This window comes from Helianthus annuus, chromosome 1 (genome assembly GCF_002127325.2).
Source record: "Helianthus annuus cultivar XRQ/B chromosome 1, HanXRQr2.0-SUNRISE, whole genome shotgun sequence".
NCBI lineage: Eukaryota > Viridiplantae > Streptophyta > Magnoliopsida > Asterales > Asteraceae > Helianthus > Helianthus annuus.
The window spans coordinates 76961718-77105896 of record NC_035433.2 but is presented as its reverse complement, the minus strand read 5'-3'; the positions used below and the strand labels follow the sequence as shown (position 1 = coordinate 77105896).

The following is a 144179-nucleotide window of genomic DNA, read 5'->3' as shown; positions in this document are numbered from 1 at the left end:
TGATGTTATGTTTTGTTGAACAATGTTGTATTTCTTTGGAATCTTGTATGACATTTAGTCCATTTATGAAATTTGAATTTTAATTATATCGTCACATAGTGTTATGATGTCTCTTGCAATCTATTTCGTCTCATCCCGATGTTTCCGCCATCGGTTGGGGTGTGACAGGGGTCCACATATTTGATTCTTAATCGTACTATAACATGATAAATTTCACAGGATATTGATCAGGCATAATCTGTTTAAGCTTAAGTGGACAAATATACCGACAATGTTTTTTGAGCCGTGGTTATCCTGAAGAAAGTTGAAGTGTGCTAAGACTTTTCACGGGATATTGATCAGACACAAATCCCAAGTGTACCACTTGTAACTATCATCACCCTACCAATGTCAATTGTCGCCACTGTACCATTTGTAATCGTTATGGGCACAATACCATCATTGCATCAAATAGTTGAAGTAACCTATTCACAATCACAAACACAACTCCGAATTTTCATTAGACAAATTCAACATACAAACAAAACCGTATTCATATGTAGTGTGCAAATCGAATGAGTATCTCAAACGGTTTAAGATATAACTAAAATGATATGGAAGACTTAGAAAAATAACTTTAAACATATCAAAATATATTTGAATTTTAGTTTTTTTTTAATTCCATCTCTTGAGATATAGAACGGATCAGATAAGATATCATACCAACTTTAAAAGTCTTAGCACACTTCAACTTTCTTCAGGATAACCACGGCTCAAAAAACATTGTCGGTATATTTGTCCACTTAAGCTTAAACAGATTGTGTCTGATCAATATCCCGTGAAGTTGGTATGATCTCTTATCTGATCCGTTCTATATCTCAAGAGATGGAATTAAAAAAAAACTAAAATTCAAATATATTTTGATTTGTTTAAAGTTATTTTTCTAAGTCTTCCATATCATTTTATTTATATCTCAAGCCGTTTGAGATACTCATTCGATTTGCATACTACAGATGAATACGGTTTTGTTTATATGTTGAATTTGTCTAATGAAAATTCGGAGTTGTGTTTGTGATTGTAAACAGGTTACTTCAACTATTTGATGCAATGATGGTATTGTGCCCATAACGGTTACAAATGGTACAATGGCGACAATTGACATTGGTAGGGTGATGATAACCACAATCTGTTTAAGCTTAAGTGGACAAATATACCAATAAACGAGTGCTTTGGTCTGGTACAGGTGTACCACTTGTAACTATCATCACCCAGACCAAAGCACTCATTTCCTAAGAAATGCAGAAGATACCGAGTTAGAAATCCTCCTCCTACATCCTCTAAATCACTCAAGTTACAAAGAGTTGGAAAAGTATGTTGCCGCTTATCAGAGGATGATACATGCAAAAAAGGGGGAGCTTGTCATATTAAAATTGTCAAAGAGCAAAGTGTAAAGAACAAATCTTCAGCAAAGAGAGTTTGGAAAGCATCGGTCTAGGGGGAGATTGTTGGGTCTTGAAATTGAGACTGAAGCTTGCCAAATTGAAGATTACAACATACATGAAGTTGACGGTTCTGAAGATGATGCAAGAGTTTGATAACATTAGTCTAAGGGGGAGATTGTTGGTCAAAAAGAGTAGTATAATGTTATCAACAAGTTAAAGTCAATGCCAACGAGTCGAATTCGACATGCAAGACGATACGGAAGATTGGACGAAGGATCGGCATATGAAAGTTCAAAATACGAGGTCTACAGTGTTACGATTATTTAAATATATTTTGTATAACAAATTATAATTATTTTATAGACAAAATATGTATAAGTGATGGTATTAGTGAGTTGTTAGTTATAGGGACTTGGTTGTAATTAGCAATCTCTAGGCAACACACATTCTAAAGAGATTTGGGGGCTAATTGTTTTTATCTTTTGCAAATTAATTTAGTCGGTTTTCAAGCTTTATTTAGAATGTGTTCATCTTGATTTTCATCTTATCTTAAACAATATAAGATTTTAGCTTGATTTGATCATACAAAAGAAGTCAATTGTACTAGAGAAGAATACAGACGAGTAAATGTGGACACGGTTTGTATTAATGATGTCACAAAGATCAGTTGATCATCTATAGTTTGAAGGTCATACGAACCAACACAACATAATACGCTTCGTATGTTAGAGACAAAGATCCTAGTATGAGAATGATGGCTGCCTTTTGAAGATTCAACACATAACATATTATAGAACACGATTCATATGCAACCAGCAAGGAAACCCCTAAATATTGCCTATTAAAAAGAAATTATGTAGTTACTAATAAAAGTATAACCAACAAAAACAAAACAACATAGCACAAAAAAGTTAACATAAATAAATTAATTAATATAAAGTTTAAAAAAAAGAAATAAAAAGTACTTTGAAGTTGTATATTTAAAAAAAAAAGAAATAAAAAGTAATTTGAAGTTGTAAATAACGAGAACGTGAGAAAAAACATCTCTAATGTAGTAAAAGAGGGCGAATACATGGATCAGTGGCGTCCGGTTTCAAATGTCGCCGTTGGACAATACATCCAGTGGTGGGCATTTGAAATTGCATCCGGATTGGAGTTATACCTGCTATGTTATGTTGGACAAATTACCTGGCCATCAAGAAAACCCAAGCGCACAAGATGCAGGTAGCAGAGATAAAGATGTTAAAGTGGATGTGTGGACACACAATGTTACACCAGATAAGAAGATAAGAAATGAGGTTTTTATGGATAAGTTACGAGTGGATAGTCTATCGAACAAGATAAAGAATGAGATATTGAGATGGTCTGGGCATGTGAAGAGGAGACATATGACAACGCCAGTTGGGCATGTGGAAGGGAGGATGAGTAGAGGCATACCTAAATGACTTAGGATGAGCGGATTAGAGAAGATTTGCTAGAGTGGCATCTCTCTAAGGGCATGGTCCAGGATAGGGGTTTATGAAGAATCAAGGTTAAGGGCTTTTGAGAGATGGTACATTTAGGTCTTAGCTTTGTTGTAGAAGTTTAAATTCCCTTAAACTTTAGGTATACTATGCATGTGATTATCTTTTTGTATATTTGCATATATGTGATCTTATGATTTATATATCTATTTTTATTTTACTATGTTACACCTCCACCACTTCTTTTGTTATTCGGTGGTACTCTATTTCTAATTTTTTAGGTCTGGTAGTTTCTCTATGGTTTGTTATTGGTGTTGGGGGTTTCTTAGGAAGCAACCACAGATAAAGGAAAAGTTTGTATACATCCTACCATTCACATGTCTTACTTGTTGTTGGTGTCGGTGTTGGTGTTGGTGTTGTTGTTGTTCTCGTCTTTGTCATCTCCCATATTTCTCTCTCACACACACATGTGTGTGAGTGTGTGTGTGTGTGTGTGTGTGTATATATATAAGATATTACTGTGTTTGAAAGTCGGAATAACATTGGAGACAAAATGTTTTTGTTTGAAATATGGGTGAATATCTAATGTGACAGCTGATGTGACGCATTTAGATGCGTTAGAAAGTGAATGAATTTAATGGAGAAGTTTATGGGTGAGGTGGCATCCATATGAATAGAAGATGGAGGAGGGAGCGGTAAGAGATGAAGACTTCCATTAGAATTTTTTTAGATGAGCAAAAACGTAAGATTTGAGGAATGAAAGAAAGAAAGAGAAAGAAAAGTACGAGAAAAGAGGAGAAAGAAAATTGTGAGTTGCATGAGATTGGTTATTTTGATTATCTGCAAATAGAGATGGTCTTACAACTATAAGGATGTGCTTGCGAATTTTAAAAAGGTAAAAATATTTTAATTATAAAAGCTAGTCTTCTTTCTACCTTTATTTAAGGTTTGCACTTTGCATAATTACAAGGTCCATTTGTAAATTCACGTGCCTACTAAACTATTTTTTATTATAATGTATCATTGATGTGTGTTGGTGTGTATATATTTTAGATATATAATTAAGCCCTTTTACACCTTTAGCCAAGTTTTAAATTTATAAAACACGATATTCACTAACACTAAACACACATATGGGCAAGTGCACCCATCGTGACGTAGTATAGTGTTGGTAAGATACCGAGGTCGTCCAAGGACACAAGAGCTTTTAGTACCGGTTTATCCTCAACGTCTAATCAAATCAAAAAGTTAGAAAAAATGTTTTTTAAACTAAGAAAATAAAAACTAACTAAATGCTGAAAAATAAAAATAAAATAAAAACAGATAGACAAGATGAATCACTTGGATCCGACTCGTGTATTAGTATAACCTTTGATTATTTTCGCACTTTTGCACTTGTTTAAGAGATTATCTTAGTTATTGTAGTAGGCCCCTCTTTTGAAGGCGACGTTACCCTCAACCCAGTAGTTTGAGTCAGCAAGGATACAATCCTAAAGGGTTGGATTATTGGAAGATAATGAATTAAGTTATTAATGCAAATTGTGGTAGGCCCCGCTTTTGGCGGTGACGTTACCCTCGGCTAAGTAGTCTGAGTCAGCAGGGATACAGTCCTAAATAGTCGGGTTATAGTATAATAGTAGTTAACTTATGAGGGGGTCAAAGAGTTTGGATCCCCGCCATCCAATACCTATGGGCATTGAAGGAGATCCTACTAAATTTGACCCAGGTCCCTTGCAGGACCTCTAAACGCTGAACAAGGGCAAGACCCTTACCAACCCGTTCCCTAACCCCCGACCAGGTAGCCAACATACCTCCATATAGACCGTGGAGATATGAATGGTGAAAATCTTTTATTTTATATAGACAGTAAAATAATGCCAAGACACCACGGACAAACGATAAGGAAAGATCACCTTCAACATAAGGAACTAATTATTAAAGTCATTAATACAAAACCAAATAAAAAGTGGAAAAGATTAAAAATAAAAAGTATTATACTAAACACTTGTCTTCACCAAGTGATGTAAGAGACTTAGGCAAACACGGCCTTGATTGTCAAGAACTCTTACTATCAATCTTTGATCCCGAGACGACTCACACACTCTACGATGGACAATGGATGATGGTGGTGGATGATGGTGTTATGGTGGTGGGGGGTGGTGGATGAAGTGTGAGAGAGGTGGTGTGCCAAGGGATCAGTTGGAATGAAACCAAGCACTCCTATTTATAGGCTGAACAGAAGGCTGGGCACGGCCCCGTGTCCGCTGGACACGCCCCCGTGCCCGTCTGACACTCTCTCTCTCTTCATTAATTGTAATTCGCAATTACAATTAATGCGCCTGTTGTACTTTCGCCACACCCCCGTGCTCACTGGACACGGCCCCGTGGTGGGCAATAGAAGCTTCTACAGGTTTGTCTTTTCTGCTGCTTCTTGGGCACGGCCCCGTGCTGGCTGAGCACGGGGCGTGTTCAGGCTTCTGTTTTCTCTTCTTTGCTTGGGAGGATGCCGTTGAGGGTTCGGGCAGTCTACTTTTATTCCTTTTCTTGTATTTATGTTAGAATTAGCTGTCTTTTTGCTTCTTTTGTGAATTTGAGCTCATTTCATCCTGAAAATACAAAAGGAAGACAAAAACACTCTTTTTCCAACATTAGTACTTAAAAAGGGTTAGTTTTATGCCTTATTTGATGTAATTTATATGTTGCATTTTACACACATCAATCATCTAAATGTATCTTAACTTTTAAGTAATAAAAATATTATTCTTTAGGGGATAACACTTAGGGTATGTTTGGCAAAACTAGCTGATGGCTGGTAGCTGGAAGCTGGTGGCTGAAAGCTGGTAGCTGGTGGCTGGAAGTTGGTAGCTGGTAGCTGTAGCTTTTTAGATATTTAAGGTGTTTGGCAGAGTAGCTGGAGCTTTTAATAAAATGTATAAAATGACCAAAATAGGCATAAATAAAAAAACATAATACTAAACGTAATCACACACACAAACACATGTTTATTCATGTCAAACATATCAACCATAGCCCGGACACACTTTTTAACACTTGAGCTTTGACCATCATGATTATAAATTTCAACTTTATGGATCCTTTTAACCAAAAATATTGTCAGATTATTTGAAATTATAATACTATTATTCATAAACAAAACTAATTACTATATTAGTCTCTTCCATATCAATCCTAACGTTATTTGTATCAATATGGTTTTGTGTCAAATAATACTAAAACTTTGCTGGCCACATTGAAAATTCCTAAAAATTTCTGTAGCGAAAACGTTTTCCTTTTATTTATATAAATAATAATAATAATTTTAGTAAAAGATATAAATTAATGAATGTCAAAAACCATTTCAACCTTTTATTTAATTTGGTGATTGTTTTAAAAAACCACATATTAGAAGTGAAACACAGTTGCTTAAGTGACAATTGGGTTTTAAAACCAAAAAAAAAAGCATATGCAGCCATTATACCCATGATTGAACACTGATCCTGATGGTTCAAAATCAAAGCATAACCAGGTGAGCTAGCAGCCATTCAGGGGCGTAGTTAATATAAGTTTTCAAAATTACCATCATACATTAATATGGTAGTTTGCTGACCCAGATACGGCATGTATGCTTGTTTATCTAAACGGGTCAAGCAGATTAACAAGTCAGTGGGGGTAAAAACAGAGTTGTACCTGTATTATTTTTAAAGGTTTTTCTTTCTATGATTCTGCTTAGTTAACACTAAACCCTAAAAGCCAACACTAAAAGTCAACATACAAGTTATTGAAGCTAATGCTAACTTTCCAGAGTCTAATAACACATCTATGATGAACATTTAAAGGGTTATACACATGAATTGACAGTGATGATGAACATTTAAAGCAGCGAAAGTATAGAATGACAGTGATGATGAACATTTAAAGGGTTATACACATGAATTGATATGCAACGCATGTGAAAATCGAAGTGAAATTGCGAAATTTGATGTGTAATTGATGAAGTTGAACATACAGTCGAGTTTTTATGGAGGTTTTTTTGGATTTTAGGGCTCTGTTGGTGACCTGATTCATGTATGCGTTTGCAATTTGGGGAAGAAATGGTTGCAAAAGTGAGTAAAATAAGAACACGCATACCTGCTGGCTTTTACTTGCGATCGTTCTTCAAAATCTGGAATGATGAGGATTGTAGGTTAGTTAAGTAATTTAAACCCTAACGGTGTGTTCCCGAGTTAAAAATCCCTCCCCTTCCCTCCCCTCCCCTCCCCTCCCCTCCATGTCTTTCCAAATTGGAAAGACTATTTTCAGGCAAAAAAAACCCCATTTTCCCTCCCCTCCCCCTGTTAAGTGGATCTCTGGAACACCATTTTCCCTCCCCTCCCCTCCCCTCCCCCTGTTAAGTAGATCTCTGGAACACAGTGTAAAAGCTAGTAGGTTTTTGGAACGCAACTATAACCAGCATTGAAATATGAGCTTTTCAACAAATCTAAAAGCCCTAAGCCTATTTCAACCAAACAAGGCTTTTATTGGGTCTGGTGCTTTTTCTTAAAAGCTTGAAGCTCCTAAAAGCATCTAAAAGCTCGTTGCCAAACATATCCTTAATGCATGTGTTACTCTATTTCCGAAGTAAATCTATCTTATATCCCTACCTTCTAAACTTTTGTCCATTTAAATGATAATTACACTTTTGCACCCTTATTTTAAGCCAACTACCCCATAATTTTTAAACGGTTATAACCTTTTCATACGTTAACAATACTTTTAAAAATCTATACCCTAAAAATAAGTATTTTTATACTCTTTAATTTGAGTACAATATTAGTATACTTTTTAATTTAAAAGAAATGATATGTAACATGATTAACAATATCTAGAGGTGAGTGATAACTGAATCGTTAATCAAACTGAAAAGAGACAAAAACAACCGAAATCAAGCAAAAACTAAATTAACCGAAAACCGATTAACTGAAATTTGAATTGACCGAAAATCATTTATCAGTTGTTTTTGTACCCTCAGTTAACCAAACAATCTATTTTTTCATATATTTCTAGCTTTTACACCACCATTTCATGTATTTCATGTTTTATACCTCAATTTCATCTATTTATATCTCCATTTCATGTATTGATGCCTCCATTTCATCTGTTTACACATCCATTTCATATATTTAAACCTTCATTTCATATATTTCTAAGCAAACAATTTAGTCAAAGTTTGGTTTTGGTTCTTAACCGAAATTAACTAAACCGAACCAAGAACCAAAAACCAAAAACCAGCAATCTAACTGAATAAACCGTACCAGTTAACTTAAACCTGATTTGTTAATAAAATAGCTTAAGCGATGACTTTAGTTCCTCGTCACGTCGCACAGGCATCCTTCTATAATTCAAAGTGTAGCAAAGTTTTGATGACGTAAATTGCTTATACGACAAAGTTTTAATGACGCGGATTGCTTATGTGGCGGTCTACTTCAGCAAAGACTAACTGTGTTAGGCCTTAGTTAGAAAAGGCTCGTTAGAAGAAAATAGGTTAAAATTTAGGGCGATCACAAAACATTTCGTTAGTTAAGGTTGTTAATAGATAATAGTTTAGATTATTTAAATTCAATTTTGAAAGAAAATTTTACTTTTAACATGTTTACTGATTTGTTCACACTTTCACAAAACATTGGTGTATTATAGTAGATCCGCTAATGATTTGTTCACACTTTGACATGGTTATAGAAATCATTAAAAAGTCATTCTTTATGTTGAAACTTGTATTATACTCGAAACATGTCATAAATATTTGAATTGAACTATATTATTCACCTATAGCCTATAGGTGGGCTTACAAGTCTTTTATATTAGCCAACTTAGCAAATGAATAAGTAATAAGTAATGGCATAATAAACTAAGTAATTATAACGAACAATTTAGTTTTTATGCACACTTTAATGTAACAGGAATTATGCACACCAATTGCAAATTCTTATCCAATAAGGTCTAATTTAAACAAGTCAACCCAACTCAACTAGTGTAATTAATTAAACACAACTAATACGCCTAATGATCTTTTTTAGTTTTTGAAAAGAGAACTTCATTAAAACAGCCGAACCCGAAGACCGAGCCCGATAAACACAAACAACGAAACCACTACATAATTACAAATTTACACCAATCACTCCACAAAATGGACCGAAAAGACGATCTATGTTCGAACCAAAAATACCCCACTGATCTAATTTCGCTGAAAAGGTCTTCCACTTTGACCCGGATACCCGAGAACACCGCCTTATTCCTGGCCTTCCAGAGACACCAACACGAGATGATAATGATTCCTTGCACCACCTTCTTTTCCCCGTCCCCAAACTTCCAAATTTTTGAGCTTCCAACATGTCCTAGAATGAGAACGCGAATATGTTCGGAATACGGCACCATCTACTAACCTTTTGACATACATCGGAGGCCATACGACACGGAAGAAAGAGGTGCACCGCTGTTTCATCTTCGTAGCCGCATAAAGAACACACCCCTGCTCCGACCGAAATACCCCTTTTTGTGAGCGCATCAGCCGTAGGAATTCGGTTCATCTACGTCCTCCAAACGAAAATGTTGCACTTCAAAGGAACCCACTTACACCAGTCGAGCACAAACCGATTATTATCAATACTACTTCCATTCAGTAAATTTTTTACCGCCTTCATAGAGAAAGACCCCGAAGAATCCCCCAACCATCTCCATTTATCCCTGCCATTATTGAGAGACACCGAGACCAACTTACCCGAAGGCCCAACCAATTCCTCTTTTTCCTCTTCCGACTCGGGATCGTGTCTCCACAGCCAAAAACCACCATCTTCTAACCGATCCCTAACATAGCAATTCTTGACGATCTCCAACCGGAACAACTCGGGGTAGACCTCATTTAGAGGAAACTCCGCTAACCAAGGATCGAACCAGAATAAAATGTTGCTTCCCGAACCAACTACACCTTTGAAAAAACTCCAGAGAGACTTATTTTCGACAACCGGTTTATTAGAAATGTTGCAAATATTTAGCCAGACTCCCCCGACCGCTCTATTCCCCGGTAAAAATGACCACCCTGAACCGCTCGAACGGATTGCTTCGACAACTTTGACCCACAAGTTATCAATCTCACACTTGAACCTCCACCCCCATTTGCTTAGTAAACCCAAATTGGCATCCTTTAGCTTACACAGACCCAAACCCCTAGCTTTCTTAGGTAAGGTCACTCTATCCCACGCCACCCAATGAGTTTTTTTATACATCACTCGAACCACCCCACAAAATTTTTTTGATAATACTTTCAAGATCTTTGATTACCTTTACTGGCGCTTTATAAGATGACATATAGTAGTTGGGCAGACTCTCAAGCACAGAACGAATTAGAGTTACCCTCCCGCCTATAGACATAACTGAAGCCTTCCATAGAGATAACCATGTCTTTCGAAAACGTCATAAACCGGTCTTCAATTATTAATGCGATTAATATTAGCTTAATGATCAATCTCCTCATTCTTATGACCAACTAAATGGTCCATTTCAACTACGGGCATCCGTCTAATCATACCTATGGACCCGAGAATGAATTTAAACTTTATTGATGTAGTTTCAACCTAAAACGACACACTAACTATGAAATTCACTAAATTGATTTTGACTGCTTTCCGCATGCCTTCTAAAGTCAAAACACATTTAGGGAAGTATGTTCAACCATAGAAACTTATCATTTTTCAAGTAGGCTACATTTAATCAAAGCACCAATACCAAAACTTACCGATTTTGTGATTAAGCTTTGGTCTTTTGCTCAGTTCAATATATGTAGTGAAATTAACTCCGATTTTGTGATTAAGCTTTGGTCTTTTGCCCAGTTCAATATATGTAGTGAAATTAACTAGCCTCCATTAGTTAATAATGGTTATAAGTGTACTTCATACAAATTTTCACTCTGTCGAAAGATTTCAAAACCCGCTAAGAACTCTTACAACCATTTATTGGTTAAACTACACAACCAAATTCAGTCTATTCTAACAAGGTGTAATCATTATATATGATGATTCTATTTCTAACCCTGCTAATGCCTTAGAATTTCCATAAATCATCACTTGGGTATAAAAACCGCTTAGAATTTTCCCTTAGTCGAAAGGTGAAGGTGCAAGACGCTTATAACATAGAGTTGGTTTGGTTTCAATCACTTATTTCAGGGTTTTTCATAAGTTTCGCACGCACAACAACACACACTTTTTTTTTAAACTAAACTTCATTCACACCAAACTGACCCGAAAACCGAGTCGGCAACCAAAAACAAAAACAAAGTTACATAATTAAAAATTTACACCAATCACTCCAAAAAATCGATTGAAAATGAGACCTATGATTAAACAAGAAAAAACCCATGGACCTGATGTTACCAAACATCTCCTCCACTTTTGCCCGCTGGCCTTCGAACACCGCTTTGTTTCTCGCCGACCAAATGCACCAACAAGAGATGATGATGATGCCTTCTAAAATCTTTGAAACCGAACGGCCCACAGAGCTAAACTTATGAACTTAAAAGAGGTCCTTAATCGAGAATGCAAAAATAGTCGGAATTCAACACCATCTACTCACCTTATGCCACACCAAATCCGCAATGCGGCAGAAAATGAAGAGATGAGGAACAGACTCGTCAGCGTCGCCGCACAACGGGCAAACCCACGGCTGGCTAACAATGCCCCTAGACAGTAAGGCGTCGTACGTCAGAATACGGTTTAACGCCAATCTCCAAGCCAAAATATTATACTTGATAGGAATCCATTTACTCCAGTTAAACACAACATAATCTGGATCACATCTAGGTCGCACCAGAAGATGTTTAACCGATTTCACCGAAAAAATACCCGAAGCGTCACCCAACCATTTCCATTTATCCCTACCCGACCCGAGAACAATAGAAGAGACCATACCCGAAATCGTCGACAGCTCCTGACTTTCTTCGGCTCCGTCCGGATCGTTCTTCCAAAGCCACAAAATACCTCCGAATAATCGATCATAAACCGAGCAGCTTTTAACTACTTACAAGCGAAAAAGACGAGGGAATAAATCTTTGAGAGGGACCTCGGAGATCCAAGGATCCGACCAAAAAAGGATGTCCGATCCCGAACCGACCTCTCCTTTTAAGAGGCTACGAAGAGGCTTATTATCAATGAACATTTTACTAACAATGCTGCATATATTCGACCAAGTTCCTCTAATCGCTTTATCAAACGGTAAAAACTCCCATACCGATCTTCCCGAGTGAATAGCATTGATGACTTTAACCCATAAGCTATCCGGTTCATTCTTAAACCTCCAACTCCATTTGCAAAGCAAAGCCAAATTAATGTCTGATAATTTAGTCAAACCCAAACCACCCGCTTTTCTAGGCAATGCCACCCTATCCCATGCCACCCAATGCGTTTTCCTGACATTGTTCGACCCGCCCCATAAGAACTTCTTGATAATACCTTCCAAATCTCTTATGACCCTCTTAGGGGCTTTCTAAAGAGACATAAAATACATTGGCAAGCTTTCGAGAACGGAACGAATTAAAGTAACCCTACCGCCAATGGAGAGTAAAGCAGCCTTCCAAAGAGATAACCGCTTCTCGAAGATATCATAAACCGGCCTCCAATTATTGATACGGTTCATGTTAGCACCAACAGTTAACCCCAGATACTTGAAAGGGATAGAATCAACCCTGCACCCAATCCGACCCGCTGTCTCTTCGATAACCTCGGTCGAAACGCCAATACCAAAGATACTCGATTTGCTAAGATTAATCTACAACCCCGAACATACGTGGAAACACCTCAAAATCCTAATGACATTAGAAATATTCTCTCTATCCCATATCCCCATAATCATAGCGCCGTCGGCAAAAAATAAATGAGAAACATTGGTAATATTATCCGGAAGAGCGATACCTTTAAAAACGTTAACCTCACAAGCCTTGTTGAAGAGGCAAGAGAGAGCCTCCATCGCCGCGACAAAAAGGAACGGGGAAATTAGATCACCTTGCCTCATTCCTTTCTTGCAACCAAACTCGAAAGTGTGGGAACCATTAACCAACACTGACGCCCTAGCCGAGGATAAAATACCCGAAATCCAGCCACACCACTTCTCCCCAAACCCCATCTGCTGAAGAGTATTAATGAGGAAACCCTAATTCACATTATCATAAGCTTTCTCAAAATCAACTTTAAGGAAGAAGACTTGTTTCTTCTTACTTTTAGCCCGTGTGAAGATCTCATTGATGAGAAGGGGACCATCCAAAATGAATCTACCCCCGAGAAAAGCAGATTGCGTATTAGACACTACCTTGTTAAGAACCGGTTTCAACCTATTAGCGAGCACTTTGGATATCACTTTATTAACAACACCGACCAAAATAATAGGACGGTAATCATTCAACCCAAGCGGATCTCTTAACTTAGGAATAAGAGCAATAAAGGCCGAACCACATCCCGTACCTAACTTCCCCGACATGAATGTAGGATCATTGTTGGACCCGAATGAGTCAATCAGAAGAGTTGTGAATCCGATTCAAAGGCGGAATCAATGAAACGGACGCTCAAACTAATTATAATGCTTCTTTGATTGATTTAACAATGTTTACAAGCTGAAAGCAATTCGGCAGCACTTCGTTACAATTTCCAGATCTGTTACCAAATAAACAAACAATGCCCCTATATATAGTGGAGGTGGTTTCGCTTATATGGACATGTCCATATAAGCGAAACTACATGCTATGGTTTCGCTTTTATGGACATTGTCCATATAAGCGGAACCTCTTGCATAACCACTAAGCTTCGACTCTCGAACCTCGAGTACTGATTATTCTAATCTATCCTATTCTATTACATGATGCAAGACGAAGTCAATAGACGTAATGCACTAACAGACTCCCCCTCGGATATTGACGAAGTCTTCAGTGACCATTCTCTGTTATGACACCTCTTCAGTCTTGATCATTTTGCCTTCTCAATCAGATTGTAGCAATGTAAGTATTCATCACTCTTTTTCTTTGATCAGCTTCTCTCTTTTACTCTTACATCAGAATCTCATTACTGACTTTATCATCAACAGCTTCATCATCAGCAGGCTCCCCCTTTCGTTAAGCTTCCGTGCTTTTAGGGATCGACACCTCTCTTTCCAGCTACAAGCTCTTTCTAACTTCCAGCTTGTCTTCAGACTCCCCCTTAGACTCTGCTTCCGGGATCGTAGTCTGGTATCTTATCTGCAAACACTCATACATTTGATAAGTAATAACATTTAAAAGTTCCAGAAATCATAATCTGACAAATCAAACGATTTAATCACTTCCCCTATCATCAAACTACAAATTATTTTACAATTTTAACAAACAGGATTTTAAGCTGATTCTATAACAGTATAAGCATCCAAATCCCCCACAGTTAATCATCCAAGTCCAAATTAATGACCTTGGAGATATCACAAACTGTTTTTGAAATTTTTGATTTTTAATATCAAGTTTCAAATTAATGAACTTGTTTTATTTTCAGAAACACAATCAGCTTACTCAGATTTTAAAACTCAGCATGTCAGACATCGATTGTCGAAAATAACGCAGAAGTCAAAATCTTTTTGTATTTTCTGAAAATATAAAGCAATAAGAAATATGTACAAACATATTTACAGATAATATTTTTGTTTGAGAATGCAACAGAGGATCATATCAGTTTTTGACAAATCACAAGTACCGTTAAGCTTTAATTCATACTCAGAATTAAACAATTCACATAGACTGTTTCTAAATTCTCACACAATTTTCAATCTATTCAGGATACGAATTAGATGTTTTAATGACTTAACTCATTCATGTGTCCCACCTCTTGAATATACTCCCGTATCCAGAATCTCAATATTCAGTCTTACAGGTGAGTATACTACAATGATATCTGTACATAAATTAGGGGTTAAATGCGAGGACTGAGGGATCTCAGGTCGATACTTCCATATGCGCAGAGAGATATCAGTTTCGACTTTTCGGTATGTCCCTTTTAGAGGATCTTTTAGCTACAACAGCAATGATTATCAATTTTATTGTCTAATCAACTGAGGGCTTATGCTGTTTTCAAGCATTTGAGGAAAGTATTATCCAAGGACTAGGTCAGAACTTCCATTCAGCAGAAGTCCCGGAATAATACCCCAGACATCATTGAGTATAAAAACCTAGTATATCAGAATATGAGACCTTTCAAACGAGATTTCAGGGGTTACCTATATATCCAAGTAGTGTTCCCCACGAATTTCGCAAGTTTGAAATTTTAGGGTTATATCCCAAATAAATCTACTAAATGTGCGAAAACCTATCAACACATCACTCGTGAAACTGTTTAATACTTTATACTATACAAATCTTTAGCGTACAGTAACTGTCTACTGATGTTCTATCATTTCCTCTTTTTACGCAAAACTCAAATTTTTGAATTTTATCATGTTTAGGTTTATTCGAATTTTCTAATGTTTTTGTATTTTCTAACAATTTTTCTCCCCCTAAAATGCAAAATCATTAAAAGAAATTTGACCACACGATACTGATAGCTTTGTCTCGACATCCATGTTCTGCTAATCATGCACTGAATTATACTAAAAGCAGTAATTACCCCCATGATTTACAACACATTGATTTTTACAGTTTGAAAACCGTTTTTCAATCTGATGAATGTAATCATGTTTGTTCAGCCGTGAGGGTTTCGGCGTATACAATCAACATTTATTCTAACAAAATTAAAAACAAACATATTTTTGGTTTTTCAAATTTTAACAAACTAAAAACATATATTTGGTTTTTAATTTTTCAAATTTTTAGGTTTTTGAAAATATTGTTTATTTATGTACAAACAACACTCAAACTGAACTCCCTGTTCAACCAAACCAGGGTCCTGCAACCTCTTCCTCCTCTCCAAGTACTAGGCTGCTTCTGTTTTGATTCTCACAGTCTTTGGTTCCGATGAGCACCTGCACATTTCAACAATTTGATTATTTGAACAATTTAGCCCAGGTCTGTTGGACCTTAGGCATTTCAACACAATAATTTTCATTCAATTTTGGAAATTCTTTGTCATTTAAAACTTTTTCAGCTTTGATTTCAACTTTCACATCTTTTACCGACTTCACTTGTTTCTTAGCACTCCATACTTGACCTTTCGGAGTACCTCTTTTGTAAAAGTTTGTCTCTTTTTGAACCTTTTGATTTTGAACAACATTTTTAGTTTTCCAAAACTCTTGAGGTTTTGTCATATCAACAGATGTTCTCCAACTCTGTGTTGTTCTGAATCTAGGTGTGTGAGAATTCCAGGTCTGTCTTGAAGCAAACTTGTTCGGGCTTGATTTCCATTTTTGATTGGAAGCAAACTTGTTCGTATTGTATCGCCAAGTTTGTTTAAAATCAAATCTGGTTGACCTTTGTTTCACACTCTTAGATTTCTGTTTTTCAACATCAACAGGCTTTGGATTTTGACACTTTCGTGCAACATGTCCAATTTGATCACATTTAAAGCACACTTTCTTTGAAACATCCTTGGCCTGTTGTTGTTTCTTTTTCATAGCATCAAACTCCTCATTAGACTGTTGTCCAATTTTGAGTTTTTCCTCTTCTTCCAAGCTTTTCCCTTGAACAAAATTCATCTTTTGTTGCAAATTTTGTTTTTTACTTTGATTCCAATTCTGTTTCCTTTTATAACCCAAACCAGCCTTAATGTTTTTCTTCTTAGAACCAGGTTTGTTATAAAAAGATTTATGACTTTTACCAGCAAACTTTGGAATCTCAGACTTTTCAATCTCAATCATTTTGAAAACTTTATCAACCTTTTCTGAAATCACATTCTGAATCGGGAATACAATATCTAAGAATAATTTGTCCGATCCAATCATGGTATAAACCAATCCCTTTGAATCATCATTCAAATTTTTCTCGGATTTTGTGTTTTTCAGATATCCATCATAAAGATTTCCTTCATCTTCATCCTGTGATTCAGACTTACCTTTTGTAGACTCATCTTTCAAAACGCTATCAACAACCTTACTTACCACCTCTGAATCATCAGCATCATCAGATTTGGTATAAGTCACATCGATAGTATCAGGTAATTGGTCAGCTATGTTCAAACCCTTTGCCACCTTTTCCTCATCATAAAAAGTATAATTGTTTCTCAATGGTGGTGGTACCTGATGAAATTCTGAACCAATACCCTTTTTGCAATTATTAGTATCTTTGTCATCTGATGTGATGTTGAAAATGCGTTCGAGAATGTACGAAGAGTTATGATAACTTTGAAGTTTTGTAACAATCTTTTCTTTTTCAGCCAAGACTTGTTTAAGATTAGCAATTTCATCAACACACTTGTTCAATTCAATTTGCTTTTCTTTAAACTTTCTTTCATACATTTCTTTAGTGACTAAAGTTTCAGACAATCTTTGATCAAAACTTTTGACTTGGCTTTTCAAAGTATCATAAGCTTCTTGTACTCTCTGACTCGACCATTTTAAAGAATTATACTGTTTTTGTAAATCTTGAAATTTAGATTCTTTTTCAACACAATCGACACATTTTGTTGTACACAGTTGTCGATACACCTCATTATCCTTTTCAAGACCTTGACATTTTTGTGTCAGTTTTTCAACTTTTATTTTCAAAATTTCTTCTGTTTCAATCATTTCTTTATATTTTGTTGTGAAAACATTTTCAAGTTTAACTATGTCATTGTCTTTTGTTTTTATAATGTCATCTTTTTCAGTACAGGCTTTGCACATTTCTATGCAATTCCTGCACTTGTTTTCTTTTTCATCAACCAATTTTCCATTTGATGAGTCAGAAGATTTTCTTACCTCAGTCTCTTTCAGCACCGATTCTTCTGTCTCAGCTTTCTGAACTTCCTCTTTCTTCTCCTCTTTTCCTTCTTTAAGTGCTTCCTCAATCTTATGTTCTTCTTCAGCTTTCTGTCCCTCTTCAGCAGCAGTCTTTGCAACAGCTTTTACTTCTTCAATCATCTTCTTCAATTCTTCTTCTTTTCTCTTCTTCATCTCTACCACCTTCGGTAGACTTGCTTCACAAACCTCTCTTATCTTCTTCTCCAAATCAGGCAAATACTCTTTATCAGATAACCTTCGTGTGTTGAAAGTAGCTTGCCTTGGAAGCAGATTTGTTACAGCTTTGAAATCCACTTTTGATGGGTCAGCAACTGGATTACCCTGTGGATCCATGTAACATTCCAATTCTTCATTCCATCGTTTGGCTCTCTGGGCTTCTTTGAAAGGTTCGTTTAATTTTCTAATTTCCCATCTTGCATAGTCTGCTTTCCACCATCTATCAGGATCAGCATCAGCAACAAATGCATACCCAACAGCATCTTTTTCTGGGCAAACTTGACTCCAGTCGTAACCTTCATCATCATATATGACTGCAAGAGCCCTTGACTTTTCTTCAGGTTGTTTCAATCTTGGTGGCTCAGACTTGTTCTGATGGTAAATCGCTTTCTTGTAATAATCTTCGTTGAACGGGTTTTCAGAATCATCAGCAGCATACGCATTTCTGCACTCGCGCTTGAAGTGACCTTTTTGTTTGCATTTTAAGCATGTCACTTTGGATTTATCAAATCCCAGTTTGGTAGATGGTCCACCAATTGACTTTCTTCCCATGATCTCCATGAACCGTTGTGCTCGACGAACCGCACTGGCCATGCACCATCTTATATCCATTAGTTCCATCTCCTCGGGGTCTAATTGATCATAATCTTCTTTCATCAAATTGGTATTGCCAATCTTCCCTGCAACGAGGCTTTCATACGATTCAAGTACAGATGCTAAGAAAACCATATGTTGTTTCGCCGATTCTTCACTGAAATTCTGCCCATTCTTCAAATCAACTGCGATATTACACTAGAATAGATTCTTTGAAGCAGATTGGTCTGAAGTGTTTGAAGAAGATCCACTGTGAAGACTTTCATTGTTCACTGAATTTGAACTTTCTGCAGAAAACGTTGTTCTTGGAGATCCAGCCTGTGGTGCATTTCCTCTGTAGTAAAGTTCCACATTCTGCTGATAAGCTGGACGGTTGACTTTGGATCTTTTTATCTCCAACTCATGGCTTTCAAGCCTTTCAATCAGCAAATCTACTTTTAAATCATCAGGCTTGATTGTATTTTTCAGCATTAGAGCGAAGTATTGCCAATCTTGATCCTTGGGCAATGAATCAAACAATTTATCCACCATCTCTTCTTCAGAATATTTGATTTCATGTCTAGCCAGCTCCATTTTCAGATATCCGAATCTTTCGATCATTTTACAAACAGATTCATTTTTCATACAACAGAATAAATCAAACTCTTTACGCAACAATTTCTTTTTGTTTTTGACAATTTCATTACTTCCTACACACTTTTTCCCTAACGCTTCCCACAAACTCTTTGAAGTTTTCTCTTGTTCAAGTAACGAGATATATCCTCTCTCACTGACTGTTTGATTAACGTAATCATTTTATATTCAGCCACAACATTTTTTATGTCTATGTCTGTGAAATCTTTTGGATCTATTAACTCTCCTCCCTCTTTCACTGGTTCAATGTATCCATTTGTCAATTTTAACCAGCTTTCAGAAGCGAAAGCTTTTACCCAACCCTCAAATCTGTTTTTCCACCAGTTATAGTCTTCAACTTTCATTAACTTTGGTGGCTTCTGTTGGCTTCCGTACATGTTCTCAAACTTCAAATTCTCCGAAATCTCTCTTGAATATTCTTTCAACTCAGATCTTCTATCCGTCGATTCGGAAGTGAACGCGTTGTAAAATGTGTTGTAGAACTCTTCACCATTGTTTGACATCTTTAATCACCTGAAAGTCAATAACCTGAAAGCAAACAAACAACCTCAATCAGTTTAAACAATATCAAGTAATCTGAAATACACTGACACTCGATTGTCGTGAAATGATCTTGACACGATAAAGTTCACTATCGAGCGAAATATGACACTTGGACGAAATCAAGTTGAGCGTATGAGCGAAATCATATTGTGCTAATGAGCAAAACCCAAGTGTTGTGCACTAAAAGCGAAAACCCCTTTTATGACAAATAAGCAAAACTGATTATGTTCGAATAAGCGGAACTGGTTATGTCTAAATAAGCGGAACTGGTTATGTCCAAATAAGCGGAACTGCTCAATGTACGTATGAGCGGAACTACAATGTACGTATAAGCGGAACTACAATGTCCGTATAAGCGGAACTATAATGTCCGTTCGAGCGAAACCTTTGAGCGGAACTATGTATTTTGAGCGAATCTTCAATTAACTAAGTGTCACAAGAGCGAAACTATGTGGATCTATGAGCGAAACCACACACTGTCCAAATAAGCGAAACTACATCCGAAGGTAATTTGGTCCATTTTTAATCCGAATTTTGATATGAAACTTTCAAGGGTTTGTTATTATCCACCAATACACATTCTGTGAAAAATTTGGCCGATTTTAACCGTGGAAACTTGTTCAGATCGAAAAAGAAGGTGTAGAAGACAGAAAACAGATCCAATTGAGCTAAACTCTTCCTCCTGTGCTCTGATACCACTTGTAGGATCGTTGTTGAACCCGAATGAGTCAATCAGAAGAGTTGTGAATCCGATTCAAAGGCGGAATCAATGAAACGGACGCTCAAACTAATTATAATGCTTCTTTGATTGATTTAACAATGTTTACAACCTGAAAGCAATTCGGCAGCACTTCGTTACAATTTCTAGATCCGTTACCAAATAAACAAACAATGCCCCTATATATAGTGGAGGTGGTTTCGCTTATATGGACATGTCCATATAAGCGAAACTACATGCTATGGTTTCGCTTTTATGGACATTGTCCATATAAGCGGAACCTCTTGCATAACCACTAAGTTTCGACTCTCGAACCTCGAGCACTGATTATTCTAATCTATCCTATTCTATTACATGATGCAAGACGAAGTCAATAGACGTAATGCACTAACAATGAAGAAGGAGTCCAAAATATTATAGAAATCCGAAGCAAAGAGGTCCCAAAAATGCGTAAAGAATCTAAAATTAAACCCGTCAGGACCTGGCGCACGATCTTTATCACATCCGAAAACTGTCGCTTTGACCTCCTCCTTAGAGAAACGAACCTCTAAACTGGCAGCTAATGTGGACGGGATCTTCTTGAAATGGGAACACGTCAAGGGGGGTCTACTAACAGCCTCTTCCACAGATTTATATCTGAAAAACCGAAACACTTCCTTCTTCACAAGAGACGGTTTGGAAATCCAAGCCCCGTTCACTTCAAGACCATGGATGGTGTTGCTGGCTTTCCTGTTATTAATCATAGCGTGAAAAAATAGAATTTTCGTCTCCCTCTTTCGCCCATCTGATACGAGATTTCTGTCTAAGATCCAAAGCTTTGGTCCGCTCCGCAACCCTGATAATTTTCTTGTTCTCGAGATACATCCATTCCTCCTCCTCAGTGAAGTCTCTTTGATCAAGGAGCGTATCTAAAGACTCAAGCTCATTCATAGCAATCTCCAGCTCCTCACCTTCCCTTCGAAGCAATTCATCTTTCCATGATCTCAACTGGTCTCTAATAAAACTTAACTTTCTAACGAAAGTAATGTCGGGGTTGACGTCTCCCAGGTCAAACTCAGAAACAGCTTTGAAAACGACTTCCTCAAAAACCGGCTATCCAATCCAAGAGTTAAAAAACCGAAAGGGGCGCGGGCCAAAATTGCTCACCCGGCACACCAAGATAATGGGGTTATGGTCCGACCAAAGTCTCGAAAGAACCCGACAACTAGCCGCCGGCCACAAATTAAAAAATTCGGAGTTAACTAAAAACCGGTCCAGTTTGCTGCATTTGTTACCGTTATCGGCGAAAAACGTGTATTTCTTGTCGCTCATGCTGTACTCTAATAACCCCGAATCATAAATAAATTCATTAAACTGATTAGCACAGGTTTGCTTAAACGCACAATTTCTCCTTTCCTCTCTAAACCGGACAGCATTGAAATCCCCTGCAACTACCCATAATCCGTCGTTCAGATCAATAATGCTCTTCAGCTCGCCCCATAAAGACTGTTTAGCCGAAACCCCCTGGGGCGCGTAGACATTAAGGATATTCACAACTTCCCCACAACCCAATAGAGACCCTCTAACATGCAAATAATGCCTATCCTTGGAACCACCCGTTTGTCTAAAAAGCTTATCATCACAGATACAAATAAGGCCTCTAGACAGACCCACAGACTCAACGAAATCCATCCCAAAATCCTTCTTGACCCAGAGAAAAGCCAAGTCGGATCGAGAAATACTAGAGCATTTGGATTCTTGAAGCGAAAGGAACGAGATACCATGGGTAGAAACCATACTTTTCACCCAACCAGACTTATTAGAACCCCTGATCCCCCTAATATTCAATGAAAGAAAATTCATGGGTGAACCACATTAATACCTGAGTTAAATGATTTCTTGACCAAATCCGGAAAATCAGCAACGTTAATCCCGATTTTAGTACCAACGTTAATAGTTTCCAGAACCTCCTTCTCCACCTCTGACCTGACATTAGCTCCAACACCCTCCTTTCCTCCTCCTTCGCCTTCCCCAGAAACTTGAATATGACCGCCCCCAAAATTGTCACCCGAATCGACCTTCGTGTTAGCCTCGTTAGGATCCAAATAATTAAGATCAAAGAAGAATTGTTCAAAACCTCTGTTACTATCAACGCCCCCAGACCCCCCATTGTTCTCGAAAGCTCCAGATTGGCCATCCCCTTCGATTAAAGACCTGGATCTTTTCCTGGGTCTAATATCCTCACCGACATGGGCTACTTAACTAAACAAATGACTGGGCCTGCTTTTTACTAAAGATCTCCTTATTTTCTTATTGGGCGTCGAAGAATTGGGCTTACCAATATTAAAAGAACCCAAAACACCTTGGGCCCCATCCCCCGTCTGACCGTTATCTAAGAAAACATGATTATTAAAATTGACTGATCCTGTACCCCATGCGTCTGATCTCCCTCCATCTCGGAATCCGCACCGCCTCCTAAAGTCTCTTTCTGCATGGGAACGTGCACGTCCTCATAATTCTCCAACGTCTTATCGGCTACCTCGTTAAGAGACTCAGTAAACTCTTCGTCTTCCTTATCGGTTCCACCTCCGATCACCGGAGACTCCGGGACGTCACCAAGTTCCGATGAAGCAGCCGAAATTCCTCATCATCACCAAGAAAATCCGGGAACCATTGGTCATTATCTTCGATTACCCAAACTTTATATCTTTTATCTTGCCAACTTAGATTGAGGAGACCGTTAACCCTGTTACCCAAATCCAACGAAATCTCCAGCCGGTCAAAAGAAAGATCCCCATCCGATTCAAGAAACTGAGAAGATTGAACTACCTTGTCGTAACGGTTATCGATCTGATAAAAAACGTTCTAGAGACAAGATGGGGTGGAACACCAAGAATATTGACCCAAGTGAGTCTCTTATAAGGAAGCGCCTGCCCGAGCCAAGGTTGGAACAAAGAAAACCACCGACTCCAAGAATCCTTCTTGCTAAGTAAAGAAGACAACCTCTCCACACTATCCAAAGTGATTAAAACATACAGGCCTCCCAGATATTGTATAGAGACTCCCCCGAGTCCTGCTTCCAACAGCGAAGATTTGAGAGATCTGAGCTCTCGAAAACCTAACGCTCTACCAACCGCTCTCCTCCCGGGGGAATTTGCTAAAGAAAAAATGGCAGGGTCCAAAACCAGTACATTTTCTTCCTTCTCTGCATGGGTCTTATTGGTGAGAACGTCCAGAAATGAAACACCGTTTTTTACTGACCTGAGGCCAGTTGAACGAGAAACATCCGCCTGACCATTAAGATGACCGGCTCCCTTCATCTTCACTGAGCCTCCTTTGCCCCCTTTCCCTTCAGCAAACCAAGAATATCCGTTTTCTTTTGCAAAGCGAGCCACATTAATCACGAGCTTGTTCCCTCCCAACTTCACCTTAGATAACAAGTTCTTTAATTCCTCCAGATCCCTGACATCTTTAAAACTCACAAAGCCGAACGTTCTACCGTCCTTGTCTTTCTTCTTGGCAATGAATGCCCCCGCAATCTCCCCGAAAGCTCTAAAAGCAATGGCCAAGTCCCACGGCTGACAGCCTTGAGGGATATTAGACACAAAAAACTTGGAGACATCCTTCCTGAAGCCTGCTTTAACACCTTTTCCTCTACGTTTACTGTTTTGCACCTCCCAAGAGTCGTCGTCGCCTCCATAAGAAGCCGCACGATGGGGAATGATTTCTATCTCCAGACAGCGAAAGGAAGATCCGGGAAACTAGGATAGAGAGGGGGGATAACAAAGGTCCGAGGTGAACACAGAGGACTCGGAATCCACTCACTCTATGTCGGTCACCTTTTCTTCGTCGAGCCACCGGACGATAGAAACCACCAGCAGAGAAGATAAAAGAAGACCAAGTCCCGAACGGCGAATGGGAGAATTGAAACCGGATTAGAGAGGAAGGTCCAGCCCAAGAAGGCGACCTTAATCGCTAACCAGAGAGTCTCTTCTCCGTCGAGCCACCCAGCGACCAGAAGAAGAAAAGTCACGAGAGAATTTGTTTGAGGGAGACTAGCAACAACAACACACACTTTATTTTAAATTATTTTCAAGTTTTTGCTAGATCAACCTTAATGAGCAAATAACATCTAGGGGGTTTCAAGTTCGCCTAACTGACAACTTTAGCCGCTTAAATATATTTAATTAGATTTAAGACATAAAAGTTTTATACGGGTAGTATTTTATCCCGAGTTAAATGTCATTTTAGTTCCTGTGGTTTGGGTCATTTTGGCAGTTTAGTTCAAATGTTTCATTTTTCGCATATGGGTCCAAAAAGGTTTCAGCGTTGTCATTTTAGTCCACTGGGTTAACTTCATCCATTTTTTATGTTAACGAGAAGGACAATTTGATCATTTTATATGGTCGAATTACCCTTCTAGTTAATAGAGTTACATATAAAATGACTGAATTGCCCTTCTCATTAACAAAAAAATGGATGAAGTTATCTCAGTGGACTAAAATGGCAACGGTGAAACCTTTTTGGACCCACATGCGAAAAATAAAACCTTTGGACTAAACAAAGAAAATGGCCCAAACCACAGGGACTAAAATGGCATTTAACTCATTTTATCCATGGTTTCATATAAATTACAGTTTTCGTCCTTTATGTTTGTATCGGATTGCAATGGACGACCTTTAACTTCAATAATTACAGTCGTTGTCCTTTATTTGTAAAACTCATTACACCCTAGGTCCTTTAACACTAACCAAATTAATTTTTAACATTAAGTGAGGGCATGTGCACCCCATGTGAGGGCAAAAATGTCATTTAACTTCCTGTTTCATCTCCCTTGTAAACCCCACCCCTCTTTCTTTATCCCACCCACCACCACCACCATATTAACACCAGGGACAACACCTCCATATAAGCACCACCACCACCAAATGCACCACCATGGGCATCCCGATTTTTGGATCACTATGGTGATCTTTACATGGTTGTGGTAGGCTAAATAATAAATATCCAACAAAAAATTCAATCCGGATAAGGAGGTCCCATGTTACCGAGTGGATAACAAAATAAACACAAAATTCACCACCAAATCGGATGTTCTAGTAGAGGGAGATAAAAAAATGGCTACGAACGTTGTTCACGGCGTCAATAACTACCACTGCCACCAAATATCAATTTCAGTTTCCACCATGGATTCCATATTTCCATGATTCCTACACCTAACCCACCTCAAACCCGATTCCATGATTCACCACCACTAAATACAGTCGCCGCCACCACCGTATTTCAACCGTCACCACCACATCCAGCAACCACCACCGTATCCGTCCACCAATCCCCAGCACCATCACCGAATCCAACCTCACCACCGTATCCTGTCAATATTTGTTGTTTTCAGTCAATATCTGGTCGTTTTCCGTCAAGATCTGGTCATTTTCCTTCAAGATCTGGTCGTTTTTCATTGGAAGATGAAGATCTTGCTCGGAAAACCGCACCCCTTTTTTCACCGCCATGATCTGATTCTGTTTGGCGACGTAACTGTGGTGGTTCAGATGTGTAATGGCGAAGTAATGGTGGTGGTTTGGTGGCAGGTGGTGGATTTGGTTGGGGAAGAAAAGGTTTAGAGAAAGAGAATGTGTGTGTTGAGAGAGAGAGACCTGAGATCTAAGAATGATATGTGATATGTATTTTAGGTATTTTTTTTAGGGTAAATTACACTATTCGTCCTTTATGTTTGTAACGGGTTGCAATACATGATCTTTTTCTTTAATAATTACAGTCACAGTTCTTTATTTGCAAAACTCGTTACACCTTAGGTCCTTTGACCCTAACTTTGTTAAAACTTTCAGATGTGAGGGCAAAACAGTCATTTAATATATAAGAAAAGAATATCAAAATTTAAAAACTTATATAAAAATTATAAACTAAACATTTATCACCTCCCCTTTACTCTCTCTATCTCTCCCTGTACTCTTTCTCTTTCTAATACAACTTCTACAATCATCATCAAGCCATTATAAAACCCCCTACACCCTCATCCCTCTGTAACAACCATCCAACAAACCAACCAACAACCCATCATCCAAACATGAAGGAACTTATAAACAACGACTATCAATTCACCGGCTAGATCGGCCGAGGCCGCTTTGGAATCGTCTACCGCTGCTACTCCACCATCACCGGCGTGAGAGAGATATAAAGACACAGAGGTTAGAGAGGAAGAACCACTGCATACGGTGGCTCACGGCAGCGGCGCCTCCGGCTACCACCCTCACCACCATCAGTTTTTTCCGGCTCCCCTTTGTTCAGATCTGATTGCGGTGTTTCTGGCCCTTTGTTCAGCTCTGACTGTGGCTCACGACAGCGGCGCCTTCGGCTACCACCCTCACCACCATCAGTTTTTTCGGCTCCCCTTTGTTCAGATCTGTGACAAAATAAAGGTTTTGGTGGTGGCGGTTGTTGGATACGGATTTGGTGGTATTGGGGAATTGATGGATGAATTTGGTGGTGGTAGTGGCTGGGATACGGTGGTAGTGGTGGTGGTTGTGGCGGTGGAAGTTGGTTGGAGAGAGGGAGAAACGGAGAGAGATGGCTGATATAAGAAAGAGGGTTTTATCATTTATGTGCAATTTATGTGTAAAGAAATAAGTAAAATTACCAATCTACCGTTATGTGATCAGACTTAACTTGAAATTTTAACTTGGTTAGTGCTAAAGGACGTAGAGTGCAATGAGTTTTACAAATAAAGGATTGCGACTGTAATTATTGAAGTTAAAGGGCATCCATTGCAATCCGATACATACATAAAGGACGAAAAGTGTAATTTACCCTTTTTTATTATTAAACTACTTTAATTAAATCAGTAAAAGATGTGATATGATTAACTGAAAAATTTAACCAGGTTAGTGTAAAAGGACGTAGTGTGTAATGAGTTTTACAAATAAAGGACTATGACTGTAGTTATTGAAGTTAAAGATCATCCATTGCAATCCGATACCAACATAAAGGACGAAAAATGTAATTTACCCTAAATGATATTTTGGTCTCTGAGTTGTCTAATATTTATAACTAGTATTCGGCAACGGGTCCGGGGGCTTAGGGTAATGGGCATAAAATGGGGTGAACTGATTATTTTAAAATGGGTTTATCAGTACTAATGATCCAATGGACTAATATGCTTATAATGGGTTTATGTTTGTTAATTTATATGTAAGTTATTGGCTTATGTTTGTTAATATTTTGTTCAATAATTTTTTTAGTAAGTAGAAGTTTGTAAAATTTAGATTTTTTTTTGTGTCATTGGTCACCTTTTCTTCCATGGTTTGGTCTTGTGAAGTTTGGTTCCTATTTGGTGTGACAATTTGTACGTTGGTCTCTCAAAAGTTTGGATTAGGAAAAAATCACTTAAAGTGTGAAATATTTTATTATTTAAATCATTATTTAATACAAAAATGATTTATGTATTTTTTCCAAAAAGTACCAAAAAAATTAGCGATTCTGAAAGTCCAAACCAATAATAAAATGTGATATGTCAACAAATCCAGCGAATATGTAACAAGTCAATATGCTCTATCGTGAAAAATTTTCACGATTTAACCTTTTTCCAACGTAAGTGGCCTCAAGTAGTTAGGTAGCCATAGAAGTGGCAACGAGGTAGCAAGACAAAGGGTTGCATTCTTAGAAACAGGGGTGATGCTTTGAAGGGGCCGGGAGGGCGCCCGACCCCTCGAACTTTTCGGCCAGTAGTGTTATATATATAGTTTACGTATAGAAAATTTTGAGTATATATATTTTCGACCCCCCGGTTCTATAAAAATTTTTGAGTATATACGTTTTCGACCCTCCCGTAAAAAAATTCAAACTTCGCCACTGCTTAGAAAAAATGCTTCTCTACATGTAGCGAAATGAACTATCATACATGTTTTCTTTAATAGGCTAGGATGGTATATTTGATCATGAGAATATTAAGTTCACAAAAATAGTTGATTCATCATTTGCTGAAATTTAGTTGAACTTAATACTCTTAGAAATGTTTGAGGTATATATTAAACTATTAAAGTATTAAACTAAAGCCTTTTACCAAATGGGCTAGATGTTGTCTAAATGTTGTTGGGCTGAATGATTGGATATAAAATAACTATTGGGCTGATGGTGTAAAAGTGAGTGGGCCAAGGTGATCACTGTACTTAATGGGCTGATCCCCAACATGCGACAGAGACTCAAAAAGTAAACAAAGAGCTGGTCGTTTTCTTTCTTCCTTTAGAATTAGGCTATACGGTATGGTGATGGTCGATCCTCCCTTGGAGGATGATCCGTCATGTAGGATCCACGTAGTATGGGTGTAAGGATGGGACAAAGAGGATGGAGGTATGGAAATGGAAAGATGGACCTAAAATATATATGTATATATTGTATGTATAGGTGTGTGAGAGAGGGGGTAGTGTTGGGTTTTGTCCTTTTGTGGCCCGTCACCAACGTCCTGGAGAGGACGATGAGGACGCCGAAAGGGGGGGGGGGAATGGTGTTCCTGTGACGCCGGACCGAGGACGGAGGGGGACGACCCCATACCGTGTAGTCTTAGAACTGTAAACTATTCACAGATTTGCCATAGAGCTTTTAAATAATAATCTGTTGTCCAAGTTATATGATTTTAATGTTTAAAAAATGTGATACAAATTTCAGAAAAGGTTTTAGGTGCTTATAATTTAGTATTCATTATTTCATTTGATAACTATTAAAATGTTTGTTCTTATACCCATATCCTATTGTGTCATATCAACACTAAAAGAACGTTTTTTCCATCTTTTGGAACCCCTTGCAAGAATGTAGTTAACAAGGTCTTTTACATCAAAAAAGAAGAACGAATACCGCCTGCACCAATTTGCTACAAACTCCTAGGCTTCTTGAAGAAACAGTGGTTCGAATGACCGGAATCAATCGGACCAGGGGTTTAGTTCTGCATAAAAAGGGTTAGTCGTCTCGCTTGATTCGGGGTTTAACTAAGCTTCTTTTCCGGCGATCTCTGCAAAACAGAAAGTCGTAAGACTCGCCACGGGAAGAATGAGGGTTCTCTCCGTAACCACCCTCCGGCGTGAGAATAAGTACAGATCTCGATGAAGAAGAAGTAGTAAATGTGAAATGAGTGTAACTTGTGAGATCATACCTGGCATGATTTATTTATAGGTGGATTTGGGCGGGAAAATTTGTTGACGGAGATAGTAACGGGAATTATTTTCCGTAGTCGGTTATGCCCTTTTTTCGTCAATCACTAACGTCACATCCATGCACACGGATCGTGAGGGTGATCGATGGCTGGGGAGATGCCACGTGAAAAGTGGGTTTGTGTGGATTCTTCTCCAAGTTAGTGCCATCATCGTGACTTAGATGAGCGTCCAGGATGATGCCACGTCACTATTCAGTTGTAACCGAATGGTTGTGCACGATGAAGTCTTCTAGAAGGTTTTACAGCTGTAACCCTTCATGCCCTTGCCACGTGTATATCATGTTATAAATGAAAAATACTTTTGTTCAAGTCTTGGTTCCCGGTGCGCGGAGATGTTTAGGATCTTGTATTCAAGTCTAACTATGCTCTTGCGCGAGCCCGCGCAAGGGTGTTAGTTGAAGGTTAGCTTTACCCTTTCTCCGGCGCACGGTTATAAAAGGTTGTTTTCTTCTACATCTTTGTTTAGAACCGCTGCGCAACCGTGCAGGGCTCCGTTAACGATGTTTATGTGATGAGGTTGTGGTATGGTCCTATGCGCCTGCGCAAGATTTTTGGGACCATACCCCTTCACTTCTTTAGCGAATTTGCACGACAAAAGAAATGGTCCACGATCTCATCCTCTGCTCCACATATCGGACAACTCTTAGATGAGAGTAGAATTTTCATCGACAACGCCTTGGTCCAATAGCGCTAGCTATGAACCTGTTGCCAAACTTAGATGGAAAGATAAGAAGCCTTACGCCAATTTGTGTATATATTGGATAATCTAAGCCAACATAAGAAGCCCGTTCCATCATCTTTAAGGCTGATAGATTCCTCTTTTTTTAAAATTGAAAAGTATTGTAATTTTCTTGATGGAACTAAAATACATTATGAATGGATATTACAAATGCTTCTCATATTGATGTTCAAAAAACCTAGCCTTGTAGACAAAAGCCTGTAAGGTTTCTTTCTTTTTTTTAAGAGCACATAGAATTATCTTTTAAACTTTTCTGTAACCAGCAGAGAACATGAAAAACTCCACATGTCATCACTTTGCAAGCAATATAACATCAATATTCAAGACATCTTTTTTAACAACAAGACTCAAGACATATAATCTATATAATGTAGGAAATGGGTCACATTTTTATTAATAAAACTAATAAAAAATAAAGATACTCTCTTTAAACATTTGGGAAATTGTAGCACATGAACCGTGTATAAATTCAAACGTAAATAAATATGAACTATAACATATTTAATAAAACAATCGATTCAAACCAATATCTTCAAAAGATAAAGTCTTCAACTTGATCTTTAACCGCGTCTATTTGTATGGTTCGTTGTGTTTTCAGTCCGTTGTGTAGGATTCAACGAGGTCTTGAACCACGTCTTCATGTACAATAATTTCCTACAAAAAGAACAAACAAATGTTGATGATTATGGCTTAGGCACGTGTTCAACACGCTTCCCTTAAAACAGATTTCGCGCCTCTACTAAAGACGACGCGTCTGTCTCCCAGGGTACAACAGCCAAAGCAGTCTGTACTGCCGGAAATGGCCACGCGCCCAAGGTTACACTGAATAGAATTATAGTGTTTGAACTTGTGGAAAAATAATGATATGAAGATGATGGAATCGAGTAGAGAAAACTCATCTCTCTATAATTCCCAACATATGGATGTTCAAGTCTTCACCACTTCTCCAAGAATTCTTCATACATATTATCTTTCTCTTGAGTTTTCTCATGATTCCAATGAGTCACATAGCCTACCATTTACTTCAAGAATTGTCTATAGTGAAGAGTTTCTTGGTGATTTTTTATTAGAGACATAAAACTCTAATAAAAGTTTCACTTAATTAGTGATTTAATTAGAGACATAAAACTCTAATAAAAGCTAATCAAGTGACATAAAACTCTACTCAAGAGTTTCACATATGGAGTTTAATTAGTAATTATAATTTCATTCAATTATAAATTAACTAAATATCCATTCACTAATTTTCCCAACAATCCCCCACATGAATGGAGATTGTTCAAAACACTTAAAATTTCCAATGTAACCTCGACAGTTGAGTTTTGCATACGATAGGTAGGTGTTACCCTTTGAACCTTCGCTTATGAAATGCACTTAGCCCACTAGCTCTGAGATGTCTTTGAACTCGTCTGCCGTTTGTGTGGACAACAATACACTTCACACAAGACTCTCCCTAGCCGGGTCATCTCCTCATAGTCGTGTCCAATAATGGTCGTGGAACACTTTCCTGGTTCTGCGAGAGCTCTAGGAATTGTGCCCCCAATTCCATTCGAAACGACCCCACTTCTCTCTAACATAGGTGATTCTCCTTAGATCATTAAAAGCATTGTGGTTATCGTGATCTATCCAAATCATTTACCACATATTATGCTTAGCCTCACACTTGTCACTTTAAGGAATGGACTACGAAGTTTATTAATCTTTATAATAAACTACCTTATTAACTGCATAGGGTTATTCCCCCACAGTGACCTTGCTTATTCAGACAATTAGGTTTTCCTATTGAACTCAATTCTTGGGATCTCCAGTCTACTGAGTTAGGTTTCCATCATATGAACTTCATTTTTCAAGGGCTTCAGTCCCATTCCACAACTTGATCTCTAATAAACCCTCAGGTTGTTGGATCTATAACATTAGCAAATAACTTTGCATATTTGAGATCAGTTGTCATGATGTGTTCTTAACTCATAAGTTAATTTTGCCTATTGTCAACTTCTAAGACTATAACCTCAGTGGCCATCTGAATCTGGTTATAACATATGTCTTTGTAAGATACGTGTATCATTTAAGGCAAACACATCTCCATTATGCACTACGACCTTTGTGTCCTCCACTTAGTCGTCTATTTGCAATGTTAGTTTGGATTACAAAATCCTTATTGCTAAAAACAAATGCAAGACACCCCCCACATTTAAGTGTTATTGGATAACATTTAGATGTGTTAATGAGAACCATTTCTACATACCCTTATAGGGTTGTTTCTTAATGGTTCCTCCCCCACGTTTCTTGCCATTTGATCAACATTTCCGTAACACCACTTATGACGACATTTATACACATATGATTGAACAAGACCAACCTTATTGTATCAGTGAATTCAACTCATATTGCATTAGCTTACACAAGCTTCCGAGCTGACCAAAGCAACACATGCCATTGTCATAAGTTTGTCACCAACTTAGAATAATTCTAATTTAACATCTAGAATAAACATAGACAATGAGTTCTCCTTATTAGCTTTTCGAACAAACTTTTAAAAGTTACATGTCATTTCCTTATAATGAACGAAAATTCTCTCTCAACTTTGTCCATACACAAATTCTTTTTGTGTTCATACACATTTGAATGTTTAGAGTTAATTAGTCTCCGTCAAGACCCATAATTAACCAAGTACTAGTCTAGCATGCTTTAGACTACAATACTTTAGCATATGAACAGAAGATGCATCATTCTGATTCTTCACAGCCCTAAGGATATCATAATATCACTTTGCAACATTCATTCCTTGCTAAGACAAAATAATGAGACTTATTCATAATCCTAAAACATCAATATTTAGGAAGGTCTCACAAATTATTGTATATAGCACAAAGCTAAATTTCATCATTCATTTAAGGAACATAACTTGATTACCTTTGATCTCCAACAATCTACCATTGACTCATAAGTACTTAAACATAAGTCTTAATCCAAGTCACTTGGTGAACACATTCATCACCAACAAGATGAATGTTTCTTATCTACAATCACTATTATGTGTGAGATAGAGTCAACTAGATCGACACTCAACAACATGGCATTCATAATTTTGCCATAAGTGATTTGCACACATCTATTGTTATTCATTAGGAGATATGTATATTTAGGATGCTCTCCCAAATGAATGTAAAATCTCCATATAGATCTAACAATAATCAAGTGATAGACGCATCTACTTATAAATCTCGCAAGATTTATTGAAGGTATACAATAACATATAGTACTTTTACTTTCATATGTTAAAATTCACACTTGTGAATTTTTTTTCAATGACTTCTAATGAAGTATGTGACATAAATGTCGTTAGTGTATTTCATCTCAATACACTCACTACGTTCTTTCATTACTCATTCATGATCTGGTTGTACATTTGATGTTTCATCTTTGACTTTTAGTCAATGTAACAATGTCACACCCCGATTTCCACGTGTTTCACCGGTGGGCCCGGTGGGGGATTACCGTGACGTTGTTGGCAACAATATAGTCAAACCACACAATATAAATGCACAGCGGAAGCAATAAGATAAATATATTTCAACCTTTGAATGTAATATCAAAGTATCACAATTATCGAAATATAATCCACAGCGGATCAAAGTAAAACATAAGTATTGTTCAACAGACGTAAGCATCCTAAGCTTGCGAGACTCTTTACTGATGCTAAGGAGAAATATCCAGCCAATTACGCTTAGAACCTGCATTTAATCTTTTTGGGGAAAATACGTCAGTTTACACTGGTAAATACACTCAACCGACACTTTTGTAAAATGTTTAATAAAATTGATTTGAATGCACAAGGCACAAACTCTTTATAACTTGGGATAATTTATGATTAAATCTTGTAAAAGAATTACATGTTACTATGCGTTCGGTCGCCCAGGTCGTGCCGGGTTAAAGGTTAATAGACACGCCACTAAGCATAAAGCCGTGGCGGGAAAACCAACGGTTATACCTTTAATAATATAGATACATTACGGGTGTACGCCTACACTCGTGTGTCGGAGTCGTGGCCATTTCGTAAAATGATGCCAAGGATATCCGGGACATGGTCATTAAGATCCCAAAGGCGTAAAGCCAACAAAACAAGTTTTTAAACAGGTCACATTGATAATACCCAACTACTAATGAGTTGGGGTCAATTGCCCGACCAAGCGGTATTTTAAATACCGTAACCCAAGCCCGTATAACAGAAAATAAGTTAACAGTATTTACCTGAGCAAGTATTAATCCTTAATAAACAATGCAAGTTTCTTTTACTGGTCTCCTATTCTAGAACGAAGGTTTAAATCAACCTATTAGAATCCTAACGGGTCTTTAATTTAGCCTTAGCTTAGACCGGTCAGTTTCAAGGGATATTTACGATTTAATCGCGTGAAAGGCGAAAACCGGGAATGGAATGTTATTCAGACCCGACAAGTTTGAAGACTTGTTTTATTTGGGTAATATAATCACACTCTGGATTTTGAGGTCAAAACAATAAGGTTTGACCCGTTTCGGCTAATTTATGTAACTAGTTACAAAAGCCGAACCGTGCGCGCAAATGGCGTAACGGGTAACCGTAAGAGTCTTACACAAATTTCCTAAGTCAATATGCTTTAAAGAAGTTGTGGTATTAGTAGGATACCTTCCATAATGCCCGTAACGAGTTTTAATCCAATATGTGCCCCGTAGGGGTATTTCGGTCATTTTAAAGATCATAAAGGAGGTTTCTGAGTTCTACAGGAAATCTGAGTATTCCGATCAGTTTATAAAGTCCAAAAAACTCTATTTATTATTTAAAATCAGTAGCAACTGGAATCGGGTCAAAATACTTTGTAGAACTCAAGTTATGCTCGAAAAGGGTATATTCGGTATTTACCGAACCGATGCCATAACCGCAGGTTATGAGCAGGTTAAAAATCATTAAAAATCTTTAAAAAATCTCCATATATCATTTTACATCAGTGGGTAAAAGGTTTGGTGCCGAAATTTGGGTTTAGATAGGCGTTATGCTAATTGCGCCATCTAATTACTAAAGTTTCCGTAATTGCGCTATTTGGCATAACTCCTATTCTGGACCTCGGATTGACGTGAAATTTTAGGGACATGCTTAGAAATCAGTAACTAAGGTTATGGTCCTTTCACATGTCCGAAATTTTCGTTTTAAATTGAAAAGGGCGTTACGGTCAACTTTTAAGCATTTAACGGAAAGGTGTAAAAGACTCGGTCAAACAACGAACCGGTCACAGAGGGTTATACCATCATGTAACCTGGTCTTAAGAGAGTCCTAAGGCATATCTAAATCATACTTTAACGGGTCAGAACTAAAGTCAAAGCAAAAGTCAAAGTTTTGCGACTTTCGGCTCCGTACCGGGTCAAAACAGTAAATGGTCGGATCAAACAAGCTTAGATTAGTTAATATAATTATTATCATGTTATGTGAGTGTTAAAAGAGGTTACACGCCATCTACATTACCGATTATGCATAAATTCGCAAAATAGCATTCTGTTGACTTTTTCTAAGCACGTTTGACTCGACATTCAGACTAGTTAGAAGGGGAATCAGAGGGTGCCCTTTTAGGGGTTTAAAGCCCACATGATTACCAACATATAACTACCTTTGATTCGACAAACCACTGGACCATTTGTGATTTATCGTAAAGTCAATCATTAATTACGACGGATTGACTTTTAAGCTAAAACTATGCAAAAACTAAACCACAAAGGGTTAGGCAAACTTACAGAAGCTTGGTGCACGACCAGAGATGTTAGAAGAATGCTTTAGAGCTCCAGAAATGAGCAGATGAGTTGTTTGAAGGTGTAATGAACAATGGTGCACTATATTGCCTTTTATAGTGAAACTTTGGGCATAAGATCATTACAACTCAACCTATAATTGTTCATGGATGATCAGCAGCTGTCCCTGAGTGTTAGGGGACATGTAGGGGGCGCCCATGCTTCAATTAATGCATCCAAGGTCGGTTACAAGCTCAAACAGTGAATCTGTTCATGTTTACTGCATCTGGTGGTCTGACGCGGCCCGCTTTAAGGATCAGGCCACTTGTACGCGGGGCGCCTGAATCCTCATGTCAGTAAACGGATCTTCACATGGCTCGCGGCCCGCATTAGCTTGCTTGTTTCTCTAACGCGGCCCGCCTGAGGCCTGCAAATCAAGATTTTCAAATCTTTTACCATGATTAGCCTGACCTTTCGGTTCCGAAGGGGTAACTTTGCATTTTGGGCCTCGTTTATTTACGAATAAAGGCCTCGTGACTTTTACCCGCACCGTTAAGTCCCCAGTTAGTTTAATTACTATCCGAAAAAGCCTTATCTTTCATTGTTGACGCTTCTAACCCCTTGCATACGGAATTGATCATAACTTTCTCGTTTTAACACGGAACTTCGTGAAATTTATATCATATATTCTAGTGAGCATAATTTACTGTTACAAAGCCTCGGGTATGTTAAAGGGTCACTCAGAGGTATAACTTAAACATGTTGACACAATTAACCCCTGTAGTTTGTAATTTCTCACTTTCTTCCGTATTTCGTTCCGTACGATCCATGATTTATCCGTTTGAAGGTACGAGCATCATTTCGGGTTACTGTACAATGTATTTATCCCTTGTTGACATTTTTAACCCTCGAATTTACATACTTTCCATGTTTGTCAACTTTAGTCCTTTATTCAGTATTTAATACCACGTGTAAACTCAAGACACGTGTCAATACATTATTGGAGGCAAAATTTTGAGGTGTTACATCCTCACCCCCTTAAAAGAAATCTCGGCCTCGAGATTTATTGGAATTGATGAGGGTACTTCTCCTTCATCGTGGACTCAACCTCCCACGTGTACTCAGGACCTCTACGGGCATCCCATTTCACCTTCACAATCGGTATATACTTCTTGCAAAGTTTCTTAACCTGTCGATCCTCGATCGACACAGGTTTCTCAACGAATTTTAAGCTCTCGTCGATGTGTACATTTGTATGAGGTATAACCAGTGATTCGTCAGCGAAACACTTCTTCAGGTTACAGATGTGGAACACATTGTGGATACCACTGAGCTCTTCCGGTAAGTTTAACTTGTAGGCAACCGATCCGACACGTTCGATTACTTCGAAAGGTCCAATATATCTCGGGCTTAGTTTGCCTTTCTTACCGAATCGCATCACCCCCTTCCAAGGTGATACCTTTAGCAGTACTTTGTCGCCTACTTCGAAATTGAAAGGCTTACGCTTCAAATCTGCGTAGCTCTTCTGCCTATCTCGGGCATCTTTCAATCGATCGCGAATTTGGACAATCTTGTCCGTTGTCTCGAATATTATATCGGGTCCTGTCATTTGGACATCTCCAACTTCTGCCCAACAAACGGGCGTTCTACATTTTCTACCATATAGAGCTTCAAAAGGTGCAGCCTTAATGCTCGTATGGTAGCTGTTGTTATAGGAGAATTCGACTAATGGTAGGTGGTTATCCCAACTGCCACCTAGGTCGATTACACATGTACGGAGCATATCTTCCAGTGTTTGGATTGTACGCTCACTCTGTCCATCTGTCTGAGGGTGGTAAGCCGTACTGAAGTTTAGCTGCGTGCCCAAGGATTGCTGGAAGCTTTTTCAAAAGTGTGACGTGTACCTGGTATCTCTATCAGAGATAATAGACACAGGCATGCCATGCAGGGCTACAATCTTGTCTACAAACAACTGGGCTAATACATCGGAGCTATGAGTCTCCTTTATGGGTAGGAAATGTGCTGACTTGGTCAGTCTATCAATTATCACCCATATTGTATCGTTTCCCTTCTTTGTCTTTGGTAACTTGGTGATGAAATCCATCGTTACCATCTCCTACTTCCATTCGGGAAGTTTAGGCTGTTGTAGCAAGCCTGACGGCTTTTGATGTTCAGCTTTTATGTCACACCCCCAAATTACCACCTAGGGTATGTCCCTATTGGAGGTGCAACGATCCAACAAAGAGCCACCAATCATATCAAACACAAGTTATAATGTATTAAAATACCCAATTGAAAGAAATTTATCGTTTGAAAAGTTAAACCAAAACCAAAGTATTGAGCGGAAGCATAAACGTATAAACGTATAAATGTAAGAAAACCAATCAATATAATTGTTTATTATGACCACGACCACTCCAGCAGCATCAGACAGCAAGCTCCCAAGTTCCTTCAATAATTACCTACAAGCATGTAAACAAGTGTGTCAGACTACGCTGGTGAGTTCAAGGTTTGTGTTTGTTTACCAAGTTGTGTTACCGATCAAGTGAGTAAAACAGTTTGCAAAATGATGTGTTGTTTGTTGTTATGATGTTTGACGTTTTGATGTTGTTATTACTCGAGTACCGAATGGCCATATGATATGTGATTGCCAACCCCAATGCCTCTATCAAAGCATTGGTCATGTTTTAAGGTAATTAGTTCACGCCCGTTCCCCTTGAACGTAGTGAGGGTGCCAAACCTAATAGCGCTATCAACTAATAACCCCCGTTGCCCTACAAGCAACGTGCCGGTAGATGTAGTGGTCTTACAATGATAGAAAACTGAGTACAATAACCAACAACCCATTACCCATGCATTCCTCATCGGAACGTTACCCGTTATCCCTACACTGGGATCCATGCTTGAGAAAAGAGCAATGAACTCACCTTGGTTTGCTCGGTTAGATTAAACGTTCGTTAAACAGTTGATCAATCAAATCCTATCGTGTTTAATAGAGACAGTCAGTTACATATAGATCACTTATTCCACGTACACGTCACACAAGTAGCAGACAAGTAAAGCACATATATACAAGTCGTAGCTGTTAATCACACAATACATTGATCCGTAACATTTATCGTAAAGTCGCATAATAGGTGTATGAAGTTCATGTAAGTTGTATCAGGTATTGATCAGTGTACACGTCTCACGAAAACAATTATCAATTCATTTCCTCTAAACCGTTACACGCATTCAATCACGAGTATTACTCGACGCATGGTAACTACTCAGATACTAGTCCTATAACCATTTTCATATCATGTATAATCTAGTTCACCATACCCACTTGACTATCTGTTTATGAATATAAACTTGCAAGTCAACTCGGCCCTAACATTACCTATCATTCCCCATTCCATTTGTTTCTTTAGTGTGGTCAATAGTTCAATAGATAATGTACATATAATAACCTATCTAGCATACATGTGGTTTGTCACGGTACTCAGCCCATCTTTAACATTGAAGCCTAGTGATTCTCATGTTTAGTTATCACCAATAAATTGGTTCCCTTATCCTATATTCCATCGTGGGCTAGTAACATGTGAATGATTTTTAGAAGGTGCGGCCCAATACTGTTAGCCCACTGATCAGGTAGCAGCCCATCTGATGAACTATTTTATGTGTGCGGCCACATGGTTTAATCAAATCAGACTAAACACTTTCAATTAGTTAATTTATATAATGGTTATACACACTTTGTGTTTGGTGACCGTACAAAAGGAAGCATGTAGGGGCTGTACATGTGCACAGAGATCACATGGCCAACATCTTACTTTTTAACTTTCACATGCACATTAATATCCCTGACAAAAGTAGTACATATGTGGTGGTTTATGTTTTCATAAAAGCTACTGTAACATGGGCCGCCACTTTCAAATATCACAAATTCTATTGGGCCTTTACCTGAGTTATCATGATTGCACTTAATAATCCTAGCATTCATAAAAGTTACTAAATCGTTCAAATTCTATTCACAAACAAAAACCCCAGTTTACATGAAGATCACAGCCGTAACTATCATCATGGTTCTTATCTCATCAGAATCGTACATAATAACATATTCGAACATCAATGCTTTAATCATCAGAATCTCAACCAACCACAACAGAATATAACCACTTATAACAAAGAAACAAAACAATCAAAACCATGGCAACTAAACTGACCGAGGTGTGATGTGCGAGTCAAAAGAAGTGGAGCTTGCATGCCAAACTTGTCGTCGATCAACAGAGGAGGAAAGGGAAGGTAGGGTTTCGCTAATGTGCTGTCATCGGGTTGTTGATGAGGGAAAAGGAGAGAACTAGGGTTTCGATAATATGTGAACATCATGTGGGTGTATATACGTTGTATATGTGAACAGACGCTTCAGGGTTGGGCTTCATTTGGGTCATATCTTCATGCACAAGGGATGGGAGTCTTGGGCCGAGATGCAATACAAAAGGGATACGGGTGTGGGTCTAGGTGCGTACATGCGGCCTGTTACAAGGGTGGCCCAACTAACAACAATCTCGACACTAATGACGGCCCAATCAAATACTCGAACATACTCTAATACGCCTTACGCTCGACAATCAAATCATAGCAAAACGTTTAACGAAAGCTTAGTATATCAAAGACGTGAAATGAGCGAATCATTAAAGTTAGAATCACGAGTTAAAACGGCACCAACCTTGAAAGTTTGGATTGTCACATTTTACTTGCGCACAAGTCAAGCACTTTGCTACATAGGTGGCTATAGACTTCTTCAAGCCTATCCACCAAAAATTTTCCTTCAAGTCCTGGTACATTTTATCAGCACCAGGATGAACGGAATATCGGGAACTGTGGGCCTCCTGGAGAATAACGTCACGAAGACCTCCAAAAACAGGAACCCATATCCTTCCATTCAATCTCAGTATTCCGTCCTTGCCATAGGATAACTGCTCCTCAGTTACCCCTAGCTTCTCGTTTGGATAGTTAGCTTCTAACACAGCTTCTTTCTGTGCAGCTAACAATCGTTCATTCAGACTGTTCTTTATTTCAATGCTCTTGGCATTGATCCTTATCGGCTTTACTCTTTCCTTCCTGCTCAAGGCATCTGCGACTACGTTGGCCTTGCCTGGATGGTATCTTATTTCACAGTCATAGTCGTTCAGAGTTTCCATCCAACGTCGCTGCCTCATATTCAGATCTTTCTGATTGAACAGATGCTGAAGGCTTTTGTGATCAGAATAGATCACAAATTTAATGCCATACAGGTAATGCCTCCATAGTTTTAGTGCAAATACAATGGCACCCAATTCCAAGTCGTGGGTGGTGTAGTTCTTTTCATGCACTTTCAATTGTCGCGAGGCATAGGCAATCACCTAGCCCCTCTGCATAAGCACACAACCCATACCAGTGTGCGATGCATCACAATATACGACGAATTCTTCCATTCCGTCTGGCAATGTCAACACTGGAGCATTGCTCAGTTTTTGTTTGAGGATATCAAAAGCTTCTTGCGGCTTAGGGCCCCAATCGAACTTTATTTTCTTTTTAGTTAGAGAAGTTAGGGGTGCAGCAATTCTTGAAAAGTTTTCAATGAAGCGTCTGTAGTATCCTGCTAGACCTAGGAAACTGTGAATCTCCGTAGGTGTCTTCGGCTCCTGCCAGTTCATGACTGCTTCAACTTTAGCGGGATCCACTTGGATACCACGCTCGCTGACTACGTGTCCAAGGAACTGGACCTCTCGTAGCCAAAAGTCACATTTAGAGAACTTGGCATAAAGCTTTTCTTGATGAAGCAGTTTAACGATACATCGAAGATGCTTTTCATGGTCAGCTTGACTCTTCGAGTAGATAAGGATGTCATCGATGAAGACGATGACAAATTTATCCAAATAAGGCTTGCAAACGCGATTCATGAGATCCATGAATGCGGCAGGTGCATTGGTGAGCCCAAAAGGCATCACTAGGAACTCGAAGTGACCATATCGAGTCCTAAATGCAGTTTTATGCACGTCTTCGTCCTTGACCTTCAATTGATGGTACCCTGACCTTAGGTCAATCTTGGAGAAGTAGCTCGCTCCTTGCAATTGATTGAACAGGTCGTCGATCCTGGGCAAAGGATACCTATTCTTGATCGTCACTTTGTTCAGCTCATGGTAATCGATGCACAGACGCATCGAACCATCTTTCTTCTTGACGAACAGGATTGGCGCTCCCCAAGGAGATGAACTCGGTCTAACAAAACCCTTGGCCAGCAGATCATCTAGCTGCGTCCTTAATTCCTTCATTTCCGTGGGTGCCAATCTATAAGGCGCTCTCGCGATAGGTGCCGCTCCTGGAATGATGTCTATACTGAACTCCACTTGCCTATTTGGTGGCAGACCAGGCAGTTCTTCTGGGAACACTTTGGGATAATCAGAGATGACTTGGATGTCTTCAATTCTGGGTTTCTCCTCACCGACGATTACCTGTGCCATATAAATGACACATCCTTTGTTCAGACATCTGGATGCCTTTAGCATGGATATATGTGCAGGCAATCCATGTCGAGTATCTCCTTGGATAGTAAGTGGTTCTCCAGACGGAGTCTTGATTACCACTTGTTTCTGGTTGCACACGATTTGGGCTTGGTTATGCGATAACCAATCCATACCCAATACTACATCAAAACCAGCTAATTTGAAGGGTAACAGGGATAAAGGAAATGAGTGGTTCCTAATGGATATAACACATCCATCTAAGACAGTTGAGATTGTTCCCATAGTCCCATCAGCTAGTTCTACTTCGTATTTTACATTCAATGTTTTAACAGGCAATTTTAATAATTCGCAGAACTTATCATCCACAAAGGATTTATCTGCTCTGGAATCAAATAAGACTCTCGCAAAAACATCATTGATAAGGAACGTACCGGTTATGACATTGTCGTCTTGGATAGCCTCTTTAACATCCATCTTAAAGACCCTCGCATTGGTCTTCTTCCCATCTTCAGCCCTTTTCACATTCTTCGGGCAGTTCGTCTTGATATGCCCCTTCTCATTGCAACTGTAACAAGTTGCATCCTTGAGTTTCTTGCACTCAAGAGTCCTATGCTCCGAGGACTTGCATATCCCACACGGCTTCGTCGGGGATTTCTTCTCAAACCTGCACCTTCCAAAGTGGTGCTTCTGACAAACCTTGCACAAGGGCTTGTCGCCTGATTGACGGTCATTATTCTTGTTCTCTGACCCCCTCTTGTTGTCACGATTGCCCCGATGCTTCTTGCTGGATCTACGTGAATCATCATCCTCACGTTTCCTCTTCTCGCTATCAGCATTCCTCAACGATCTCTGCCTCACTGCATCAAGCGTGAGAGACAGAGATATATCTGCCACGGATCTGAAAGTAGCAGGCCTAGATGCCTTTACGCTAGCTTTTATTTCTGGGGCCAAGCCCCCAATGAAGCGCGCAATCCGTTTGGGTTCCGGTGTTACAAGATACGGAACCAACCTTGACAGAGTGTTGAAAGTCGTGAGATATGTCTGGCAATCCACGTTCTTCATGACTAGCGATAGGAAGTCAGATTCGATCTTTTCAACCTCGTGCTGAGGGCAGTAATTTTCCTTGATGAGAGCCATAAATTCCTCCCACGTCATGCTATATAAAACAGCCTTCCCAGAGGCTTGAACCAAAGATCTCCACCACGCTAGGGCTTCACCCTTGAACGACTGCGAAACAAACTTCACCAAGTCTCGCTCTGCACAACCACTGATGTCCACCACAGTGTCCATCTCGTCTAACCAGGTCATACAATCTACCGCGCCCTTTTCCCCAGTGAAATCTAGGGGTTTGCAAGATACGAAATATTTATACGTGCAACCCCTGACGCGAGGTGTATCATCGACCACTTTCTTCTTAGGGTGGACACTATTCTCATTGGAAGAGTGCCCATCGTCGTCCTTCTTAGGTTTAGACGGAGTTGAGGGTGGTTTGCTGTGAGATTTAGAGTGGGTTTTTGGCTTTGAGTGTGGTGTAGTTAGGGTTCTGCTTCGGGACTCGGTGTACTCTTCATACTGCCGATCCAGGGCTGCCTTAACAGCGTTGTCTACCAAAGCTTTTAGTTCAGCGCCCGTCAAATGAATCTGAGCGTTATCGTTGTCGTCCTCCCTCGAATGACTATTAACTCCACTTGGTTTAGCCATTGTATTTCGAATCTGCTACAGAAGGTAATGACAGAGTTTATTTAGGAGTTTATTATGGAATTGTCTTTTATGGCAATTCATTAACCATGGTAAACATAGACCATATTTGGTTAATTTGTTACTCACTTTTATTTAGGATTTGAATATAACTTATCCTATTTACAAATAATATTGCTAGTGGCACAAAAGCCTAGTCACAAGGACGTTTTTATAATATAAGTCGGGATTACAGAGAATCAAGGTATGGAGGTTTGAACCGTAGTCCTTTTACCTTTTCTGATAGGGAGTCATAGACTACAACTGTCTTTTGTCTTATATGACAATAAGTATGGCCCGTAGGCACTACATCGCTAATGGATGTTTAATAATGATCATCTTTATTGACGACTTAACCCATGATTTATAAATCATTAATTTGGGCTTTGGAATCCTTAGAAGGATTCTCATATAAGAATGACGCGTGCAATTTTAACGAATCACATCTGCCAAGGATGTTAACATGTTTTCAGAGGTTAACTGGAATCTGAATCTTTTAATTAAGTCTTACCATCTTGGCCGGGTCTTATAATGACACCAGGCTAGGTTTCACTATTAAGATTCTTTAGTTAGGCAGATTAATTTAAAAGGAATGATCTTTGTTTCATTGTATATAATAACAAAATGAAATTTATAACATATATTCCATTAATCATAGTAATGGTTACACATTGCCCTAAACGGGACTTTTAAATAAATAATTTCCTATGCAGGGGTTTACAGAAAACAAGTCCACGCAGGGACCAAATACATAGATAGATGTCCACACAGGGACTAAAAGATAAGTCCATGCAGGGACTGAAATGCAATTATCCACGCAGGGATTAAACACGATAAATGTCCTCGCAGGAACTAAAATACTTAAGGCAAATGTCCTCGCAGGGACTTGATTGAAATAGTAAATACTATAGTACATGAAGAGACTAATGATCTCGTTTCTTCCTCCCTTTTAGCAGGTTTGCTAGGCCTTTAAGGAATCCGCGATTACTTTTACGTTCTTGCTCAAAGTCTTGTTCCACTCGGTTTAGACGGTGGAGAATTTCTTCTTGCTCCGGTGGAGAAAAACGTGGCTGTTGCGACGGTTGTTGAACCGGAGGTCTAGGAGGTATTGGATACCCATGAGCTGAGTAATCTGTTCCCCAAAGGTTTCAATAAGCTCTGTCTGGATGGAGGGCATTGTAATTTGTCGCTACCACGTATGGGTCGACATCATAATTATAGTTGTAGTGCGTGTGAGTCGGCTGCTCAAACGGGTTGTACGTGGTGGAACCGCCGTATGCTGGTATTGGATTGTCATAGCCGAATGGTGGTGGAGGTGGTGCAACTGGTGCAGAATTCACCTCTGCAGGGTGACCAGAAGGTTCCCCTAATTGTGGTTCTTCAGGCACTGGCGGAAAGTGACTTGCACTCGAGTGGCGAGGGGTGCTAAAATGGAATTCCCCTCCTCGGGTGGACATCGGTGCGCCTGATCTCCTACGCCTTGGCGGATCTGGAGGTGCTTGCTGAACTGGTGGCGGAGGAGGCGGTGGCGTAACTACCACGAAACGCGAATCCTCAGAAGGATCCTGTTGCTGCTGTTGCTCATGAGGCGAGAAGTGATGAGAAGGTGTGAAGTAACAATCACACTGGTTAAACCTCGCCTGGTAACTGTCGGGACCTTGATAGGGTGTTCCATGGAAGGATGACCCATCAGAGATCTCGATAGGGTGGTTGGGAGTACCTCTTGCAGGTTCTATGGGATCCGTGTCTTCATCCATATCTACTGCATTATCTTCGGAGAAATGGTCTTCAGGTCCTAATGGGTTATAACCTATTGGTTCTTGGACATAATCAGCTGGGTTAAATCGGCCTTGAAAGAAAGGAGTAGGATCGCCATAGGAACGGTGCGAAGCAGATCGTTGGAGAGGTATAAACGAAGGTTGAGGGTTATTGGGATCGTTCTCCGAATTTGGTCCAAAAGAGTGACGGTATGAAGGTGTCGAACTGTGCGAGGTAGAATGTCTTGCAGGCTCAAAGAGGTTTCTTCTACGTCTCTGAGGTTCTTCACTCCTTGTACTGGAAGGAGCTCGCATGTTCGAAGGTCCGGCCTCGTGATCATTGTGAGTAGTGATCGGCCCTTTGCCTCTTCCTCCTCTTCCTCTTCTAATTGCTGGTGGCATATTTCCTGCTTTCAAAACTTTAAATCACAATAAACAATAAAAGACAAACTGGAATAACAATTCGAATTTGTCCTATGTTCTTGTCTAGACTCGAATATGTGCAATTGTGTCATTGAGATTAAACACATAAGGATAGTGTTTAATTCGCTCAACGTTGGCTCTGATACCAACCTGTCACACCCCGATTTCCACGTGTTTCACCGGTGGGCCCGGTGGGGGATTACCGTGACGTTGTTGGCAACAATATAGTCAAACCACACAATATAAATGCACAGCGGAAGCAATAAGATAAATATATTTCAACCTTTGAATGTAATATCAAAGTATCACAATTGTCGAAATATAATCCACAGCGGATCAAAGTAAAACATAAGTATTGTTCAACAGACGTAAGCATCCTAAGCTTGCGAGACTCTTTACTGATGCTATGGAGAAATATCCAGCCAATTACGCTTAGAACCTGCATTTAATCTTTTTGGGGAAAATACGCCAGTTTACACTGGTAAATACATTCAACCGACACTTTTGTAAAATGTTTAATAAAATTGATTTGAATGCACAAGGCACAAACTCTTTATAACTTGGGATAATTTATGATTAAATCTTGTAAAAGAATTACATGTTACTATGCGTTCGGTCGCCCGGGTCGTGCCGAGTTAAAGCTTAATAGACACGCCACTAAGCATAAAGCCGTGGCGGGAAAACCAACGGTTATACCTTTAATAATATAGACACATTACGGGTGTACGCCTACACCCGTGTGTCGGAGTCGTGGCCATTTCGTAAAATGATGCCAAGGATATCCGGGACATGGTCATTAAGATCCCAAAGGCGTAAAGCCAACAAAACAAGTTTTTAAACGGGTCACATTGATAATACCCAACTACTAATGAGTTGGGGTCAATTGCCCGACCAAGCGGTATTTTAAATACCGTAACCCAAGCAGGTATAACGAAAAATAAGTTAAAAGTATTTACCTGAGCAAGTATTAATCCTTAATAAACAATGCAAGTTTCTTTTACTGGTCTCCTATTCTGGAACGAAGGTTTAAATCAACCTATTAGAATCCTAACGGGTCTTTAATTTAGCCTTAGCTTAGACCGGTCAGTTTCAAGGGATATTTACGGTTTAATCACGTGAAAGGCGAAAACCGGGAATGGAATGTGATTCAGACCCGACAAGTTTGAAGACTTGTTTTATTTGGGTAATATAATCACACTCTGGATTTTGAGGTCAAAACAATAAGGTTTGACCCGTTTCGGCTAATTTATGTAACTAGTTACATAAGCCGAACCGTGCGCGCAAATGGCGTAACGGGTAATCGTAAGAGTCCTACACAAATTAGAGTGGGAATCAGAGGGTGCCCTTTTAGGGATTTAAAGCCCACATGATTACCAACATATAACTACCTTTGATTCGACAAACCACTGGACCATTTGTGATTTATCGTAAAGTCAATCGTTAATTACGACGGATTGACTTTTAAGCTAAAACTATGCAAAAACTAAACCACAAAGGGTTAGGCAAACTTACAGAAGCTTGGTGCACGACCAGAGATGTTAGAAGAATGCTTTAGAGCTCCAAAAATGAGCAGATGAGTTGTTTGAAGGTGTAATGAACAATGGTGCACTACATTGCCTTTTATAGTGAAACTTTGGGCATAAGATCATTACAACTCAACCTATAATTGTTCATGGATGATCAGCAGTTGTCCCTGAGTGTTAGGGGACATGTAGGGGGCGCCCATGCTTCAATTAATGCATCCAAGGTCGGTTACAAGCTCAAACAGTGAATCTGTTCATGTTTACTGCATCTGGTGGTCTGACGCGGCCCGCTTTAAGGATCAGGCCACTTGTACGCGGGCCGCCTGAATCCTCATGTCAGTAAACGGATCTTCACATGGCTCGCGGCCCGCATTAGCTTGCTTGTTTCTCTAACGCGGCCCGCCTGAGGCCTGCAAATCAAGATTTTCAAATCTTTTACCATGATTAGCCTGACCTTTCTGTTCCGAAGGGGTAACTTTGCGTTTTGGGCCTCGTTTATTTACGAATAAGGGCCTCGTGACTTTTACCCGCGCCGTTAAGTCCCCGGTTAGTTTAATTACTATCCGAAAAAGCCTTATCTTTCATTGTTGACGCTTCTAACCCCTTACATACGGAATTGATCATAACTTTCTCGTTTTAACACGGAACTTCTTGAAATTTATATCATATATTCTAGTGAGCGTAATTTACTGTTACAAAGCCTCGGGTATGTTAAAGGGTCACTCAGAGGTATAACTTAAACATGTTGACACAATTAACCCCTGTAGTTTGTAATTTCTCACTTTCTTCCGTATTTCATTCTGTACGATCCATGATTTATGCGTTTGAAGGTACGAGCATCATTTCGGGTTACTGTACAATGTATTTATCCCTCGTTGACATTTTTAACCCTCGAATTTACATACTTTCCATGTTTGTCAACTTTAGTCCTTTATTCAGTATTTAATACCACGTGTAAACTCAAGACACGTGTCAATACATTATTGGACGCAAAATTTCGAGGTGTTACAAACAACTCTCAAGTTGTTTATGTCCAAGTATTTTCATGTACTATCCGTTTAAAACCATATTCTTTTAAACAATGTATAACCGACGTTATAATTATTTTCCACAAAAATAATTTATACGTCACAACCATCAGTGATTTATTTCTTTGTAAAAAAATTGCATGTGTTATCCGAAGATATTGAACACAAAACAATAAAATACATTGGAAACTAAATCATAAGTGCCAATCACTTTTGAAATTTAAACGAAAGCATAGACAATATGTAGACATCAAATAGCAAAGTGCTTTTATCTTCAACACTTTATAATCTAACCGAAATCTTTTCAACATTATCGTCCCATAGCATGTCTTGAGGTACTCCCTCAATAAGACTCCATGCACTTGTAAGTACAGTTCCCCGTTTCGTGTTTAAACTTTAAACTTGGACAATTATGCTCAAAACAACACCAAGTTGTTACAAATACTACATTTAAGTAGTAAACTTGAACAATTAAATTTGTTCACAACAACACCAAGTTGTTTTTCACCAAATAACATTTTCTAACACGCATGTTAGAAAAAAAAACGTTATAACAAGCACATTATAGAATCGAACGTTTACATAAACGTTTTCCAAAGATATAGTCTATAAAATAAACCATTTCTCATCATCTTTAATGCTCACATAGGCAATTAAATGTTTACATAAAACATTTCTGTTCATTATGAACAATCTCGAACCTCGTATTCGTGATACACATTTTCTAACACACGTGTTAGAAAATTTAAGTCATTTTATATATACAAAACATGACCAAATTAGAGCATTAAATGTCATCATTGAAACTCATCAAATGTCATTATTAAAACTCTACTCTAGAGTTTCACCAAATGAAGAGTTAGAGTCTCAATAATTATATACTTAAACTCTAATAAAACTCATCAAATGTCATCATTAAAACTCTACTAAAGAGTTTCACCATATGAAGAGTTAAGAGTCTCAATAATTATAGACTTAAACTCTAATAAGACTCATCAATTGTCATCATTAAAACTCTATTCAAGAGTTTCACCATATTAGAGATTTTATTAGAGACATAAACTCTAATAAAAACTAATAAATTGACATAAAAACTCTACTAAAAGTCTCACTTTATTAGAGATTTTATTAGAGAAATAAACTCTAATAAAAACTAATAAATTGATATAAAACTCTCCTTAAGAGTTTATCTTACATATGAAGAGTCTAGTAAATGATTTTAATTTCATTAAATTCATATAAATACCACACCATCACTTTATGGTGATTTAATTCCTTGAAGTCAATCAAACATCAACTTCAATGTATGACATTTTATTTGTAAATCATACAAAGCATTAAAAACAATGCTACAACAAATTGCTTATATAAAATGTCAACATAAAACATTTCAAATCATTTGTATTTTAACCATTTTTAACAATCATGTTAAAATGAAAGAAATTCTAACGCGCATGTTAGAAATATTAACATTTCCACAAAATATTAATTCGACTTGCTAAAAACACATATATGGTTCAAATAAATAAGTCATTTCTAATACATACGTTAGAAACCGAACAATTAAAAAATTGCTTCCAAACTAACGCGTTTCATGAACGTTTCTAACACACATGTTAGAAGACAAATGATTACAAAAATCATTATAAGACTTATTTGTTCATATCAGTCCATGGGTGGATGAAGAGTCTACTTTAATAGAGACTTAATTAGAGACATAGAACTCTAATCAAGTAACATAAAACTCTTATTTAAAGACATAAAAGACTCTACTTAAGAGAATTTAACGTTTACAAAAAAAACATATTGTTTACACCAATAATTCCGGTCTAACACACATGTTACAAAATTTAACGTTTACAAAAAAACGTATGGTTTACACTAATAAACCCGATCTAACACAAAAGTTAGAAAAATCAACGATTCCCAAAATCGTTTCAAAAACCAAACGGTTGAACCAAAACTATTCGTTTTGTACCATGGTATAGGATTTAAGATTGTATCTCAATCTCAAGAAATCCAAACACAACAAGTTGTACCACATACATATTTCCCAAAACAAAATATTTATAAGATCATAGCCTCTAAAAATATTTTTTTTATTCTATTATAAATCCTTTTGTAAACCCAAAATCCTTATAAATAAGGTTTTTAAGATTGTACCAACAATCTCACGAAATCTGTTTTAAGTTTGTAGGAAATGGGTCACATTTTTATTAATAAAACTAATAAAAAATAAAGATACTCTCTTTAAACATTTGGGAAATTGTAGCACATGAACCGTGTACAAATTCAAACGTAAATAAATATGAACTACAACATATTTAATAAAACAATCGATTCAAACCAATATCTTCAAAAGATAAAGTTTTCAACTTGATCTTTAACCGCGTCTATTTGTATGGTTTGTTGTGTTTTCAGTCCGTTATGTAGGATTCAACGAGGTCTTGAATCACGTCTTCATGAACAATAATTTCCTACAAAAAGAACAAACAAATGTTGACGATTATGGCTTAGGCACGTGTTCAACACGCTTCCCTTAAAACAGATTTCGGACCTCTACTAAAGACGACGCGTCTGTCTCCCAGGGTACAACAGCCAAAGCAGTCTGTACTGCCAGAAATGGCCACGCTTCCGAGGTTACACCGAATAGAATTATAGTGTTTGAACTTGTGGAAAAATAATGATATGAAGATGATGGAATCGAGTAGAGAAAACTCATCTCTCTATAATTCCCAACATATGGATGTTCAAGTCTTCACCACTTCTCCAAGAATTCTTCATACATATTATCTTTCTCTTGTAGTTTTCTCATGATTCCAATGAGTCACATAGCCTACCATTTACTACAAGAATTGTCTATAGTGAAGAGTTTCTTGGTGATTTTTTATTAGAGACATAAAACTCTAATAAAAGTTTCACTTAGTGATTTAATTAAAGACATGAAACTCTAATAAAAGCTAATCAAGTGACATAAAACTCTACTCAAGAGTTTCACATATGGAGTTTAATTAGTAATTATAGTTTCATTCAATTATAAATTAACTAAATATCCATTCACTAATTTTCCCAACATATAATACATCATGATCTTGGAAACAAAATCGAAGTTCCCGTCAAAGAAATCTTACGGAACCATAAACCTTCTTCCTTACCTATGATTGAACCCGGAAATCAAACAATCTTGTTTACCATAAACGTTATTGATTATCTGCGATAAACCGAGTATTAAGCAAAAAAGTGACTGCCAAAACACAAAACCGTCGGCCTAATCACTAGGAAAGAAATGGATGATCAAAGCGAATTAATATTATTGACGAATACAATACACAAAAAGTAGATTAACGAAGAAGACAAAAAATAATCTAAAGAAGATTTGTTACATGTTTCTTGAATCGTCAAGACGTTGATGAATCTTTTTTTTAAAGGAGTGAATTATTCGCGAATGTCGTGAGATCTAGCATACGTTGTCTTAATCGAGTTCGCGCTAGAGAGCCCCTCGAACAATAGATCCCCAATTTAAACCCTCAATAAGAAACCCCTATCACTCAGACTCAAACTTGAGACGGAGGGGAAAACTTACCCGGACCCACCATAAGTAGAACTTAAATACATGTGACCACCACTAGAGCACTAGTGATAGTTAAGGTTTAGAAAAAAGAAAACGTGTTTTTAGGTTTAAATATATATTCGAATTTGATAATTGGATTAGGTTAGTTAAACGGGGCTTCACTAATATCGACCCATTATTTTCCCGCCAAAACAAAACCTAGGAAGCCCTAATATGTTGACACGTGCCCCACACTTATTTTCTTTATTATATATATAATATATAATAATAGGGTGGGGTTCGGCTACAAAGTCCATTTTTTCTACAAAGTGTACAAAGTCGTAAAATATCACAATTTCAGCCATAAAACACACTCAAAACTCACAAATAACATAGTAAAGATCACTAAAACAATATCCAAACTCTAACATTCAATAAAAACTTCAAACACGCCATCGTAGAACTATGAATATAAAACACAACATGATAATCAACATAAAACACACTAATGTTAGTCATTCGAAAATCAAAGCCTTATCATCAAAACACAACACAAAACCCACAAATATGGCGTTTTAGTAATTTTCACTTTATTATTTGTGGGTTTTGAATGTGTTTTATAGCTGAAATTGTGGTATTTTATGACTTTGTACACTTTGTAGGAAAAAATGAACTTTGTAACTAACTCCCACCCTATAATAATATTAATAGATATGAAGAGGTAGGATCAAATAAAAAGTTGATTTTACCTAAGTATGATAAGAAAGAATCTTGACCTTTCATTTTTCAAATAAATGGTTAAGATGAAAGTGTAGAAAAAAATAGTTGTAAAGGTATTTTTGTAATAGCTTATTTTTATTTGTTGATTTTATCTCTCCACATGCATATCCCCCTATTTTTTAAATGTTCGTAATTTTTTCATACGACATTATTTTATTTAAAAAAAATTGAACCATAAAATCGAACATCTTTTTATCATTAATTTGAGATTATATTGCTATATAAAATATGAGATCTAAAAAACCCAAAAAATTGTCTTAGATTTCCATGTTGTATAGCATTTTTGTGCTGGATTTTTTGTTTTGTGCTACATTTTTGTGCTGAATTTTTTGTGTTGAATTTTTTGTACTGGATTTGTTTTGTGCCATGTTTTTGTGCTATATTTTTTACAAGATTGTTTGTATTGTATTTTAAGAAAGCAAATAGGTGAGAGTTTGTGTTTTAAGACCACTTTTTAGTGGATCTTTCCTCTTAATATGAATATAGATAATGATAATATTTTAAGTAAAGAAATGATAAAATGTATAACTGACATTAGTAATTATTCATATGTCTAGATAAATAATTTTTAGAGTTAATTGCATAGTTAGTCTCTGTGATTTACACAAACTAACAATCTAAGTTACTAATAGTTTAAAATCACTTTCTGTGATACTAACTTTTCATTTTTTAACATGTGTGGGTATTAATTACATAGTTAACTACATAGTTAGTCCCTGTTGTTTACACAAACTAACAATCTAAGGTAGTAATAGTTAACCAAGGAATTAACGTTAATACTCCCACATGTTAAAAAATGGAAAGTTAGTACCCTAAGAAGTGATTTTAAACTATTAATACCTTAGATTGTTACTTTATGTAAATCACAGAGACTAACTATGTAATTAACTCTAATTTTTAAATCTGATTTGAAGATTTCAAAATATTATATATTTTCTATGACATTAAGATATTGTATTATTAATATCTGATGAAGAAAATAATAATAAAAATGATGAGGAGAGTAATTATCTTCGTGATGTATATATCAATTATCATATAACATTGAATATTTATATAACCTTAAAGTTGAATGTCGGTGGCTGTCTTTTCATAGCACAGCCACCACCTTTTTTCTATATATAAAAATGTTTGGTGTCATAATACTCAAATTGCTAAATTGGTCTGGTGGTTAGTTGACACAAATTTATCCCAAAAGTACGGTGTTCGATTCCTCCTCTACCTCTTTTCTGATTATTCTTCCTTCCTTCTTACTTTTGCTATTCTTTTTTTTTTTACTGTTATTACAACTTAACTTCCTCAAAAATATAACACATGTATGGATCATGACTTGCTCCACAACAATAACACAATTTATGCATGGATCATGACTCACATATGTGTCGTTCCATATTTGATTTACTAGAATTAATAAATAATAAATTACATTTTGCTTATTATTTAACTTGAATATATATTTAATATTTAGGTTTTCTATTTTTTAATTATTTATTTAACTAATATTTTTTAGATATGTTATTAATATTTTTTACACCAAAACTCTACCTAACTTTATACTTGTAACTATTTGAACATACATTACTTAATTTACTTTTGTGATGGGTCGAATACCATACCATTAGACCAATAAGCTATAGGATTTTTTAATTATGTAAGTAAATAACTTTGTAATTGATGAATATATTGTCCTTATTACAAAAAAAAAAACATCAAATTTTAAAAACTAATAGTCGAACACATGTTGATTCAGGTGGTGTAGCGATTGGTGGTACCCTACCAATACCTTACCAGTCCCGTAACAAACAGAGTCAATATCGATTAAGTTCACACCGTGTCCCCCGTCCCAACGCATGGGTTAAATAACTGGTATAAACTTATAAACCATGTCGGTGACCCATGGTCCTAAGTTTTCTTTTTTGACCATCAAGTTAATACACTTTACCATTCAACCCCAATCTTTTGATAAGTTACACATTGGCCCTTGATTTATTTCTACTAAATAACTTCACACCTCATATTCTCCAACACTTTAATTATTTTGTTTAAATTAATTTTACGACATTACACCACAATAAGCGAGACATTATTCTCTTTTTATCTATGTCTAACCACGTTAACGTCTCTAACGTAAGTGTAGCAATGTTTAAAAATGTGTTACGTCACGCGTGGGCAACACGTGTTAATATCATCATCGTATCACATGTAACGAAGTGACAAACGTGATGTTGCCGCCGCAACGCGCGGCACGGGTAAAAATCTAGTTGTAATTAAAAGAGATAATGATATTATAGAATTTTGAATGGTAGAGATGAACTATATATTAATTATAAACTTTTATTTGTGGGTGTAAAATTAATAATTAAATTATATTAAGTTAAGTTGTATTATTATCTTTTAGTTAAAATTAGTAATCTATATCTATACTATATAATAAAAGAAACCACTTTTGGGATACTTGTCATCATATTAGAGCATCTCTTATAGATAATTATTATTTTAATTTAATCTTTTCTAATTAATTATAGATAACTCTTTAATTAAATATTATTTAGTTTAATATCTTATGGATAATTTTATTTAGTTTAATCTTTTCATCTCATTTATAAATATTATTTAGAGAAAATTATGATTTTGGCCCCTGTAGTTATATGACTTTTACCCTTTTAGTAAAAAAAAAGAATTTTTTAACATCTGAGCCCCCAACGTCTTCTTTTCTAACCCTTTTGGCCCCTAACACTAACCCCATCCATTAAATGTTAGGGGCCAAAAGAGTTAAAAAGACGTTAGGGGCAAAAAAGGTTAGAAAAAAAGACGTTGGGGGTTAGATGTTAAAAAATTCTTTTTTGGGCTAAAATGGTAAAACTGATATAACCACGGGGCCAAAATCATAATTTTATTTTTTGATGTCTAAAATTAGATTTATTCAATTCGTACAATACACGAGATTTTTTAAGGATGTATATATATATTTTATTATTTAGGAAAGAAAATTACATTTATTCAAACCGTGTAATACGCATATTTTTAAAGATGTAATTTTTTTTTGTTATTTGGTATATAAAATTACATTTATTCAACCCGTGTAATAAATGGAGTTTTTTAAAGATGTATTATTTTATTGTTTGGTAAACAATATTATTTATTCAACTCGTGTAATACATGTGGTTTTAAAAATATAACTTTTTTATTTTGTATATAAAATTACATTTATTCAACCTGTACAATATTGTTCCTATAGATATAACTTTTTATTATTTAATATATAAAATTATATTTATTAAACTCGGGCAATAAACAAGGTTTTTAAATATATATTATTTTATTATTTAGTATATAAAATTTATTTATTCAACCCGTGTAATACACGGGTAACTAACCTAGTCTATACTATATAATAAAAGAAACCATTTTGTGGGCACTTGTTATCATATTAGGCCATGTTTTATAGATAAGTATTATTTTAGTTTAATATTTTCTAATTAATTACAGATAATTCTCATACTAAATATTATTTAATTTATTTTTTTTATGGATAATTATTTAGTTTAATCTTCTTCTCATTTATAATATTATTTATTTAACTAATAGAGTAAATTACGATTTTGGCCCATGTGGTTATAGCACTTTTACTCTTTTAGCCCAAAAAGAATTTTTAACATCTGAGCCCCCAACATCTTTTTTTCTAATCTTTTTGGCCCCTAACGTCTTTTTTCTAACCCTTTTAGCCCCTAACATTTAATGAATGGGGTTAGTGTTAGGGGCTAAAAGGGTTAGAAAAAAGACGTTGGGGGCGCAGATGTTAAAAAATTATGGATAAAGTTCCATAAATTATCTTATTATTTATTTATATTAATTACTAGGTTAGAAATTATATCTTAATAATTAAAACAAATATCGAGCATTTTCATAACAAGGATGGAGGGAACGATTTTCTTCTTTATATTAATTACAAGATTAGAAATTATATCTTAATAATTGAAACAATCAACAATATTTTTAGAACTAATAAATTAAGACCACTGTTATTTAAATAAAACTTGGGTTCACGTCGTGAGAAAGTCGATGATACAGTTTGTCTTCTAATCGATGGTTCAAATGTTTTTATATTTATAAACTTGACAAACATCACAAGTTTTGATCATACATAAAACAAAATTTTGTTCGGATATCAGAAAAGTGTCTTAAAATATCGTTTTATAATTGTTAAATCTTCTTTATTAACTATTTGGTATTTTATTTTCTCAACCCGTGTAATACACGGGGTTATAACCTAGTAATTAACTAAGAGGGAGGGAGGAAACAAAAAAAATGGCTCCAATAAATGACATGTGTTCTATGTTGTTTTCTTTTATTTTATAGTATAGAAAGATATATTTTGGCCGCGCTCGAATCGAGTTTTTGTTCGAGTTGGTTTATCAAACATAGCTATGATACTCATAATCAAACTATAACAACTCTCAAATCAAGTTGAAATTTTCCTAGAACCTAGATCAACAATGATGGTTGAACTAAAACCATTAGGTTCTCCATTATTGCTCAAGCACGTTTTAATTCATTAGCATTGTTAATTCTTGCACAAGCACATTTCAAAACATGTCTAACTATATAAAGTTTTAACTTATTATGATGATAAAAGCAAATATTGTTGTTATATTTTAAACTAGGGTTTAACTTAATAAAGAACAAATCCAAAAACATAACCAAACAAAGTTTTAATATTAATCCTATATGAATCGTTCACCAGGAGAGAGTTACAAGAGAATTAGTTGCTCATTGGCATGATTGAATATTCACTAGTTGTTGTTGTGGATCTTTAATGTGTTTGGGATAGGTTGGAACGCCTCAGTTTTGCCTTTGGGTAGCCTAAAAACTAATGGGGAGAGAATGAAATTTGTTGTAGGTCCCGAAATCTGAGGATCGATAACGAAAACCAAATCCTTGTTTATAACAAACACGGTAACGGGTGCGGAATCCCCGTGACGGTGTAAACCAAACACAGTGTAATAAGAACACGGAATAACCAATGAAACACAATCTATTATTTAAACGGGATGAGAACCGAGAACAACTGATACACACACAGTTTTACAGAATAACTCTCAGGGTATGCTCTCATCTGGTTGCAAAGTGAAACCAGAAAGGTGTTTATATAGGAGCCTGGGCCTTAACTACGACGAAACACATATGGGCTCTACGAAACAAACATTGGGCCAGACATTGGGCCTGAAGAAACCCAACAGTCGACGAAACAAGGGTGTTTCGTCATGCTTTTTTCATGTAGTGTGATGAAACACTTTGTTTCATCATGTTTCCTCATGTAGTGTGATGAAACACTTGTGATTTTGTCCTTTAGTGTGATGAAACACTTTGTGTTTCATCATGTTTCGTCATGATCAGGGAGTTTCACCAAGGTCATGTTTGGGCCAAAGTGAAGTCAAGGCCCAAAGTGAATTCCAAAGCCCAAGGACTATATAAACACATACCTAGACAACTAATAATCTAAATGCAACATGCATTGTTCGTTTAACGTTACAAAACAAATGAGATAAATTTGTCGGACCCAAGTGGGATAGGAGGATATCCGACTTGGTCTTCATGTTGTTTAAAGGCTCGAACCGAACGTGCCGCGTCCACACAAAAATGTATCAACAAACTCCCCCTTGGACGCTGCTGTGATGGTTCGACTTCCATGTCTTTCATGTCGGAGGATCTTCAAAGTCTTCACGCGTCATAAGAAGAAAGTGTATCAACAAACTCCCCTTTTCATTTAGAAAGTGTGTTAACAAACTCCCCCTTAGAATGAACTCTCCATTGAGTCATGCTCGTGAATCTTTTGATTTGTCAATTCTTCAGATCGTTGTGGTGTTGATGAAGGGTCAGCGACAACTCGATCATTTTTATCTTTTGAGTGCCTTCACGTCGTGTCTTCATTCCAAAGCTTTTCATCGAACATGTTCTCCTCGCCTTTAGCATCTGCACACGCAAGAAGGCTAAACGCATAATGAGAACAACCGCTTGGAATATAGTTAACATTTAAACAAATGACACCTATGTGACCATATCTCAATCAAACACCGACCGACAACAGTTTGAAAGTTTAGAAAATGATCAATTTTAATCCTATAACTTTCAAAACTTGTTAACTTCGATTATTTATGAAGGTGCAATTGTTTTCTGGCTTAAAATCAGGATTTTGGGTAGGATAGACTCGAGTTCCAACATCGGTCAATCAAAAATAAACTAGAAGCAAAATCTTTTTGGATTTTATAAAGTTTATATTAAAACACACCTAAAATCTTTTTGGTATTTTCATTTTTCAAATGTAAAGACGGAAAACAATAAATAAATATATACAAAGATGCAGAAATGAAAAGCAGTAAATAAATATTTACAGACATTCTTTTTGCGAGTTTCGAGGGTAAGAGAATCATATCAGTGTATGGTCATGCCAAAACGCTCTTGTTGTTCAATTAGTTAACATTTAGATAAGCATCCTATAACAATTATCGGTATTGTTGTCCACATAAGCTCAACTTATCAGATGTAATCATGGCGAAGGGATACGTTAGGGTATGATTTATACTTACCGACCAGTGTTCATCCACACACGACACATTCCCGCATCAAGGTATGCACGAGAGTTCATCTTACTGGTGAGTATACCATTTATCATATGTTTTGACGTATATGAAAAAGTGAGAAACTCACTTATTTTGTTTTGAAAACAAGCCCTATGTGATAGAATCACTTATTGATGAGGAACTTGATTTTCGATGCATGAGGGCACAGGAGCAAGTCCGTGACAGGTCAGTACTTTCGTACAGCAAAGAGACGAACTTGACTCCCGCATAAATGTGATATATTATCACTTATTTTGATGGACATGTGATTGTTTATCATTTATTGAGGTCGTATGCAGTATGTACACGTATGTATAGTATCATGGAAGATCTAGACTTCGTCTCCGTTATTTTTACGGTTTGATACAACCATGATACCCAGATGATAAGCAGCAAAAAGACTGAATATCTCAGAACCTCGGCAATCTCTCAAACGAAATTTCGGTACTAAGACCATATGCCAATGTGTGGTTCCCACCTGGTCTTCAGTCAATTTAAGATTTATATCACCCTGCACACTTTAAAATGATTATGAGCCTACCGATACATCTTATATAGAGCTGCTTATCGTTTTTCATTTTGCATTTCAGTTCGAAGAGGTTTCGACAGACCACTGATGTACTATCATTTTCTCTTTTTCTCGCCAGGAAACTCATTTTTGTTTTTCTATTGTTTTTGTGTTTTTGAAATTTTTCGATGTTTTTGGATTTTTAAAATTTTGGATTTACTCCCCCTAAAATCAACAAACTAAGATAAATTTAAAAGACACAAAGGTATTTACAAAAACGATTTCCCGATGTCGGTTAACTCATGTTTTACCTCAATGTCGTTTACCAAAATTGATTTTAATCAGAAATGATTTATCGAATTTTGGAAAAATCAGTTTGCACGTCGGTAAGCGGTGCGGACCATGACAACATTGACAAGTTTCATATTGAAACAATCACGTGTGAGGTGATATTTGAGATCAACGTGTCAGGCCAAAGAATACTGTACGAGATAATAATTCAAAAAGCAGCTTAAATATCAACAAGTAAAGGAGAGATTAGAAAATCAAAAACGTATCCTGCCACTGTTTCATGCATTGCCAGGAATCTGAGCGCTCTCCCAAACTGGATATCCACCCGGTGTGGACTTCAAAGCCGATTTTTGTAGCTACTGAGAAATCTCTTCACAGCAACAAGATCATAAACCTTTGGTTCTGGCTGGTCTTCCACATTGCACCAGCGAAGGTCTTTGTCTTTCTCTTTGAAAAGTAGTGTGCGGTTGTTCAATCCATGCCAAGGCATCCGCATACCCAGTTGGTTTTTTTAACAAACACATTTTCTTTAATCACACCGCGAAGAAATGTACACTGCATTTTCATTTTGTTGAAATTGAACTTCAGACGTGCTGCAGGTGCGTACATTTTGATTTGAATCTATCCCGGGGACCCGATCAAGGCCTTTAACAATCACACTTTGAAATGATTTTTCATTTTGTCGAAGTTATCACTTTCTTTCAACAGACAACTCTGTTTCCCCTTTCTTTTTCTCTCCATCAAAGGCAACAATTTCTTCTGTCGCCTATCTTGTGCAAGGACGCTCCACTATCAACAATCTTACGACTATCGAAAGTTCCACCTGGAACATCCTACACACTCACTCAGAGATTAGTTGGAGAGGGGGACCCAAGCCTTCATAGACTTGGGTTGCCCCTGACAATCAAGAAATGTAATTTCAATTTCCTGATGATTTTCAAACACAGCACCTCCCCCTGAACTTTCACCCGTTTTAGGTTTCCAAGTTTGTTTTTGTTTACCAGTTTGATTCTTATAAACAGATTTTGAAACTTCTGGTTTTAATGATTGTGAAGAACTTGGTTCCCTTTTGACCGTTTTGACTTCAGATTTTAAAGCCTTTTCAACAGCTTTGATGTTTTGACGTCGTTGTTTCGTTTCTTGTTCCTTAACAGTTCTTTTATCATGTTTTGGTGAAACCAGACGACGTTGTGGGTGAATCTTTTCAGGTGGTGCTCTTCAACAAATTTCTCTTTGGGAGTATTTGTACAATTTTTAATGATATGTCCAAACTCCCCACACTTAAAACACGTTCTCCTTTCAACAAACTTAGGAGAATTTGATCGACTAGCAGATGTCGAACCTGTAGAACCTGAGGTACTTGCTCTTTCATCACACCCATTTGTATGTTGAGTGTAATAGTTTTGACTGTTACGTTTTAAAAATTTGACTTGTTGGATAAAATCGGTGTTTGATTTGTTTTCAAAAGTCTCAACTTTATCAGTACCATTTGATGCTACAATTTAACATTACTGTTTTTCTTCTGATAATGAGCTCCTTTTGTTTCAAATTTTGATTGAGAAACGTTAGGCTTTTGAGCTCGCCTTTCTGGTTGTTTACCCTTAGAATCAATAGGTTGTTGCTTTGTTGGTGATTTTTGATTTCCAAATTGTTTCCTGATTTCAGCTTTTGGAATTGGGTCACATTAGGTTACAATGACTCCTGAAATTGTCTTTCCCAAAAACTTGTTTGTATTATCTTCAAAAACTTTATCAATCGAAGATGGATTGACATTTTTAATTGGAAAATCGTGATCTGAATAGATTTTAGAATCACCAACCAAAGTGTACAACACATTATTACTCTTAATGGTAGACACAGATTTCTTGTCATTCTTGACAGGATCTATCACTTGTTTGACAACTTGTGTCACACCCCTAATATCCACGTGTCACCGGTGGGCCCGGTGGGGGATTAACGTGACGTAGTTGATATCATCATAGTCAAATAACACAAATTATAATGCACAACGGAAGCAAAGATAGATTTATTTCAACTTAAAATTATTGTAATATCCAAGTATCACAAAATGTCGAAATAACATCCACAGGCAGAATCAAATAAACAGGAAACTTCATTTCAACAGACTTCGTGCATCATAAGCTTGTGAGACTTCTATGGATGCTTAAGGAGTGACCAGCCTATTACGCGTAGTACCTGCACTTAGTCTTTTTGGAAAATACGTCAGTTTACACTGGTAAATACAATTTAACTGACTCATTTTGAAAATGTTTAAAAATTGATTTAAATGCACGTGGCATAAAACTTTTTATAACTTAGGACAATTATTTGCTTAATAATCTTGTAAAAGAATTACATGTTCATTCTGCGTTCAGTAGCCCGGGTTCGTTCCGGGTTAAGGATTAATAGACACACCACTTAATATAATTCCGCCGCGAGACTTCTCTCGTACCGACGATTATACATGTTATACAGCGCTACGGGTGTACGCCTACACCCGAGTGCTAAGGTCGTGGCCATTCTTTGAATGATGCCAAGGATATCCGGGACATGGTCATTAAGCCCCCAAAGGCGTTAAACAAACAAAACAGCATTTTCAAACGGGTTCATTTGACTGCACATAACCAAGACCGGTTATGGTCAATTTCCCGACCAAGCGGTATTTTATATACCGTACCCCAAGCCCGTATAGGGAAAATAAGTTAAACGTATTTACCTGAGCAAGTATAAACCAAATATAACGAATGCAAGTAGCTTTTACTGGGCTCCTAGATCTGGAAATTAAGGTTTTAATAATCTATTAGAATCCTAACGGGTCTTAAGCTTAGACCGGTTAGTTTTATATAAAGGTTACGGTTTTAAACGCACAATAAGGCGAAGACCGTTTTAGAATGTGGTTTTGACCCAACAAGCTTGCACACTTGTTTTATATGGGTAACATAATCACATTCTGGATTTTGAAACCAAAAAGATATGGTTTGACTCGTTTCGGCTAAAATGGCCTAGCTAGTCACTTAAGCCGATCCGAACGCGTATAATGCGTAACGAGTAACCATAAGAGTCAAATACAAGTTTCTGAAGTCAATATGCTCAAAATATGTTGTGATATCAGAATGATATCTTCCATTATGCCCTAAATGATCGTGAACCAAAACTATGCCTCAAAAGGGCGTTTTGGTCATTTTATAAGGTGAAAAAGGGTTAAAATGATAACCTGAGTTACAGGTCTGATTAAATTAGTAAATATACTTAATTTACTAAGTTATAACAGTAGGGTATCAAATTAATGTGAAATTTATTATCTTTAACCTTGCTATGCACCGTAGGGGCATTTTGGTAATTTCACATGTGCCTAAAAGGTCAATTATGGAATTCTGAGTTCAAAACATTTGCCTACTGTTTAAAATATAAAAGTATACTAATTACATCAGTAGGTTCAAACCCTTATGCTAAATAAGGTTCTAGTGCACACTTATGTGTTAAAAATGCCTAAAAAGGCGATTTGGAGCCATTTCCGGGTTTTCTGTAAAAAGCTGATATTTTCAATATTTCAGAAGGCTCAAAACAATTTATTTATCATAACAAATCAGTAGGAATTGGTTTGAGGTCAAAAGGATTTGTAAAACTCAATTTATGGCTAAAAAGGGCAAAACCGGCATAAACCGAATTAATCTTAGAACACTAAGTTATGCTCAACCTAAAAATAAATAAAAATCACCAAAAATCCCAAAATATTATTTTATAACAGTGGGTAAAAAGTTTGGTATAAAAATTTGGGTTTTAATAGGCTATACGTAATTTACGCCATTTAATTAGTAAGGAAGCTCTTAATTACGCTATTGAGCATAACTCGTAATCTAGACCTCAAACTGACTTCAAATTTTGGGTGCAAGTTTATAAATCAGTAGCTAAGGTGCCTACCCTTTTACATTTTCAAAAAATCACGTTTTAAGGTCAAATGGGTATAATGGTCAACATATAAGCGATTAACGGAAACATGCATGTGAATAGGATATCCAATGAACCAAGTTGTATAATCTCAGAGAGTTATACTAACATGTAAATAGGTTCAAAATAAGCTCTAAGGCAATCCTAATCTTGGCTTAATCGGGTCAGAACTGAAAGTCAAAGCAGAAGTCAAACTTTGCGACTTTCGGTTCTAAACCGAGCCTAAACTGAAAATTGTCGAGTTGAACATGCTGGAACATGTTCTTACTTTAATTACCAAGTTATTTTAATGATCAAACAGATTGCATGTAACCTACATTGCTAATTATGCATTAATTCGCAAATAGTCATTTCTGTTGACTTTTTATAATGTACTTTGACTCGACAATTAGCATAGTTAGAGTGGGATTCTGGAATTACCCTTTTAAGGGTTTGTTACCCACATAATTACCTACTTATAGGTATTTTTAATTCGGGATATTAGTGAGCAATTATAGACTAATCCCAAAGTCAAACCTTAATTACGATGGTTTGACTTTTAGCTAATTAACTAAGCTAAAAGTAATTAGAGGGGATTAAGGACACTTACAAGAGTCCTAAGAATGCTTATGAGGCTTAAGAAAGATTTGTTGTAGTCCAGGAGCTCCAAAGAAGTCTTGAACCAAAGTTGCAAATGAGCATACCAAGTGTTCACAACACCAAGTTCTTATATAGTGAACCTTGAGGTCCAAGATGATGCCAAGGTAGTCTAGAGTGGTTACAAGATCACCCCCAGGTGTCTCTATGATGCTATAAACTGCCTAGCAAGCCCCTGGTTTCGAAAACCATTCATTTAAGTCGGTTTAACAGGTTGAACAGGCAGCTGTCCATTTCCTGCTGCCAGCGACTGCCTTACGGACCGTAAGCTTAAGGCCTTGCGGTCCGTAAGCATCTTTTGCGGACCGTATGCTGAAACAGTTACGGTCCGTAACCGACCCTTGCTGAAATCGCCCAGGTACCCTCCTTACGGACCGTAAGACTAGGGCCTTGCGGTCCGCAACCGTTGGTCAGAAACAAAATTTTTCACAAACTTCAAGTCTTGACCATGCAATCTCGTGGATTCCGAACTTCATGCTACTTTCTCAGTTGTGGGACCTATTGGCTCAGCCATTGCATGCTTGTATGTCCCTTACATGTTTCTACACTTTGGCATCTTGTAATTTCTTAAAGTGACGGACATTTCCAAGGATTAAATCTTGGATTCTCACAAGAGTTGGTTATGCTAGCTAACTATTATAAATTTTCTTTTTCACAAGAATTCTATTCAGCATTTTAGTAACAACATTCCCAATAATCCAAATTCCATATAAAAGACGGACTTTAGAAACGACCGGTTAATATATATATATATATATAAGATGTTTGTCAAACGATTTAAGGATCTTGGGATTTATAAATTTGGGTCGCTCAGAGGTATTTTAATAACATGTCGCCCTTGGGGTCGTTCAGAGGTATTTTAATAACATGACGCCCTTTTTAAATCCTACCATACATCTTTTTATTTGATCCGGTTTTCCTGACACGTCTGTCTCTCATGACACGTGTCTTTATTTTATTGGACAGGAATTTCCGAGGTGTTACATCCTCACCCCCTTAAAAGAAATCTCGACCTCGAGATTTAAGGAAACAAATGAGGGTATTTTTCTTTCATCGTGGACTCTAACTCCCACGTATATTCAGGACCTCTGCGGGCGTCCCACTTTACCTTGACAATAGGTACAATCTTTCTTCGAAGCTTCTTCACCTGTCGATCCTCAATTGTCACAGGTTTTTCCACAAATTTTAAGCTCTCGTCTATATGCACATCTGTGTGTGGTATGACTAGTGACTCATCAGCTAGACATTTCTTCAGATTGCAGACGTGGAATACATTATGAATACCATCGAGCTCCTCAGGTAAGTTTAACTTGTAAGCCACTGATCCTACACATTCGATGATCTCGAATGGTCCTATGTACCTTGGGCTTAACTTACCTTTCTTGCCAAATCGCATCACCCCTTTCCACGGTGATACTTTGAGCAAAACTTTATCGCCAACCTCAAACTTGAGAGGCTTTCGCCTTTCATCCGCATAGCTCTTTTGCCTGTCTCGAGCAGCTTTCAGGCGGTCGCGAATTTGGACAATCTTGTCCGTTGTCTCGAAGACCAAGTCAGGGCCTGACAATTGCGTATCTCCCACTTCTGCCCAGCAAATGGGCGTTCTGCACTTTCTACCATATAGTGCCTCAAAAGGCGCAGCCTTAATGCTAGTATGGTAGCTATTATTGTAGGAGAATTCGACTAACGGTAAATGCCTGTCCCAACTTCCTCCTAGATCAATCACACATGCACGCAGCATGTCTTCCAACGTCTGAATGGTACGCTCACTCTGCCCATCCGTCTGAGGGTGGTAAGCCGTACTGAAATTCAACTGAGTGCCCAGAGACTGTTGGAAACTCTTCCAGAAATGAGAGGTGTATCTAGTATCCCGATCTGAGATAATAGATACCGGTACGCCATGCAAGGCCACAATCTTATCCACGTACAGTTGGGCTAGCATGTCAGAGCTGAAGGTCTCTCTAATGGGCAGGAAATGTGCTGACTTAGTCAGTCTATCAACTATGACCCATATAGTATCATTTCCCTTCGGCGTCTTAGGTAATTTGGTGATGAAGTCCATCGTCACCATTTCCCATTTCCATGTGGGAATTTCAGGCTGTTGCAGTAAACCTGACGGCTTCTGATGTTCAGCTTTGACTTTAGCACACGTCAAGCATTTAGCTACATAAGCAGCTATAGACTTTTTCAAGCCTATCCACCAATAATTCGCCTTTAAATCCTGGTACATCTTATCAGCTCCAGAATGGACGGAATACTTGGAACTGTGGGCTTCCTTGAGGATAACGTCACGAAGTCCTCCATAAACAGGAACCCATATTCGTCCATTTAATCTCAACATTCCGTCTTTATCGTAGGACAACTGTTCTTCAGTTACTCCTAATTTCTCCTCAGGATAGTTAGCTTCCAACATAGCTTCCTTTTGTGCGGCTAACAACCTTTCATTCAAACTACTCTTGATTTCAATGCTCTTGGCATTGATCCTTATCGGCTTCACTCTTTCCTTCCTGCTCAAAGCATCTGCGACTACATTGGCCTTGCCTGGATGGTACCTTATTTCACAATCATAATCGTTTAAGGTCTCCATCCATCGTCGTTGCCTCATGTTCAAATCCTTCTGATTGAACAGGTGTTGAAGGCTCTTATGGTCGGAGTAGATTACACACTTCGTCCCATACAAATAATGCCTCCAAAGCTTTAGTGCAAATACAACGGCACCCAACTCCAAGTCATGGGTGGTGTAATTCTTTTCGTGCACCTTTAGTTGACGTGAAGCGTAGGCTATGACCTTGCCCTTTTGCATTAACACACAACCCATTCCGGTGTGTGATGCATCACAATACACCACAAATTCTTCAATGCCTTCTGGTAGAGTCAGCACTGGTGCGTTACTTAACTTCTGCTTTAAGATATCAAAAGATTCTTGCTGCTTAGGCCCCCAATTAAACTTAATGTTCTTACGTGTTAACGACGTTAAGGGTGCAGCAATCCTTGAGAAGTTTTCAATAAAACGCCTATAGTATCCAGCCAAACCTAGGAAGCTACGAATCTCTGAAGGTGTCTTTGGCTCTTGCCAGTTCATAATAGCTTCTATCTTCGCGGGATCCACTTGAATTCCACGTTCACTCACAACATGTCCAAGGAACTGGACTTCGCGAAGCCAAAATTCACACTTTGAAAACTTGGCATAGAGCTTCTCTTGATGGAGTAGCTTAAGAATGCACCGAAGATGCTTCTCATGGTCAGCTTGGTTCTTCGAGTAGATAAGGATGTCGTCGATGAAGACGATGACAAATTTATCCAGATAAGGCTTGCATACGCGATTCATGAGATCCATGAATGCGGCAGGTGCGTTAGTGAGCCCAAAAGGCATCACTAGGAACTCGTAGTGACCATAACGAGTCCTAAACACGGTCTTATGAACATCCTCCTCCTTAACCTTCAATTGATGATAGCCTGACCTGAGATCTATCTTAGAAAAGTAACTCGCTCCCTGAAGCTGGTCGAATAGATCATCAATTCTAGGCAAAGGATATTTGTTCTTGATAGTAACCTTGTTTAGCTCTCGGTAATCAATGCATAGACGCATTGATCCGTCCTTCTTTTTAACAAACAGAATTGGCGCTCCCCATGGAGATGAACTAGGTCTAATAAAACCTTTAGCTAGTAAATCCTCTAGCTGCGTCCTTAATTCCTTCATCTCTGTTGGTGCTAATCTATATGGTGCTCTGGCTACTGGTGCAGCTCCGGGGATGATGTCAATCCTAAATTCCACCTGCCTGTCTGGTGGCAAACCAGGCAGTTCCTCCGGAAAAACCTCGGGATAGTCAGAAATGACCGGTATGTCTTCGATCCTGGGCTTCTTCTCGTCAATGGTTACTCTTGCCATATAAATGACGCAACCCCTACTCGTGCATCCGGACGCCTTAAGCATGGCCACACGCTCTGGCATTCCGTGTTGAGTATCTCCCTGAATAGTGAGTGGCTCACCAGATGGGGTCTTGATTACTACCTGCTTCTTGTTGCACACTATCTGGGCTTGGTTACGCGATAACCAATCCATTCCTATCACTACATCAAAGCCTGCTAGCTTAAAGGGTAACAAGGACAAAGGAAAAGAGTGGTTCCTAATGTATAGGACACATCCATCTAATATAGTCGAAACTGTTTCTATCGATCCATCAGCTAATTCCACTTCATAATTCATACTTAAAACTTTAACAGGTAATTTCAACAGTTCACAGAACTTATTATCTACAAAGGACCTATCCGCCCCAGAGTCAAACAATACCCTTGCGTAGACATCATTAATGAGAAAAGTACCTGTTATGACGTTATCGTCCTGAATAGCTTCCTTTGCATCCATGCGGAAGACCCTTGCATTAGTCTTTTTTCCCTCTTCTGCTTTCTTGGCAAGCTTTGGGCAGTTGGGTCTAATATGTCCCTTCTCATTACAATTGTAGCAGGTGGCATCCTTAAGCTTCTTGCAGTCTAATGCCTTATGATCCGCGGACTTGCAAATCCCACATAATTTCTGCTGAGATTGGGATCTAGACTCCTGCCTGCATTTCCCGAAATGGTGCTTTTTACAAACTTTGCACCTAGGCTTTTCACCCGACTGATGATCTCCCTTCTTGGATCCCGACCCTTTCTTGTGGTCGTCATTGCCCTTTCGCTTTTTATTTGAGCGTCGCGAACCATCATCTTCACGTTTTCGTTTCTCGGCATCTGCGGCCCTCAGTGATCTCTGTCTAACTGCGTCTTTTGTAAGGGACAGAGATATGTCAGCCACTGATCGAAAAGTAGTAGGCCGAGAGGCCTTGATGCTTGCTTTAATTTTTGGGGCTAGACCCCCAATGAAACGGGCTATCCTTTTTGGTTCAGGTGTTACAAGGTAGGGAACTAGCCTTGACAAGGAATTGAAGGTTGTGAGGTAAGCCTGGCAGTCCAGGTTCTTCATTACTAGAGACAGGAAATCAGACTCTATTCCTTCGACCTCGTGCTGGGGACAGTAATTCTCCTTGATTAGGGCAACAAATTGTTCCCAAGACATGTTATATAGCGGTATCTTTCCAGTGGCTTGAATCAGCGACTTCCACCATTGAAGTGCATCACCTTTGAAGGATTGTGTCACAAACTTCACAATATCTCTTTCAGCACAGCCACTTATATCCACTACTGTCTCCATCTCATCAAGCCAAGTCATACAGTCCACTGCCCCCTTCTCCCTAGTGAAATCCTGGGGTTTACAAGACACAAAGTATTTATACGTGCAACCCTTGGCACGTGGGGCATCATAAAGCACAATCTTCTTGGAATGATTATCATTTTCATTCGAAGAGTGTCTATCATCCTCCTTCTTGGATTCCTCCTTCTTAGATTCCTCCTTTTTAGACTTGGGTTGGACAGAAGGTGGCTTGTTGTGAGCCTCAGAATGAGCCTTAGATTTATTATGCGGTGTAGACAGGGTTCTACTATGGGTCCCACTGTACTCACTGTACTGTCTTTCTAATGCCTTAGTAACCGCATCATCTACCAGTGCTTTCAACTCCGCACCAGTTAACTGTATCTTTGCATTATCGTGGTTTTCCACCGGACGACTATTCACTTCATCCGACCCCGCCATGTAGCTTCAATTGCTACATATAAACAATAATGGGCAAGGTTTTTATTTAATAGCTAATACAGTATTTTATATATTTTATTAACCATGGTTTTAAATAGCCATTGCAGGTTAATTTATTAATCAAATAATAATTCAGGATCTGTATTATAATCCTATATTATAGTTAAGAATTAACATATAACTTAGTCACAAGGACAGTGTTAGTTTATAACCCGGATTCTTACAGAATCAAGGTATTAGGGTCTGAATCACAGTTCAATACCCTATTCTAGACAGTGAGTTGCAGACTCAAACTGTCTCTTAATCCCTAGGACATTAATTACTACCCGTAGGTACTTCATTCTCAAGGAATGGTCATTTACTTACAGGGAATTTTAAATTAACCCAATTTTCAATGATGGTCTATGTGACTTCTACTGGGTCACAATTTGCCCAATATGTTAACATACTTACAGATGTTAACAGAATTTGGAATCTTCTAGACAGGTTCTACCATCTTGGCCATGTCTGCAACGACACGTGGCTAGGTCTTACCCCTTAGATTCTCTTTATAACGCAGATCAATCCTAAGTTGAAACGTTAATTATGGACCTGAATCTAATTATGGAGATACCATCTTGGCCTTGTCTTAAAATGACATGTGGCTAGGTCTTGTCCCTTTTTAGATTTTGCCATTTTATTCTAATGGTGGGTCTTCTTTATTTTAGGAAATGTTATTTTCATTTTATTTTAAGTTTATTCATATACTTATTTATAGCAATAATCATGAAAATTTAAATGCAACATTTCACTAAATAAAGATTTAACAGTACAATACTTGCCCTAAACGGGACTTCTACAACAACATGCCCACGCAGGGGCGAAATACAATAAATAAAACAACAAACAAACCCACGCAGGGGTTAACTGAAAGACATGCCCACGCAGGGACAGAATACAAAAAGACAAGCTCGCGCAGGAGCTGAATACAGAAACAACAAGTCCACGCAGGGACTGATTACAACTAAGCAACAAACAACAAGGTCTTCAGTGACCCCTCCTCTTGGACTTCCCCTTTAGTAAGTCTGACAGACCCTTGAAGAAGCCTTGCCGCTCTCTGCGGTCTTCTCGAACTTCTCGTTCGACCTGGTTCAACCTATCAAGAACCTCCTGCTGACGCTCCGGCGGGATAAGCTGTGGCTGCGGCGGCTGGTACAACGGATGAGGAGGTGGTGGCTGCTGGAACACATACGGAGGATACCCGGTAGTCCAAGGACCACCATAGGGCCTTTCAGGGTGTCGAGCGTTGTAATCCCAAGCCTCCTGATATGGGTCCACATTGGCATAGTTAAAGTTGTTGTGACCCGGCATTTCAAATGGGTTGTATGCCGCAGAATAAGCAGGAATTGGGTTGTCAAAACCCAACGGAGGCGCCTCAGGCACTGAGTTAACATCTGGAATGGGGTTTGATGGAACCCCCATCTGTGGTTCTTCCTCTTCCTCCTGAAGTGGCGGATAATGGCTGCCACTTGATGGTTGGGGTGTGCTGATGCGGACACCCCCTCGCACGGACATCCGTGCATTCGACCTCCTCCGCCTCGGTGGCTCCGGAGGTGGCTGCTGTTCCACTGGTGGTGGTGGTGGCGGAGTGACTGCCACGAATCGTTGATCCTCAGAAGGATCTTGCTGCTGTTGTTGCTGCTGTTGCTGATACGGGGACGAGTGCTCAGAGGGCGTGAAGTACCAGTCCCACTGCTTGAACCTCTCTTGATAACTATCCGGACCACGGTATGGTGATCCGTGGAAAGATGACCCATCCGAGATTTCAATGGGGTGGTTCGGCGTTCCTGTAGCAGGCTCCATTGGATCAGTATCCTCGTCCATGTCGTTTTCCCCAGAGAAGTGGTCTTCCGGTCCGAGTGGGTTAAAGCCTCCAGGTTCTGGAAAAATGTTGGCCGGGTTGAATCGGCTTTGGAAAACTGGGGTTGGGTCACCAAAGGAATGGTGGGAGTTAGATCTTTGTAATGGTATGAAAGAGGGTGGTTATTCGTTGGGCTCGTCTTCGATTGAGGCCCAAAGGAGTGCTGGTAAGAAGGCGAAGAGCTGAGGGAAACTGACCGTCTCCCGGGTTCAACATAGAGCCTCCACGGCTCTTGTGGACTAGTGCTCATGGTAATGGACGGGGTACGCCGGTGCGAAGGCCCGGCTTCGTGATCGTGACCCGTGACAGGGGCCTTGCCTCGTCCGCGAAGAAATCTTGGTGGCATGTTGACCTGCATATGTGTTTTAGATAACAACAATATAATAAAATAAGACCCAAAAATAAAACAAAACAGAGTTTGTCCTATGTTCTTTGTCTAGACATCGGAACTCGAAGAATGTGCAATTCGTGCACTGAGACTAAACACAAAAGGCTAGTGTTTAATTCACTCAGTGTTGGCTCTGATACCAACCTGTCACACCCCTAATTTCCACGTGTCACCGGTGGGCCCGGTGGGGGATTAACGTGACGTAGTTGATATCATCATAGTCAAATAATACAAATTATAATGCACAGCGGAAGCAAAGATAGATTTATTTCAACTTAAAATTATTGTAATATCCAAGTATCACAAAATGTCGAAATAACATCCACAGGCAGAATCAAATAAGCAGGAAACTTCATTTCAACAGACTTCGTGCATCCTAAGCTTGCGAGACTTCTATGGATGCTTAAGGAGTGACCAGCCTATTACGCGTAGTACCTGCACTTAGTCTTTTTGGAAAATACGTCAGTTTACACTGGTAAATACAATTTAACTGACTCATTTTGAAAATGTTTAAAAATTGATTTAAATGCACGTGGCATAAAACTTTTTATAACTTGGGACAATTATTTGCTTAATAATCTTGTAAAAGAATTACATGTTCATTCTGCGTTCAGTAGCCCGGGTTCGTTCCGGGTTAAGGATTAATAGACACACCACTTAATATAATTCCGCCGCGAGACTTCTCTCGTACCGACGATTATACATGTTATACAGCGCTACGGGTGTACGCCTACACCCGAGTGCTAAGGTCGTGGCCATTCTTTGAATGATGCCAAGGATATCCGGGACATGGTCATTAAGCCCCCAAAGGCGTTAAACAAACAAAACAGCATTTTCAAACGGGTTCATTTGACTGCACATAACCAAGACCGGTTATGGTCAATTTCCCGACCAAGCGGTATTTTATATACCGTACCCCAAGCCCGTATAGGGAAAATAAGTTAAACGTATTTACCTGAGCAAGTATAAACCAAATATAACGAGTGCAAGTAGCTTTTACTGGGCTCCTAGATCTGGAAATTAAGGTTTTAATAACCTATTAGAATCCTAACGAGCCTTAAGCTTAGACCGGTTAGTTTTATATAAAGGTTACGGTTTTAAACGCACAATAAGGCGAAGACTGTTTTAGAATGTGGTTTTGACCCAACAAGCTTGCACACTTGTTTTATATGGGTAACATAATCACATTCTGGATTTTGAAACCAAAAAGATATGATTTGACTCGTTTCGGCTAAAATGGCCTAGCTAGTCACTTAAGCCGATCCGAACGCGTATAATGCGTAACGAGTAACCATAAGAGTCAAATACAAGTTTCTGAAGTCAATATGCTCAAAATATGTTGTGATATCAGAATGATATCTTCCATTATGCCCCAAATGATTGTGAACCAAAACTATGCCTCAATAGGCCGTTTTGGTCATTTTATAAGGTGAAAAAGGGTTAAAATGATAACCTGAGTTACAGGTCTGATTCAATTAGTAAATATACTTAATTTAGTAAGTTATAACAGTAGGGTATCAAATTAATGTGAAATTTATTATCTTTAACCTTACTATGCACCGTAGGGGCATTTTGGTAATTTCACATGTGCCTAAAAGGTCAATTCTGGAATTCTGAGTTCAAAACATTTGCCTACTGTTTAAAATATAAAAGTATACTAATTACATTAGTAGGTTCAAACCCTTATGCTAAATAAGGTTCTAGTGCACACTTATGTGTTAAAAATGCCTAAAAAGGCGATTTGGAGCCATTTCCGGGTTTTCTGTAAAAAGCTGATATTTTCAATATTCCAGAAGGCTCAAAACAATTTATTTATCATAACAAATCAGTAGGAATTGGTTTGAGGTCAAAAGGATTTGTAAAACTCAATTTATGGCTAAAAAGGGCAAAACCGGCATAAACCGAATTAATCTTAAAACACTAAGTTATGCTCAGCCTAAAAATAAATAAAAATCACCAAAAATCCCAAAATATTATTATATAACAGTGGGTAAAAAGTTTGGTATAAAAATTTGGGTTTTAATAGGCTATACGTAATTTACGCCATTTAATTAGTAAGGAAGCTCTTAATTACGCTATTGAGCATAACTCGTAATCTAGACCTCAAACTGACTTCAAATTTTGGGTGCAAGTTTATAAATCAGTAGCTAAGGTGCCTACCCTTTTACATTTTCAAAAAATCACGTTTTAAGGTTAAATGGGCATAATGGTCAACATATAAGCGATTAACGGAAACATGCATGTGAATAGGATATCCAATGAACCAAGTTGTATAATCTCAGAGAGTTATACTAACATGTAAATAGGTTCAAAAGAAGCTCTAAGGCAATCCTAATCTTGGCTTAATCGGGTCAGAACTGAAAGTCAAAGCAGAAGTCAAACTTTGCGACTTTCGGTTCTAAACCGAGCCTAAACTACAAAATTGTCGAGTTGAACATGTTGGAACATGTTCTTACTTTAATTACCAAGTTATTTTAATGATCAAACAGATTGCATGTAACCTACATTGCTAATTATGCATTAATTCGCAAATAGTCATTTCTGTTGACTTTTTATAATGTACTTTGACTCGACAATTAGCATAGTTAGAATGGGATTCTGGAATTACCCTTTTAAGGGTTTGTTACCCACATAATTACCTACTTATAGGTATTTTTAATTCGGGATATTAGTGAGTAATTATAGACTAATCCCAAAGTCAAACCTTAATTACGATGGTTTGACTTTTAGCTAATTAACTAAGCTAAAAGTAATTAGAGGGGATTAAGGACACTTACAAGAGTCCTAAGAATGCTTATGAGGCCTAAGAAAGATTTGTTGTAGTCCAGGAGCTCCAGAGAAGTCTTGAACCAAAGTTGCAAATGAGCATACCAAGTGTTCACAACACCAAGTTCTTATATAGTGAACCTTGAGGTCCAAGATGATGCCAAGGTAGTCTAGAGTGGTTACAAGATCACCCCAGGTGTCTCTATGATGCAATAAACTGCCTAGCAAGCCCCTGGTTTCGAAAACCATTCATTTAAGTCGGTTTAACAGGTTGAACAGGCAGCTGTCCATTTCCTGCTGCCAGCGACTGCCTTACGGACCGTAAGCTTAAGGCCTTGCGGTCCGTAAGCATCTCTTGCGGACCGTATGCTGAAACAGTTACGGTCCGTAACCGACCCTTGCTGAAATCGCCCAGGTACCCTCCTTACGGACCGTAAGACTAGGGCCTTGCGGTCCGTAACCGTTGGTCAGAAACAAAATTTTTCACAAACTTCAAGTCTTGACCATGCAATCTCGTGGATTCCGAACTTCATGCTACTTTCTCAGTTGTGGGACCTATTGGCTCAGCCATTGCATGCTTGTATGTCCCTTACATTTTTCTACACTTTGGCATCTTGTAATTTCTTAAAGTGACGGACATTTCCAAGGATTAAATCTTGGATTCTCACAAGAGTTGGTTATGCTAGTTAACCATTATAAATTTTCTTTTTCACAAGAATTCTATTCAGCATTTTAGTAACAACATTACCAATAATCCAAATTCCATATAAAAGACGGACTTTAGAAACGACCGGTTAATACATATATATAAGATGTTTGTCAAACGATTTAAGGATCTTGGGATTTATAAATTTGGGTCGCTCAGAGGTATTTTAATAACATGTCGCCCTTGGGGTCGTTCAGAGGTATTTTAATAACATGACGCCCTTTTTAAATCCTACCATACATCTTTTTATTTGATCCGGTTTTCCTGACACGTCTGTTTCTCATGACACGTGTCTTTATTTTATTGGACAGGAATTTCCGAGGTGTTACAACTTGTTGCACAACAGGAATAGGAGGATCACAAAGAATCTGATTCTCAATTGGAATTTCTATTCCCTTCTTCTTATCAAGTGATTCATCCTGGTCATTCACATCTGATTCATCATCAGACGAATCATAGTCCTCAATAATTGGAGGACTTTGATTTATCGATGCTGAATTTCCTGTTTCTACAGATGAGTCACCCGAGGAACTGTCCGGTTTGAACCCTAAGCCGGTAGTAACTTCCTCATAATCAAGAGGCACACTGGGTTCATACCGAGGCATATCCTCTTCATCACGCATATGAGTATAATTATGTCTTAAAGGGGGTGGGCACGCCTTATACCCAACGCCTTTTCTTTTCCCTTTTTGCTGTTGAACGTCAATGATGTGATCAAGCACAAATCGGGAGTTAGAATAACTCTCCAACTTGAGCTTGATTGCATCATGCTCGCATTTGGCAATGGCTAATTCCTTTTTGGTTTCCTCAACGATGTTAATGTAATCGTTAATACTAACTTGTTTATGATAAACAACTTTGTTCACTTCGGAAACACTTTTCTTTAAGGTTTCAATTACAGATTTAAATTCCTTTTCGTTTCTAACTAAAGCCATATTTACCTCTTTGCACTTTGACAACTCAATCACTAAACTTTGATTATGACTGTGAACCTTTTCAGATTCCTCTTTCAATTCTGCACACATGTTACAAACACTAAGAGTAGGAGGATCAGAATTTACCTGACTTGTCGAGGCCGAGACATTCGCCATAAAGGCAGTCTGATAAGAAAAAGATCCATCTTCAGAATTACAATCTCCCGCATTCGAGCTTTCTTCATCTGAACTCCCGCTATAACCCGATCTATCATCACTTTCAGAAAACTCTTCCTTGTGAACATGCTTGATGTGATTGATGATTTTTGCATAGCATGCGGTTCCTCCTCCTTCTTGATCACCTTCCCCAAATTGTACAGACCAATTACACCCTTCATCAGCTTGAACAACTAATGCTCTGTTGGTGTTTGAAGGTCCAGACTGGTTCTGGTTGTTGTTCACCGCTACTATCCTTCGTTCACGATTGTCTTGATTTGCATTAGAAGTACTCGTCTGATTTCTAAACGGATTCTGATTGCCATGTTTGCTTGGTCGGGTGCACTCACGTTTAAGTGACCCTTTTCACCACAATTGAAACAAGTTACCGCATCCTTATCAAAACCGTACTTTGTATCATTTTTTCCTTCCAAGCTTGTTCTTCCAGTTCGAGTCATGAAGTCCTTTGCCCTTCTAACAGCACTTGCAACCTTGATATCCATTAACTCCATTTCATCACGTTCTATCTGCTGATAATCTTCATTGGTCATATTGATGTTTCCAATTTGACCTGCTACCAATCCACAATAAGAACTGAACATTGTGTTGAGAAGTTCCAAATGTTCCTTAGCAACTTCTACACTGACTTTTGAAAGATTGGAAGTATCAACTCTGACAGTGTTGGTGTTTTGGGGTGAAGGATTGTTGGTATAATGTGCTTGTTGTTGTTGTGGTTGGGCTTGTGGTTGGGGTATGGATTGTGAAAGATAAGCACTTTGATTCCACTGTGGAAACGGAGATGAGCTTGTATCGGACACAAACGCCGTTTGAAGCTTCGGTTGCTGAATGGAACTAGAACTAGCTGAAGGACCAAAACCAGGCAAATACATTTCTGTGTTTTGAGGAGGTGCAATCCTTTTAGCTTTCCGAATTTCCTCTTCGTTCTTGTGCTCCAACTTCTGAACGAATTCATAGAGAGTGCCATTGGCTGTATCCATAGCGCTCGTATGCTTTAGAAGTTCAATGAATGGACTCCACTTAGGAGGTAGAGCATCAGCAAACTGTTCAATCATTTCCTGATGAGTTGTAGCAACATTATAAGAACACATTTCACTAATCAAATGATAAAAGCGAGAAGTCATATCATTTAGAGTTTCATTATCCAAGAATCGAAATGATTCAAACTCTTTCTTCAATAAATCATGGCGTGTCTTTCTAGAAGCTGCATTTCCTTCTCCTCTCGCTACCAATGCATCCCATAAATCTTTCGTGTTCTTATAATAAGAGAATTGATGATAGATGTCTTTGTGAAGTGCTTGAGTGAGAATAGCATACGCCTTCTTCTCCAGATCATATGCCTTTTTGTCGTTTTCAAGCATATTAGTAAAACCCGCTGAAGTTGATGCTGCTACTTCGAGGGCAGGGTTGCATGCAGTAATGAAACATGTCCAAAGTTCGGTGCTTTGCCCTTAAACGTATGTGTGGAAACGACCCTTCCATGATGGATCGACGAAACTGAATGGATAAAATGAGGATCGACGAAACTGATGTTCTTTGATGGATCAAAGAAACTGAATGGATAAAATGAGGAACGACGAAATAGATGTGTTGTCTTGGTGACGAAACTGATTTAAGAATTTTATGCGACGAAACCTTTTGTCGACGAAACTGATTTAAGATTTTTATGCGACGAAACTGATTTAATAATTTTATGCGACGAAACCCTTTGTGTTTGAAGTGACGAAACAGATTTGGTTGATGTTTGATGTCGACGAAACTGAAATAATTCTTTGGTGTGACGAAACTGATGTGTGAAGTGGACGACGAAAGTGATCCTTGTTTAGCACAAACACGGTCACGGGTGCGGAATCCCCGTAACTATGCCAAACCAAACACAGTTAGTAGGAACACAGAATAACCAATGAAACACAATCTATTGATTAAATGGGATGAGAACCGAGAACAACTGATACACACACAGTTTTACAGAATAACTCTCAGGGTATGCTCTCATCTGGTTGCAAAGTGAAACCAGAAAGGTGTTTATATAGGAGCCTGGGCCTTAACTATGACGAAACACATATGGGCTCGACGAAACAAACATTGGGCCAGACATTGGGCCTGAGATAAATTTGTCGGACCCAAGTGGGATAGGAGGATATCCGACTTGGTCTTCATGTTGTTTAAAGGCTCGAACCGAACGTGTCGCGTCCGCACAAAAATGTATCAACATTTGTTTGTGGATGTTTATTTATCAAAAAGGTGTCAAAACCCTAACTTTCGTGTGTTGGCCGACATAGGAGCGCATGTTGCACCCTCCAAAGCATAAATCATAAATTACGTTCTCTGATGTTGTAACTTCAATTTGTCCACCGATTTACGCCCTAACCTTGCGCCTCCATTTCTTCGTGTGATCAAAATCCCCATCCCATCCATCTGTTTCCAAACCCTCATTTAGCTCCTGAAAACCATCAGTTAAGCTTTCGGTATCTGCAAATCAAATCAAGTTCGAAGTATCTCATGGTCAAATACTTAAAACCATATTGTTACGCACATTAAACCGAGACAATTACCCTCATATTAACAATCACCAATACCATTAGAAGACAAATTAAAACATTAAATGTGATGTCATAGGTTGGAGTCTCGCCTTGGACACATGTTGCTCCAGGTTGAGTCAGGAGGTTTTCCTAGTTGTGGGTTTCCTCCTAGGAAGGTTGACCGGGATGTTATGTTCATTGGACGGAAGGGTGATCCGTTTGCTAGTAAGTCAACCATTTTGGTTTAGGGGTTGTTGAGCTAGAAGCAGCAAAAATGCTAGCTGATGAAAAGGCAAAGACAAAAACTGGAGAAGCAAACATTGAACCAGCAACTGAGGAAACTTAGCACTTGTTTTCTTATTGATTCAAGGGGCAGCGGCATTCTTGAATGAAGTCTATCCGAACCGAATTAGCACTTATCAGATCAGGCGAGGCCTCTCCAGCGGAGCTGGGCGATGGGGCCCTGGCTGCACTAGCGATTGGCACATAGGGGAGTGGTTGCCCGGCTTTCTCAGCCTGGTATCCTGCACCTCGCGTTCATGATATCTACATTCAACTGTGCCCCGGAGACACGGTCGAAGCACGCCCGCCCAGTGTGCTTCTTTCACGACATGCTCTGGTCCCGGGTGTCTTCCAGTGGTCTTCTAGCGTTAGAAGAAGTCGTGTCCGTCCCAGACATCTGCAACGCCCTTCCCGCTTTACTTTTTTTAATCTGGGTTGAAGGAAAAGTCTTAACCATTCAGACTCTGTATAAATCTTAACCATTCAGAGGCAAATGTCTGAACAATTCAGACATCTGCTCATGAAATAAATAGTCTGAACTATTAAGTGTTGAACCAGTAAGAGGTCTGAACCATTAAGAGCCTCATTAAGAGGTAAAAAAACAGCCCCTTTAGACTTAAACTTGAGAGTAAACTGCAATTTTACCCCCTAGGGTTTAAGCCAATTGGCACTCTGACCCCCTCTAACGAAATAATTGCAATTTTACCCCCCAACGTTGTTGTTCTGTCGCACTCTTACCCCCTGGCATCCAACTCTGTCAAGTCACCGTTTGTTTGACTGTTAATAACGTGTGAAAAGTCGTTTTTGCCCCTGTCTTATTATAATTATATAAAAAATCAAGAATATACATCAAGTTCATCATCATCATCATTAGTTCTTCATTCCCAGTTCATCAAGTTCATCACCACCACCACCTCCTTCTCCTCTTCTGACCACCGCCACCATCAACTCAGCCACCACCTCCGCCAACGCCGTTCACCCACTCACCGCAACACACGCGAGTCTTATCCCCTTATCCATCTAAACCAATTTCATCACATTTTTTATATTTATTATTATTTTTCTTCTTCTTATTCTTCTCAACCTTTGATTTCACAACATGCCAAGATTCCACCCCTTTTTCATCAACATATTTCATCTTCTAACACAAACCCTAAAAGGGTATCATCAAAATCCCAAATTTATAACAAAAAGATCGAAAATCAGATGAAATAATCCAAACCCAATTGTAGAACAGATGGGAGATGGTGACACACACTCTTGGAGTAACTCTCACCTCACATGGCTCAAGAAAAGAAACAATCAACTTTGACTTGCATACAACAAAAGATTAGATTTTTAGTGACAATTTGTAGTCTTTATTCCCAATCTTGAATTTTTACAACAAAAAAATGACAAAAAAAATTGGAAATTTTATGGTTTTTTTTTTTTTGTAACGGTGAAGCTGAAGAGGAGATTTAGATCACACCCAAAAAGAATTGAAAGAAACACAGAGAAAGAGAGTAGTGTTGTAGAGAGAGATAATCTCAGTTCAAAAGTGAACACCACCTGTTCTTGGTTCTTCTCTTTCATCATCATGGCGGGGGCCACCGGAGTCCATGGCGGCGATGAGTGGGTCGAGGAGAGCGGTGGATAAAGATAGGTTTTTTATCTGGGTCATCATGAATAAATAGGTAGTGTTGCAGATGAGTGGGTGTTAATGGAGGGATTGGAGGTGGGGTGTTGGTGGTAGCGGTGGCAGGTTGGTGGTGAGGGTGTTGAGAGGTGGGAGGTGGGAGATCTGTGTGTGAGAGAGAGACTGGCAGAGAGAGAGAGAGAGATAAAGAGAGTTATATATAATAATAATAATAGTAATAATAATAATAATAATAATAATAATAATAATAATAATAATAATAATAATAATAAATATGGGTAAGATTACCAAAATACCCTTACCTATAAGGGTCAAACTACCGTTGACTGACGCCAGGGGTAATTATGCGACAAAACAACAACGTTGGGGGGTAAATTGCAATTATTTCGTTAGAGAGGGTCAGAGTGCCAATTGGCTTAAACCCCAGGGGGTAAACTTGATTTACTTAAAACTTCTTTTCATTTTAACAATTTTTTTACTCCTATAAGTCTATAACCCACATCACATTTATATCGCAATTTAAATCACAATGCACTAGACCACAAGTTAACCGAGAATTAAAACTTGGGTGGTTACATACAAAGATTTATGTGGTTTAGATATAGTTAAAAGCATATACAACACTCTGAGGCGGAGGCACCTAGCAGACATGGATGGCCGGAGTTCAGGCTACGATACCAACAACACTACGAAATTCTTTGTATCGAGGTTCCCGGAGAAGTGCAGTGCAAAGGACATATCGGAAACGTTAGGAACCTTCGGGAAGATCGAGGGAGTCTACATCGCTAGGAAAAGGGACAAACGCGGGCATCGTTTCGGTTTCGCTAGCTTCAAAGGGGTTATAGATGCGACAGATCTAGAAAAGAAATTGGGCAATATATGGATGGGTAACTACAAGCTTATCATCAACGTGGCTAGATTCGCTATAGAAAACGAGGCTGAAAAAGATAACAAGAAACAGAAAGAGAAGAAGAAAAGCAGTGTTTTTAAGGAACAAGGAGAGAGATATAGCACCTTTAAGAAACAGGAAGGCTACGGTGGCAGAAACTCGGTCAACAGCGGACGGTCTTACGCTGAAGCTGTATCAGGTATGGCGGTGGGACGGACCAAAACTAAGGAAGTTGTGATATCCGAATTTGCCAAAGCTTACGGGGATCTTCACGGTAAGGCAATTATCGGCAAAGTAAAGGATTTGTGGACGCTTAGAAAGACTGATATCCTTTTGAAGGAAGCTGATGTTGGAGACGCTAAGATCAAGTACCTAGGCGGGCTGAACATTCTTTGGTGTTTCAGTCGGAATTCGAAGCCGACCGGTTTAGAGCCTTTTCTCCAGGTTGCGGCTGGTTCGCTAATGTCGAATTATGGAGAGGACAACCGATAGCTTTCGAGAGACTGGCTTGGCTGAACATTCACGGGGTTCCTCTCCACCTGTCCGAGAACGAAACTTTTGACTCGGTGGGGAGACTTTATGGCAAAGTGATTCATGCTTCGCAAAGACAACCGGAGGATCTCATCTTAACTTCTGACTGTGTGTGCGTGATGACGGATACGGTGAAGAGAATTGAAGAAGAAGTCGTAATAATCGAAGACGGAAAACGTTTTAGAATATGGGTGGAAGAAGAAAGGGGAGAGTGGGTTCCGGACTCGTTCGAGAACAAGGGAGTTAGCGAAGAAACAGGAGAGGATTGGGACTTTTTGTCGGAAAATGATTACCGAAAGAACAATGAGAATTCGAAGAAAGGGTGTTCTTCGTCGGACTCAGAGTTGGTCGCTCAGAAGATCACGGACACGGTTGATATGGATGTCTCCGGCACCGGAGTGTTGTCGGCGACGGAAGGAGGTGAAGCCCAACAGCCGGCCAATCAAATTAAGAATAGTAATGTGGATGGAAGCACAATAAAAGAAAACAGATATATGGAGAAATCGGGAACCGATACATCTGATTTACCAAGAAATATGGAAAACATTAATGGGAAGGAACATAATTCTAGGCTAGATGGAGGTTTGGAAGGCGTATGGGGGAAGGAACCAAATTTCAATTTATTTGACTACCAAGAAGAATTATGGATTTCAAGTAGACAAAAGGAGTCAGGGGACGGTGATGATTCCCAGGTCTTAAAAAATTTTAAAGTTAATCTTGATAAGGATGGGCTTGGAAAAGGAATAAAAAAATATAGGAGGCCTAAGACTAATAATAAAAATAGCACAATGGAGGAGGTAGATGGGCTCATTAGACCTAGGAAGCGGATGAGAAATAACGACCCTTTCAACTTGAATGAAATAATCGGAATCCAGGAGGATAGTTCCAATACGCCAGATCAGGAAGAAGGCGACGGTAACATTTTGGAAAAAGATGTTGGTGGGGAAAATTATGAGGAAGAAACGAGCAGCCGTAAAAAGGATCTTATGGAGAAGGTGTTGGATGATTTAAATCTACAACCCAACGAGGAGGAAGAGGAAAATATGGCTCTAGAAATAAATGTGACATCTATCATGGGGGACAAGTTGGGGTTGATCTACAGAATCATGAACCTTTAATTAAAGAAGCGATTAGGGAAGAAGGTTTTCAAAGAGTAGACAAATGAATTTTCTTTCTATAAATATTAGAGGTTTAGGCGAGGGGGATAAAAACAAAGCGGGTTGGGTTAAAAATCTGAAAAGAGAGAATGGTATTGACTTCATTGCCTTACAAGAAATTCAGTTCAGTTCAGTGACGTTTCAGGTATAAAGTTCGAGAATTTTTGGGGAGCTGGAAATTTCGAGATGGATCACGTTCCGGCGACTGGTAGATCTGGAGGAGTGGTCAGCATGTGGGATCCGAGCATTTTCAAGGTACATGACACTTTCAAGCATCCTAATTTTTTATTAACAATGGGGACTTTAAAAGGTAGCAATCAAGCAATCAACATTGTGAACGTATACGCTCCTCATAAAGTTCCTCAAAAAAGGTTCTTTGGGATGATATTGGGGAGGTGATGGGTCGTCACCCGGGTTGGTGGGTGATTATGGGGGATTTTAACGCGGTTCGTTTTCGAGATGAAAGGAGAAATTCTATTTTCAATAAAAAACGTGCTTCAATTTTTAATGATTTTATCTCTGTTAATGGATTAAGAGAATATGAGATGAAAGGTAAAAAATTTACATACCGTAAAGATAAGGATAATAAACTTAGCAAAATCGATAGAGTCCTGGTATGTCAAGAGTTTTTTATGAAGTGGCCGGTGGCTTGCCTTAGGGCGATGCCGAGGATGTTTTCGGATCACTGCCCTCTTGTTTTGTCTTGTTCGGATAAAAACTTTGGTCCAAAGCCGTTTAGATTTTTCAACTCTTGGTTGGAAAGAAAGGAATTCGATGAGGTGGTTCTTAAGGCGATTGCTGATTTTAATGGGGTTGGGGATCCGGATGAGAGGTTAACACAAAAACTAAAGAGGATTAGGGAGTTTTTAAGAAAATGGAAAAAAGAGGTCTTAGCAAAAGAAGGGGAGATGGAGTTAAATCTTAAAGAAGAGCTAGAGTGCCTTGAAGAGGTGTCGGAAAACAGAGAGTTAACGGAAGAGGAAGAGTGGACCAGACTAGAATGCCTTAAAGATCTAAAGGAACTCGAAGGCTATAAATTGAAAGATATTAAACAAAGAGCTAGAGCTAGATGGGACTTGGATGGGGACGAGAGTTCTAAGTTCTTTCATGGATACATCAAAAGTAGAAGGACCTTCAATAATATACCGGGCCTTATGATTGATGATGTTTGGACCACCCATCTTTGATAAAAAAAAAAAAAAAAAAAGAGATCAAGGGCTTCTTCAAAAGGCTTTCGAGGAAAAAGTTAAAGATAGACCCAAACTAATATGCCAGAACGTTAGGCGTCTCTCGGATGTGGATGCGGCATCTTTGACGGTTCCCTTTAACAAAGTGGAGATTAAACGTGCGGTGTTCGAGTGTGGTTCGGACAAAGCGCCAGGGCGGGACGGTTTCAACTTCAAATTCATCAAAAGATACTGGAATGTTTTTGAAAACGATTTTTATAACTTGTTAGTTTCTTTTTACAGCAAAGGTACTATAGCAGCGGGATGCATTTCTTCCTTCATAACTCTCATTCCAAAAAACAAGGACCCGATGGGGTTGAGAGAATATAGACCAATTAATCTGATTGGGGTGATAAGCAAAACTATTTCAAAGATTTTGGCTAATCGTCTTATGATGGTTATTGGTTCTATCATTTCGGAGAATCAAACGGCTTTCCTAAGGGGGAGGTACATTCTTGACAGTCCATTAATGTTAAATGAACTCATGGCTTGGATTAAAAAATACAATAAAAAGGCTTTTCTATTAAAAATTGATTTTGAAAAGGCTTACGATAACGTTTGCTGGAGCTTTCTTTTGGACATCATGAGACAAATGCGATTTCCAGATTTATGGTGTAAATGGATTAAAGGGATCCTAGCTTCGGCTAGATCCTCGGTTCTTGTAAATGGGTCCCCTACTTTTGAATTTAACTGCTCCAAAGGGGTCAGACAGGGCGACCCCCTTTCCCCGTTTCTGTTCCTTCTGGTTATGGAAGCGCTGTCTAGCATTTTGTGCAAAGCTAGGATGGAAGGTTTATTCAAAGGTATTCAAACTCCCAATAACGGTCCGGTAATTTCTCACCTTTTTTATGCTGATGATGCTCTTATGGTGGGGGGAGTGGGACAAGGAAAATTTAAAGAATGTGGCAAGATGCTTGAGAATTTTTTACTTATGTTCAGGCTTAAAAATTAATCTTCAAAAATCAAATATATACGGGTTGGGGGTTGACAGTGGGGCTGTGTCAGAGATGGCTAATGTGATTGGGTGTAAATCGGACTCGATCCCGCTGACATACTTGGGGATTCCGGTGGGATCGAATATGAATAGAATCAACAACTGGAATCCAATTATGGAGATTTTTGATAAAAGATTGTCAGGGTGGAAAGCTAAAACTCTATCGATAGGGGGGAGGCTTACTTTGATAAATTCAGTTCTGGAAAGCCTGCCTATTTATTATTTCTCTTTATATAAGGCTCCGGCTGGGGTCGTCAAGACCCTGGAAGCCAAAATGAGAAAATTCCTTTGGGCTGGCTCTGGTAACAATCCTAAAATGAACTGGGTGGCTTGGGATTGGGTTACTTGGCCCAAGACTAAAGGTGAGTTGGGTATTAGCAGGCTTAAAGAGGTCAATGAAGCCCTTATTGTTAAATGGGGGTGGCGATTCAGGGTGGATAATCATAGTCTTTGGTGCAAGGTGGTGGAAGCGTGCCATAGTAAGTATAATCAAAGGAGCTTCCTTCCTCTTAACGAAAATATATCAGGTTGTTGGAAAAACATTGTAAATTTGATATCCAAAATAAAACTAAATGGGAAGGGTTTAAATCGTCTTATCATGGGCAAAGTGGGGAATGGGGTTGACATCCGATTTTGGATTGACACGTGGGTGGGTGACATGCCCTTCATGGAGAGGTGGCCCCAGTTATTCGGTTTGGAGTTGCTCAAATCGTGCAGGGTTGCAGAGAGAATGGATACAGGCAATGGTACTGGAGCTTCAATTGGCAATGGTCTAGACAACCTGAGTCAGAAGAGGAGCTTAAGGAATGGAAGGAGTGTTGCGAGACGCTCAGTTCGTTGAGTTTTTCCAACGATAAGGACGCTTGGTACTGGAGTGGCGATAGTAAGAACGGTTTCTCGGTGAAGACGGTCAAATTGGCTATGATAGCAGATAGGGGTAATTGCCATCCTACAAATTTCGTCTGGTGTAAGTGGGTGCCTATTAAATGCAACATCATGAACTGGAGAGGCAATCTGGATAGGCTTCCTACTAGAATAAATCTTAGAAGAAGGAATGTGGTCATAACATCGGTTATGTGCCCGTTTTGCGATGATGTCGAGGAATCGGTGGAGCACTTGTTCACCGCTTGCTCGGTTGCTTTGAGGGTGTGGACGGCTTTCAGCGTTTGATGCAACATTCCGCCGCTTTACTTTTTTGAATTCAAAGACATTTTAGAAATCCATAAATTCATAAAGTGCAACAAGAAGGAGGAGAAGCTCATTTACAGGTTGGCTATGATAGTGTGCTGGTGTATTTGGAAAGAAAGGAATGACGTGGTCTTTAACCAGAAAAGAGGTAGCCCGCAGGATATCATAGGGGAGGTAAAATCTAGAGGTTATGCCTGGGTCAAAAATAGATCTAAATGTAATTACATTAGGTGGTAGGATTGGTGTAAATACCCTATGTATATGTTGTAATTTCTTTGCCCTTTGCCCGTTTGGGTCGGGGGTTCTGTAGCTTGTTTGGCCTTTTGCCCGTTTGAGCCGGAGGTTTGTTTTATTGAAGTTTAATTTAAAAAAAGATATAGTTAAAAGCGAGCGAATTATATATATACATTAAACCCATTAAGTCTAACCACCATCCAAATCAATATCCACCGTTGGATCATGCTGAGATGAAATCTCAGCCGTTTAAACTCCAAAAAATAACCACTCTAATGGCGGTTCAGGGCGGTTATTGGCGGTTTTCTCAGCTGGTGGTTTTACTCCACATTTTTCTGCCCATGATCTCGGTGGTTATCTCCCCATTATCTCCCATCAAGCACCCACTCTCCCTCTCTCTGTAAGTTTCACCTACAATAATGGAGAAATGGGCAGTTTCACACCCTCTCTCCTATTCAAAAGCAGTTAGAGACGGTTCGTTTTTCTCTTAAATAACCCATCTAATTCCCCATTTTCAAATTTCACAGACCCCTCATCCTATTTCCTCCCTCACGTCACTGTTCCACCCTCTCTGATGACCGCCTCCCCCCCCCCCCATTTCCCTACCCTCGTCTGCTATTTTGGATTGTCGTGTGATGAAGGGTTTAATGTTGGGAGATTGAAGAGTTTGATAGGGTCAGATGCTCCTAATTACACTGCTGAGTTAGAGGAGGAGTATATATCATTAAGATGAATGGATGTTCTAGAAGGCAATGTGCAAATTAGGTCAGTGCAGTAATCCCAATTTCTATGGTTTTAGTTGATGATAATTGTTCATATATTGTCCCTTTAATTTCTTTTTTCCTATCGATATTTGTGATTACATCTTTCTCTGAACATGATGCAATAATGGAGGTACATACTATTTTAGCCTCTACATTTTCTCCTTTGAACTTAATTACTTTCGGTTATTATTTCTTTATGTATTTTGAGTGTTTTCCCGCACTAAATCCTTTGATCTGTTAATATTTATTTTCTTGTATCTGTGCTATGCTCATTAATTTGGTGGACCATAATAGAAGAACTCAAGTTGGTTGTTTATGAAGAAAACAAACTTTCAGTTCTTCAAGTTCAATTTCTCCAACCATGGGCTACTAAAAATACAAGTATGAATTTTGACCCTGCCATATTTTATCGCTATGTATAACTGGCATACGAGCATAATATTCAAAAACTGCCATCTTCTTCTCTGTAAGCTTGAAGGATTGAATACATAGAACATGATATTACAGATCAAGTGCTTCATCTAACGGTTAATTTTTCAGGGCTTGAACATTGCCATAAGAATGGCGTGTTTCAAAGAAATATCATGGGGATTTTAATTGATGATGATGGGCTTGAACATTTGGAAGTGGTAGTACTATTTTTAAAGGAGAGGGCTTCATTGCTGAAATAATATCATATGAGAACTCTGCCCACGAGGTGTTATTTCTTTCGATTTTTATTTGCAGTAGAGGTTTGGTATTCACAGTAGAGTTTTGAAACATTGGAGATCAGTTGCTTGCGTAGCCATTTTCATTCCCATTTTCATAGCTATATGAGTTTTATTCACTTGTAGGCACTTATTACTAATCTGATTATAGTATCAAGAATCTATTTTGTGAGGACGATGTTTGGGCTTGCCAGAAAGAGGAACCATGATGAGGATGCTAAGGAAGAACTTTACTCGCTTGTGATTGCTACATAGATCCCAGCAAAAGGACTCAAGGGGCTTGGCACGAAGATCACTGATGATGAAGATTAATTCATCAAAATCCAACCTTTTTGAACCATATGATCAAGTGTGCCAAGTTGTGAAGAAAGAGATTGGTGAGTCCCCTAAAGAGGTACATTAATAACATCATTTTCATGTTTTTTTCGTAAATCTTGTCATTTATATATACCCTTTGTTTTCAGTTTTTTTTTCCGAGTTTGATCTTTTCCCAGTACCAAGTGCTTCACTTGCACAACTTCATGTTGCTCGTACTTATGTGGGCCAAAAAGTTGTTGTCAAAGTTTTAAACTCATACAAATCTCCAAAAAAATTATAATTTTGATTTTCAGTTATGCATGGAAGAACTATGGTATTTTGTAGTAATCTTAGAATCATCATTTGATTTTTTAACATTATATATCGGTAATAGTTGAATACTATCATTTACTTTATAAAATTTACTTTATTAAGGAGAATGTATCGTAGAGTTCTGTTTTATTTAATTGATAAAAGCGAAAATGCAACAATTCAACTCAGAATACGTATCCATATTCATATTTGTTTGTGTAGATGAGCTGAAGAAGCAGGGCTCATGTTCCTTTCAAGTGACCAACAAGATTGATTAAATATATAGCATTCAAGGTATCTTATTGTTATTCTAACTTTCTTTGTTGTTTTAGGCTACAAATCCAAGGAAACATATTTTATGGTGTTTTTTAATATGAAGGTACTTGCAGACTACATCTCACATTCTTAGTGATAAAGATTCGTATGTGGAATTCTTTGGGAACATTTGAGAGAGTACCTGATGTTATTTAGTTATTGTATGTGGAGTAATTTTTTTAAAGACTTTTGGGCTATTTTCAGTCTTATATGACCCATCTTCCTTTTGGTATGTCTACTTTTGTCCTAGAAATCTCAAATTCCAACAAAACAATGAAAAGTTGAAAATATTTGGTTTGAAAGTTAGGTGCATTTTGTCTTGATATGTGCTCTGCTGAATCTCCTTTAAAGATTAATACTTGGTCTAATGAAGTAGAATACAATATACCAATTTTCTTATTTGATCATATATTTCTTCTGAGGTAATATGCTAAGTTTAATTTTCTTTCAGCTTTCTTTCATCGCTTAACGGTCCAGTCGGTTAATAGAAGCACTGAAAATTGAAGACTTGTATGTAAGGCAAAGCCTAGTACCTAATGCATATACTATAGTGTTTAATGGTTGTTGTTGTTGTTGTTCAAACTTGCCTTATCGTACTTACAAGAAAGGAGTTCCACTTAATTTGTATTTTTCTTTGGTCACAAGTTTAGTTAATTTCACTCATATACATATACTTGTCATTTTAACTATAGACTGAATGCTATTAACATAATATGTTAAAAATTTATGAACAATTTTTGGCTCGTGAGCTAGGATGCTTTTAATGTGATCAAGGTGTATGGTTAACATTAGCAAATATTCTATTCCTTGAAGCCCATAGGACATGGGATTTGACCATTAATGTAATAAAAACTTTTGGCATTACAACATTAAAAATCCCGCTCACTGGACGGGTATACTACTAATGTTGTTAAGAGGTTGGAGGGGTAAACTGTCTCAAATGCTTTAGCCATGAAAACGAGAAGAATAAAAAAGAAAAGCAGCCACAAAAACAAGGTTAAGAGTACCATCATAGTTTCTATTTCATTTTTGTTACATATTACTTTTGGATGCATACTAAAAAAATATCAAAGATCCATAAGTTTTGTTTATTTTTTATTTATTTGTAAATGGGAGATGTTGTTGTGAGATATGTGATATACAATTGCTTTTGTGTTATGGAAATACTACTATTATCCTCTCTACCAACCATTAAGCATGATGTGAGTATGCACAAACATTTTTAATTAATTTTTTTAAATGTGTTTCTTATATTATTATTTTTATATAATAAATTACAATAAAATCATACATTTATTTTTACCTTTTATGTTAGTTTTCTTTCCAAAAAGATGATGAACAAAACAGATGAGATGATTGTAGAAAAAGTGAGAGTGATTCAAAAAATTAAGATGGATCAAGCTTTAAGATTGAAAATCTCTAATACCTACTGACTTTTTTAAATGGCTTCTGGTACATTAGTGTCAGATGGTTGTTGATGTGAAACACGAGGTTGCCTCTGATAGTTCAAAGTGTCCCCCAGTAGATGATGCCAAAATTACACCAAATTTGACACATGGGCACCATGTATCAAGTAAATAGGATGAAAAGAGGCCCCCTTTGAGGTCAAAGAGGACGATCCAAAAGCCAAAAAAAAATTGATGCAGTAAACCATGTTTGAATGTTATTACACTTTCTCTTAATGTTGCCTACAGTTTACTTTTGCATTAAAATGATACAATTTCATATTTTACCACTCTATCAGTTTTATTTTATATGATTTTATGGTTGTAAACTGTTCACATTCGTTTAACTTTTATAAATTAAAGAATGATCCTTTTGTTTGTAATGTTGTTTAGATTTGTGTCCACTTAATGTAGATTATCTATGTTTGTTACGTTGTTTGCGTAACCCGTCCACCGGATGGGTATTAAACTAGTTAGTTGAAAGTATATGACAAAAATAAGCATGTGAAAAATAAATAAAAACCAGTTACTGTCACGGCAGCATCTTGGCTTTAATGCGCGTCTCTTTTCCCCAAACCCCCCATTAAAACACGTTCAACAATGGCGCATTCTGAAACCCTCATCCTCATCTCCCTTACCTACACTCGCATCAACCATTTCCACTTCAACTTCAATTCATCCGTCTAATCGCTCATATCTCCACTCAATTTCATCATCAATCATCAACCATAAAGGTAACAATAATTCGGTTCATCTCTACTTGTATTACAAATATTCAATTACAACAAACTACTGCTTCAATCATTCTCTTATCCATCTTCAACTTCAATCCTTTGATTTTATATCTAATTTTCCATCTTATTTTCTAGAAACAAGTGTTCAATTCAATACTTGAACGGCTCAATCTCAGTTTTCCACGGTGAACAGTTTTGGATTCCGATTCGAGGTTAGACCAGTTTCTTCTTCTGATGATGATGATGATAATTTTGTCGATATCTTCGTTCTTAATTTGAAGCTTTCTGGATCACATGTTTTTGTTCACGATTATCATCTTATCTTCTAATTCGTAAATTTTGCATCAGATGATTCGAATCTTCTAGCTTTTAGCAATAACATATAAATAAATAAATTATAACAACGAACTTCAAAAATTTTGGAATCATTTACACATTATTATACCGCTTTTTGTATTATTATAATTTCTTTTTCACTTTTTGGCTTTTTGTTAGATTGTTTCTTCTTATTTAAATTCGTTTTTATTATAATTCATTCATTGCCGCCTAATGGATTTCACTGTACGAATACAAAATTTGAAATTCAAATAGTTGTACTGGTTACACAATCTCGAAACGATACAATTGCTAATCACATCAAATTTGTCGGTGCGTTTTTTAAATCAAATTGAAAACTATATATTTATTATTATTGCTTACTTAATTAAAATAATAAAAATAATAGTAATATTATTATTAGTATTATTATGAAACCGCGTAGCTGGATTAAGCGTTGCCGGTGGTTGTTTCACGATTCATGAGTCATGACCCTCCGGCATGATCTTTCTTTTGCTGATTTTTACTCCTTGTAAGCTACTCGCGCTTCTGAGCGCGTGTTCTCCACACCAGCTTCAGCAGCGTGTTGGTGTTTTTAGTGGTCAGTGTGTGGGTGACACGTTTCATGAGGCCTGCAATATTGGTTTTGGAATCTTGTATGATTAATAATTTTTATAATTTTTTTTTTTTTGTTTATTATACTAGATAAGATAACCACCATAGGAAGATTTTCAAAACATATATATGTAGCTTATTGGGTTAAAGTATGCACCGAGGTCTAATATTATCACTCTGTTGTCACAATTGAAGGTATTTACTATTTAGAGTTTAGACATGTGCAACTAATATTTTTAGTACTTTTGTTAGAACATATGTGTATGCTATTTGTTTTATTTTGGACTAATTAAGTGAAGATATAAGTGACTTTTTATCAACTTTTCTATTTGAGGTTAGTGGTGACATGGGTTGGTTTAGTTTGTTTTACTTGCTGAAAAAGGTAGACATGTACAAATCGGGTTAAAAAAAAGTGGTCCACTTTTTTAACTGAACCGGTTTTTCTGGGCAACCGATTAGTTTTAGCTATAAATAGTGTTGTAGTAGTCACTAGTTGGGCGATAGGGTGGAGACTAGGGATTAATCCGGATTAGTCGGAATTAATCAGTATTAATCGGCGTCTAGTTGAGATTTTTACAACCATGCCTATAAACAGTTTGGTTAATTTGGTTATCGAAAAATATGGTTCAGTTAATTTAGTTAACTGTAACTTCGGCGTTGGACGTTGCTTGATTCAAACAAATGGTTATTAATAAGTCCTTTTATGTATTTTGTCATATAAAAAATGTAGCAAAGCTTTTCTAGAGCATCTTATTTATAAGAAGATTATATAAAGGTTGATTTTAATGTCGATTCGGTTGATTGAACTTTGTTATTTATATACATATAACCATAACCGAGTCATAAAAATTGGTTATTAGAAAAATCATATGTGAAAGGCCGGTTCTCAACTGATTTGATTATTCCATTTTTTCTCACCCATAATTGAGGTAATCCAATTATTTTGTGTTTCATATATTTTTAGGTAACTAACTTTTGATTTTCAACTTTTGTCAAGGTAACTAACTCCATTAAAATTTTGCTAAAGCTTAATAAATTTTGGTCAGTTTTTTGTGGAATTTGCCTTTAATTTAATGTTTGCAAATAATAAATAATAAATAAATTGGTATTGAAGTTACACGTATTATTATTATAGTTTTAATAATGTATATTGCTGTCAATGTATTCCATAGGGAGTTGAAAAGGTCCTTTGTTTGATTTTAGAAGAGTCAATTAATAATTCATTCCTTAATGGACGGACTAATGGTTGCTTTATAATGAATACAAGTTATAAATGTTGACCATTACATTACCATACCAAAGAAAAAGTGTCGCACGTATGACTTTTCTTATCTTAAACTTCATTTGATCCCCTACGTCCCTATACATACTTGAACAAGAATTATATGAATAACTTGAACCTAAATTCAACCATAATTTCGGATTTATCTTTGTCTCACATGCATCATAGACTTGTATTATACAATATGTTACTAGTTTACTACACACTATATTATTATTATATAGTACAAGTCTTGTATGCATGTGAGACAAATGTAAGTCATAAAAAGTCGATCAATGGATCTAAGTAATGTTTTAAATACTGGTATGAACCGACCAGTAATGCCGGTTATACGGGATACCGGACACGGGCCTGGAACAATAAAGGCCGGTAAAACCAGAATCTTGTATGTCTTATCACTTATGTTGAGGCGGTTAGTCCGTTTCTACCGCTTCAAACCGTTGAATCAGTTTGCATTACCTTTAATCAACCTAGTGCCTCTCATTCCAATATTTCGTCACTGTTGAAACTGTTACCCACCTCGTCAAAAAGTAATATTGTTTACAAGTGCTAAAAGAATATCTTAAAATGCTTATTTCTTTACAAGAAAATAGTTGTTTTTTTAGATAAAACCATGATCAGTTACATAAATTCTAATTAAGATTGGATTGTTTTTTGAGGCGAACTTGTATTTTATGGAATTATAGGGTTAACTAGTAGGCTGGTTGAACCGCCAGTGCAACCTGGTTCAACCAGTTGAACCATTTCACAATTTCAGGGCTAAATCCAGTATGAGTTAAAAACAGGTTTTTAAAAACATTGGATCTAAGCTTCAACAAAATACTCTTTAACTGTACTTAAGAACAAGAGTAAAATGCCATTTTCGTCCCTGAAGTTTGGTCAGTTTTGCGCGTTTTGCCCAAAGGTTTGTTTTTTCGCATCTGGATCTAAAAGGTTTGAAATCTTGCCATTTTCATCCGACTCGTTAACTCGATCCATTTTTCTCCTTTAAAATGATGGGTATTTTTCGTCTTTTTGTTAACTTTAAGAGCAATTCGGTGTTTTTGCCCTTTAAGTTAACAAAAAAGACGGAAATACCTTTCACTTAACGGAGAAAAATGGATGGAGTTAACGAGCTGGATGAAAATGGCAAGATTTCAAACCTTTTTGATCCAGATGCGGAAAAACAAACCTTTGGACGAAAATCGCAAAACGGCCAAACCTCAGGAACAAAAATGGTATTTTACTTTTAGAACAATAATTATGTTATTTTCTTATAGTTAAAATCTTGATGGATTTCTGTTATCAAAATGTTCTTTTTTTTGGGAATTTTCAGGTGTTATTATTAGGGACGAATAAGCAAAATGGCATCGTCTTTGGTAAGTCGACCATTGTGTGAACTTTATATTGCGTTGATCATCGTCTTTTGCTAGTCTGATCATTTTCTCTAGCTTAAAGCAGTCGTTGCAAAAAAAAGTAATCGTGCGGTGTATGATGTTTTATATTTTTCGATTTTCAGGCTAAGTCGAATAAAGGTTATAGGAAGTCAGAATCAAGAAATAAACATTCATGGTGGTGGGATAGCCACATCAGTCCCAAAAACTCCAAATGGCTAGCCGAAAATGTCGAAGGTAAGCTACTAACACGCACTTCTACATGACGCTCACGGTGTTTCTTTAAAACACCAGTAAATTATACTATACTAAACTTCAAATGTTTCTTCCTCAAGTCAGATTAGCTGATTGAGTGTGATCATCTATAAACATCACAACATTAATGCATATCAAGTAAGAGCCCAAAGGCCCATAAACTTGTGTCTACATTGGGCTTGAAAGAAATTTACCTACAAATATCCCTTCTTATGATTTCCTTTATTCTTATATCACCATAAATAAAAAGGTTTTTAATGATACGTATGTATCTAGGGATGGTACGATGGAAATCTCAGAACCCGAAACATTTGGGACGAGTAATCATTGTTGGGAAAGTGTAGGATTACTTATAAAAGTTTTCACGGTTTTTAGACGTATATGATGTTAGGTGATACCAACCCGATCACCATCGAACCCGAATATACTAATATATTCTCTAATTCTAAAAGTTATGATAAATAGAAGAGTTATCCTTTATCTTTATGCCCCTTTACAGGCGGTGTCCTTTATGTTTAAAATTGACGAGTTTTGTCCGTTATGTTTAAAAAGCAAGCACGTTTTATCCTTTGGGCCTAACCCAGTTTGTTTTCTCTGTTAAATGTGACCACGTGCAGGTCACATTTAACTGGAAAAAAAAAACTGGGTTAGGCCCAAAGGGTAAAACGTGTTTGATTTTTAAACATAAAGAACAAAACTCGTTAATTTTAAACATAAAGGACACCGCCTGTAAAGGGGCATAAAGATAAAGGACAACAACCATACCCTGTAAATCCCACAAATAGCGAAGCTACTTATAGGGTCTGGGGAGGGTGGGATGTAGGCAGACCTTGCCTCTATCCATAAAGATAAAGGACAATTTTTGCAATTCACTCTAAATAGAATTTTGAAGTTGTTAGACACCTAAAATTATTAAAGAAAATTGATTGGAAGTGTAACTGTATATTTGAAATTTTTAAGTGGATTTTTTTGGTTTAACAAGATTTTTTCTTTAACAAATAATCGAATAATTCTTTTAAAACAATGTTTCAAATCATGTTTGCCATGTTTCATGGCATTACAATTTACACGCTCCCTCATGACTTGGGTCCCATGTTCCTTCCTCATTTTTAAAACAAAACTCAAAATTAAAACACCTTTTTGCCCTTTTTTTTTTATTATTTTTCCATGAAAAAAAGTAAGATTTGCACCATTTAATTGCAAGTATTACCGACTATTCTAATAGTCAAACACCACTCATAAATAAACAAATACTTTTTTTTATTCCTTCTCATTGAAGTTGATCATATGTCCCACTATTGGTTCCTTAGTGGCTGTCATAGTTGTTCCTACACTTTCTACTGATCCAATCAATTTGGGCCCCACTAAAATACTAAATATCTCTTTAATTCAAATCAAATAATAACAATTCACAACAATCAATCTAAACCTTTACCAAATAATTCCAATGGCCAAAATTCTCAACACTAGACTCACTAAAGAGTTCTTGATTGCAGAAATGGACCAAAGCGTCAAACGTATGCTAAAACTCATCGAAGAAGAAGGCGATTCGTTCGCCAAAAAAGCCGAAATGTATTACCAGAAACGACCAGAACTCGTATCGCACGTTGAAGAGTTTTACAGAATGTATCGGTCGTTAGCCGAACGGTACGATAATGTCACTGGCGAGTTGAGAAAAAACATCCCCTCGGATCTCCAATCGCAAGGCTCGGGGATTTCAGATGTCGGGTCTGAACCACCTGTGAATTATTCTAACCCGCAGGCCCGGACGGGTACCCGGGCTGCGGGTTTTGATGTTTTTCTGAAAAGCAGAGGGAGTAGTTCGGATTTGGGAACCAAAGAGGGTGACGAAACGTCTACGTTGGATTCGGAGTCGGAATCGGACGATTCGTCGGTTAATAACTACTCGAGTGTGTCGACGAACAGTGATCATAAAGGGTTGCGTAAGAGAATTGCGGAGTTGGAAAGTGAGCTTCGGATGTTTCAGATGCAACAAGAAAACAAGATCAAGAACGATGACATTGTCGAAGAATTACGCGTTCGAAATGAGAAACTGGAAACCGAGCTACGAAAGTATGAGTCGATGACACCGCGGTCTGATGACGTTAAAGAGGAAAGAATCCGGGCTCTCGAAGTTGATCTGAAAACGATGAGGGATAAGGTTAATGATTCGGAGGATGAAGTGAAAAGATTACGATATGAACTCGAGAACAACGGGCCTTCGAGTAATCATTTACAAGAAAAAGTTGTGGCGGCACAGAAGGAAATCACGAGCTGGAAATCGAAACTCGAGAAAGAAAAACGAGAAGTGTTGAAGCTTCAAGATCGAATCTCGAGATACAAAACAAATTTATCGGAACGTGATCGGGAAATCCGTGCGATGAGAGAAACATTATCGAATGCGAACAAAACATTATCGGAAGAGAATATGCAGCTTCAAGAACAAGTTACAAAGCTTTTAAAAGAACGTGTGCTTTTAGACGATACGTTAAAAGAATGGGAACTGCGGTGTCAAAATTCGGATGAGGAACTCAGAAGGATGAAGATCGTAAAAGTCGAAATGGAAGGTGAGATCGAGAAGCTGAAGTTCGAGAAAAACGAGCTTTTGGTCAAAGTCAACGAGCTCGACCAAGAGTTGACTTCGAAAGACCGTCGAATCGATAGCTTAAGCGAGCATCTGGACCAATTACATTTAGAACATGTAGAGTTAGTTGACCGGATTTCAAAGTCAAACAAGTCAATAGATGAGTTGACTTCTAGAAGCGAAGAACTCGAGAAAGAAATATCGAGGCAACGGGAAGTGATTAAAGAAGGAGCGGAGGAGAAACGTGAAGTGATACGACAACTGTGTTTTTCACTCGAGCATTATAGAGATGGTTATCAAATGATGAGACAAGCTTTCCTGGGTCATAATAAACGACACCCGGTGATGGCATCTTAGGATTAAACGAGTCGGTGCAAGATGATCATCGGGTTTTAATAATCATCTGGTGGTGGTCTTTTCTTGGGTTTTGCTTCTGTTGGTATTGTTTTGAGTGTGTGTGTAAGTAAAGGCTTGAATGTGTTGATAGATTTGTGGTCTGTCAATGTTTAATCTTTAATATATGCTTTTGTTTTGTCGATCATGTCTATGGTAAGTTCCCGGTCGGTTTGATCTATGGGCTGCTGGTTTTGTTTTATTGGTTATTGTTGTTATTATAAACACGTTTTGGTTTACGGTTTATACTAAAAACTGTTTTATGATCTGTAAATTGAACTGCTTTATGCTATGGGTTTTCAAGACCAGTGTTTGATTTATCAGAACACACTTCCATGTGTACAGTGTAGATCAGTTTGATTTAAGGTTTATCAGAAGAAAAAAAATAACTGTGTAGTGGTTTGGGTGAATAATGCCTCCACCCTTGGGCGTTTTGTGTCATGTGGCAGTCCAGTCAGCAAGGGGCATTATTGGGCGTTTTTCTAAAATGGGTGTAGTGGGGATGTGGGCATTACGTTAAAAAGGTGTAAAGAATTAAATAAAAATAAAAAAACCAAAAAAAAAAGTTGTTGGACTAAAAAGGGAAGATTAAATGTTATTGGCCAACTCAAAACGTTCAAAGCGTGATTCAAAACACGTGGAGGGGTTTTTTTTTTGAAAAAAACGCCGAAACACGCCGGCAGGGGTGGGGGGTTTGGCGTTTTCGGGCATGTTTGGGGGGAGAAAACGCCGGATAACGGCGACTACGGGTGGTCTTGTTAGAAGAAAAAAAGGAACTGCTAGTGAAAAGATGAAAAGGTAATAGTTTTACAAGTATAGTCCTCAAATAGTTTCTTATAATCTTGCTACTTTACGTGTTTAAGATATGATGCCAAGTAACAATTCTTTACACTACCAACAAGCAATCTAAATATTACCATTCAAAACCATTGGTAAATCATGAAAATTAATACACTTTACGCATTATTATTAAAATAAAGTTGTTTAATTAGACCACCCGTAGTCGGCTAGATCCCGGCGTTTTCTCCCCCCAAACACGCCCCAAAACGCCCTCCCCCACCCCCGCCGGCGTGATCCGGCATGTTTTCGCAAAAAAAAAAAAAACACCCTGGCGTGTTTTGAATCACGCTTTGAACAATTTTGTTTGGCCAATAGCATTTAATCTTCCTTTTTTTAGTCCAATAGTTTTTTTTGTTGGTTTTTTTTATTTTTATTTAATTCTTTACACCCTTTAACATAATGCCTAAATCCCCACTACACCTATTTTAGAAAAACGCTCAATAATGCCCCTTGCTGACTGTACTGCCACATGACGAAAAACGCTTAAGGGTGGGAGCATTATTCACCCTTACCACTACGCATGGTCTTATACCGAACAAATACCAGAAGTATCTTTAGAAAAAAGAATTGAATGGACTAAATCAAAATCCCATTATAAAAGACCCATCATACTTAAAAGGGTATCTTGTATGTTAAAGGGTTAGGTTATGATACAAATAGGTTTTAACATACAAACTGGATTTTCGTAAGTAAAAGAAAACATCATACTTAAATAGATAGAAAAAAATATTCACAAAAGAAGTTTCATTCACTTCTTATGTTAAAGTCATTTTGTATGTTAAAGACCTATTTTAACAGAGGGTATCTTACCAAAAAAAAATGAGTTAATTGCCAAAATCGTCCCTGAGGTTTGGGCAGGTTTGCCATTTTCGTCTAAAATGACACTTTTATACCAAATTGCCCCCAACGTTTGTAACTTTTTGCCATTTTCATCCAAACAACTAACTTAGTTTATTTTTTCTGTTAAGTTGAGGATATTTGGATGAAACTTGCAAATATAAAACCACAGGGATGATTTTGGCAATTTATTCAAACTCTTTTAAATTTCTTTTATTTAATTAATTTTGTCACATATATAATAAAAAAGAATATACATGCAATTTTTATATGAAAAAATAATAGCTTTGTCACATAATTTTTATAAATTTTCATCCAACCACTAACTAAGTTAATTTTTCTATTAAGGCGAAGGATGTTTAAAAACTAAGACAGAAATTAATTTCTAATTTTTTATATAGATCAATTTTATAAAAATAAAATCTACTTAAACCTCTAAATTTTATAAAACTAAAATGCTGGTGACCTTATTGAAAAAAAGGTCAAATAAAAAAATCTTATCATATGTACGAAGTTTGTAATTCATCTTCTACTCTTTTAAATTCGCTCCTAAGGTAAAAACAAAAGCCAGTGCCCCTCCCCCCTTCTATCAAACAACGTATCGTTACCAAACCTTACAATTACCCACCAAATTGTAATTATAATGCTGTGAACCAAAAGTTTCTTTACTCAAGCCACTCAGAATAAGTATTAGTTAGTTACCCTCATAGTCTTAATTAAATAAATATTTTATTTCTACCAACATATTTTCTAGGTGCTCAACATATTTAAAAAATATGTAATCTTTTAAAATTTTTTTCTATCTCTACAACTGATAAATATTAAAAGTTGTAATAGATTGTTATGTGTTGCACAACAATGACGTTTTCTCTTTATAAAACGGATTTATATAAAGAAGCTGTAAATTAATTTCTGTCTTAATTTATAAAATTTAAAACATCCTTCACCTTAACAGAAAAAATAAACTGAGTTAGTGATTTGGATGAACATTTATAAAAATTATGTGACAAAACTATTAATTTTTTTTTTTCTAAAAATTCCATGTATATTCTTTTTTATTATATATGTAACAAAAATAATTAAATAAAAGAAATTAAAAAGGGTTTGAGTAAATTGCCAAAATCGTCCCTGTGGTTTTATATTTACCAGTTTCATCCAAATATCCTCAACTTAACAGAAAAAATAAACTAAGTTAGTGGTTTGGATGAAAATGGCAAAAAGTTACAAACGTTGGGGGCAATTTGGTACAAAAGTGTCATTTTGAACGAAAATGACAAACGTGCCCAAACCTCAGGGACGATTTTGGCAATTAACTCTTAAAAAATCTTACAAGTTTTTGTATGGGACTGGACGAAAAACAGAAGATGACTATAGAAAGAACAAAGCCTAATAATGAAGTTGCATGTATCTGGCCATTTGAACACAAATAAATATTTTTTTTATTAGAGGTAGGAGTGAGTCGTTTTTATGCTTTAACTCACATTCTGTCCTTACAAAAAGATCCTACAAACAGTGCATTACACCATGCTATATCTTATTGTTTTGATTAAAACGACTTTTGAGAGTGTAATATACAAAAAAGGTTAATTTTATTTGTCACACTTCTTTTACAACTACTTCAAGCCATACTGTTTTATAATGGTGTTTGCAACTTGCAAGAGTGACCTTTCTTCTATATAACGATGTTGCACTTTTTACAGATATAAACCACCTTTGATTTTAGTTTATTTCTCGATCGTTATTTGCTTTTGGTGATTTTACCATGACATAACCTAAATCAACTCATTCGGAAACATCACCACCACCTTTCTTTCTTTGAGGAGGAACCCAAAATTCGGCCTCCTATAAAACGTTACACGCGTCACAATATAATCTCTTGACCATAACAGATTTGATTTCAGTGTGTCAAAAGAGTAACATCGCCATACAAGCTGTGTATCATAATCTTTTAAAGGCTATTATTTCACACACGCTTATTTCAAAATGCAATAAACAGAGTTTTAATAAGAAATTGTCACCAATGAGCAACCTCGCCATATAAGCTCATGTTTGGGATTGCTTATCGAAAACGCTTATCAGAATCTTTTAAACCCTACTATTTCACGCGCGCTTATTTTACAATACAATAAACAGATAAATAGTTTAATAAGCAATCCCTGCTATATAAAAAACAAAAGTGAAAAGAGACTGAATTGTATTCTAAAAATAACAATTTAATCCAAATTATACACAACCTAGAGTCTCATCTCATCTACCAGCCTGTACATTTTATTTTTATCATATTTGAATAATAAGACCAAAAACATATTTCCTTTTGTTTATAATTTCTTTTTGAAGTCTTAGGGGTATGGGTTTAAAGTCAAAACCTTTTGTAGAGTTTTAATCATCCCAAGCATCATCAGCAGAACCCTCTTTTTTGATCATTGCAGGGGCAATCATGTACTTGTACTTATCCTCAACATTTATTGACGTCGGTGGAAGCTTTGATTGTGCAATCCTTGCTTCTTTCTGTGCAGCTGCCGCTTCCCTCTCCTTCCTTCTAGCAACCTATACATATAATATATTTATATATGCTTATGTTTTTATCTCTAACAGGTCAAACATGCAAGATCAAAATACTAATTGACCCATTTATTGATAAACGGGTCGATTTGTCACTTCTATGCACTACAAAGGTCTAGAATGAATGACTAATCAAAATATATAAAAAAAGGAAGTACCTTGCCGGTGGCGAAAGCCACAGTATTCCCAGATTGAACATCTGCTATTGCTTTCCTTATTTGTGATACAAGGAACTGAAAGAGATATTTATCGGCAAGCAAGAGCAGGCATCAGTAACGAGTAAATTACTAAAAGGGCATTACGCTTCACTAAGAACTGTAGGTTCCGGGTCAAAACGAGTCGCCTTTTAGTAGGGGCTGGTTCGTGTTGGCCCGCAAACGTTTTTGGTCCATTTCTTAAAATTCTTCATAAATAGTGGTATAAAGTACACGGATGGTCCTTGTGGTTTACCAAAGTTTTGGATTTGGTCCCTAGCTTTTTAAAAGTACACAGATGGTCCCGGTGGTTTGCACTTAGTAACGTATTTAGTCCCCAACTTTGCCAAAAGTCACATGGATGGTCCGTGTGGTTTGCACTTTGTAACACATTTAGTCCCTAACTTGGACCTGCTAAAACCTTTAGATTTGTTGGCTGGGGACTAAATGTGTTACAAAGTGCAAACCAGAGGGACCATCTGTGTACTTTTGAAAAGCTAGAGACCAAATCCAAAATTTTAGTAAACCACAGGGACCATCCATGTACTTTACTCTAAATAATGGATATGTTAACTATAAAAACAAAAACGTTGCTATGATAAGAAAAACTAAATAATTTGGATAAAACGTTTTTAGGAGATTGTATGCATTAAAATAGACTTTGAACGAACTCTGGCACGCTTTGCTCATTCCTCTTTAAATAAAGGTTTCAAGTTGATCTCATGGCAAAACTAAAGGAAAAGATGAGATAGAAAATATCGAGGCTATGTGTCAAACACTGTATGTGGTACGCATATTTTTAGGTTGATGTTTTAGGCATATGAATCATTAGTTTTGAGATAAAACATGTCCCAACTTGATTTATTAGTAAGTAAATCAGTAGAAATTGCCATCCAATTAACTAATGGTACCATCATGATTCCACATGTCCCACATTTTGTTTTTGGTTAGCAGACAAACATCTGTCTCGAAACTTTACGTTTGGTCAAATGTTGAAATATTAACGGGTCAGATGGGTTAAGTAATGGGATAAAAGAAAAAGGTTAAGAAAAAAAAAGAAACCATATCACGATCCGTATAAAATGAAGTAGCTCGGCCTGTTGATCCTGCGCGACCTGTCCTTCCAATTCGATGCACATAGTCCTCCATTGTCTGATATCAAAACAATAAGAAAAGATACAAAGGAAAAACTGTCAATTGAAAATTTCCAAATTTTGATATTGTAAGAAGATTTTTAAACACACAAAAATGCTATTTTACATAGTCCAATGGCACTTTATTAGCTTTTAATGTTTGGATAAACACAGATCATCTAATAATTTAGGGGTCAAGTAGTCAGTTTCTTAGTAAAATAGAATCAAGTATATATTTTTAAACCTAATTTGACAGGACTTCCTGATGTGACACCTATTTTTCACAAAAAATGTACTCTTATGTCATTTTATCTATTAATTTCCTAAACAGTTGGAATTTACCAAACACTCAAACAATATATTCAGGAAACCGCTACATTATTTAATTCTGGTTATTTAATAACATCGGGTATACAATTGCAAACGAACCGAACGCTCAGTGAATAGTTCGTAAACCGTTCGGCAAAAAGTTCGTTTGTGTTCATTCGTTTATTAAACAAACGAACACAAAAAAAAAAAATTGTTCAGTTGTGTTTGATAGTTTCTTAGTGTTTTTAGTTTTATATTTTATTTAAATACTACAAAATTCTGACAGATAATTAGTGCTTTTCGTTTTATTATTTTATATTTTATTTAAATACTTCAAAATTCTGACAGATAAAATATTTAATAAGTATTAGTGTAGTATATATTTTGTTCATGAACACTTCTTTGTGTTCATTTGTTTCCATTTGTGTTCATAAACGTTCATTTGTGTGTGTTGCCTAAAATTAACAAACAAACACGAACATTAAATCTAAGTTCGGTAAGTGTTCATGAACAATTTGTGAACACATATATTTCCTTAACAAATGAACACAAACAAGGTTATGTTTGTGTTCGGTCGGTTCGTTTGCAGCCCTAATCACGTAATCAAAATTCCCACACATATATCACAACATTGTCAAGACTTTTACTTCACATCTCAAGTTACATAGTAAAAATACCTTTGGAAGGTCCAGGTTAACTACATGAGCAACTCCTGTAACATCTAGGCCCCGAGATGCAACATCAGTAGCAACCTGAAAATCAGAGTGCAAGACGGGAAGAAAATTCAATATTTTAAGTTTCAAATACTATAGTTAAATATAAAAAGCTTTCTGACATACCAAGATATTAGTGGGACCGTGTCTAAAATCACGCAGGGCACCTTCTCTTTCACTTTGAGTTCGACCTCCATGGAGAGCAACCGCATTTAGACCTTGAGCCACCAAAGCTTCAGCAACTTCATCACACCTTGTCTACGTGAACAATATGATTAAAATTGTAAGGTGTTAAGTTGCAGACTTAAGATTTAATTTGAAAAAAGAAAAATATGCGTTTACGGTTTACCACAGTTAATAACTGCCGGTGTTATTTAGATAAATGAAACTAAATATAAGAAATATATTATGTAAAGAATATATGGATACCTTTCGTTCCACAAATACAATTGTTAAGGGAAAACGGTGACCTAAGTTTTCAGCTAGTGCAGCCTCCTCAACAAGTAATGATAGCAGTTGATCAATCTGAAAAAAAAATGATATATATTTAAATTATCAGGAAATTAACATAACCAGTAAAAATAAACACCAGAAAGTGATGACTGTGTAATTCAGGTAATACAATTATGAAGTAAATAAATAAAGGAATACATAAAATCTTAAACTACAGAAATTTGTAAAGCCGAAGTAACTTCTGGCATACCTTTTCGTTTTCGGTAATTTTCTCCAAGGTTTGGGATACGTTCTCTGTAGGGCTGCTAACCTTTCCAACCTTCACTTGTACTGGATTTGTCAAATATTCCTAAAGTTGTATAACATAAGAAAAAATTATATTCATTTACACAATATTAGAATATTTTGTAACTCAAATGTAGCTGCAAGTGCTAGCTAGCTCTGAGAAAATATAAGATAAATCGCAATACCTAGAAAAGTAACAATTTTAAATTCATTGTATTGATGATTTTTGTTAGAACAAAAATCCGATGCTATCTTGATTAATAAGATCAATCCCAATTATGACATTAGTAACAAAAGAATATGAAATGAGATAAACCTGTGCTAGTGCTTCAATCTCCACTGGCATAGTAGCACTGAACAACAGTGTTTGATGCTTTTCTGGAAGATTATGCATTACCTAAAATAGATGACAAGCAAACACAAGGTGGATTCATTTAACAGCTTGCATGAATATGAAAATGCAGATAATCTTGACATTATTTAGCTATTAATCATAAGCAAAACCAAACGAAATGTATATATGTATATATCTGCATGTATTTGTATATTTTTAATGCTATACATTAGTTTTAGAAAAAAAAAATATTAGTACTTATTCCACCAAAAGAAGGAACTTCACGATGGTGCATATATACACACATCCAAATTCGCATAATTTAGAAGCATGTTCACTAACTTTAAAAACCAAATAGTAATAAGAGTAAATTACAAAAAACCTAATTTATGTTTGCAAACCCTTGCACATTATGTCCTTTATCCCTAACTCAGTTAGTTTTAATGGTTAAATATGACCAAGTGGACATTAGTATTTGTAGTAAAATGACCAAAATACCCTCATGTGGACATAACTGAGTTAGAGTTAAAGGACATAAGGTGCAAGGGTTTGCAAACATAAAGTAGGTTTTCTGTAATTATTGAAGGTAAAGGACATATTTTGCAATCTGGTGTAAACATAAAGGACGTTTTTTAGTAATTTACTCTAATAATAATACACTGATTATAGGAATTTAGCATTGGCATAAAAAAAACAATTTACCTCTCTTATTTGAGGTTCAAAACCCATATCAAGCATTCTATCTGCTTCATCCAGAACAACATATGAAATCCGTGAAAGAGACGTGTTTCCTTGTTGTAAATGATCGATAAATCTTCCAGGAGTAGCAACCACAATTTCAACTCCAGCCCGAAGCTCAGACCTCTGTTAGCCATACATAAAACAAAACATAAAATATTAACTTATGTTATACCTATCAAAACCAACAATTGCCCTCTTGATGAAACATCGATTCAATATCAATCACCTGCTCAGAAATGTTTGTTCCACCAACAACGATTGCAGTTCTGAAATTCACCAACGACTGACTGAAAGCCTTCACCTGTGATGATCCCATGAGACACGTGAACCTCATGTATTGAATATGAATATAATATTATCATAGCTATACATCTCACTATCTCAGATAATACAACTTTAATATTAACAGTCGACTCTGTGTATACAGAGTTTTGCAATCCCATATGAAGAGTTATAAAATTGACATAGTTCATGATGAAAAGAGTGTAATACGCATGTTAACATATTGTACAATCTTGGTTTTAAAATAGGCGATGCGCTCCGATGTATTTTGATCCCAAAAGCCGATGTGTGATGTGTGCGCATCACGTATGCGAGACGTTTGTTATTTAAAAAGATATCTATAGATAGTATTTTAATTTGTTAACTTTAAACACTAAAAATTTTGAGATTAAAATAAATAAATACAACAAAATAGCTCTAGTACCATGAAAGAAGTTCACTATGACCAAAATAAGCCTTGAACTCTTAAGTGTACAAGTAGTCTATGCAAAAGGTATAAGTAATCTATATAGGAACTCATTTAACAACTTCAAATCATACACGTCGAAACAAAAGTGTGAATAGTAGTCACACTGAATACTTCAAATCATACACGTGTAAAATACATATGGGCTGTAAACGGAACAATGAAACACATTACCTCTTTCTCAATCTGTTGTGCAAGCTCTCTAGTGGGAGCCAGCACTAGTGCCAACGGACCATCTCCACGTCGAACAGAAGGCTGAGCTATACAATGCTGGAGACGTTAAAAAAGTAAACATATAAGAACTTATGAAAAGGTAATTAATTAGAGTGTTTTGTATAACTATATGAGTGTATTACATGAATCAGTACCTGTATCATGGGTATTGTGAAAGCAGCAGTTTTGCCACTGCCTGTTTCTGCACAGCCTAAAAGATCCCTTCCGCTTAAAGCAACAGGCATCGCCTGTGCCTGAATAGAAGTAGGTGTCGTGTATTCATGAATTGCAATATCCTTCATAATGCTCGAGTCCAAGCACTGCACGTATTGAAGAAATTGCATTGAACAATTTGGTAGCGATTAACCATTAACCCAGTAATCCGCCATACGTAACAGAAAAGTATATCGGGTACAAAATGCGGTTACCATGTCTGTAAACGATTCGATTGGTGCAGGTGCGGGAGGAGAGTCAGAAGTGACAGCAACATCAACATTGAGACGTAATCTGACCTCTTCTATCTGTAGGTAATGGAAGCACATTATGATAAACTGATAGGCAAACTTTATTCGAATAGATGTTTAAAAAACGATATTATCCGTATATGATACAACCTCATAAGCTTTTAGCCTTTTACTATGATGAGAATGTTAAGATTATTTTAGATTTGTCCTTAAGTTCTCAGGTTTATTATTTAGCAATGTTGTAACAAAAGCTACCACTAGTGCGTTTGATGAGAATGTTAAGATTTTGTGATTTATCTCACGAGACTGGACCTATAAATGAAGAAATCGTTGCAAGCCTGGTTAATAAGCCAGATAATTAAATCAGAAGCTTCAAAGTATGCATCCTATGAAACCTAATTACACGATTCAACTACACATGTGTCTCATATCTAATGCCCTAGAAATTCAAATAAAAACCTAAACAACAAACAGCTATGCGCTAACAATCCTTTCATCTGCAAACGATCACTAGTTCAACATTCAATCAATCTCATAAACAAAACAGTTCCATAACCAGTATACAGAAGTACAGAACCAAAATTTCAATAAAAAACAACATAAACATTTCCATAAACAGTTAACAGACCCAAAATTTCCATAAAATCAACATAAAACACAAAACCTGCTCCATTTATCCCTAAAAACTAAAACAAAAACCTAAGCACGAAGCAGCTATACGCTAGCAATCCTTTCACCTTCAAACAACTACTAGTTCGACATTCAATCAATCTCACAAACAAAAACAGTTCGCACAACCAAAATTTCCATACAAACAACGTAAAACACATAACCTGCTACATTTAGCCCTAAAAACTCAATCAAAACTTAAACACAAGACGGCTACGCACTAACAACCTTTCATCTTCAAACGATCACTACTTCAACATTCAATCAATCTCACAAACAAAAACAGTTCCATAAACAGTCCACGCAACCAAAATTTCAACAAAATCAATGTACAACACATAACCTGCTCTTTTTGACCCTAGGAATTCAAACAATAATGAATAACCTAAACCAAGGTTGGAGAACTCGCTAGTCAGCCGGTGAGGTGGGGACTAGCGACTACTCGGTATTAATCAAATCGGGTTTTTTATATGTAATTTTCAGTTTTATGTATACATTTTTATAGGTAAATATTTTAAGTCGACAGGTTTCAACTCTTCCTCAACTCATTTTTTTAAGTATACTAGATTAATTGTTAGAATTCACATGGTTTGGTTGGAAACTGACTAATATACAGATTTTGGCCGGAATATACATGTTTTTTGCCGGAATCTGGCCGGAATCGCCCATTTTTGGCTGGCCGACTAGGCCTGACTAGCGATTAATGGACTGATTAACGAAAAATTACTCAGTTACTGGCCGACTAGCGATTAATTGCCTACTAGTCACCGACCAATCGCGATTTTTACAACACTACACGAAACAGCTATGCGCTAACAATCTTATCATCTTCAAACAATCACTAGTTCGACACTCAATCAATCTCACAAACAAAAACAGTTCCACAAACAGTTCGCACAACCAAAATTTCAATAAAACCAACGTCAAACACATAAACTGCTCCGTTCAGCCCTAAAAACTCAAACAAAAGCCTAAATACGAAACAGCTATGAACTAACAATCCTTTCATCTTCAAAAAACCACTAGTTCTACATTTAATCAATCTCACAAACGAAAACAGTTACACAAACAGTTAACAGAACCAAAATTTCAATAAATCATCGTAAACCACATAACCTATTAAAATAAAAACCTAAACACGAAACATCTATGTGCTAACAATCCTTTCATCTTCAAACAATCACTAGTTCTACATTCAATCAACCTCAAGAACAAAAACAGTTCCATAAACAGTCCACACAACCAAAATTTCAACAAAATCAACGTAAAACACATAACCTGCTCCGTTTGGCCCTAGGAATTCAAACAATAATAACGAATAACCTAAACACGAAACAGCTATACGCTAACAATCCTTTCATCTTCAAACAATCACTAGTTCAACATTCAATCAATCTCACAAACAAAAACAGCTCCACAAACAGTTCGCATAACCAAAATTTCAACAAAATCAACGTAAAACACATAACCTGCTCCGTTTGGCCCTAAAATCTCAAACAAAAACCTAAACACGAACAGCAATATGCTAATAATCAAATTCATAGCCAAAACAGTTCCATACACAGTTAACATAGCCAAAGTTTCAACAAAATGAACGTAAAACTCATAACCTGCTCCGGTTTAAGACGAAGAACGCGTTCGGAAGGCTTCCACGGCGGAAACACGTCACGCGGCGGTTGGAGGAGGTTATTGGAGGAGGTCCGGCGAGGAGGAGCTGCATTGGAGAAGGCATTGGTGGCGGATTTAGAGGTGAGCTTGTGGTGGTTTGTGGTGGTGGTGTCTAGGGTTGTTGAGGTGGTTTTGGTGGTGGAGTTACGGAGGTGTGGAGGTACGTAAGAAGAAGACATTGGATGAGTGTGTGGAAATAGTGTGTGAAAATGAGTGACGATGCGGTTGTTGTTGTTGTTCAATTGTGCAAGAATGTTAACGAAGTAGACATGATAATGATATTGCCGTTGAGGATTATTGTTAAAAAGAAATATTGAAATTAGGGTTTATTTTTTTAAACAAATTTGGCATTTGGGGCAATTCGATTTTATTATTTTGTTTAAAACTTTTTTATAATACGTGAAGGAAAAATTGTTGGTTAAACTTGTAATATATGAATTAACTAGGGTTAAGACCCGCCCGCGTTGCGGCGCGGGTACATCGTAAACATTGAATGATTAGTCCAAACGTTATATGATGCATTAACCATATGAAAACACACATTTCGACGTATCCAGTTGAAGTTAGTGTAACATGTATAAGCATTGTCATTGGATCAAACGTAAAGTAAATGGAATTCATATCAAACAATAACTTGAATTTATACGAAACGTACATAAAAATATGCACGTAAAAATGATTTCTTTAAACAAAAACGTATTATACTTGACCTGGCTCGTCTATAAAAAAAGTTTACGTCGGAATGCTGAATAAATCATATTTATACATACTCGTACATAAAATATGCACGTAAAAAATAGTTTTTAAGTAAAGGAAGTATAGGGGTAAACCGAAACAAAATATTAGTAAAAAATTTAATAGGTTAAAAATGTTCGTAAAACCGTGCCAAGTAGCACCAATGCCACAACGACATCAACTCTCAACATCGTAAAAATAAAATAGATAAAATGATAAAAATTACACTAAACGAAAAGGAGACTAAAATCGTTGAACCACGCACACCCGTTACAGTGTGTTAATGCGAAGAAATTAACCAGAAACGTAAAACGTAAAAAATAATAACTTAGTCGATCTAGGACCCGCCCGTTGCGACGAAGTTTCAAAAGGGAAAAAATGGACGCGTTGCGACGGGTCTGTCAAATATGGAGAAATAGAGCAAAAATGTTGAACCTCACATGCACGCTACGACAAGTTAACTCGCAAAATTTAGAACAAAACGTAAAACGAAAAACTTGCGAAAGATAAAAAGTATGGAGGACCAAAGTTGTAAATAATAAAGTGTTGTGGTGAATTACAAAAGATGAAAAAGTTTGAGTTAAAAGTAAAAATTTCAAATGGGTTAAAATGTAAAAGATAAAACTTTAAGGTTGAAAGTGGAAAATCAAGTAATGACTTAAAATGTAAAAGATAAAACTTTAAGGTTGAAAGTGAAAAATCAAGTTTTTTTTTTTTTGAAAAATTCCCTAAGCATGGAGTACAACTCATGATGCACAAGAAAGTTGATAATTTATATAGGTTTTAATAGGAATTATATTGAGGGGTTGTTTGTTTATCTCTTAGTAAGACTTTTAATAGTTTAGATCTCTTATTGGTTTAACACGTAATGGTTCAGATTGTTTGTTTCACGAGCAGATGTCTGAATGATTCAGACATTACCTTTAATCTGAATTGGTAAGACAAATCCTTTGAACTAGTAAGAGGTCTGAACCATTAAGAGCCTGTATAATACTTAACCGTTCAAAGGCAAATGTCTGGCCAATTCAGATTAGAGGTCTTAACCATTCAGACTATGTATAATGTTTAACCATTCAGAGGCAAATGTCTGAACTATTCAGACATCTGCTCGTGAAACAAACAGCCTGAACCATTAAGTGTTGAACCAGTAAGAGGTCTGAACCATTAAGAGTCTCATTAAAAGGTAAATAAACAACCCCTTAATCATTCAGAAGTTACCAAACAGCCCCTTACTTTTTTTTATTCTTTACTTTACATGTTAATAAAGATATAATCTCCAGTTGAAAACAAAGAAAAAAAGTTCAAGAAGGTGTAAGAGCTGACAAGAAAAGATGCCGAACGGTGGTTAGGTGTTTACAACCCCAATTGGAGTATCCTTAGTCGATCGGCACGGGCAACGAAGCAACATATGATAATTAATGTGCATGTATCATATTGCACGATGACTTTAAAGGATGACGAGAATGCAATATCGTCGGAGTACGTTGTTGACTCGTCGACCAATACAGTCGTTGCTGATGATATCATTTGAGTTGTGGGATCAAGATACACGCTTTAGACTTCAAACCGATCTTATGGAACATCTTGCTAACCTACCAAAGTTGAACATTTCCGATTTAGACAACAACTAGATGGAAGCACCCCTCGCGTTGCGGCTTGGTACAACCGTACCAACAACATTAATCACACACCATCGTCAACGACAAGCAATACTGAAAAAGAAGACGTAAAAACGTTAGACCACGCACGTCTGTAACAACGTGTAGAAAATGACTCATTAATAAAAGTTGTTACACCATAATCATGCCTTAAGTATAAGAGAAGTTATAATCATTTTGAGAAAAGTTAGAAACATTTTGTAGTAGATTTTGTTAGTACATATATGATTATATACTAAGCCCCTACGTTGCGGTGGGAACATAAAACCGTGCCAAGTTGCACCAATGCTATACTACCGCTGATGACCACCAACACCGGAAAAACTCGTAAACATAATAATAAAAATGGAAAAAGTTACATTGGGCGAAACGTAGACGTAAAATCATTAAACCACACACACCCATTGCGGTGTGTTAATATGAAGAAATCAGACCGAAAAGTAAAACATAGAAAAGAATAACTAAGTCGATATATGACCTGCGAGTTGCGACGAACCCATCATATGAGAAAAATAGACGAAAAAACATTGAACCACATACGCACATTACGTCGTGTATGGACACAAATAAAATTTAAAAAAAATTAATGTGTATTACAAAAATAAATACATGATTTAAATAAGTAATAAAACTAAAACAAAGAAATCATAAAAAAACAATAATAAAATAAAGATAATAATAAAATATAATGTCCCATGGACCTATATCCAAACATTTTTGAAAAACTCATAAAACATAAGGTACAATACATGTATGCTCCCAATACTTGCTAATTGATAGTGTGAAAATTAGTTCAATTTAATATTTAGTTATTTGTTATTTTTTTCAACTTTATTTATGTATTTTTATTTTTTCTTTAATGAAAATGTGCTTTAGTTTATATGATTAGTTTATTTAATTTTAAATTTAAAAAATGTGAGTACTTATGGGTTAAAAGTTGGGTGTCCCTTTTATCTAGGTTAAATTGGGTTGTATTAGGTTAAATAGTGGCACAATCTTATTCGCTAATGGTGTAGGTACTTGTGGATAAATGACGCATCTTAAACTTAGTTCTCGATAAAGCAGGGGGACCGAACACTCAAAATCCAACATTTTACACTACATAAAAAAGTTTTGGTAAAATTTACACTATGAAGTGAAAAAAAAGGGACCGGGGACCTGTCTAGCCCTCACTAACAACCGCCACGGTTGTGGATTGTGGGTTCAATGCCTCTCTCCACCCTTATAAGTATGATCATTTCAAGATAAAAGATAAAAGTAAGTAGTTGTTAATTTACATCTAATACATCAAACGATTATAACACGCTTCAGTGTTTGAGCAAGCATCAATTATTTATGCAGACGAGCCGAGAGTGAAGATATAAGCGAGTTAAGTTTCTCGTGAGATATTCAAGATCGGTTCACTAAAAGTTTGAATTAAAGCAAGATTATACAAATTTGAGTCCAGGCTCCAACCTAAATTGAAGTTTGTCTGGTCCAAACTTTATATACCGATTTATATTAGGCCCTTGAGTATAAACACGTATATTGATTATATAAATAATAACTTTTATTTATATAAAAGTATATAATTATGAAAATGATAACTAAATTATATATAATATTTAAATAAATAATAAATAAGTTGAACACAAGCCAATATCGAGTTTAGAACATAATTACTCACGAGGGAAGCTCAAATTCTGGTATAGAGTTTGAAACGAGGCAAACTCGAACATAAACAAGCTTAAGTCTAACTCGTATACACCTTTATTTAATTTTTGTATGATTATAATTTAGACGCGTGTTAATCCACTAATAAAGTATTGTATATTTGAATTATTTGTATTGTGCCAATTTGATAATTAAAATCATTTGTAATTGTAATGGTTTAGTTTTAATTAAAATAAACAAAACTTGTTCCTAATATTGATATATAATAAACTTATATTACGTATAAAAGTTGCATTGTCTAAAATAGAAATTTTATAGCTGCAATAGGTTGTTTTGGTCTTTTCGACATGCTTTTAAACTATTTTTTACTCTGTATGATTTTTTGAGAGTGAAACAGATGTTACCACAATAAACCATTTTGCTATATAGGAGTTATATATAATTATTATAGACTTTCTATTTTGTTTAAAAAGTCGGTAATCCAAACTTTAATATGTTAACTTTTATAAACCTACTAAAAAATTATGTATTTATGAAATTAACGTTGAACATCGTCCACAAACACAATCAATCAATCATCCCATATCTAGAGAGTATATCACATAAGGTCTTTTTTTTACTAACATGAAACATTGCTCATTGTATTTACCATTTTTTATGCCAACCATTTGTTTTCAATAATGCATTAAAACAGAGACGATTACAGACTAATGGCAGGTAGACGGGTAACAAATTGCGCCGCCATTAGTTGTTTAAACTGTACATGTAACTTATATAGCATTTTGCACATTAGTTGTTTGGTTATTCACCCATTGTCAATTATCTTTATTTAGTTAGGTAATGAAATCACTTGAATGTGAAGTAAGAAAACTTATGAATATCATGTGAAAGACTTTAAGGGAAGATGGTTTGTCTTCAGGGAAAACATCCACATGCACCACATGGAAAATAAGGCTTGTGATTTGGGTCATGTAACACCTTTGTTTTCTAAAAATAGTTGATTTAAAAACTTTCTTGTTAACATCGAAAACTATAAACATGAATAATCTAAATACATTTGGTTAAAAAAAAAATTTGCTCAGAATCGCTCCATAATTCGAAAGATCGAACAGCTGCGATGACCCAACATCACAATAAGCGCAGCTTCTTCATAGCAAATGCACCAGCCGGGAATCGAACCCGGGTCTGTACCGTGGCAGGGTACTATTCTACCACTAGACCACTGGTGCTTCATGCATATTTATTGTGCGATTATTGTTATGACTTATTATTTTAAGTTCCAGCTTGTAAATGATATATCATTTTGAGCATGACACTTCAACATAACATCTATTAATCTGGTGAAATTGCAGTGCAAGGCCTTTGGTAAAACACACAAGTTAGAACTTTAGACCATGTTTGGGTTTAGACTAAACAATTACGAGTTAATTGTTGGTCAAACGAGCATTACATTTAGCTAAAGTGCTAAACGAAACATGTTGTGTCAAGCCATCTGGTTCGTAGCAGGTTGGCCCTTTATGTTAAATAAATGAATTAGGACAGATCGTGTAAAAGTTTTAAGTTGTGGGTGTTTTATGCTAAAACAAAACGTTAAATTATGGCGCGTGGATAAAGTTTTGGCATAGTAGGAAAAAACACTTGAATCGACTTATTTCTTCAAGTCAATGGCTCACTACATCAATGCTTCTCGAGTCGACTTCCGTCTGTATTTGTCTTCATGTCTGTTTTCGCATACAGTTTAAGAAGCAAAATTAGTCTTCATGTGTCTTCACATACAATTTTTTATTATCAAGTCTTGAAGAACTAATTATGATAATGTGTTTGGGATGCCAAATAAAAAAACAGCTAAACGGAAACTAGTCAAACGGCCAAACGGGTTAATGCATGTAAGTACATACAACTTACTAAAGTAAACCAAAAATCAAAAATGTACTTTAAAAAAAATCACTATAGACAATTAGAAACACCCCGCCAAGCACCATAGCCTTACAACGCGTACTAAAAATGATGTTGTTTGATTGTTAACTGACTCACCAGTTTTGACATCTCTAGTACAAAGTTTGTTTGCCATTGTGCCATCTTTTTTACATTTTGTTCTAAAGGTTTGATAAAGGTGGGGAAGAGTGGAAGACGCTTTCTTTGTGAGCCGTTACAATAGTGGGTCGGGTCAAGTTGACCCATAAAGACTTTGTACCTTCTTTTGAATTTCTTGTTTCTAATGAGTCACATCTAGGGCTGTAAACGAACCGAACGAACACGAACAAGAACAAGGTCATGTTCGTGTTTGTTCGTTAAGGAAATTAACATGTTCGTGAACTGTTCATGAACGCATACCAAACATAAGTTTATGTTCGTGTTCGTTCGTTAAGAAAATTCAGTTGTTCACGAACAGTTCGTGAACACTGGTCTTGCACACAAACAAATGCAAACGAACATTTAATATGAAAATAAAAAAATAAAAAAATTGCTATCCTTAAACATTAGATATAAGTAGTTTAATACAACCATTAAATGATGAAACGAAACATATGAAGTCTACTACACCACTAGATGATTAATCATGTTTAACTAACTTAGACATAATTATCCCCAAAAATGTCTTAGAATGTCCAAATTTTAGCTAACTCAGAAAAAAGGGTTTCAAGTTTTCAGTATGTTTATATAAAATGTTTATATATGATCATATTGTCATCCCATCCATGTGTAGTTGACTCGGTTTTCCTATATCTTGTCTACGAATCTAGGGTTCTACAGCTGCACGGGTGAACATATAATCCAACCTCACACCCGAAGTATGTTTACCATGTATGCATAAAGATTCAAAGATAAATGGTGACACACAAGTGACTTTCAAGTTTTCAAAAGCATATCATAAACTCAACTGAAAGAAGTAGATCGTACTAGGGACTCCAGCGAAATGATCTTTCAAAAGTGGCATAATATTTTTAGGAGTTAATTACTGTTTTCGTCCCTGTGGTTTGTCAAAAATCACTATTTCAGTCCATTAGTTTAAAAATTGGGATTTTAGTCCCTGTGGTTTCACTTTCGTAACCATTTCAGTCTATGTGGTTTCACTTTCGTAACCATTTCAATCCATTATTCTGTTAAGTACAGGGACTGAAATGGGTACGAGGTGGACTGAAATGGTTATGAAAGTGAAAAAAACAAAAATAATGCTCAGATGCGCTTTTATAACTCGAAAGATCGAGCAGTTGTGATGACCCAACATCACAATAAGCGCTGCCTCTTCATTGCAAAGATGCACCAGCCGGGAATCGAACCCGGGTCTGTACCGTGGCAGGGTACTATTCTACCACTAGACCACTGGTGCTTCATGCATTTTCATTGTGTGATTTTTCTTATGACTTATTATTTTAAGTTCCAGCTTGTAAATTTGAGCATGATGCTGCAACATATAATCTATTAATCTGGTGAAATTGCAGTGCAATGCATTTGATTTTGAAGAGCTAAGGTGTATATTAGATCACTAAATTACACATATATGTTCGATTTCTTTTTTCTTATGTTTACAATACACGTTTCATTAACTAACTTAGAAATTATCTTAAGTTTCTATAAAATTATCATTACACCCCTCTTATTGAGAAAAATAAAAGGGTAAATTACTTTTTGAGTCCCTGTGTTTTAGTGGTTTTAACCACTTGAGTCCAAAATCAAAAAGTTTAACGCCCTGAGTCCCTAGTCATTTATTTTATAACGTTTTGAGTCCAATTTTGTTCATTTTATAACGATTTGAGTCCAAAAAATTGGACTCAAAAGGTTAAAATTTGGACTCAAAAGGACTCAAATGGTTAAAGAAAATGCTTATAGGGACTCAGGTCGTTAAACTTTTTGATTTTGGACTCAAGTGGTTAAAACCACTAAAACACAGGGACTCAAAAAGTAATTTACCCAAAATAAAAACATGTTTATAAGTTACCCACCCGACATAACATATCTATATATGGACTTCTGTAACTACTCTCCTCTGGGTTTTTTTTCCAAACGGTGTACGGTTAGGATGTTACTAACCGAGTTAGTAGTTAGTATCACCAAGTTAGAATTAAAACCCCCTTGCCTAGATTTGAACCCATGACCTCCAAGAAAAGCACCTTCCTCCAAGAAAAGCACCTTCCTCTTGACCACTAGGCCAAGAGATCATTTTGAAGATTTCATTTTGAAATTTGAAATTAAGTTTCGGTGAAGACAACGACCAGAGAAGTTGATTGAAAACAAATTTGGAACCATTTATCGACTTGCGTGTGTTATCCTTGTGCACGGCCATGCTAATCTTCTTTGTATCGCTCCGAAGGGAGGTTAACCATTGCTCAGCTCCGCTATACATAGAAGCTGGAATTTCATTAAAGAAAGATTAGCTTTATCAAGATGATGATGAGATGGTGATCCTCCACGGCTCCACTTAAAAAAAAACACAGATAAAGTTGATGGTGGTTTAGATGACTAATCAGTAGTGATGAAACATTCTGTTGATGTAAGTTTAGAAGTTAGAACCTTAATAAAAAACGCTCGTTCCGCGACCTCGTGTAAAAATAGGGCGCTGGCAATCGTGTCGATGAAGTATGAAACAATTGGGCGCTGGCAATCGTGTCGATGAAGTATGAAACAATTGGGAAAAAAATTTGGACCATTTCTCGATTTGTGCGTGTCATCCTTGCGCAGGGGCCATGCTAATCTTCTCTGTATCGTTCCAATTTTATCGGATGTCCCCGAAAGGACAAAATCCATTGCTCAGCCTGGTTATACATATTGGCCACAACTTCATCTCTGGGCCGATGTGGGACGAACATAAGGATCTCATTATATGAACTTAGTAGCTTTGAGAGAAAGGGAAAGAATGGTTTATGACGAAAACTACTAAAATGTGTTCTCGAAAGCATAAATGGTTAGAGGTGATAATTGGTCAACACCAACCACAATAGCAACTGAAATCAGAACTGAAAATGTGCTCGCATAAACAGATCAGTTGAAAAAGTGGACTTAATCAAGGCGCTGGTTGCAGGCGAATTGAAGGGATTGACAGTTGTGATGGTTGGAGATGGAATTAAGTAATTAACGATTCGCTCACTGGCGCTGGTTGCAGTGAATGTCTCAATGGCAATTGGGGCTGGAACAGATGTAGGGATCGAAGTCACAAACATAGTGTTGATTATTGTCAACAGAACATGTTAAAGTACAAAATAAAAAATTCTTATTTTAGAACACCAATTTCATTAGAAAAAAAAAATCAGCTCGGAGTTTTGGGTAACGGACACGAATACATTCTAAACGGAAGTAGTTGTTTGTGTCAGCCGGCGATTTATTGACATATAATCTAAATGGCAATGGGGCCTCAAATTGATGTATCATTTTTGGTAGTTTGTGTATACATTTTTTAAGGGGAAAAAGGTAAAAAAGAATGCTCAGAATCGCTTCTTAATTCGAAAGATCGAACAGTTGTGATGACCCAACATCACAATGAGCGCTGCTTCTTCATAGCAAGATGCACCAGCCGGGAATCGAAACCGGGTCTGTACGGCAGGGTACTATTCTACCACTAGACCACTGGTGCTACATGTCCACTGCTTAATAATCATGTAAATCAACATCAACAAGTAAATAAACTCGTGGTGTGCTGAAGGTTTACACTGGGGGCTCGCACAGTTGCACACTGTTGAATGTAACACATGAAAGCAATAATCTATTTTTCTTGCATCTGGGTTATGTTTACTAGTTGCTATAAATATGAAGTAATTGTGGTTGAGAGTTGGTGGTTTTGCTGTAATTGATCAGTGTTATGTTTTTTTTTTTTTTTTTTTTTTTTTTTTTAACATAAAATTGGTGGTTTTAACATAAAATATGAAGTATGTTTTTTTAATTCTAAAAATTACATCCCATAAGAAGATATAAAGTGAATTATGTTTTAACTTCTCTAGACTATTTTAGATTTATTACAGCCTTATGTATCGTACATGAAATACAAATGTGTAGTCTGTATATGGTATTGGGTTTTTGATATACACATGTGTGTAGGTTCTGTTATAGTAATTTTATCTTACATCTTGAATTCAAATTCAAGATTCTTCATTTACGTAGATGCTTAGACGACGCTTGTATATACAAGTAATGCAATTTGATGAAACAAATACCTATGCAAAAGAACACTTGAAATCCAACCCATCCTAATATGCTGCAATTATAACATTTGTTGAACTTAAATATCCTAAGATTTTGTTGGAAATTATAGGTTTGACAAAAAGTTGATATGAATATATATGTTATGATGCCAAAGAAAACTCGATTATTTTAATCAAAGTTGTAAAAAAGTGAATATCGTATATATATTCACTAGACCACGTGTTATGGTAAGTAATAGTGAAAGTGAAAATATTGTCACGTAGACAATAGGAGTATCGTTATCACTATTATTGAAGCAGTGTTTGGTAACCTTGAAAATTATTATCTTTCTTTATTTTGTGCCCCTTTGCAGATATTACACGAACTTGAATCCTTAAGGAAGACCTTTCTATTCTATTTAAATCCTCTGTTGTAAATGAAATGACGACTTTGTTTTGAATAGATAGGAGTGTGGTTGCAGAGCGGGTTTCAAGTAGTCCACAAGGTGCATCTTGGTCAAGGCCTCCGTTAACAGCGGCTAAGAACAGTAATTTGCAACCGTGTGTGCTTAATGGTGTCTCATATCAATGGAGATGGTCGGGTGATACGAGGAGTCAATTTTCATTCAACTCTCTAAAGAATTTAATTGAAAAAGCTTTATTCTCTTACGATAGTCTACTTTTTTATTCGTAAGAAGGTAAACGTTTTTGCTTGGAAAACGTGTATGAAAAGAATTCCGACTAAAGTTGTGTTGGCTAAATGAAATAATTTTGTTCAAGTGTCGGTGTGTAAGGCTTGTGGGATGGCCGTTGAATCAGCTAAGCATTTGCTTATTTCTTGTCGAGTAAATTACAAGTTTTGTCCTTTATCTTTACATCAAATTTCAGGCTTTGTCCTTTAAGCAAAAAGTTGACAGGTGGTGTCCTTTACGTTTCAAAATCTTGCAAGTTTTGTCCTTTAGTCCAAACCAGGTTAGAAATCTCAGTTAAAATATGTCATATGCATAGGTTATATAAATGTAAAGAGAAACCTGATTGAAATGCCTTAATGTTTCAGAATCGGATGGGACTACATGATAGAATCCCAAACACATGAGTACATTGGCGCGCGTAAAGGGCCCAAAACCATTAATTTCTCCCAGTTGCTCATTTATCTTCATGTAATTGGATAAAAAGGTTTCCCCACCGCAATCTTGTTCAAATTTCTTAAGGTTAATCTTACCTTCAACAACGCTTTGAGCAAGGCCCAATATGCGACTCGCTCTATAACCAAGATTGCACCTCTTTCCCAGAAAATCTACAGGTTGGCCGTTAACGGGCGGAACATCGCGTCGCTCCATTAACGGGCTTCGTTAATGGGGTTGCCCCGAACACATTGGCGACATTTAAAGGAACAAGACGGGAGGATGGTGGGGCCTATGGGTGTGGGAACCAATCACATGCCACTATCGTTTTCTTTTTGCATTTTTTTAGTTAACTCATATTGGGTGTTTAGTTAACCTATAATGCATTATTAACAGGTGGCAGTGACATGACGGTGATGTGGCAATAGGTTTAGTTAACCCATAACACTTAGTCTTATAAATATAAACATGTTGCCAACAGGTTAAAAATGCTTTTAACCAGTTTAGACACGAATTTTATCGAGTTATAAATGTGTCTACTTAAAAAGAAACATGTTAAGCCCAACACGAAACTTGTTAAGAGCATGTCATTTAGTGTCATGTCAGCGTCTAAAATTCTCTACCCTACTTTGAAGATCCTCACGAGAGTGAGGGCAACCATGCTACACCCTTCTCGTGTTCACTCCGGTGCGATGCGCTGACACCATAATATATGGTCTTACAATTATTGTTCTCTATAATATAATCTTTGTTTATGTATTTGGTCAGAAGGTTTTTCACTTGGTGGTTTCCTCTTAAAGAGGTTTTTCACTCAAACACCGACGACAAAATCATGAGCCAAAATCACTAAAAAGCAACACCTTTTAATTGTTTAATGTTAATCCGTTGTATACACTACCTTCTGTCATTTATTTTCATTTGCAGCTACATTTTTCAAATCATTGTTCATTACTCTTCATTCACTTTCCACTTTCCGATTACACAATTTCAGCGTCAAAAAATTAAAATTTCAATTAAACTACTATAAATATAATAAAATCTAGAAAAGAAATATAGCTTCGTTTACTGAACCTTATCCGTCATGAAAAGATCAAGAGGTTCACCCAATAACGATGCCCACTCTATTTCCCTGAAGCTTACGGGAGATCAATTCACAAAGGCAATCGATCCCTGCTTTTATGCATCAGGTTCTTATAATATATTCAATTATTTTAAACAAAAAAGGAAGTGTAGGTCTAATCCAGGCCCCCAAATCAGAGAAATTCAGAGGGAGCAGACATGACGACCTAAAAGTTGCTCACTCTCCGTGCACATTACCATGCTTCCTTCATTACTTATTATCCAGAGCATCGGCTTATTGTACACGGATCGAATCATTCTTCGATGAAATAAACCAACAAAGTAAAACTCTAAATAAACAGAAATTAGAAGCTGAAAAAGAAACCATAGTTTCAGTTTGTTTGAACAAATATTTAGAAAACAGTTAAACGAGATCTGAAATCGGCAGAAAGAGGAGAGATGAATGTTTGAAGAAATGGAGGCTTGAATATATATATATATATAAGCAGCAGGATGATGATGATGATGATGTGTGATTAGGGTTTGTTATATTCGAGCAGAAAACAGTCTTTGATGGGCTTTGGTGGGTTTACAGTGCAAGCCTATAATATATATTTTTATGGACAGGTTTGGCCCATAAATTCAGAAATTCAATGTAAGCGAAAAAGACATATATGCAGGTAATAACGTACTTTTTTTTTTGGACGTGAGAACCTTTACCTTGTTTTGAGAGAGATCTCGCACTCTATTAAACAAAGGGCCCTAATCTTACTTTGGCAAGACTATGTTGTCATAACCGGGTCCACGTTGGCGTCAGAGTTTGACTAACGTCGTTTCCCGGGAAACCATACAACCCACTGCCAGGGGATTGCGCAGCCACAAGAGAGAATCTTTTTGGCTTAACACACAATGGACTAAAACTCGGGGTGGCTCGGGCTCGACTCTTGACCTAGGGTTTGGGAGAACTGGTCTTCATTGTCTTTATCCACCAAATATGACACTAGTGGGGATTGAACTTGGGTCTCCAAGGAGAACCCAAGTTTTTCCAACCACTAGACCACAAAATATGTATTTTTGGAGTCGGTTGACAAGTTCGGCATTTCTTTTTTTGTGAACAGCAAATGTTACACATTTACAGTAATAATACTAAATTATTCTTATTTGGTTAGGATTGAATCTGAAACCTCTCCTTTAAAAACCATGTGCATCTATCAAGTGGGCTACTCCACATTAACAAGTTCAACTTGTGTTATAGATGAAACTTGAAACCGATGGTGTAAGCTGAAGTGACTATTTAATTTTGTTCAACTTATTTATTTTGTCAACATGTAAATTATGTCATAAAGCGCTTTTACTATTTAACAACACAATACTGTACAATGGAGGTTAAAACCCGGTTCAAAGCAACAGACTTTTTGAATCAACTTATTTCACTGCTATATAAAATTTGAATAATTTGGTTTGTCATTTTTTAAAACCGTAATTAATGGTTTAGCCTGTAAATTTTTGGGGGAAAAAAACAATACAACCCATATTGTTTTGACAAAGGTTTGGTTTAATTAGATTGATTCAACAAAGGTTTGGTTTAATTAGATTGATTCAACAAAGGTTTGGTTTAATTAGGGTGTTTGAGTTATTGTTTAGCCAATAATATCATGTCATCTCAAGTCTCCACTCTACTCCTCATTTTGTACTCTGTTAAAATATTGGGCTTATTCTGTTTATATTCGTTCAATTGGTTTATATTTGTTGGGCTCTTTACTTGGTCTTATTGGGCTAATAGATTTGTTAGTTGTTGGTTGGTTGTTGTAACAGGTCCAACAACCTAAAATATCTCAAGGGTGCTTTCTGTAATTGTGGGGACTGCGATTGCCTTTTGTGTGAAGATCTGGTCTAATCTGAAACTTGTTAAGTTTCAGATTATATAAAGCTCTTATCCTTCTCTATTAAGTAGTTGTTGAGTTGTAACTTTCTCTCTCTTGTCATCCGTCTCTGCTAGGGTTTCATGTTCAGAGATCTGTATTGAATATCTCTCATCTGTATCTAAGAGTTTATTCAGTTGTTGTTTCTTGTACTTTTGAGCAGATGATCATCAGTGGATGATCATCTTTGTACAGTTTGTATCTTGTATTGATTGATCTTACTATTGTAAGATCTTTTGGGTATTTGGGGGGGCAAATCTCTTTGGGTTGGATAAATAAGATTTTGTCACCGTTTTGTCACTATTTCTTGTGTTGTATTGTGTTTGTAGTTGTTTCATAAAATTTTACATGGTATCAGAGCTTTGTGCTCTTGATCCGGTCTTATTTCCGCTGTTAAATCTGATTTGTTTGTTGATTTGTGTATAGGTCTGCTTCAAGTTGCAGATCTGTTCCTGATATTGGTAGATCTTCTGGATCTTGGGAGGTTTTTTGGAACATTCAAACCCTAGCCAGGGTTTCTTACTTCTTGGTGAAGAACTGTGTTGGTCTCTAAATCCTTGAAGATTTAGGGCAAACTGACCAGTTGTATTGTTCTTGATATTGTGTTAAAAACTTCAGATCTATTTAGATCTGGTGTTTTTTTGGATAGCTTGCACCCACTGTGAGATCATTCTATCTCCTCTCTTTATTTTTTGTTGGTTGGCTTAGTTGAAGTCGGGGTAGTGAGGACCGACACTTTGTTGTTTGATATCTTTGATCTGTGTTTTACTGTTGTTTGATCTTTGTTTTGTTAGCGTTTGGCTCCTGTATTAAGACCTGTCCAGGCACTATAAGTGACGAAACTGGAATCTGGACCCTGATACAGCTTCGCCTTGGGGTTTGTTGTATTCTTGTCTTGTTGTTGGTATATTTGTTGGTTGTGTTTGTTTTTTCATTAATTTGTTGATCATGACTGGTAAAGATGATAATGCTGGGTCTTCTCAGACTTTGATTAGCAAGTTGGATATAGGTGATCCATTGTTTTTACATCCTAGTGATTCAAGTTCTTTAACTATTGTTGGTATAAAACTAAAAGGAACTGAAAACTATAGGGTTTGGTCTAGTGCTATGAAATTAGCCTTAGAAGCTAAAAATAAATTTGGCTTTATTGATGGTAAATGTAAGAAAAATACTGATGATGAAGTCTTGAGTAGTCAGTGGGACAGATGTAACTCGGTTGTCTTAAGTTGGTTGTTAAATTCTGTTTCAGAGGAGTTGTATTTAGGACAAGTTTTTTCAAAATTAGCCTCTGATGTCTGGACAGATTTGAAAGAAACTTATGATAAAGTTGATGGCTCTATAGTATATGATTTGTATAAAAAGATTAATTCTATTACTCAAAATGGAAGTTCAGTTTCTGAATATTATCATAAACTGAATACAATGTGGAAGCAGTTTGATGCTGTGCTTCAACTGCCTTCATGTTCATGTCAAGCAGCTAAAGATTATAATGATTTCTCTACTTTAATCAAGCTTATGCAGTTTTTAATGGGCTTAGATGATGTCTATCAGCCTGTTAGAACAAATTTATTAACAAGAGAGCCATTACCTTCAGTCAAAGTTGCTTTTTCAATAGTGTCCAGAGAAGAATCACATAGAAACTCAAGTGTAGGAACTAAAAGTCAGAGTGTTTCCTTTGCTTCTAAAACAAATCAGAATTTTGAGCAAAAAAGAAAAGAATTTAAAGGCCCTAATCCTAATTTCAAATGTACTCACTGTAATAAAATGGGTCATACTGTTGATAGATGTTATGAGTTGGTTGGTTATCATTCAGGTTTCAAAAAGAAACCTGGAGGTCAAGGTGGAATTTTTTTTTCTAATAATATATCAAATGTGTCTTCTGTTCCATCTTTGTCTCCTTTTTCTCCAGAGCAGGTTGCAAAACTCTTGAGTCTTGTTAGTGAAAAAACAAGTTCTGACTCACAGCCTTCTAATATGGGAGGTGAGTCTAGTTGTAGTTTCAATTCTTTAGGAGAATTTATGTGTTGTTCAAGTCTGATTAATTTTGGTTTTGACTGTAATTGGATTTGTGATTCTGGTGCAAATCAACATATGGTCAAAACTGATAAAGATATGTTTAATTGTATTGATGTGTCTGAATATGACTTAACTGTGTCTCATCCAAATGGAACTAAGGCTAAAGTGTCTAAGATTGGAAGTATAACACTTGCTGAGAATGTTGTTTTAAATGATGTGTTTTTTGTTCCTACTTATAGTGTTAATCTTTTGTCTGTTTATAAATTGTCTAAGGATAATCAAATTACTGTTGTTTTTAATGAAAATACTTGTTCACTTCAGGATTCGAAATCAGGGAGAGTACTGGTAAACAAGATAATGGGCTATATTTTTTAAATAAAGGTGGTAATTCTGTTAATTTTTGTTTTAACAGTTTGAACAACAGTAATTTGTGGCATAGCAGGCTTGGTCATCCTGCTGATCAGATCTTGTCAATTTTAAAAAATGAGCTAGGTGTTGTTGATATTACCAAACATTCATGTGAAGTTTGTCATAGGGCTAAACAAGCTAGAGTTCCTTTTCCTTTAAGTGAACATAAAACAAGAAATGTAGGTGATATTGTTCATTTGGATGTTTGGGGTCCATATAAGGTTACTAGTAGAGATGGTTTCAAATACTACTTAACTGTGGTTGATGATTATTCTAGAACTGTTTGGTGCTATTTGTTGAGAAATAAAATGGAAGTATTTGAAAATATTGAAGGTTTTTATGAATTAATCCTAACTCAGTTTAAAAAAAAGAGTCAAAGTCTTTAGAAGTGATAATGGAACTGAGTTTGTTAATAATAAAATGGACAATTTTTGTAAATCAAAAGGTATTTTGCATCAAACTTCATGTTCTTACACACCACAACAAAATGGTGTGGTTGAAAGAAAACATCGTCATCTTTTAAATTTGGCAAGATCACTGTTGTTCCAAAGTGGTGTTCCATTAAACTTCTGGTCTGATTGTGTATTAACTGCTGTTTATATAATCAACAGGTTACCTTCATCTGTGCTGTTAGGAAAGAGTCCATATGAGTTAATGTTTGGTTTTAGACCCTCTCTTGCACATCTTAGGATTTTTGGTTGTTTATGCTTTAGCACAATTCTAAATGATTTAGATAAATTGTCTTTCAATGCTGAAAACTGTATTTTGATTGGATATTCTAATGTTAAAAAATGTTACAAGTTATGGAGTTTAGATAATAAAAGAGAGTTTTTTTCTAGAGATGTTAAATTTTATGAAACTGTCTTTCCTTTTAAGTCATGTCAGCTAAGTAATCATGATAAAACTTTACCAAGTAACTTGAACCATTTAAATTTTTTTGATAGTGTTGAAGCATTAACAACTTATCCTATAGTTCCCAATGATGAAGAGGGGAGTCATGAATCTCATGAGGTTACTGGTGATGATCAACAACCAATCCCCTCTACATCTGTCATTCCAAGTAGTGATAATGTTGAACCTCAGCATTCCACACTTGGAACTGAAAGTAGTAGTAGTGAAGGGTCTGGTAGGGCAGAGGACACTAGTATCTCAAATGATGAGATTAACCCATCTGAGGGAACAAGTCCTTCTTTTATAAGGTCAAGTAGGAAATCTGTTTTGCCTAAAAAGTTTGAAAATTTTGTATTAAATAGTAAAGCTAAATATTGTTTGAATAAAGTTGTTAATTATTCATGTTTGTCTTCTGAAAATATGTGTTTTACTGCTTCCCTTAATAAAACAGTTGAACCCTCTTCTTATGAGGAAGCAACTAGTAATCCCAGGTGGATAGAGGCGATGAACAAAGAGATGGATGCTTTGTTCAGAAATAATACCTGGATCCTAACTGATCTTCCTCAAGGTCGAAAAGCTATTGGGTGTAAATGGGTGTACAGGGTTAAATATAAATCAAATGGGGAAGTTGAAAGATTTAAAGCCAGATTAGTTGCTAAAGGCTTTAATCAAAGAGAAGGTCTTGATTTTGGAGAGACCTTCTCACCTGTTGTTAAGATGGTTACTGTTAGAACAGTTATAACTCTAGCTGTGTTTTATGGTTGGTCTTTGTACCAACTGGATGTTGATAATGCTTTTTTGCATGGAACTATTACTGGGGATGTTTATATGAAATTACCTCTAGGGTACTATTCTAAAAATGAGACCAAAGTATGCAAGTTTGTTAAGTCTTTGTATGGACTTAAACAAGCTCCTAGAAAGTGGAATGAAAGATTAACTGATGTTTTGGTTGCAAATGGTTATGTGCAAAGTAAATGTGATCATTCTTTATTTATTATGTCTAAAACAAATATTACTGTGTTTTTGTTAGTATATGTTGATGATATTGTTGTGACTGGGAATTCTGATGTTGAGATTAAAAGGATTAAACATGTTTTGCATGAAACCTTTAGAATTAAAGATTTAGGAGTGTTAAAATATTTTCTTGGTATTGAGGTTTTGTATGATAACAAGTCTGTTTGTCTTAACCAAAGAAGGTATTGTTTAGAACTTCTAAATGAATTTGGTTACTTAGGTTGTAAACCTGTTAGTATTCCTATTGAACAGAATTATTTGGTTACCTCTAAACTTGAAAAAAATCAACAAGATCTCAAAAATATAACTGGGTTTCAAAAGCTTATAGGGAAATTAATATATCTGTCTTTAACAAGACCTGATATTAGTTACACTGTACAGTTCTTAAGTCAGTTTATGCACAAACCAAAAGAGGTGCATTTAAATTTAGCTTTGAGACTTTTAAGGTACTTAAAACAAAGTCCTGGTAAAGGACTGACTTTTAAGAAAACTGCTGAGTTAAACTTATATGGTTTTGCTGATTCTGATTGGGCAAAGTGTTTGTCTACTCGAAAATCAGTAACTGGATTTTGTATCTTCTTGGGAGAGTGCCTTGTTTCTTAGAAAAGCAAGAAGCAAAGTACTGTTTCAAGATCCACAGCAGAAGCTGAGTATCGTGCTATGTGTTCTGCTACTTGTGAGCTTATGTGGTTAAAAAATTTGTTGTTTGAGTTGAATGTTGATTGCAAGTTACCTATGATGTTAAAATGTGACAGTCAAGCTGCTTTGTCAATAACAGCCAATCCAGTGTTTCATGAAAGAACCAAGCATTTTGAATTAGACCTGCATTTTTTGAGAGAAAATGTTGCAAATGGTATTATTAATCCTACGAAAGTTGACTCAGAAAGTCAACTTGCTGACATTTTTACAAAAGGGCTAAGTGTTGATCAACATGAAGTTTTTTGTAGAAAGCTGGGATTAGTTGATCTATTTAAACTAATTGAATGAAGGGGGGATGTTAAAATTGTGACACTCTAGGTTTTTCCGAACGAACACCTTGTAATATTTTGTGTATATATAAATATTATCAAATGAAAACGTGACCTTTGTGCATGATATGTGTTGAATGTATGTAGTATATATATATATATATATATATATATGTATGAGAGCCGAGACCACGACCCGAGACCATGACTCGCAACCACCCGGTTGCGAGTGGGCCACTCGGTCTCGAGTGGGCCCTTGGGCCGTAACCGGCTTGGGCCGAAATCCCCTAAGCTTATGTTGGAACCTTGTATATAAACCCAACCTCCCCCTCATTCTTCATTCTTTAGTTACCACACTTCTCCTATTCTCTCTCAACTAGAAACCCCAAAACAACATTCCATCTCTTCCAAATCACGGTTCAAGCAAGGATCTCGGACAAGAACTCGGTCAAGATCATCACTCGGACACTTCATCTTCTCTTATTTTCTTCTTTTCTTTCGGCTCCTTCTTCTTCTTCATAACCGGTTAGTGTTAACTTTATGATTTATGAAATGTTCATGAACTAGAATGCTTGGTTAGTAATGTTATGCATGATTTTTAGGATGTTTTGTGAAGTTTGGCATTATGTGTAAAACACTATGTTTGAATGCTTGATGACATGTTCAAAATGACTAACAAATGGTAGTCTAAGGATGATTATGGCTAAACACACTATGCTTCATTGTTTCTTGCTAAATGATAATGCTAAACATAAGATTTCGGCTATATATTGTATGTTCTTTGTTCTTGCCATGATAATCTTGTTAAAAACATATGGTTTTGGTTCATAAAATATGGTTATATTTGACATGAAAACCCTAGAAAACTTTGAATATAGGATGAACTTCTTGAATGTGGTTTGAAGATTTAAAAATGGCAAAGTTTGATCTAAGTTTACTAATATTCAGATTAGGCAAAGTGTTAGTAGGAACCTTATTGGTTGTTTCCTAATCTGGGTCTGAATTCTTGGTACAAATCGGACTGATGGTTCTGCATCATCACGTGTGTATGAAAGTGACAGTTTCCGACTCGCAACCACGACATTACGACTCGAAACCACACGGTTGCGACTCGCAACCATAGCAGGACAACTCGAAACCACGAGATTGCGACTCGAGACTACGACCGTTGCGACTCGCAACCACAGCGTGATGACTCGAGACCACGCGGTTGCGACTCGCAACCACAACGTGACAAGCCGAAACCTCCTGGTTGCGACTCGAGACCGCCTGGTTGCGAGTGGGCTGTCCATTTTGGTTATTGGGCCAATATGTGTTTAACTTGGGCTATCTGTTGACTGGGTTATGTGTTGCTGTTGACTGCTTAATTGTTTAGGCCGGCCCAATAACCCCACGACTGTTTATTTGTATGTATGTTACGTGCCAGTATGTGTTTTACGAGAATGCTTGTATACCGAACCTGACCTATACCGGTAACCATGCTAGGACGTGGTGACCAACGTGATTGACAAGTAACCTAAACCTACCGAGCAACCCAAGGTGAGTTCACAACTTAAAAGCATGCGTCCCGGTGGTTTGGGACACGAGACTAAAACAACCCAATCCCCTTGAAAAGGGGATACCATTTACATACCTTCCCTAGTTATTGGGAAGAAAACTTACTATTCCTTCCCTGGTATTGGGAAACCTTTTTTGGTTAATTACTGTTTATACGGAATGCAACTTAACGGCACTAAACGAAACTCTATCACTCAAGTCCCTACTACAAATACCGATTAGTCGCCGGGGTCAGGCGAACGGGTTATTAGTTGATAGCGCTATTTAGGTGTTTACCAGCCTCACACCGTGCCCTGGTTGGGGATCGGTCGTGAACTAATGTACTCAGGCATCCGTCAATGATGATAGAACATTGACATCGGGGCATCCTGCGGAAACGCAACGGTTACCTAGTGTTCGGTATTGGAAAAACAGTTTAGTCGCTAACTTTTGGGGTAGCTCCCCATGGCATGTATAAACGGATAAATTAACTGGTGAAACAAGTTTTTGGAAATTAAAACTGGACAACTAGTGAACTCACTCAGCATTATTGTTGACCCCTTACTGCATGCTTTGCAGGTAACCCGTGACGAAGGAGCTTGCTGCTTGGGAACGTGTAGTGTCTGTTCACCCTTGTGTTGGGTGTCACCTTATTTTGAATTATGAACTTTGTTTATACTGCCTTACTTGTGCTTCCGCTACTTATTAACTGTTTGAACTTAAAACCTTAAATTCTGAACTTAATATTTGCTAATCTTATGGTTAGTAAGTATTACTTTTGTTATCAACTTAATTATTCAGTATAATTGGTGGCTGGATCCTGGTCAGTCACGCCCTCGAAGCGGGTGTTATCCGCAGGTGGATTTTGGGGGTGTGACAGATTGGTATCAGAGCCATTGGTTATAGTGAACTTGGTTTTAAAAAGGGAAAAATCTTTTTGGAGAAAACCAGACTATAACCCGTGACTCGCGACGACACTACACTCCAAGTGCAAGGCTCGACACATTTGACCTCATAGCTCGGACCAGTGTTTACTTGTTTGCTTACTTTATGTTTCCTATTTTGCTATACATATTAGTATGCCTAATTAGATAGATACACCTCTCTTTTCTATCTCATTCTCGTTACACTACGGCATCACACTCATACTGTGTTTTCTGGTTATGAAGACAATGAGTGGACGTGGAAGGGGAAACATCAACATGACACAGGCTCAGTTCACTAACCTGCTCAACACAGTGGCTGCAGCTTTCGCAGCTCACCCTATAGGTAAGCTCGTTGTTTTAGGATGTTTAGATCCTACCGCCACATCGTCTTTCGCCTCTAAATCTATACGCTTCGCTTCTCACGAACAGGTCAGCATGCACCTGCGCAACCACCAGTGTGTACTTTCAAAACTTTCATGGATTGCAAGCCTCTCCCTTTCAACGGCACTGAGGGTGCCATAGGTCTTCTGCATTGGATTGAGAAAATTGAAGCTGTTTTTGCTGTTTGCGAATGTCCCCCTGCAAATTGGGTGAAATTTGCTACTGCTACGCTTGAAGGAAGCGCGCTTTCTTGGTGGAAGGCGCAAATTCAGATGTTTGGATTGGAAACTGCTAATGCTACTGCGTGGGAGGATTTCAAGGACATGATTAAGGAGGAATACTGTCACCGGGATGACATCCACAAGCTTGAGAATGAGTACTATGAGCTCAAGATGGTTGGGTCGGAAATTGAAACTTACACCAAGCTGTCTAATGACTATGCTGCTCTTTGCCCAAACATGTCTCGACCTATGTATCGAAGAATCGAACTGTACATCAAGGGTTTGGCTCCAGAAATTCGAAGCCATGTAACTTCAGCCAACCACACTACCATTCAGCCGATCGTTCGACTTGCCCACAAACTTACTGATCAGGCCGTAGAAGAGGGCCGGTTGCCCAAAAGGATCAGTGCTACTGTCGGAACTTCTAGTGACAACAAGCGTAAGTGGGAAGGAAGTCAGAGCAAGGATGCTAACCCCACTCAGGCCCCAGCACAGCAAAGGAAAACTGAAAACAACAAGGGCACTCAGCAACAGGGTGGCTACCGGGGAAGCTACCCTAAGTGCAACAAGTGTAACAGGCACCACAATGGGGCATGTAACAAGGGCCAGTGTCAGCGATGCCACAAGATGGGGCACGAAGCCAAGGATTGTAGAAGCCAGTTCCCAGCAAGACAGAATCAGCAACAACCTCAACAGCAACAGCAGCAGGGAAACGACCGAGCATGTCTTAAATGTGGGGCAACAGGGCACTTTAAGAAGGATTGCCCTGAACTGAATCAGAACCGCAACAATAATCAGGGAGCTGGGAACAACAATCAAAACAACAATGCTGGGAATGGTGCTAGAGGAAGAGCTTTCGTGATTGGAGCTGGAGAAGCAAGGAATGACCCCAATGTCGTGGCGGGTAAGTTCCTACTCGATGGTCGTTATGTTTCTGTGTTATTTGATTCCGGTGCCGATGCTAGTTATGTATCCCTACGTATTAGTAAGAAGCTTAAGCGTCCGCTTTCGTTACTAAGTTCTCCTCATATCGTCGAGTTAGCTAATGGTAGAAACATCGAGGCCTCACATGTTGTCAAAGGCTGCAAACTAGAGTTGTCTGGTCAGACATTTAGTATCGATCTTTTCCCTGTTACTCTTGGAAGCTTCGACGTCGTTATTGGTATGGATTGGTTATCCAAGCATCGCGCTGAGATCCTCTGTCAAGAGAAAGCAGTTCGTATTCCTCGCCGTTCTGGCAAACCCCTCATTGTACAAGGTAGCAAAGGTGGAGAAATCTCCGGCGTTATCTCGTTCTTGAAGGCACAGAAGTGTTTACGAAAAGGGCACACCGCTATCTTAGCACTTGTTACCAACACGCAGGAAAAGGAAAAGAGGATTGAAGACTTTCCAGTAGTGCGTGACTACCCCGAGGTATTTCCTGAGGAATTACCTGGACTCCCTCCCCATCGTCAGGTCGAATTCCAAATCGAGCTAGCTCCCGGAGCAGCGCCTATAGCTCGTGCACCTTACCGTCTAGCCCCCGCAGAATTGAAGGAACTCTCGACGCAACTACAAGAACTATTGGATAAAGGATTTATCCGCCCTAGTTCATCGCCCTGGGGAGCACCGGTACTCTTTGTTAAGAAGAAGGATGGCACGTTCCGAATGTGCATTGACTATCGTGAGTTGAACAAGGTCACCATCAAGAATCGTTACCCTCTCCCTCGAATCGACGACCTATTCGATCAATTGCAAGGATCGAGCTACTATTCTAAGATTGACCTGCGATCAGGCTACCATCAGTTAAGGGTCCGTAATGAAGATATTTCCAAGACTGCATTCAGAACTCGTTATGGTCATTATGAATTCCTCGTTATGCCCTTCGGAATGACCAACGCCCCTGCAGTGTTCATGGATCTCATGAACCGGGTATGCAAACCCTACCTCGACAAGTTCGTGATCGTGTTTATAGACGACATCTTGATCTACTCGAAAAGTCAGGAAGAGCATGAACAGCACCTACGCCTTATCCTCGAACTCCTCCGCAATGAGCAACTGTATGCCAAGTTCTCGAAATGCGACTTCTGGCTTCGAGAAGTCCATTTCCTTGGGCACGTGGTTAACAAGGACGGAATCCACGTCGACCCTGCAAAGATCGACTCTATAAAGAATTGGCCTACCCCTAAGACTCCGACTGAAGTCCGCCAATTCTTGGGACTGGCGGGATACTATCGAAGATTTATCATGGGATTTTCAAAGATCGCTCAGCCTCTCACGGCTCTTACTCAGAAGGGTATGGTTTATAAGTGGGGTGAAGCTCAGGAAACCGCGTTTCAGAAACTAAAGGATAACCTCTGCAGTGCTCCTATTCTCTCGTTACCTGAAGGAACGGGCGACTTTGTGGTTTACTGCGATGCGTCTATTCATGGGCTCGGTTGCGTGTTGATGCAACGCGAGAAAGTTATTGCCTATGCATCCCGACAACTCAAGACACACGAAAGGAACTACACAACACACGACTTGGAACTAGGAGCGGTGATATTTGCGCTTAAGATATGGAGACATTACCTGTACGGTACCAAGTGCACCATTTACACCGATCACAGGAGTCTCGAGCATATCTTCAAGCAGAAGGAATTAAACATGCGACAACGCCGATGGGTCGAACTTCTGAATGACTACGAATGCGCCATAAAGTATCATCCGGGCAAGGCCAATGTCGTGGCAGACGCCCTCAGTCGAAAGGACACTATACCAAAGCGCGTGCGAGCATTACAACTTACCATCCAGTCTAGTCTCCCTACCCAGATTCGAAATGCTCAGAGTGAAGCTCTGAAACCGGAAAACATCAGGGCTGAGTCCCTGCGAGGATCGAGGCAGCAACTAGAACAGAAAGAAGACGGCGCCTACTATGTGGCAGGGCGCATTTGGGTCCCACTTTACGGAGATCTACGAGAGCTTGTGATGGACGAAGCCCATAAGTCCCGTTATTCAGTACATCCTGGTTCAGATAAGATGTACCACGACTTAAGAACCACATACTGGTGGCCTGGCATGAAAGCCCACATAGCAGCCTATGTTGGCAAATGTTTGACCTGCGCAAGAGTCAAGATCGAGTATCAGAAACCAGCAGGCCTACTACAGCAACCGGAAATCCCGAAGTGGAAATGGGAGCAAATTTCCATGGATTTTGTTACAGGACTACCTAGATCTCAACGCGGGAATGACACTATTTGGGTGATAGTAGATCGACTGACTAAGTCTGCACACTTTCTGGCTATTAAGGAAACAGACAAGTTTTCTACCTTAGCAGAAATCCATTTAAAGGAAGTAGTCTCCAGGCACGGGGTGCCAACTTCTATTATTTCCGACCGAGACGCTCGTTTTACTTCCGAGTTGTGGCAAGCTATGCACAAATCCTTTGGCTCACGTTTGGACATGAGCACTGCTTACCACCCGCAAACGGATGGGCAGTCTGAACGCACCATCCAAACCCTGGAAGACATGCTTAGAGCATGTGTGATCGATTTTGGCAAGAACTGGGAGAAGCATCTACCGCTGGTGGAATTCTCATACAACAACAGCTACCACACTAGCATTCAGGCGGCACCTTTTGAGGCATTGTACGGTCGTAAATGCCGATCACCTCTTTGCTGGGCGGAAGTAGGTGACAGTCAACTCACAGGCCCAGAACTAGTGGTAGATACAACCGAAAAGATTTCACAGATCAGGCAACGCATGGCGGCAGCTCGTGACCGTCAGAAAAGCTACGCTGACAAGCGTAGGAAACCACTAGAATTCCAGGTCGGGGACCGGGTTCTACTTAAAGTCTCACCCTGGAAGGGTGTGGTTCGTTTTGGTAAACGAGGCAAGCTGAATCCACGATATGTTGGACCATTCGAAATTACCAAGAAAATCGGTAAGGTTGCTTATAGATTAAACCTGCCTGCAGAGCTGAGCGCGGTACACAACGTATTTCACGTATCTAACCTGAAGAAGTGTTTGTCGGATGAAACACTTGTGATTCCTTTTAAGGAACTGACGATTGATGAACAGCTACACTTTACTGAGGAACCGATTGAGATCATGGATCGAGAGATCAAAACCCTCAAACGTAGCCAGATACCTCTCGTGCGAGTTCGTTGGAACTCACGACGCGGCCCAGAGTTTACCTGGGAGCGGGAGGACCAGATGAAGTCCAAGTATCCCCAGTTGTTCCCAAACGAAAACCCCAGCACTGAAGCTACAACCGAATTTCGGGACGAAATTCCAAACTAACGGGGGGATGATGTGACACCCCGTTAAAACACGCTAGCTTGGCAGTGGCTGCTTCAACTTTCGGGACGAAAGTTCTTAAAACTTGGGGATAATGTGACACTCTAGGTTTTTCCGAACGAACACCTTGTAATATTTTGTGTATATATAAATATTATCAAATGAAAACGTGACCTTTGTGCATGATATGTGTTGAATGTATGTAGTATATATATATACATATATGTATGAGAGCCGAGACCACGACCCGAGACCATGACTCGCAACCACCCGGTTGCGAGTGGGCCACTCGGTCTCGAGTGGGCCCTTGGGCCGTAACCGGCTTGGGCCGAAATCCCCTAAGCTTATGTTGGAACCTTGTATATAAACCCAACCTCCCCCTCATTCTTCATTCTTTAGTTACCACACTTCTCCTATTCTCTCTCAACTAGAAACCCCAAAACAACATTCCATCTCTTCCAAATCACGGTTCAAGCAAGGATCTCGGACAAGAACTCGGTCAAGATCATCACTCGGACACTTCATCTTCTCTTATTTTCTTCTTTTCTTTCAGCTCCTTCTTCTTCTTCATAACCGGTTAGTGTTAACTTTATGATTTATGAAATGTTCATGAACTAGAATGCTTGGTTAGTAATGTTATGCATGATTTTTAGGATGTTTTGTGAAGTTTGGCATTATGTGTAAAACACTATGTTTGAATGCTTGATGACATGTTCAAAATGACTAACAAATGGTAGTCTAAGGATGATTATGGCTAAACACACTATGCTTCATTGTTTCTTGCTAAATGATAATGCTAAACATAAGATTTCAGCTATATATTGTATGTTCTTTGTTCTTGCCATGATAATCTTGTTAAAAACATATGGTTTTGGTTCATAAAATATGGTTATATTTGACATGAAAACCCTAGAAAACTTTGAATATAGGATGAACTTCTTGAATGTGGTTTGAAGATTTAAAAATGGCAAAGTTTGATCTAAGTTTACTAATATTCAGATTAGGCAAAGTGTTAGTAGGAACCTTATTGGTTGTTTCCTAATCTGGGTCTGAATTCTTGGTACAAATCGGACTGATGGTTCTGCATCATCACGTGTGTATGAAAGTGACAGTTTCCGACTCGCAACCACGACATTACGACTCGAAACCACACGGTTGCGACTCGCAACCATAGCAGGACAACTCGAAACCACGAGATTGCGACTCGAGACTACGACCGTTGCGACTCGCAACCACAGCGTGATGACTCGAGACCACGCGGTTGCGACTCGCAACCACAACGTGACAAGCCGAAACCTCCTGGTTGCGACTCGAGACCGCCTGGTTGCGAGTGGGCTGTCTATTTTGGTTATTGGGCCAATATGTGTTTAACTTGGGCTATCTGTTGACTGGATTATGTGTTGCTGTTGACTGCTTAATTGTTTAGGCCGGCCTAATAACCCCACGACTGTTTATTTGTATGTATGTTACGTGCCAGTATGTGTTTTACGAGAATGCTTGTATACCGAACCTGACCTATACCGGTAACCATGCTAGGACGTGGTGACCAACGTGATTGACAAGTAACCTAAACCTACCGAGCAACCCAAGGTGAGTTCACAACTTAAAAGCATGCGTCCCGGTGGTTTGGGACACGAGACTAAAACAACCCAATCCCCTTGAAAAGGGGATACCATTTACATACCTTCCCTAGTTATTGGGAACAAAACTTACTATTCCTTCCCTGGTATTGGGAAACCTTTTTTGGTTAATTACTGTTTATACGGAATGCAACTTAACGGCACTAAACGAAACTCTATCACTCAAGTCCCTACTACAAATACCGATTAGTCGTCGGGGTCAGGCGAACGGGTTATTAGTTGATAGCGCTATTTAGGTGTTTACCAGCCTCACACCGTGCCCTGGTTTGGGATCGGTCGTGAACTAATGTACTCAGGCATCCGTCAATGATGATAGAACATTGACATCGGGGCATCCTGCGGAAACGCAACGGTTACCTAGTGTTCGGTATTGGAAAAACAGTTTAGTCGCTAACTTTTGGGGTAGCTCCCCATGGCATGTATAAACGGATAAATTAACTGGTGAAACAAGTTTTTGGAAATTAAAACTGGACAACTAGTGAACTCACTCAGCATTATTGTTGACCCCTTACTGCATGCTTTGCAGGTAACCCGTGACGAAGGAGCTTGCTGCTTGGGAACGTGTAGTGTCTGTTCACCCTTGTGTTGGGTGTCACCTTATTTTGAATTATGAACTTTGTTTATACTGCCTTACTTGTGCTTCCGCTACTTATTAACTGTTTGAACTTAAAACCTTAAATTCTGAACTTAATATTTGCTAATCTTATGGTTAGTAAGTATTACTTTTGTTATCAACTTAATTATTCAGTATAATTGGTGGCTGGATCCTGGTCAGTCACGCCCTCGAAGCGGGTGTTATCCGCAGGTGGATTTTGGGGGTGTGACAAAAATATTGGGCTTATTCTGTTTATATTCGTTCAATTGGTTTATATTTGTTGGGCTCTTTACTTGGTCTTATTGGGCTAATAGATTTGTTAGTTGTTGGTTGGTTGTTGTAACAGGTCCAACAACCTAAAATATCTCAAGGGTGCTTTCTGTAATTGTGGGGACTGCGATTGCCTTTTGTGTGAAGATCTGGTCTAATCTGAAACTTGTTAAGTTTCAGATTATATAAAGCTCTTATCCTTCTCTATTAAGTAGTTGTTGAGTTGTAACTTTCTCTCTCTTGTCATCCGTCTCTGCTAGGGTTTCATGTTCAGAGATCTGTATTGAATATCTCTCATCTGTATCTAAGAGTTTATTCAGTTGTTGTTTCTTGTACTTTTGAGCAGATGATCATCAGTGGATGATCATCTTTGTACAGTTTGTATCTTGTATTGATTGATCTTACTATTGTAAGATCTTCTGGGTATTTGGGGGGCAAATCTCTTTGGGTTGGATAAATAAGATTTTGTCACCGTTTTGTCACTATTTCTTGTGTTGTATTGTGTTTGTAGTTGTTTCATAAAATTTTACACACTCAATAACTAGCAATAGTCAAACACATGGAGAGTGGTAAAGAATTTAAAAAAATGTGATTGGAGGGGTTGGGACCCACCATTAAACCCCCATCTCTCCTCCTTCCCTCATCTTCCCCGCATCGGTGTATACTCACCGATTAAACTCCTCCCCGATCACCGAACCAAGATCGGCATCCTCATCACTGCTCGGCAACCCCCCTCCCCGATCATGTCCCCGCTATGATACCGTCCACCCTAAGAAAATGGGTGTAGGTGGAACCTCTTTTGTGACCAAACTCAAGAAAAAATGAAAAAATCACTGCTTCTATTTTAAATTGATGGTTTTGTGAACAAACATAAGAAGAATCAACACTTCTATCTTGTAACCATCTACCATACAATTTGTAAAGAACATGTGTTTGTATAAAAAATTTAGAAAGTAAACATGAAACAGTAATAAACAATGAAACTAACGAACCATTGATTTGTTACGGGCTATATGAATAACTTAAATTACTCTTTACATTGTTCACCTAATGAAAAAATGATCTGCGGCGAAGCGTGCGAGGTCATCAACTAGTTTATATTTTAATATACGGTGAATAATGAATGAAATAATTGTATCATATGAATTAGCATGTTCAGGAGTCATCACAATCTCCGATGGAGGTAGCCACATTGTCAAGAACATTGTTGTAGTAGGACACCATATCATCCTTGAGCTTTAGCAAGTATACCTTTAGCCAGAGACAAACCGGTCGAGAAACATGACTTCGACACAAGGGACATGTTGGATGGTCCTTTAACCTTGACTCAATACACCCATCATGGAACTGGACCACATGCTCACAGTTGGTGAGCCTTTTGGACCCATTATCTCCTGGTGGTACTTCACAAAGACACACCACACAATCATATAGAATAGGCACACAAGCATCTGTATCAATCATCACCGACGTCGGACCCATCGCGTTGTGATTTTACTGTAACAATGTTGTCATTTCGATTGTTTAACATCCTTGATGTACGATGCGACAACCCGTTCGGGTGTAGGCAGGAACACCACTTTGCCGAGATCATACCACCGACTGCCTCTGTCATGACGAGTTTTTTTATCACTAGATGTTATTTGTAGTTCTACCATTTAACCACAAAACTTTCTTAGTGTCTTCACCTAATGCTTAATTTTTGATTAGGTATAAAAGGTGAAGATCATATTGTATATAAATATATAGTTTCTTCAACCATTGATCATAATAGAAGTGTATCTGATAGATTCATGTTCAAAGTTTGACCTTTGACCAAACTTCTACTTATGCGGAATGTGGATGCTTATTTTTTATTATAAAAGAATTACAATACTTGTTTTAGATTTGCTTAATAGATTTTTTTCTCGTTGAAGTATTAAACTAGTAAAATTTTTCGCAGATTGCGGCGGAAATTTAGTTGTTTCTTGTTTGGTTCATTATTCACTCACTATAGCAACTAAAAGCAGTGGCGGACCCGGAAATTATTTGCTGGGGGTGCGAATGAGGTGTTCAACCATGATTTCAAGGGGTGCGATCGAGTTTTTTGCCTGAAATATACACTACTTTTTTTTTCAATGGGTGTGGCCGCCCACCCTGGCCAAAGGGTAGGTCCGCCCCTGACTAAAAGAGAACAAACTAAAGTTATGATATGCCAAAAAGATATTAACACTTGTTTACATCGATCAAAAACTATAATATCAGTAGCACCGGTACGATACCAACATTCGTATAGATTAAAGTCGTGATACGCAGTTGCTTTTAATTTTTTGTTTTCTCGCCACGTCGATATAAATTATATTTGAAAAAGAGTTTTTTTTTCTCTCGAAAGATTGGTACAGTGACGAACATAGTTGATTACACAAAAGTTGTATGCTGTAACTCAAAAATAAAAGTCGTGTTTTACATAAAAGTTGTGTTTTACATCAACTGAAAACATAAAAGCGAATACTGATACCGAATTTGATAACACTAATACCGAAGTTGTTTGGTCGGTACTAACTTAATTCGTCACCGTACAATTGTTTTG

At 37.5% G+C, this 144179-nt stretch overlaps 4 protein-coding genes, 1 long non-coding RNA gene, 5 other non-coding genes and 1 pseudogene across 13 annotated transcripts; 3 read left to right on the top strand and 8 right to left on the bottom strand.

The window, feature by feature from the left end:
* Nucleotides 1-19717: 19717 nt before the first annotated feature.
* On the bottom strand, nucleotides 19718-22334 carry LOC110915009. Its single transcript, XM_022159659.1, has 4 exons — nucleotides 21690-22334; nucleotides 21355-21584; nucleotides 20885-21221; nucleotides 19718-19759 (listed from the first exon to the last, which is right to left on the bottom strand). The coding sequence occupies exons 1-4, from the start codon at nucleotides 22332-22334 to the stop codon at nucleotides 19718-19720; spliced, it is 1254 nt and encodes a 417-aa protein (XP_022015351.1).
* Nucleotides 22335-83989: 61655 nt separating this feature from the next.
* On the top strand, nucleotides 83990-84988 carry LOC110914931. Its single transcript, XM_022159560.1, has one exon. It carries the CDS (start codon nucleotides 83990-83992, stop codon nucleotides 84986-84988), a length of 999 nt encoding a protein of 332 aa, XP_022015252.1.
* Nucleotides 84989-88993: 4005 nt separating this feature from the next.
* LOC110869726 lies at nucleotides 88994-91466 on the top strand. Of its 3 annotated transcripts, none has more exons than XR_004866956.1 (5): nucleotides 88994-89434; nucleotides 89728-89899; nucleotides 89974-90517; nucleotides 90972-91043; nucleotides 91129-91466. It is a non-coding gene; the product is annotated as an uncharacterized LOC110869726 (long non-coding RNA). The 3 variants fall into 3 exon arrangements; XR_004866955.1 differs by having other exon boundaries at nucleotides 89728-89814; nucleotides 89974-90534; nucleotides 91129-91464; XR_004866953.1 differs by having other exon boundaries at nucleotides 89974-90534; nucleotides 91129-91464.
* A 1590-nt stretch (nucleotides 91467-93056) lies between these two features.
* Nucleotides 93057-100334, top strand: LOC110869721 (protein NETWORKED 4A). Of its 2 annotated transcripts, XM_022118953.2 has the most exons (5): nucleotides 93057-93243; nucleotides 93379-93455; nucleotides 96773-96813; nucleotides 96954-97065; nucleotides 98580-100334. In XM_022118953.2, exons 3-5 carry the CDS (start codon nucleotides 96799-96801, stop codon nucleotides 100022-100024), a joined length of 1572 nt encoding a protein of 523 aa, XP_021974645.1. In that variant the 5' UTR covers nucleotides 93057-93243; nucleotides 93379-93455; nucleotides 96773-96798; the 3' UTR covers nucleotides 100025-100334. The 2 variants fall into 2 exon arrangements, with proteins under 2 accessions (XP_021974645.1, XP_021974648.1); XM_022118956.2 differs by lacking the exons at nucleotides 93057-93243; nucleotides 93379-93455 and adding an exon at nucleotides 94331-94368 and having other exon boundaries at nucleotides 96771-96813.
* Nucleotides 100335-103901: 3567 nt separating this feature from the next.
* LOC110869714 (ATP-dependent RNA helicase DBP2) lies at nucleotides 103902-112488 on the bottom strand. The gene is made up of 14 exons (XM_022118946.2): nucleotides 112166-112488; nucleotides 109851-109943; nucleotides 109578-109742; nucleotides 109384-109479; nucleotides 108688-108762; nucleotides 108423-108584; nucleotides 107703-107783; nucleotides 107352-107450; nucleotides 107078-107173; nucleotides 106775-106906; nucleotides 106613-106687; nucleotides 105556-105645; nucleotides 104458-104532; nucleotides 103902-104284 (listed from the first exon to the last, which is right to left on the bottom strand). The coding sequence occupies exons 1-14, from the start codon at nucleotides 112400-112402 to the stop codon at nucleotides 104117-104119; spliced, it is 1644 nt and encodes a 547-aa protein (XP_021974638.1). The 5' UTR covers nucleotides 112403-112488; the 3' UTR covers nucleotides 103902-104116.
* A 4939-nt stretch (nucleotides 112489-117427) lies between these two features.
* TRNAG-GCC lies at nucleotides 117428-117498 on the bottom strand. Its single transcript has one exon. It is a non-coding gene; the product is annotated as a tRNA-Gly (tRNA).
* A 2031-nt stretch (nucleotides 117499-119529) lies between these two features.
* TRNAG-GCC lies at nucleotides 119530-119600 on the bottom strand. The gene has a single exon. It is a non-coding gene; the product is annotated as a tRNA-Gly (tRNA).
* A 901-nt stretch (nucleotides 119601-120501) lies between these two features.
* Nucleotides 120502-120616, bottom strand: LOC118483179 (annotated as a pseudogene).
* Nucleotides 120617-120903: 287 nt separating this feature from the next.
* On the bottom strand, nucleotides 120904-121006 carry LOC118483111. The gene has a single exon (XR_004869599.1). It is a non-coding gene; the product is annotated as a U6 spliceosomal RNA (small nuclear RNA).
* A 3548-nt stretch (nucleotides 121007-124554) lies between these two features.
* Nucleotides 124555-124686, bottom strand: LOC118483121. The gene has a single exon (XR_004869617.1). It is a non-coding gene; the product is annotated as a small nucleolar RNA snoR74 (small nucleolar RNA).
* A 45-nt stretch (nucleotides 124687-124731) lies between these two features.
* Nucleotides 124732-124839, bottom strand: LOC118483113. The gene has a single exon (XR_004869601.1). It is a non-coding gene; the product is annotated as a small nucleolar RNA snoR100 (small nucleolar RNA).
* Nucleotides 124840-144179: the final 19340 nt, after the last annotated feature.

What these genes read in the sequence shown, in the direction of transcription:
- LOC110869721 (XM_022118953.2), top strand. An exon ending in GCTAGCCGAAAATGTCGAAG is followed by an intron (nt 97,066 to 98,579) that starts GTAAGCTACTAA and finishes TCTTGATTGCAG; the next exon opens with AAATGGACCAAAGCGTCAAA.
- LOC110914931 (XM_022159560.1), top strand. Translation starts at nt 83,990, where the DNA reads ATGACGGATACGGTGAAGAGAATTGAAGAAGAAGTCGTAATAATCGAA.
- LOC110915009 (XM_022159659.1), bottom strand. Translation starts at nt 22,334, where the DNA reads ATGAATTTTCTTTCATTGAATATTAGGGGGATCAGGGGTTCTAATAAG. An exon ending in GGCCGGCGGCTAGTTGTCGG is followed by an intron (nt 21,585 to 21,689) that starts GTTCTTTCGAGA and finishes TGGATTGGATAG; the next exon opens with CCGGTTTTTGAGGAAGTCGT. An exon ending in TTTTGGACTCCTTCTTCATT is followed by an intron (nt 19,760 to 20,884) that starts GTTAGTGCATTA and finishes GTTTGCTTTCAG; the next exon opens with GTTATTGACTTTCAGGTGAT.
- LOC110869714 (XM_022118946.2), bottom strand. Translation starts at nt 112,402, where the DNA reads ATGTCTTCTTCTTACGTACCTCCACACCTCCGTAACTCCACCACCAAA. An exon ending in CACAACAGATTGAGAAAGAG is followed by an intron (nt 108,763 to 109,383) that starts GTAATGTGTTTC and finishes GGATCATCACAG; the next exon opens with GTGAAGGCTTTCAGTCAGTC. An exon ending in TTGTATTTGTGGAACGAAAG is followed by an intron (nt 106,907 to 107,077) that starts GTATCCATATAT and finishes TTGTTCACGTAG; the next exon opens with ACAAGGTGTGATGAAGTTGC.